Raw genomic sequence first — 141,640 nt, forward strand, 5'->3', positions numbered from 1 at the left:
CCTCATGAAAAAGGGACCAGGGTCTCACCCAGGTAAACTCAGGACAAACTGCCCAGAATGCATCCAAAGTCTCTTTACAAAAGCTGGAGGCCGATCCCAACAGGCAAGGGGGGGGGGGGGGGCGCACTGCACAGAGCTCATCAAAAACTCTCAACACCGGCTCTTTACTCTCCAGAAGCCAACTGAAAATGACCCCACTGCTCCTACTCCTAGCCCCGGCCCAGGAAGAGAACCAGCCATCCCAAACAGCCTCAGCAGCGAATGGTCGGTCCCTACCAGGGCCATCTTACGAGGCCTTTCTCGCGGGAAGGCTCTCAGCAGGCCACGGCTCCATCACATTCCCACCGCATCCGATTCTGCTCCTTCCGGGGCTAGCAAAGATGGCCGACGCTCGCCAGGCGCTCGATCACCATAGCAACCGAGAAGCTAATTCTGAGGACGTTGCGCCTTTGACCTTGTGACGTCATTTCCAGAAAGTCCTCCGCCACCCGGAAGCGGCGGACAACAATATTTATTTAAAAAAAAAAAAAACAAAACCCGCTGAGATGCGGCTTCGCATTTTTACCTCAAAACTACGGGATTTAGTTTGTGCAGATCGCCTCTCTATCCGATGCAGTTCCAAAGCCTTTAGGCCCGGATCCGAAACTATCAATGGGTCCCAAGTTGGAAGAAATTTAAAGAAGGACGCGTCGTTAGGCGGCTGCACACGTGACCAGCAATGCCCCTAGTTAAATGGCCGTTTGCACAGATTTGGCTGATCTTCCGCTTAGAAACGTGGATGAAGCCATTGGGCTTGCAAATCACATCCCAGCTGAGTTCAAAGCCGATGTAATTCCACCCACGTTTTCCAGTTTATAGTGCTTGGTTTATTTTTATTCCTTGGAGCTGTCACCAGACCAGGGACGTTCTCCCGCCGGCATTTCTGATTGGCTGCTTCGGGAACGGCACATCCTACCAGCTGCCACGGGGGCGGAGTGTAGGGTCAGGAAGTGGCTGCGGATTGGTGGCAGCGCGGCTGTTTCCGGTTGCGAGGCGGATGGGCGCCATGCTGTCAGAGAGGGCCAGGTGAGTGAATGCGCTTAGCTGGGGATCTCGGTCTGGGCCCTGGGGTCCCTCTCTTTCAGTGCCGCGGGAACAAGGCGAATTGCTATGGGAGTTCCGCTCTCCCCCCCCCCCCCCCCTAAACTTGCCATCTAATGAGCGCCGTTCCCATTTTTTTCCTTTACAAATATTTCAAACTTCTCTGTGCGAGACTTCAAAATTTGGAGCTTTAACTGAATCCTTAGTTGTAACTGTTGGATAGTAAAAGACTGTTAAGCACTCATCCTCCCTTTAGAGGAAATTAAGATATGTTTTTGAGCAAGGATGGTTTTTATTAATCTCAGTAGTATTTATAATAATGATCCTTTTGACTATCCTGTATATAATATGAAAAGGAGCATCGAAAAGAATGTAGGAAGAAAGGCAGATCAGGATTCTTAGGACGTTTGAGCAATATAGAAAATGATATATATACATGGCAGACAGACCAAAACGTACAACATAGTAGTAACGCCAGAAAAAGACCAAAACGGTCCGTCTAGTCTGCCCAGCAAGCCTCCCAAGCTAGTAACTGCCGCTCTGTGCAGGTTACTCCCTGAAAGGTGCTGTTTGGGGGCTGGTAAGGCAGTGAGGCAACTTGTAAAGAAGAGATACACATCTGTGGTAGTGCTCAGATGAAAAAAGATTGAGGAGGCTCATGAGGCAACGTCCAAGTGGGAATTCCCACAGATGCTCAGTAAAAGCTCACCGCGTGGATGATTTTTCACAGGTGGTATATAAAGTTTAATAAATACTAGCTATGAGAGAGGTCCATTCAGTGCTGCTGGATGATGTCACCCAGTTGTTATGGCTAATTCAGCCCTGCTTATTGATGGAAAAAGGCAGTTTATAAATCCAGTAAATAAATTTAAATGTTATGGCAGTACCAACACTTTTTTCTATGGACCCAAAATGTGGGTTATGCATAATCAAGATGTTAGCCGAATTCAGACAGCCAGAAATTATTTTTTAAGATTTACTAAAGGATGTAATAGGTGAGGTAGGATTAGGAATGATGATATAAGGAAAGAAGTAAATACTCATTCTGTGAGTGAGAAATTCAGATATTGCAAAGAATCATGGACTGGACAAGTAGAAAGAATAGAACAAACTCCAAAATTACACCAATAGAAGCGAGCGCCTCAAAATCAATATCAAAACACACACAATAGGGGTGCAAATAAAAAATGTGTTTTTGAGAAAGAATGGAACATGCAGGATTCCCGACAGCGCTTCATTGTCCACCTACAGGAAAAAGAGATCCAAGCGGACCTAGCAAAAAATGAACCGACGGTGATCTATAGGTGAAGCCTGGGATAGATGATGATGACTTCTTTAGATAAATAAGGATTATACCCAGAACCCAATCTTTTCCTTTTGGTTCATTGAAACCTTTTTCCATTCTTTGTGTAGTAAACTCACAACCATCACAGCTAAAGATGTGTTCAATTGATTTGTGATAGTCTGGTTTTGTGATCATACTAACTTTGTAACAAAAACCATCTAATAGATTGTAAGCTCCATGGAGCAGCAACAGTTTGTGTATCTATACAACACTAATATCTATAGTCTGCTACAGAAGTTAGTAGGCTGTCTGTTTATCTAATAGGCATAGATTCTTTTAAATGTGGAGTTGTTTTTTTTCCCAAAATCTTACGAAACGTTCCAGTATAAATGGTTTTTGTTAATAAATATGGAATCCTGTTTTACAAAAGTGCATGCCTAATTGTGCTATAGTATTTACCTGCATAGTAATTTTAATTCAGATCAACCTATATAATCTACAGACTAGATGCAAAGGATGTGTGCTTGATGTGATACATACTGTTTCTGTGACTACCCGTTCCTGATTATTTATATTGACTGTATTCAGCTGGAGATGTATGTTGGGTATTCTGTACTTTTTAAATGTTTAAGTACTTTGAAAACACATGTGATGTTTTAAAGGGTAGTATTTTCATGCTGTTCTTTGAACAGATCTTTTTCTGCCTCTGCATTTCTGAGACTCGGCTCAATAATAAAGTTGCTCGCTTGATGCCAAATGTTTTGTAACCACTGATACTCAGGTTATCATGGCTGGTAGCCCTATCTTCTAGCCAGATGGCACAGGATGCACATGGCAATCTCTGCAGAGGAGGAGGACACTTTACGAGATAGACTTAATACAAAAACACGCTACCCCTTTGGCTGTTCAGATATGTGCTTCATTCCTGACTCTGGTTCCTAGGGCTGTCTTGGAGTGCCCTCAACGTAAAGAGAATCCCTAGATAACATGTGCCATACTGGGTCAGACCAAGGGTCCATCAAGCCCAGCATCCTTTCTCCCAACAGTGGTCAATTCAAGTCACAAGTACCCAAACGTTAAATAGCTCTCCTGCTACTAATGCCGGCAACAAGCAATGGCTAAACCCTATTGGTTAAGAATATAAGACTTGCCATACTGGGTCAGATCAAAGGTCCATCAAGCCCAGTATTCTCTTTCCAACATGGCCAAGCCAGGTCACGAGTACCTGGCAGGATCCCAAGGGGTAGATAGATTCCAAGCTGCTTATCCCAGGGATAAGCAGTGGATTTCTGCAATTCTCCCTTCTGGTTTTTTTAAACAGCTGCACTAGTAGCTTTCACCACATCCTCTGTCAGCGAATTCCAGAGCTTAATTTTTTAAAATGTATTACCCAGTAACTTCATTGTGTCCCCCCCTGGTCTTTGTACTTTTCAAAAGAGTAAACAAATGATTAACGTTTACTCCTTCCATTCTACTCATTATTTTATAGACCTCTATCATATCTCCCCTCAGCCGACTCTTGTCCAAGCTGAAGAGTCCTAACCTCTTTAGTCTTTCCTCATAATCAAAATGTCTTCATCAATAGAGAGCTTTAATAAGGCACTCGGGGAACATAAACATGATTGATCAGTTTAGGTCGTCATTACACTAAGATAAAATTTGCAAGTTCAGACATGTTGAAACAGACTATAAAACGGGTATTATATATCCATGGCAAAGAGAAAAGAAATATGTACAATCAGTGAAAAGAGTAGTATTTTCCAGTTCTTCAGAAGGTGAAGTTAAATCTTCACCCTCACCCTTTTTTAGAACACAATCCAGGACAATCGGGATCCTGATGTCCGAATCAGGGCAGATTCTGAGGGAGGCACCAACCACCTTGGCTCCGACCGAATACCAGATCACAAATGCGACAGAATCAATAGGGTGAACTTCTCTGGTAAGTGTCTAACTAAAAACCAGGAAGCAATTCTAAATAAAGGCCTGTCCTTTGTGCCAACATGTCGTCATGACCCATTTCTTTGTCGTACAAATTTATTCAGATTTTTCAGTCTTCTACAAATTAGTTTTTTTCATCTATATCCTACGGAAGTGTTGGACATTTCACTGGTTCAACCCAGATCAGCCTGGCTACCAGCTGGTCCAATCCTGGGGGACAATGCAATCTCTTGTGGATCTTGAAGGGTATATTTGGCTTCTTTTTTTTTTTTATAAAAAAAAATTTTTGTTCCCTTCATGTGAGAAATCCAAATTGCGCTGCACCATCTGTTTCCATTTCAATCATCTGAATGATTTCAGTGGTAGGATTACTGTCAAGGCAAACATAATATGTGGGGCCATTTAATTGTGTTCAATTTCTACTCTATAGTCACTTTTCAAATTCTCCCTTTGCCTTCCTTATCAGTGCTTTGCATCTGACTTGCCGGTGCTTATGCTGTTTCCTTTTTTCTTTGCTTGGATCCCTTTCCATTTCTTGAAAGATGTTCTTTTCAATGTAGCCTCTTTCACCTCACCTTTTAACCATGCTGGTAGTCGTTTAGCCTTCCTTCCAGCTTTTCTAATGTGTGGAATACATCTGGTCTGGGCTTCCAAGATGGTGTGTTTTAAACAATGTCCATGCCTGAGCTAAACTCCTAATCTTTGCAGTTGTTCCTTTCAGTTTTTCCTAAACATTTTTCCTCATTTTAGCATAGTTGCCTTTTTGAAAGTTTAAATGCTGTCGCAGTAGATTTCTTTTTTGCGCTCCCTCCAGTTATTAAGTCAGATTTGATGATGATGTGATCACTCTTGCCAAGTGGCTCCACTAAGCACTGGGTCTAAAATGGTTTCCCCTCTTATTGGTTCTTTACCTGCTGCTCCATGAAGCAGTCATTTATTTCATCTAGGAACTTTACTTCTCCAGACTGTCCTGATGTAACATTCACCCAGTCAGTACTGGAGTAATTGAAGTCACCCATTATTACCCATTATCAACCTTCAAAAAAAGACTAAAGACCTGGATATTCTTACAAGCCTTCCCGGACGCCAACATAGTCAACTAATCTCCAACTACACCTTGGTTATCCATTCTATTGTTTTACATATGTAATTTAATAACCTATCCTTTCTCTTCCTTCTCATCCAAGTTCTTATCACCCTGTTATATGTAACTGCCTTTTCAGCACCTTTGTTATAGTTATGTTTTCTATGCACCCCTGTTTTATGTGAACCAGCATGATGTGACTGCTGTCTCGAATGCCGGTATATAAAAATTTGAAATAAATAAAATAAATAAATAAATTACTGTGCTGCTGATTTGATTAGCTTTCTTAAATTTTTTTTTTTTTTTAGCATTTCATTGTCTGTTAGTTCATTCTGACCAGGTGGACGGTAATACATCCCCCTATTATTTTATTCTCTTTTCCATCTGGAATTTTTATCGATAAAGATTCAACATTGCATTTTGTTTCCTGCAGAACTTTTATCCTGTTTTGACTCAATACTCTCTTTAACATATAGTGCCACTCCTCCACCGATTTGATCCATCCTATCATTTCAATATAATTTGTACCCCGGTATCACAGAGTCCCATTGGTAATCCTCCTTCTACCAGGTTACTGAGATACCAGTTATATCTTCCTCTTCATCCAGTGCTATACACGGCACGCTCCCATCTTATTTTTTAGGCTTCTAACATTTGTATAGAGACATTTCAAAGTATGTCTTCTGTATTAACAATCTGCTCTTCAATTTAAAGGAATAGTTTGGAATCTTTCTGCACTTTACTTAAAGTCACCTGGTCCACCTTAGCATTTATTGCAGATTAATAGCAGTTTATGGACTTCTCTTCCAGGAACTTATCCAAACCTTTTTTAAACCCAGCCTCATTAGCTGCCTTAACTACATCCTCTGGCAACGAATTCCAGAGCTTAATTGTGCATTGAGTGAAAAAGAATGTTCTCTGATTTGTTTTAAATGTGCTACTTGCTAACTTCATGGAGTGTCCCCTAGTCCTTTTATTATCCTAAAGAGTAAATAACCGATTCACATTTACCTGTTTAAGACCTCTATCATATCTCTCCCCCCCCCCCCCCCCCCAGCTGTGTCTTCTCCAAGCTGAACAGCCCTAACCTCTTCAGTCTTTCCTCATAGGGAAGCCATTCCATCCCCTTTATCATTTTGGTTGCCCTTCTCTGTATCTTCTCCAGTGCAGCTATATCTTTTATGAGTTGCGGTTAACAAACTGCACACAGTATTCACGGTGCGGACTCACAATGGAGTGATACAGAGGCATTATGACATTTCACCATTTTATTTGCCATATCCTTCCTAATCATTCCTAACATTCTCTTTGGATGTGTCACAGCTGCATTTCAAACAAAGATTGTGAGTAGAAGGCAGAAGTTTGGCTATTTCCTGCCAATAAATTTTGTCTTCTCGAAATAGACTTGGTGATCCCCTTTTAAATGAACAACCAATCGGGCGACTGTTGGCTGTAGAATTAAGTGTTTGAAGGTCCTGGCTGCAGCTGAGACTGTACAGAACATGCTCTGACTTCTCGGAGTAGATTGTGCTATACCAAGGGCTCGTCCTTGGGTGACAGAGAGAGAAGGCTTAAAAAGAAAGTTATCTTTACTTGGAGACTTCTTCTATATCCTCTTCACGGTTTTTATAAATTGGGAAACTGAAATTATCCCCACCTCCCTCATGTTTCAAACGTTATCCGAGGCTGGGGGAGGGAGGGGCAAGGGTCTATCAGAAATGTAAGCTAGCTTGGCACGCCGCCATGCCTCGGTTTAAATTGGTTTTGTCCTTGTGTGGAGCAGAGGGAGACAGGGAGCAGGAGCTAATGCTGGAAGGAGAGCTGCTCGCAAAGGTGGGAGATTGTACTAAAGGAGCTCCAGAGATCCCTTCCTGTGCGTCTTTCCTTCTACCATTTGGCCACAGGAATGGGAAAACTTATTTTTCTGTTTTGTTCTTGTTCCTAAGGCAGCTCTGTCTCTGAAAATGGGTTCCCAGTTGCTTGCATTGTCATTTAGAGAGCAGTATGGGTCTGAGCAGAGGCAGTAGTTATTCAGAGGAGAGGGAAATGGGGGGGGGGGGGCAGGCAGGAGCTTGCGGGCAGATGACTTATTTTACCTGCTAAACCAGCTCTGATGTGCTTAGTACCTTCCAGTACTTTATCCTTTTGCATTCAGGTCAGGCTGAGTGGTGCATGCTAGAAGGTCTTTAGTGCATCGAAATCCTTATAGGAGCTAAAGCTTTTAAGCTTACATCTCCCTGTTCTGGGAGAGGAAGGACAGAAGAGTAAAAACGTTTGTAATGCATCTGGAAAAGTTTATCATAGGCGTGCTTTTTCCATGTCTGCAAGGCAGAGGGAATGCAGTGAATGAATTGCTTGGAAATGGAGATTTTTTTTTTTTAAGTCACTTGCAGACTGCTAGAAGTGTCCATTAGAGCTAAGGCGTTAAACATTGTGCCTGGGTTTATGACAGAAATCCTGATGAATCGTACCCGATAGCCCTCCGTTTTCTCGCAAAGGGCTTTTGCTACTTAGTAGTTTTGGAGCCTGTGCTGTTCTAAGAAAACTGTTTTATTGATTTTCCAAGGATTGTGATTTTTCTGGTACATATAGTGAAAATATAGGGGAATACACAGTTTTTTAAGTTGGTTTTTTCTTGCTATTTTGAAATCTTTGGCACTGTAATTTCTTTAGTTCTCTATTTTGTTAGAAGCTTAACAGTAAGCTGTGACCATGCATGTAACTCTATATGGTGCTTTGCCAGACTGACTGTAAACTGATAGAAAGGAAACATAGAAACGACAGCAGAAAAGGACAAAACGGTCCATCCAGTCTGCCCAGCAAGCTTATGGTAGTATCTGCCGCGCCATACAGGTCACCCCCATACTTATCGCTTTCCCAGATCATAAACGTCAGGGTCCTTTATGGCTGCTGTGTGAATCCAATTCCCCTTTTCCTCTTTTCCCCCTGCCGTTGAAGCAGAGAACAATGATAGAGTTGCAACACTATAAAAGGCCTATTGGTTAAGGGTAGTAACCGCCATACCAGCAAGTTACCCCCATGCACTCTTTTCCTCATGTCCATCCTCGAGCCTTTAGGGATCCACAGTGTTTATCCCATGCCCCTTTGAATTCTTTCACTGTTTTTGTCTTCACCTCCTCCAGGAGGGCAGTCCAGGCATCCACCTCCCTCTCTGTGAAGAAATATTTCCTGACGTTGGTTCTGAGTGGTCCTCCCTAGAGTTTCATGGCGTGACCCCTAGTTTTACTGATTTCTTTCCAATGGAAAAGGTTTGTCAATTGTGCATCATTAAAATCTTTCAAATATTTGAAAGTCTGTATCCTATCTCCCCTGCACCTCTTCTTCTCCAGGGTATACATATTTAGGTCCCTCAACTTCTCCTCAAAAGTCATTTGATGAAGACCCCCCCCCACCATTTTGGTTTCCCTTCTCTGGACCGCCTCCATCCTGTCTCTTTCCCTTTTGAGATAAGGTCTCCAGAATTGATCGCAGTATTGCAGGTGAGGCCACACCAAGGACCTATACAAGGGGATTATCACTTTTTTCTTACTGGTTATTCCTCTCTCAATGCAGCCCAGCATTCTTCTGGCTTTAGCTATCGTCTTGTCACATTGCTTCACTGTCTTCAGATTGCTAGACACTGTCACCCCAAGGTCCCTCTCTTCACTCCCCATTACTGCACCCCAGATGCATGACTCTGCACTTCTTGGCATTGAATCCCAGCTGCCATATCTTTGACCACCGTTCAAGCTTCCTTAAATCACGTCTCATTCTCTCTACTCCTTCCGGCGTGTCCACTCTGTTGCAGATCTTAATCTCATCCGCAAATAGACAAACTTTAACTTCTATCCCTTCTGCAATGTCACTCACAAAGATATTGAACAGAACCGGTCCCAACACCAATCCCTGTGGTAGTCCTTAACACTGCTCTCTCTTCAGAGTAGGTTCCATTTACCATCACACGCTGTCTTCTATCCGTCAACCAGTTAGTTATCCTGGCCACCACCTTGGCACTCATTCCCAAGCTTCTCATCTTATTCATAAGCCTCCTATGCAGGACCGTATCAAAAACTTTGCTGAAATCGAAGTAGATCACCTCGAGCGCTCTTCCACAATCCAATTCTTTAGTCACCCAATTAAAAAATAAATCAATCATTTATCTTACCGGACCTTCCCCTTGTGATTCCATACTGTTTCAGATTGAACAACCCACTGGATTGTAGATAGTTCACTATCCTTTCCTTCAGCAGAGTCTCCATTAATTTTCCCACCACCGAGGAGAGGCTAACCGGCCTGTAGTTTCCAGCCTCCTCTCTGCTCCCACTCTTGTGAAGCAGGACCACCACCACTCTTCTGTAATCTCTCGGCAACACTCCCATTTCCAGGGATCTATTCAACAGGTCACACAGAGGACCTTCCCAGCACATCTCTGAGCTCCCTCAGTATGCTGGGATGAACCTCATCAGGCCCCATGGCCTTGTCTACTTTGTTTTCCTAGCTCTTCCCATACATTCTCTTCTGTAAATGGAGTTTAATCTATGCCATCTCCATCTACGATCTTGTCAGCCAGCAACAGTCCTTCTCCAGGGTCTTCTTTAGCGAACACCGAATTTAAGTGTTTGTTTAATATTTCTGCCATTTCTTCATCTCTCTCTCTACACATTGATCTGTCAACTTTCAATTTCACTAAACCACTTCCGGCCTCCCTTCTTTCTCTGATTCATCTGAAAACTGTTTTATCTCCTCTCTTTACCTCTTTGGCAATCCTTTCCTCCACTTGATTTTTGCTTTCCTGATTTCTTTCTTCATCTCCTTCAGTTTCATCAGATATTCTGCCCCGTGTTCCTCTTTTTGGGATCCTTTATACTCTTGAGTGCTGTTCTTTTTGCCTTAATGTTTTCAGCCACCTCCTTTGAGAACCAGATCGGGTTGTTTTTCCTCTTGCTCTTCTTTACTTTCCTAACATAGATTTGTTGCCTTTGTAATAGCTCCTTTCAGTTTGGCCACTGTTGTTCCAACTCACCCATTGTCTCCCAGGCTTCCAGTTCTCCAGGTACCACCCCATTTTGACAAAATCTGTATTTGTGAAATTCAAAATGTGGATCTTTGTGTGACCTCTCTGTATCCTATTTGAAATATCGAACCATACCGTCTTATCAACACTGGTGCTCAGGTGAGCCGCTACCTGAACATCAGAGACATTATCACCATTAGTAAGCACTAGAGCGAGGATCACATCCTCTCTCGTGGGTTCCATTACCATTTGTTTGAGCAGAGCTCCTTGAAGTGCATCCACTATCTATCTCTCTACTTTTTGTAGATTCTGCAGAAGGGATTCTCCAATCCACATCTGGCAGATTCAAATCAACGAGCAACACTTTTTTCCCTTCTTTTCCACCTTTTGGGATGTCTTCAATCAGATCTCTATCCAGTTCTTCCATTTGAGTTGGAGGCTTGTAGAGCACATGGGAAGCCCCATCTTCTCTTTTTAGGACAGCCCATGATGTTTCTTCTCTGCCCCACGTCCCGTTCAGTTCAGTTGCTTGTATATTGTTTTTGACATTAAGTGCTGCTCCTCCCCCTTTTCCTTCCTTAAGAAGTCATAGCGCCATTGCAGCAGGTGCTCAATACGAGCATCAGTTTTCATCCCACGTCTTTTTTCTGCTATTCACTTCAGCAACCTCAGCAAAATGTAAGGCTTTACCTCCAAGACTAGAGCAAACTTTGTCACGTTGAAAAGTGCAGTGGGTGCCCAGTGCATTTCTGTATCGGGGGTATTAGCCAATGCCCTCATCTACATGCAATCGCCACTTGCTGGGCGCTATTGGGTTTGTGTTTGGACGCGCTAACTCCTTACTGCATCTGGCACTAGTCTAGTGCGTCCAAGATCCACGTCTGACTGCGCATAAACCCCTGCGCCAGGCTGGCTGCACTTATTGCATCGCTCCCTTCCATTTATTTTTTAAACACATGACCCATCTATGGCCAAGTTCCAAAGCAAAGAAGGTCAAACAGCATTGTCTGAATTATCAAGAAGGCTGCTAGCCTCGTAAACACGTTGCTAGCAGTCATTGTGTATGGGTTTGACCATTGCTTGGTTTTGGTAGTAAATATTCCTGCACTTGCTGGGCAGAGTGGATGGACCATCTGCTCCTTTTCTGCTGTCATTACTCTGTTACTATGCATGATATCCCTGCAACAAATTGGATCTTCTTTGGTATCTACCGGGAACTTCATAATGACCCAGACTGGCCACTGTTGGAGATGCTCCGCTGGGTCGAGGGACCCTGGTCTGAGCCCGCGCCAGCCTGGCACCTCTTACCTTCCTGTGCTTATCTTGCTGCTTTACTTGGGATTCCATCTCTTGACTATTTCTGCAAATTCATTTCATATCTGTTGATTGTAGATCTTCTGAAAGCCCGAATCGCTGTGGGGACGCCAGGACAGGTTTAGGAAGCCCTATCATAACCTCTGCCCAAAAGAGAGATTTTCTTGGTATACCGTGCATGCAACGCCCTGGATTTATATCCAGGTAGATTAATTTGTCAAACGGGTTAGAAGTCATGAAGTGCTGATCGCTGATTTTAAAGATAAACTCATTGGTTGACACAAACATTTTATATATAACTGAACTTAAGAGATTTCATACTAAGTGCCCGATTCATGGGAAATTAGCTTAGTGAATCAGGCCCTTTGGTACTGAAGTGCGTTATTGTAGTACATTTAACGGGCCGTTCACTAGAGCACGTAAAGCCTTCAGTAAATACCACGTTAAAAGCCGTCTTGCCACAGCCGGTGTGTTACATGCTATAACATTACCAGCCCATCATAGAGCAAAGGAACTGCTTCCTGCCCTGCTCGCTCTGAAGATGACGTTGGTGCCAGCTCACTTCATGCTCTGCTTTGTCCTGCCCGTGTGATGTGCAGAGGAGCGCATCGGGTCGGCCACTGCAAGCAGGGGAGTGGGGAGTGCAGATCCGACTGTCCCCAAGACCCTTTCTTTGCCATTATGTGGGGGAGGGGGGGTCCATGAGGTTCCTTGGGTAGGAAGAAAGCTCATCAGGTTGTCATGGGACCTTTATTCACTGGGGAAGGGGATCGAGCCACGGATAGCTGTTTACATACACTGAGGGTTGCTGCAAATCATGTGGCTTAATGCAGTTTGCTTTAATCCATTTTAATATTAATGAGCTACTTTGCATGCAGTGCAGCTTATTAAAATGTATTTACGTGCCTGGTAACACACGCCTGTCCGTTAACCATTAATGCACAGCCCATGTTTTAATAAGTAGGCCCTAAATGTGTTACATCTTTTTTTTTTTTTTTTGTCTAAACGCTCCCTTTATTTAAAGTATTTATTTTCTACTTGTTTAAACAATGCGGATGACAACTCTTGATATAATATACAAATGTACACACAAAACAAGATCATCTCGGACAATCTATGATTACAATTGAACTGACCCTCAGACCCTATGAATTTCTAGGAAAAGCTTTAGGAACAAAAAACCTTTGACCTTTTTTCCTAAATAATTTAAAATCTTGTAGCAATCTGATCTCATGTGGTCTAGCATTCCAGAAGGAAGGTCCAGTGATTGACAATGCACCCTTATGAGTCTCTTGTAGATGGGCCAGGTACCGCCAATAAATTTAAATTTGCAGAACGCCATACTTGCAATGCCTTTAAAAAGTCTCTAAAAGGCTACTTAGGAGCTTGCTCTAGCATCGATTTACAGACGGTGAGCACAAAGTCAGGCCCGTTCAGGTGGGCTCTGCGTTTACTCGTGATGGGACGAGTGAGAACCAAGTGCACTCCAGTGCCAGCAGAGAGCTTCTGCAAGACAGGTGCATGGCCCACCACGCTGGGCATGGGATGGCGCTTTATTACCATTCATGCTCCAAAGTGAAGATGCTTTTGCTTTTTAAGGGCTGTGGAGGACATCGGGAGGAGAAATGGATGTGTTAGGCTGGAACTGATAGAAAATATTTTCTGTCTGTCTAGGAGGCAGATTTATAAAGGGAAGCTCATGGATATTACTTCGCTCGCCATTGTACCCCTTCTGCTTGGCAGCCTGGGGCTCTTTGCCCTCTACCGGTTGCTGCAGAGGCTGCGGACCAGAGCCTACCTCCAGGATGCAGTGGTGGTGATAACGGGCGCCTCATCTGGACTGGGGAAAGGTGAGTGGTGAGAGACTGTGCGGGGCAGACAGGCGGAGGAAAGGCCCAGTGCAGACCATTCTGACTGCATCGCGTGAGGAGAAAACCCTACAGGCTTGGGGCAGGAAGACTGAACATGAAATTAGATTTTTTTTTTTTGTAGACTATAACACTTGTTTTTAAAGAACAAACATCGTTGTCCTTTTTATAAGGTGTCACAACCTCCAGGGACTCCCAGAGTTGACACAGCAGCTACAATTCGGCATGCGAGACACCAGAAACAAAGGTGTCATTGAAGCTGGAGGCTCGGGCTGTGTCGTGTATCTGCCTCGGCATCGATCAAGTTTTTTTTCCTTTTATACTGGGTGGTTTGGGGCCTATATAAAGGGACATTTTGCAGTGCTTACAGCTTGTTAGATGGAGACTCTTTTGTCTGTTGTGTTTGATGAAAGCTGAGGTCTGAATGATTTATCAGTTGTGAGGCCGCCTGGCATCTTATTTTTTACCTCTTTGATGGGCTTTTTTTTTTTTTTTGCATTTAATACAAATTATCTATACATTACCAGATAGGTAAGCACAGCCATCTTTAAAAAAAAACCCCAACTTCACTTACTGCTTATACTTTTCAAGTAAGTGCAGGTGCCCGCCCTCCAGAAGCCACTGGACTTGCCTTGTTAGACACCTTCCCGTTACAGTCGCCATTATCTTGCTTGCCCTGTTCTGTGCGAGGTCCGCAGACACAAGATTTGGCGCACGCTGGACCCTTTGTCCCTTACTGCCCATGAGCCTCCAGCAGTCTGCGGCTGGCACTTTGAACCTGAAAAGCCCGACCCTGGCTGTGTCATTTCGGAAGAGCCAAGACCTTTGTGTACCAAAACGTGGCGTGGATGTAAGCAACCAAGCGTGCGGTTCAGCGACTTTGCCAGGAACGGTGCTAACCAACCCAGGAGGGCCTGTGTGAGCAGCTTAGTTATTCTCTTGGACTGCCTTCCTCCTTCAGTGACGTCGTCATTGACTGACTGAGGGCCAGAAGCTCTTTGGCATCTAAACCAAGTTGAAATTGGAACAAGACAAATGCTAGAAGGGGTGTAGAGTTTCATTTGACTTTGGAAGGGAGCCAAAAGAGTGAATGGACTCTCGCTTGCAACAGAATCCGTTAAAAATCAGAGGAGAGAGCCACCAGTGCCAGTTCCGAGCATTTCCTTTCGTGTTTTCTACTTCCTTTTCGTGTTGCTACAAGAGAATAACGAGTAACCCAGGCTAACCTTTTATTTTTCTGAGAAAAAAAAAAACCCCTTCCTTTTTTGGCTCTGCAGTGCAAGACTGGATCTGTCCTCCCAGGGCTATTTTTACACAGTGTCGCTGGCAACCTCCTGGCTTTAGTGTCCCCGCTTGGAGAGATTTCTGACTAGGACTATGAAGTAGGCCATATATTTTTTAAGCTTCCTGGGAGCGATGTATCCTGCGGAGCTGCAAGCTCATTTCTATGCTCCCTGCGGTTTCACTTTGAATATTTGCCCGGTGCGTACATCACAGGCCGAAAAGCACAGGCAGGAATTTCAAAATGAAATTGCTGAACATACTTTCCTCCCATGACCTAACTGAACCTCCCCTCCCCCAGGGAGAAGTAGACACATTGTGAAATGATACCCCGACCATTTTCAGTACGTAAATTACACACCAGCCTAAATCATGTTATTAGAGAAATAAAATTCAATACAAAATCCAGAACGGGATCAGGAAAAAGCAACTGCTAGTCAGCAAAGAAGAGGAGAGCAGGAAATGAAATAACACCAAGAAAATATCCAAAAACGTGGGCACAAGCCAATTAAGATCCAACAAGCTTCTGATATGAAATAAAGCACCAGTCGGCCAATTAAAAGAGAGAGACACATTTTCAAGGCCCCTCCATGGACACTGAACCTGTGTGACTGAGAGCATTTCAGGGAAGCCCATGTCCAGCAATTCAGTCGGCACCGTAATACGTCCCTTTAAGCTTGGAAGGGTCTCTCCACGAGAAGTCACAGCAGCCTAGAAGTCCGAGAAATGAAGTAGGCTTTTGGCAGGGACAGCCAGTTGCAAAATACGATTAGAGGCAGCAGATAAAGCTTTGGCCGATGAGAACAGAGCTGGGAGAGTGAAAACGGTCTTGCAGGTGGATTAAAAGTCACTAATGCTTGGATGCCTAGGGCAGCAGTGCCATGGAAGGGGCTGGCTTCGTGCTTTTACAGGGATCTTCTTTTTGGTTCATACATAGGACTGGGGGTGTTAAACTCTGCACAAAATGCCCTTCCCTGGAGACGGTGCTCAAGCAGCCACTGACCCCCACAGATCTGGCAGCTGTGAACTGGTATCCAGAGAGGACTTCGGCCACCGCGCTACAATCCAGAATTACTATAGCATGGCAGACGAGCGAGAAGTAAAGAATGGGCCAGAGAGATCCAACCTGGAGAAGTCAGTGAGGGGCACATTTGCTTGTCAATTCTGTCACTTGGATTTAGCCAGGGGAGCCTTACACCAGGGAGAACCAGATAGCCCGAAATACGGCTAGAAAGTGTTGTCACTGTGCAAGGACTGAGACCCCCCTCCCCCCAAGAGCTGCGACTGCTACTTGCACAGCATCCCCAGCTCTGGCCGGAAGTACAGAACCTGAGTCGGAGGTCTCTGTGCATTGCAGTGCGCAGCCCTCACTGGGCCAGCCCAGATTCTTTGGGTCCGTTTGAACTGGTGTGTGTGTGTGTGTGTGTGTGCGCGCTTTGTGTGGCATGAATTGCCTGTGCTGGACATTGAATTGTAAGTGGCATGGGACTGAGGGTGGGAGGGGCAGAAGCAGAGGATTATCTGATGTTTATAACATAAGCATCTAGGAGAGAGGCACGATGTCGCTAGAAATGAGACTCTGAGCCCAGAGAAACCAAGCCGAGGCTGTTCAGTCTCTGCTTTGTCATTACACACACTCACACTCACACTCACACACACTCACACTCACACTATATAAGGAGAGCAGAAGGACAGCTCTGAGGAGCGCATAGCGAAAGGGAAAATTGATTCAAGATGAAAGAGACTGAAACAATGTAAGATGCAAAGCAAGTTTCCTTCTGTTTGAAAGTTGGCTTTAATGGGTGTCTTTTGGACTTCTTAGCCTCCTTTCTAGTGTGGAAGGCCTGTGACCTTTGGCTGTTTGTCAGCATCGGTTTGGGGGCAGCGAGAGGGAATTGTTTTTCTCTCCTGCTATAATGCACTTGAGTTCAGGCAGCTATTGTTGGGAGAATGACAGCAGGAAAATAATGTTTTGGCGGGTATAAAAGGGGGCTTTCTTTCAACGGCGTGGGGGGAGAGGAGGGAAGAATGGGTCAGAGTTAGAATAACAATGCCTCCTCCAGACCTGAAATTCCCAGCCAGCAGGAGGTTAAGGGGGCAGCGCATTTCCCCCCTTCTGTTTCTTAAAAGCGGATCGGCGGCACAGAGTTACTGGCAACCCATACGGGGGCTTTAGAAGCAGTGGCCTGCTGGCCCACAAGGGGGGTCACTGAGAGAGGTGGGGTAACCACCCCAGCATTTTCTGGGGCTTCGTAAGATAGCAGATCACATACGTTTTCATAAACAGGCTTTTTGCTGAGGTTAAATCCTTGAGATTATATTTTAAGTTTGTGTACGCTGTGCAGAAAGCATGACTTGTGCTGATAAAGTGTATGCATAGAACATGAATTAGGTGCGTAAGTTGTGCTCCTAAAAGTTGTGTGCATAAAATGTGTGCTCAAAAGTTGGGCGTAGAAAACCCGAATAAACCCTGTTTGGGGCTGAACCTGGGGTTCATGCATCATAGACTAACAGGAGCCCCAGAAACTTTACTGACCAGCGTTAAGAAAACTTGAGTTAACCCTTTGCACTTCTCTGTCTTGAAGAGTAATAGCTAATGCCTTGAATAAAATGGAATTTGCATGGAGGAGCGATAATCCGCGTGCATGTTTATACTCGGGTTTGGGTGCAGAACCTCTTGATGCGTTGGACAAAAATGTGCGGAGAAACACGCGCTGACGTGGGCTCAGCCTCGTGCACCTCAGTGCATCAGGACCCCCGGGGCCCACTCTGGACTCTGCCTTGCCGTACCTGTAATGAACAGCAGGGGGCCTGTCGCTCCTCTGGCAGCCAGAGGGAAGCTGCTCTTGTGGGGGGACGGCCTGGGGCCTGCTTCCAGATGAGTCATTGCCCTCTGCTCTGGTTTTAAGATGCACTGCTCTATTTGCACTTCTTTGCAGACTTCGTGTACTTATTTCCCATGAGAAAATGTCATTTCCACAGCTGCCTCAGGCATTAACGGCACTAAAAGAATAAAAGATTTCAGGGGGAAAGCAGGCAGCAGCGCGAGAGAATTAAATTCCTTTTCTTCTGCATTCTCTCCTCAGAATGTGCTAAGGTTTTCCATGCTTCTGGATGCCGGCTGGTGCTGTGTGGCCGAGACGAGGAGAGACTGCAGGAGCTGGTGCGGGAGCTCACCAGCACTGCCAAGAAAAGCGCTAAGGTGAGGCTGTGTTAGATCTCCTGCTGCTGACGGGGGGGATGAGCGAGAGGACAGCCAGGGCCGCCACCCTGGGAAGTTGCACTGTTTCTGGCAAGCAGAGAATCTGGCCCCCTGCCTAACTGATTGTTGGAAAGGAAACAAGTTTGGAATTTCTCCATGGATTTCTTTTTGTTTTAATGTAATCTCATTTTAAACCACTTTTTTCTGTAGTGCAGTCAAGGTAAGGTACAGATATCATGAGAGCGATTATGGCTCACCTGTACACAGCCAGGATTGTGGGGGCCGAGAGATCCTGCCTCCACAGCGCTCCTGAACGCCAGGTTGCTTGCATGGTTTTGTACTTTCTGCTGGGCCTCGCCTAATGTGTTTTAGCTGGGCCTTTCCTGTTCACTCGCTCGTCTTTTTGAAACACCAGCAGATCTTGACACTGTGACCTGAGGAGAGGGTTTGTGAGAAGCACTTTATGGTGGGTTGTTGGTGCTGGGAACAACAGTGCTCCACTCTCATAGAAACTATGAATTAATAATCTTATAGCCATGAAATTAGCTCTTCCTAATTACTATTCTTAATACCATAGTTGCTTCTTCTTTTTCTTTCTTTTAGTTTTGTAACGTAGCAGCCAATTAATTACTATCCTAGTTCATCAAAAAAAATATTTATTTTTTTTATGTTATTGATCATGTTATTAATTGTATTTTTATTCAAACTTTGTTTAGATGTTCACTTTACTTTATTTTATATTCTATTTAGTTTATTTTATTTCAGTTTTATTTTTAGATATTCTTGATTATAAGTACATTGTTGTAAACCATTTTGATCGATATTTGTATTGGTAAACGGTATATAAATACGTTAAAATAAAAAAAAAAAATACATGACAGGACCTGAAGGACTAGTAAGAAGAGAGGAACCTGCTTAAGACCCCTTGCAGCCGAAAGAGAGAAATATTCCATCCTGTAGTACATCAGCTTTTGATAATTGGTCAGCAAACTCCAGCTCCTCAGGCTCTGTGTACTGCTTGCTGGTGACTGGCAGTCTAAAGGGGTTATTTCAAATCTCATGGTTTTACCTGTTTTAGAAGAAAAGGAAATCTCTTGACATTCTGGTTAGATAAGGAGTTTCCACACTTGGAGATCTTGTCTATCTTGGCCATAAACGTAGCTTGGATCACAAGAGACCAACAATCAGCTGTGACGAGCACCATTCAATGGGACTGCTTAGGAGAAGGAGGCTGTCCTGTCAGCGATGAACCCTGCCCTTTTCCCAGCGGCCTGGCAGTCGTCCAGAAACCTTCCTTGGGGTTTAGACCATTAAACTAGCAATGTGGGAGTCTGCTGGTGCCAGATCCCAGGGCCAGCCAGTGATGTCCCTTTCCTGTAAGCATGCCCTTTGCTGCCTGACCCAGAAGACTCGGCAGAACAGGAATGAAAAAGTTTTATAAATACAGAGAGTGGAGACCCCCCGGAGGCTGAGTGCCAGCACTGAGAACGATTTTCCATTTATGAGACCTGCTGGGAGGGATCCTGTGCGTTGCTAATGTTTCTGATTCACAGCTCCTCGGGTTGCTGTCGGGTGGGAAGCACATACATGGGAGCCCGGATGCCCTGTAGATTAGAAAGGACTTCCAGCACGTCAGCTTCTCTTTGCTTCTGTTCTGTGCTCTGCACTACCTTTTTCTCTTAACATTTTACCTTGGTCTGATTGCAGACACACAAACCTCATACCATGACGTTTGACCTCTCCGACACCGAAGCTGTGCTGAGTGCTGCAGAAGAGATGCTGAAGTGGGTCGGGCATGTGGACATCCTGATCAACAATGCCGGGATTAGCTATCGAGGCACAATATTGGACACCGAGCTGGATGTAGATAAAATATTGATGGAAACCAACTACTTTGGTCCTGTAGCTTTAACAAAAGGTAGATACCGTGCACACGAGTGCCCGGGTTTGGGGGGAGTACCTGTTGCAAGGTGGTTGGAGGATGGTTCTGGAGCAGCAGCACGTCCCACAGCTTATTTTTCCAGGAGACGTACTGAACGCTGTGGGTGTTTCCTTCCCTCCATCTCTGCAGCTGAGAACATCGCCTCTTGCCTGTGGGTACATATTTTTCTCTGTTTAACCACTTTTCCTTGTCCGTTCTTCTGTCAGTTCCTCCCTCAGTAAAATGCGGCTGGGTGCATGATCAGATTGTGATCCAGCTGACGTGACTAGGAAGTAACTCACTCACGGGCCGATACAGTACAGTCCGGAGCGCACTGTTAACGCGCCATTGGATGCGCGTTTTCCCTTACCCCTTATTCAGTAAGGGGCCGAAAACGCGCGTCCAACCCGCTTAACCTAACAGTGCCCTCAGCATGTTGAAGGCCCTATTAGGTATTTGTGCAGCCAAGCCGCACATTTTGCTTTCAGAAATTAGCGCCTACCCAAAGGTAGGCGCTAATTTCTTCGGGCACCGGGAAAGTGCACAGAAAAGCAGTAAAAACTGCTTTTCTGTGCACCCTCCGACTTAATATCGTGGCGATATTAAATCGGAGGTCCCAAAGGGTAAAAAAGAAAAAAAAAAAATTAAGTCTGCCCGCGTCGAAAAAAGAAAAAAAAAAAATTTGAAGTCGGCCCGTGTCGCAAACTGGATGCTCAGTTTTGCCGGCGTCCGGTTACTGAGTCCATGGCTGTCAGCGGGCACGAGAACCGACGCCAGCAAAATTGAGTGTCTGCTGTCAAACCCGCTGACAGCCGCCGCTCTGGGCCAAAAGGAAGCGCTAGGGACGCGCTAGTATCCCTAGCGACTCCTTTTGCCTGTTTTTCTACCGCCGGGCCTCGTTTAAATACAGAATCGCGTGCACATTTGAGTGGCCTGTGTGTGCGCCGGGAGACTGGGCATTCGCCCGCTCTCCCGTGGACTTTACTGAATCGGCCCGTCTGCCAGGCGATTCTGGGTTGCCCTATGCTTGATTATTTGCCTCTGCTGTTCTGAATGTCTCTCGTTTGTCATCTCGTTAGCTCTTCTGCCTTCCATGATCAAGAGGAAAAGTGGCCACATCGTGGTGATCAGCAGCGTGCAGGGCAGGATAAGCATTCCTTTCAGATCTGCGTGTAAGTACATCTCATCCTGTATACAATGAAGGGCGGGGACATTTCTAACATGCCTGCCTTGGTGCACAGTCCCCCCGGCCTTTGCATCCAAAGGGGAGATTTTTTTGTGCTGGAAAAGTGCTGCATGGATTTGAAAACGTGATCTGCGCTTGCTTTTCCTCCTCCAACTTAATCGTGACCTCAGGATTGCCACGGCTGAAAATGGGCACCTCGCGGAACGCCGCCCGCCCTTTCAGCTGGGTTAAAGGTGAGCGATTTTTTTTCCCCGAGAGCCCTTCCCCCCCCCCCCCCCCCCCCCCCCCCGGGTTAATCGATTTTCAGAATTGTCCTCTCGAATTTTCATGCATAGAGGGAATGGCAGCAGCCTGCTCCGAGGTGCACGGAAGGGGAGCCGGAGACATCAGCATATTTCTTTAAAAATCCTCAGCTTCAGCGCTGCGACGTTTCTAAACTGTCATCCCTTGTGCAGCTTACGATCTTTGTTTCGACTTGAAAGTGCTGGAGGGCCTCATGGCGTGGCTGTGAGGTGATGCCGCAGGCCTCGGCACTTTCTTCCTCAGACAAAAAAAATGTAATGCCTTAAACTGTCTCTGCTTTTTACAGCTAAATTCCGGGTTTTCGGCCTTGGTACTGGAACTGATCCCCCATTTTAACATTGTTTTTATGGGATAGTCTGTTTTGACTTGAAATGTTTTCACGTTAGATGCGGTTTTCAGGAACCAATAGTATCTTAAGTCTGAGGATCTCCTGTAGATCAATCTGGAAAGAGGGAGGACAACTGTTTAACAAAAGGTTGTTTTCCATGTAACATTTCTACCACAGAAAACTGCTCCCAGCAGGCTACAGTCCCTTTTATTTGGCCCTGCAGACGAATTATCCAAAGAGGGTGTTGGGTATCAGCTTTCCAGACCCTGGATGTCGCTGTGTATCTTCCGGGTTTTCCTCAGGACACCCCCCTCCCATGATAAACCTGCTGGTCTACCTTCCTTTTCCCCCTGAGCTGATAGGGTGCACGAGTTTTGTTTCTCCTACCTAAGGTCTTGTAGTGCTGCAAAGGAAGTCCTCTGTCGTTTCAACACAGCACGGCCAAAACCCTGTGTGAGATGAGATGTCTTACGCCCTAAGAATTATCCCTGAACTTCTGGGGTGGAAGCAGAACGTCTTGAAAGGAAGCCCCCTGAACTGCAAGCAAAAAGTTTTTTTTTGTTTTTTTTTTAGCTGGAAAAAGGAAAGGAATTTTGGTGTCCGTTGGCCTCCAAATAGATTCTGGTCCCTCAGTAAGAAAGGACACCCCCCCCCCCCCCCAGTGAATTCAGAGTGCTAATAGTATAGTAATAATAATTCCGTCATGATGGCGAACCCGAATGACGGTGTACACAACATGCTAAATAAATAAAAGTAATATGCACCTGCTCGCCGGGCGTTCTGCCGGGCTCTGATTCCTGCTATTTGTGTGTGTCTGTTGGCAGATGCAGCATCCAAGCATGCTACCCAAGCATTTTTCGACTGTCTGCGGGCTGAGGTGCAGCAGTATGAGATCGATGTGACCGTGGTTAGTCCTGGCTACATACAGACCAACCTCTCTCTCAATGCCGTCACGGCGAATGGGTCTCGATACGGAGGTGAGGGCGCACATTGTTCTGCTTAGGAATCATTTGGGCGTTTTAACAGCCTGGTTGGAGCAGTGATTGACCACCGATTCCCTGCATTGATGAGAGAAAGAGTCAGGTGTGTGGTGGGTTTGTGGCTGTGCAAGTAGCTCCAGAGGCTGGATTGAAAAAAAAAAAAAAATTCTCCTTCCGAAGAGGTAATCAGGCAGGCCAAAGCAAATATTATTAAATATCTAGCAGCAACTGATAGCAAATAAGTGAAGAGTTACTGGGGAGAGCTGCTCCAGAGGCACAGCTCCCATTGTTTGTTCATGCACTGTCTGAAAAGTTGTTTTGCACTAAAGTTTCATGGAAGCTTTAGTAGTGAAATACATTAAGATTTGATTTTTTTTTTTTTTTTGGAAAACACAATCATGTTTGTGTTTTGTTTTTTTTTTAATTTACTGTCATAGGTGGAGACTTCACATGCTGCTTCCTAATCAATTAGTCTACCCTAAATTAATTAATAATTAAATCTTAGTCACGGAGAGGCTGATAATCAAAAATAACTAGGCTCCTAAGTTAGGGCTGAAAATCAGTCTATGCTTCTAAATTTATCTCTCAACACTAACTCTGCCCCTGTAGATGCCCACTGCTTAAGGTCCTAAATTTAGAAGTCTAGTGAAACTAGGAGCCTAAATGTAGGCACTCAGCCCTAGGAAATTTTCAGATGGGCCAATTTAGGATCCTAACTCCCAACGTTGGGAGCCTGTACCCGTTGGCTATGCCTTAGCCTTCTGGACTCTGGGCAGTCTTGTAATATTGCCAGCCTGGTTCTTCATTCTAGATTGCGAACTTTCTCATAGTGGAAAATATCAAAGACCGGCATTCACAACTGGGGAGGGATTAATGTTGTTAAGTAGTGGTTTCACCATGTTTCACTTTTTTTTAATTTAGTTATGGACAAGAACACAGCAGAAGGAAGAGCTGCCGAAGATGTGGCCAAGGTTGTTCTTACTGCAGTGGGTGAAAAGAAGAAGGAGGTACTAATAGCCGGGTTATTGCCAACACTGGCTGTGTACCTGCGGACTTTAGTTCCCAAGGTGTTCTTCACCCTCATGGCAGCCAGAGCTAAAAAGGAGAGAAAAATCAAGGACTCCTAACACGTGTGATTTTACAGTTCTTCGAGCAGAATATAAGCAGAGAAGGAAAAAGCACCATTGGCTCTCAGTAGGACTCGTGGACTCTCCCTCCCCTGCCCTCCCCCATGCATCATCATCATCATCATGACTCTGTATAACCAGCTCTGCGTGTGCCATTCTGTACAGCCTCGGTTCTGCAGCATGGGCCAGTCCTCTGGCTTCATGTTGCATGTCTTTTGCCACTGAGCCACTGTCAAATCTTTCCAGATTCACACTTTACCAGTCCTGAGGTTTAGAAGTAGGATTAAGGCACACAGGAAAGACGGCTGGAAACGGGGATCCTTTAATATGATCCGCACAGCCTGGTACACCCCTGAGCCAAGAGTGGAGGACAAAATGTATATTGTGATTAAGTGTCTTGATTTTGGGAGGGATGACCACTAGCTGTTACTTGCAACATAAACTGTGACTGTTTGTTGGAAGATTTGTTGTAAGTAGATGTTGACCATTTGTCTGGTGAAGAATATTTAATGTGGGTGGGAAAGGCTTGACATTTCAGTAGTTTTTCAGGCGTGGAAAGCTGCTGCTTCTTTTCAAGGTTTCTGCTTTAGATGAGCTTGCTCCATCCTCTGCAGTTGGCAGGAGTCATGAAGGTTGCAAAATGTGCTGATAACGCCATCTATAGAGGCAGGAACAGAATGCTGAAGCGGCTCCTTTGAAACTGGGATGGCCAGAACCGGCCCTGTGGAGCCACAGGCAAGGCAGGTGTATGGGATGTTCAACATGAATATGCAAGAGACGCAGATATAATCTCATGCATATCCACTGTGGATTTGCTGAAGAACAGGCCCGTCTGTGGTTCTTCAGGATTGATTACCACTGCTCTGGAACATAGTAACAGAGTCGATGATAGCAAAAAAAAAAAAAAAGACTGCTTGCCCCCTCGTTCTGCCCGTCCGTGCTGCTAACGATGTATTCCAACTGCAGCCCTAGAAAGTGGAGCGCTGGTAGGGCACCTCCTCGTATTTCAGTCGTTTTAACTTTCTCTCTGGTTCTACAACATCCTGGTTCCATAAGCATAAAAGTTTCCACTCTTAACCCAACACTTATGCCCCTAGTCTAATCACCAACCTCTGTAATAGTTATTTTTATTCAAATTTGATATTTTTTTTGCCTATTATTCAGTGAACCTCTAGGCAAATCACAGAATAAAATAGTGCATCACCAAAATAATCTCCCAAAAATGAGGCCGTTAAATTCCCAGGCCCTTGTTGGGTGTCACTTGGCCACCACCAGCTCTCGATTTCTCTGCAGTTGTCACCAGGTTACCCCATGGCCTTCAGCATCACTAGGTGATGCTTATTTTGTCTGTCCTCTGGTTTCTCCTTAACACCTCTTCCCTTGCTTCTGCCCTTGAAGAGGGGTAGCTTGCAATACTGCAACCTCCCAGCTTAGTCCTGTCCCATCTGCCACACGTTCAGTGTGCCTTCCTCTCTCCAGCTTCCTCCCCGTGAAACATTTGAATGTTGCTTTCATAGCTCCCTGCCCTTTCCTGCAGCGAGCCTCTCTTTGTAGGGTCTTCTGAACCCCTTGCACCCTCTCGATGTCCTTTCAAAGGTGCAGCCTGAGGAACTGAACGCAGCACTCAAGGTGGGGATCTCACACTAGGGACTTGTACAAGGCCGAGACTGCCGCCTTTTCCCTGCTGATGAGACCTCTGCTTACGCATCCGAGCACACATTATTAAATTGACTGGCTGCTTTCAGATTATTTTAAATGATTGCTCCTAGATCTCTTTTCTTTGTTTGTTTTCCTATTTCCAGTTCTTGTCCTTCTTAATGATAAGCAGCTTGTGGACTTTTGTGCCATAGATCCTAGCGCAACACCCTGGCATTCTCCAGTGGTCACTTTTCTGCTGAGTGGACTCAGTTGGCCAGTTTTTCTCGCAGTTTGCAGCTGTCTGTCCTGTTCCCACACTGCCCAGCTCGTTTCCTATGCAGAATTGTGTCAAACTGCTTACTGATGTCACAGGCCACTTCTGCCACCTCATTACTGAACTCAGTCAGGTCCTTTGTGAATCCCTGCTGTCTGGTGTCCTGTAATCTGTGTTTTTCAGGGTGTTTCATTAAAAAAAAAAAAAAAAAATGCGTGTTTGCATAGTTTTTACTCCTCAGTGAAGTTAAGATTATCAGTTTTGTAGTTGCTCGCCTCCCCTTGTTCCCACTTTTGTGTCGTGGGACCATATCCCCTCCCCTCCATGCTAAAAGGTAAGTTGAACAGACCTGTACGGGTCCCTCAATACTTTTTCTGAGCCCTTTCAGTATCCTGCAGTGACCCCCATCAAGCCCTCCAAGTGAATTATCCTTTGTAAATGGCTTTCGCTATGGTCTCATTTATTTAATGCCTTTGCCTGCTTCAGGTCCACATCTTCCTCTTCTCAATCCCCAGCCATAAGCTCCTATACACAGAAAAGGACACATCCCAGCTGCCAGCCACCGCAAGTGACCACCTGCAAGATCTCGCCTTTTCTCTTTCTTCCTGGTACTTTGCCGGCTTGAGTAGCCAAGCATGCACGACCTCCAGCACCCACCTTTCCGATGTCTGTCTGTCTGTCTGCCCCTGGTCTTCCATTATCTTCCCTCTGTGGTTTTTCACATAGGATTTAGCCTCCAGGTGGGCCGTTGCTCACCTAACCGTCCTCCCAGCCTCCCTTTGTTTTTCCTGATCATTCTGCCGCTTCTCCATCTGTATGTTGTTTGTTTTGTTTTTAAAAATGCCAGTTTCATTGCTCTTCCTGTTTCTGCTCCAGCCTGAGAGATGCATTTTGGTCTCTTTCTCCTATTAATCTGCCTTACAGAGAGATTAGCTGACTTAATGCTCTCTACTTATCACTAAAGCACCCACTACAAATCACCAAATACTTTCCCAGCCTGTACTGCAGAGCAAATTTAGTGGGATTCAGGGCTGGCGTTCAGATGCTAGCACACCAGCCGGGAAGCTTGGCTTTGGCCTGGATGTTTCGTGTCCTAGGCAGTTGCCTATCCTGAACTATAACATCCCTGCTGGGATGTTATAGTTCAGGTGGGAAAACTGTGTGTCCTTAACTACATTATCCGTTGACTTTTTAAACTGTTCTCTTGCTCTGGCTTGCACTGTTTGTCTATTGCATGTGTAGCAGGGGGGTCATGTGGATGGCATTTTATGACCACTGATGCCCAGCACTAAGGCTCTGCAGCCTCACCTGTTTTGTGGGGTTTTTTTGTTTGTTTCACTTTTACTATGCACTAAAAACAAAATAAAAAAACCTTGCTGCACCTCCCTATGCAGCAACTTGGAAACCTCTCTGAGTCCTATGTACTGTCAACTAATACGCCAGCCTTACTGATCTATTAAAGGAGCAGAGGGCCTTGTGGGTTTCCTGCCTGTAACCAGTCTTTATCACATGCTGCAGTTTGTGAGTTTTAAGGTGTTATGTGGTTGGGCTTAATGGAAGAGCTACTTTCTCCTCCTGAATGATTTTTAGTTAATATTAAAAAGTGATGTCAACATCCAGTATCGCTCTAGTGCAGAGCAACGTGGGCCTCACTGATCAATTTGACCTTGCCTGAAAGACTACAGTGAGGATGCAATTGAGTCAGATTCTAATTACATAACGTGATCTTGGATTTTTCCCTATTCTTTTGGCCTTATATAAAGTACACTCTTTACTGGGTCTGATAATGTTTATATGCTTCTCTTTCTCTTCATTTTGCTTACAGGGAGCACTTGCAATTTCTTGTGCACATTCAATACCGCTGTCAGTTACCCCATAACATGCTACCCCCTCTTTATAAACCAACCCGAATGTAGCCTGCTGTAAAATGTTCTAGTCCATTATTGTGCGGCAGTTTCGCAAGGCTTGCTACAAGCCTAATCTTCCAAACAATGACTTGACTGTTATCCAGCTTTGTGTAATGCTTTGGAGAATGGAGGGACCCCTACCTACCCTTAGCTTGGAAGCACACAGCAGATTCATTCCTGACTCTCTCCTAATGTGCAGGATACTGTGACAGACAGCAGCTGTTGAAGGAACAGATAGAAGATGGGGACTTAACAGGGGCCAGCTGAATAACAGGCACACTACTCCAGCTAGGCCCTTCTTATAGAAATGGGTATGTGTGTGAGAATATTTTAGCATAGGGTGACAGCTTGCAAAAAGAGCAGCTCTCTGTGTCCAGCTCTATCAAGCAAGTTTAAGAACTCAGTGAACCACCATCCATTTTCACGGTAAGGTGTTTATAGAGTACTCAAAGGCAGCCTGAAAATATACAGAAATGTTGAGTTGCTCCTAAAAAAACACAAGGCATAACGACTACGCTAGTCTAACTGTTCATCTGCGCAGGCAGCTTGCATGCCAGCAAAGAATTTCTATGGCCAGAATGGGAGAAAGTATTTGGAAGGTGAATTTGCAGTAGATTCTTATAGCAAACCTGATCTTTAAAAGGAAAGTAGCTGCAGAGGTTGAGATTCAAGAGCAGGGTGTGTGCCCTTAACTTCATAGGTTACAAAATGGCTCATAAGGTTCTTAACGCTGGTGGCAGGCTGGATGCAAACATTCTTCTGGAAAATATGAGTTAGATAACATCAGTACATGTCCCTTTTTTTTTTTTGTGGTAAAGTTTGTTTTTAACATTGAAATCAGCCCAGTGTGCTGCCGCAAGCAAAAGAAGCAAACAATGTTAGGAATTATTAGGAAGGGAATGGTGAATAAAACAGAAAATGTCATAATGCCTCTGTATCGCTCCATGGTGAGAAAACACCTTAAGTACTGTGTACAATTCTGGTCACCGCCTCTCAAAAAAGAAGGTACACAGAAGGGCAACCAAAATGATAAAGGGGATGGAACCTCCCCCTGTGAGGAAAGGCTGAAGAGGTTAGGGCTATTCAGCTTGGAGAAGAGATGAGGGGGGGGGGGGGGGAGGGGAAATATGATAGAAGTCTATATAATCAGGAGAGGTAGAAAGAGTAGATGTGACTGTTATTTACTCTTTCAGATAATAGGACTAGGGGGCGCTCCATGAAGTTAGCAAGTAGCACACTTAAAACTAATTGGAGAAAATTCTTTTTCACTCAATGCACAATTAAACGCTGGCATTTGGAGGAGGTGATTAAAAAAGGTTTGGATACGTTCTTGGAGAAGAAGTCCATTAACTGCTATTAATCAAGTTGACTTAGGGAATAGCCACTGCTATTAATGCAGCAGTAGCATGGGCTCTACTTGGTGTGTTACTTGTGGCCTGGATTAGCTACTGTTTGAAACAGGAAGCTGGGCTTAATGGACCCTTGTCTGCTGCAGTGCAGCAAGTTCTTATGTTTTTGTTCAAGTTCCATGCATGTTGAGGTGGCTCAAATTTCACTTAAGCACCTACAGCTGACTTGCATAATTCCTCATTTTAGAAACATGAGTCCCTACTATGATAGTGAAAATTCACCCCAATGTGTCTATAAAATTTATGGCACTTTCTCAGGTTCGTAGCCATTGCATAATGCGTAAATGTGGAGAGGAGAAAAGGTGTAGCCAAAGTGGTTACTAGGAAAAAAAAAACAACCCACAAGCAACAGTAAGGTCCAGGAGCAGTTACAGTAAACAACAAAAAGATTCTAAGGCCCACTGGCAGCTGTAGAGAGGGGAAATCCTCGGCAATGGAGCAGGTTGCACTTTAGAAGCACCAGTAGCAGGGCCAAGAAGGAAGCTGCAGAGAGTGACAAGACTGGCTTTAAGGTCAGCTACCCTGATCCTAGCATTTATTTTGCAGGAACCATGTGGTTAGTTTGTGTGGTGTATACTGGCTCAGAGAAGTCACTGCTTTAGTCTTAGGCTGGGCCCAGAAATACTCACCTCCGTTTTAGCCACAAATCCAGGTCAAAAGCAGAATCTATCCTAATCAGAAAAATAGTCTTGCAAGGTTTCAGCTGAAAGAATTATGCGCACGCGAGGGTCAGTATTGCTGATAGCACATGGGCTGTGCTTGCAGTAGCCTTAGAGCATAGCTGCTTTCCCTTGCACAAGCATCGTAAAGAGACACGCTGAGCTACCGCTGCTTTTAGTGAGCCAAAGGGCTTAGCTATAACCTGGGAGCAGGTCAGCCCTCTACCTTTTTATTTAAAGTGACAACTCACAATCGCTTAAGTCATAGAAAAACTGTAAGCTAAGCCCACAGCAGTCGGCACACTCCTTATAAAGGGGGTGTCTTATCTTTTTGTTCTACTCCCATGAATAGGATACAGCAGCTGCAGGGTCATCACCATTTACCTTACATACTCCTTTCCTATATTTTTTTTTTTTTAGACATGACCAAGAGACCCTCAACTACAGTACAGTAACTACAAAAGGAAAAAACCCGTCCCCAGGGAAATGTCACATCAGAGAGAAACCCAAAATTGATCTTTCAGAACAGCTCACTGCAAGATTCGACCTAAATTAAGTCCTTCGTGTGTGCAACCAACATCCTAATTATCTTCTCTCATTGTGGCAACTTAAAGTTTTCTTGAAACCAGTGGCAGAGTAGAAGTTGCATCATAACAGTTCCTGTTTCACCTTCTCTAGCTCCAGCCATCTTCCTGTTTTGTTGGAAGTACTTCAGCAATCCATACTGTGAAACGCACACCCCTGTACTGTTTCTGGTATCTGTGCAGCTGCAGGCCAATGCAGTATCAACGGCCGTGAAACAGGCACTCATGATTGCACACAGATCCACTGCTCCTGGGCACCCAATTTTATATTAAAATTAGGTGCCACAGTAAAAAGGAGGCACTAGGGTAAACTGCGGCACTAGTGCCTCCTCAGCATCAGGTGAGGAAACAGATGCTCACTACAGGCATCCAAGTTTGTTTTTGGTTGAATGATTCTGCTTGCTGTGGTCCCTCTTTAATATCATAATACTAGTAGGAGGGATAAAGCAGGAATGTGGAATTTTTACAACGAGCCCTTGAGCACAGCAGGCCATTATGGCAGCCCTGGACTGGCCTAAAATTTGTCCTGTTGTAAGGACACACTGAACACATGAGCAATTTTTTTGCATTGCAGGGATTAACTAATAGTCTCGTCTCCATCTACTTCACAGGTGAGGAATGCTATGAGCCACGTGCTCGAGTGGATGCACTAACGCCCTTTTTGCATCTGGGGTTATGCACCTGCATTAAACTATGTGCTGGCCACCGTGCAGGGTATTGCATTGACCTGCTGGTGCATAGACTAGACAAAGCCAATGCTATATCGGCACGCTGTGTATATGCAAAACGTTCCTGGCAGAAGCAGGCCAGACTGCTGTAAGAGTTATTAGAAGAATAAGTTGTGCTGCAGAAAACCACCCCTGTAATTATAGCCTGGGGTACCTGAGTGGGCAAGATTCCCTACAGCACGAAGACCTTGCCATTCACCAGCATCAGCTACTGCCCCTGCTTTAGTGTTCTCCCCTAGCCCTTTCTGAGCAGCACTGGGCTGGACCAATAGTTATTCAAATAACCTTAAGAACCTCATTATTCCCAGTAACACTCTCCCTCAGCAGGCTCCAAAACACTTTCATATCCTCAAATACAGACAGATGTTTCACTTCTAGGAGTCCTGGGTTTTAGAAACAGGCCAAGCAAAGCAAAGGCTTGGTTAATGTGAAAAGGAGAATGAACTTCAGGAACTAACCAGGCCATAGTTATCTGGAAAATATTACATAAAATATGATAGGACAGAGCTTTCAACTCATGCTCCTGGCTAAGCTAATTAGAACCACCCCTAAATAGTTTTTGATCATGAAGATACTCATTTTAAAACGAATATTGCACCTTTGCAGGAGAAGTTTTAATGGATTAGAAGCAGGCAATTTAAGAGAGAGAGAGTAAATGAACTCATAGCTTCAAATGGGGAAAGAAGAGCATGCAACAACTATCCAAACTGGAAAAAGTGGACACAATACTTTGCAGAAATATAAAGTCTGCTCTGAAATCTCTCTCGGCAGGTGGCAAGCAAAGGCAACATCAAACCTCCAGTACTAGAAGAAAAAGCAACTCTAGGAGCCTCAGTAGTATTGACTCTTACACAAGGGTCAAACACCTTGGAGGTGAAACCTTTTTTTTATTGGACTGACAATGTTATTAGAATGCACAAGCCCGTTGCAGATCCCATTATAATGGTGGTGGGGTGGCAGTTTTCAAAGTTGTTAAGAGTCATTAACTAAAAGGGGGGATGTGCTTATAGAGGGGGCACTACCAACAGTTTACAGCGACAGGACAAGGGGCTTCATGTTATTCCTCTTCATCCAGGCCAGACCTATGGCTTATACTCAACTAACCAACATATGGAGACCGAAGGCAACAGGTTCTTGAGGAAGGCAGGGCCTGTCACAACTGATAATCTAATTTTTCTCTTGCAACAAGGAAAATCACTTTGGTGTAGGGCTTAACACACACCAAGTGCACCCCTAGCCCAACAAATGTGTTATCCAGATCTGGAAAGAGGAATCAGTTCTGCATTCCTGATCGAACATGAGACAAAAGCGATCCGCTCAATCCAAGAAGATAGGTCCTTGTCACAGCAGCCCCAGCAGATGAGCTAATCTGAGAGGCTGGTCTACCGCAAGAAAAATCATCCGCAAACCACGTACAGTGCAGCCACATCTGTGCCACTAGCACAACACTTCCTGGATGCTTCTCTATGCACTGCAATATGCAGCCTATTAACGGCCATGGAAGAAAGATGTACAGCAGAATTCCTGTCTGCCAGAAAAGAACCAGAGCATCTATCCCCTCAACTCAGATCTCTCACTGGCATCTGAGAAACTGTCACCTTGGCATTGCTCCGTTATGCCATTAGGTCCAGCTGGGGATTGCCCCAAAGGAATCGAATTAGGTCAAAGGCCTGAGCTGACATCTCCCATTCCTCCACAGCCAACTGTTGCCTGTTGAGATAGTCCACCTGCACATTGTCCACTCCGGCCGCATGCAATGCTGCTCTTCCCTCCAGATAAAAAGCTCCTGGGCCTCATGAGCCAGAGCACAGCTCTTTGTCCTGCCCAGGCAGTTGATATATGCCACCATTGTCCAAGAATACTCTCACCACTCACCCCCAGACCAGAGGAAGGAAAAACATTAATGCCCTGCTAACCACTCATTTCCAAAATGACCAGGCTGCTTCTGCAGGTGACCATCGACCTTGAGGCATCGCCCCTAACAGACCACCTCCCAACCACTGAAGCTGGCATCTGTGGTCACCACCACCTAAACCGGAGTTTCCAGGTCCACCCCTTTCTCCAAACTGTGGCAAGATAGCCACCACAAGAGACTGGATCTGGATGCTCTCTGCAGCAGTAAAGGCCTCTGATACTCCGACAACAGGTTCCAACAGAACACCACACCCAGCTGAAGAGGTCACATGTGGGCAGGGGCCCACAGCACCAAATCTAGAGTAAATGCCATAGAACCCACTACCTGTAAATCATCCCATGCCCTGGAATCTGGCAGAGACAGGAAACGCACTATTTGAGACTGGATCTGTGGCATCCTCTTTGGGGTAAGACTGCCAACCTGGGTATCGAAGCACGTGGCCAGATATTCCAATGACCGGGTCGGCACTAGATGACTCTAGGACAAGTTTATTACCGAGCCCAGTGACCGCAGCATGTCCATCAACTGGCGCATCACCTGACAACACTTGCCCATGGACTTCGCCCAGACAAACCAGTCATCCAGATAAGGGTGGACAGGAATCCCCTCTTCTCAGGGCCGCTGCCGCCACCACCACCACTTTTGTGAGTGTTCGTAGTGCTGTTGCTTGCCCAAAGGGAGGGCCCAAAATTGAAAATGCTGCCCCAGCACCAGAAACACAAAAACTTCTGATGTTCCTCCAGGATGGCTATATGCAGATAGGCTTCGTCAGATCCAAGGACGCCAGAAACTCTCCTCTCCAGACCGCTGTGATTACCGTATGCAGCATCTCCATCCAAAAACGTGGTACTTGCAGTGCATGTTGACTTTCTAGAGGTCCAGAATGGGCCAAAACATGCCCTACTTTGTGGGAACAATGAAATAAAGTTCCTTCCTCATCCTCTCTCCACTAGCGGAACCAGTACAATCACATCCAGCCTTTTTAAATGGTGCAATATATCCCGAACCGCCTCTCGTTTGGTTCAGGACACTCAGTAGGATACCATGAAGACCTCTCATTGGATGAGAAAATTCTAAGGCATCACCTACTCTTACCACCTCTAGAACCCACTGATCCAATGTGATCTTGGTCCTCTTCGTAGAACAGGGATGAGCTTCCTCCTACAGATTCCACCAAAGATTGTACCAGCCCAACTTAATTGTGAGGTCTTCCCTCCTCTGGTCCCCTAACCATAAATCATCCATGGAAATCCTGCAGGACCCCCGATAGGACTGCTGTCTTCCCAAGGTCTGCTTCTACCCAAATACTGTGGCACTCCTGCAAGACAGAAATCATCTCATATCCCAAAAGCAGGACCACAGCGGGCAGATCTTGACTTTATCTTCCAGCACTTATTCCCTTTGGACTTCAAGAAGCGTCATCATCTGCTCCAGGTCCTCTCCAAACAGCTTTACTTTGAAAGGAAGATTAACACAGCTGCAACTTACACCACACATTCGCCAACCAATTATGTAACCACAGAAGTCTCCTTACCACTACCACAGAAATCATAGCCCTGGTCAATGTCCAAACCAAGTCACACAAGGCATCGGCCACCCCAGCCTCCAACCAGGCTGCTTGGAGATCACCGAGCTGGGCTTGTTCTCCTGAACCTTCCGTACCCAACACAAAACAGGCCCCCTGCATCAGGCTACCACAGATTGCCACCTGGAGACTCAAGGCTGAAATGTCAAACTTCCTTTTCAACTAATTTCCAGCTTGTAATCTTAGACATTCTTTAGCACAGCAGACCCCACCACTGGAATAGTCTTCTTAGTGACCACTGAGACTGCATCCACCTTCGTCAGCTTCAAAAGCTCTATGGCCTCCTCAGTCAGCAGGTACAACTTTGACATTGCCCTACTGACCTTCAAAGCTGGCTTCCAGAGTATCCCACTCCTGGTTCACCAGCTTTTTCACCTTCTTGGGCAATGGAAAAGCCTTCAGCAGACTCCGTAGTCCATCCAGAACTAGGTCCATGCCAACATTATCTGAGTCCTCCTGGGTAACCTTGATTCCCAGCTCTTCCAAAACATGTGGAATGAGAGGTCTCAACCTTTCCTTCCGGAACAACCGGTCAACCCTCGAGGTCATCTCTTCCGTAACCGGTACCTCATCCAGGTCATCCACATCCTTACTCATCCCCAGGTTGCAGACCAGATCACCTGCTGTGATGTCCTCTCCTGTGTCTTCTCCTGGATTACCTCGTCATTTGCAGGATTGTCCAAGCCCTGCAAATCCTCATTATCTCTATTCCCCTTCGCAAGGGACGTGCCAGCCCCAGGTGACGAAGCAAGGACCCTGACCCCCCTCAGCAGGGCTACCTTGGGACATGGCGGCTTCCCCGCCTAGCCAAACAGGCCTTGTGGAGAAGCAGTACAAAGTCTGCTGGATAATCTTCCAGATAGTCATCTGGTTTCTTGTCTGGATCCCTTCCACACTCCAAATCCTCCCGACGACTGCATCATCAGGGAAAGCACAGGAGGGGATTCCCTGGATCCTGCAGACACTGCTGTCTGCCTGCCACATACCTCAGCAAAGACTACTGTGCTCTCAGGTCCCCCCGGAGCATCCACCATGGGCCCTGCCAAGGAAGTGACCCTCTGGCTCCCTGCAGCCTCCGCGGAGGTTCCCTTACCTCCTGAGGCACAAAGCACTGCAAAGCGCAGCCGCATTAAGCTAACAATATCGCGAGCCGCAAGCCTAACAGGCTCTGTCGCACTGAGAAGCCGGTGCCATCAGGCCTACCACATGGGCACACTCACATGCACCGTGCGCTGGAAACCCTCCTGCAATGGCCCTAGTCGCCACCTCCAATGAGCCCCAGATCCCCCCCCGTGTCATTTGGTACTCAAAACAAACTTCTCCATTCTATTGGCCACTTCCTTTGCCTTTTTAAAACATTTTTTTTTAAAGAAGCCACAGTACTAGAACAGAAAGCGGTACCCCAGACAAAAAAAGGTATACTTCCCTGCTATTGACCTTCAGCATGGAGAAGCCCTTAAAGGGACTGAAGGAGCCAGGTCCCGGGGATGGTGCAGGCAGAGCCAGTCCAGGGATTACCAACCCCCCGCTCGCCCGGCTCCACCTGAGGGATGGTCCACGGAGGAACTTAACACCTCAAGGAGTACTCCAAGCTGAATTTTTATTTATTTATTTATTTATTTGTTTTTAACTCTCACTCAAGACTGCAGGTTTGCACCTCTACCATCTGCTGGAGACAGAGAAAGATACTGGGGGACTGCAAGGGGCACTCTCAGATATGCAGCAGTGGCCTCAAAGCTTTCTGTTCTCTGCCTCCATCAGCTGGTGATGTAAAACCCACTTGTCTAGACTGATCTGGAGTACGAACAGGAGCTACCATCAAGAGGCTTATCTTCATTTGTTATAAGCCTGTCCCAATTCCTTTTCATGGAAACAAGGGTGCAGCTTGGGGGGCTCCTGCATCCTAGAGTTATCTGTGGACCCCTCTCTCTCAAAACCAAGGGTCTGCCTTTGTAAAGGAACCATCCAGTAGACTCTGGTCCATGGGGCAGATTCCTCTTAGGATATAGTCAAATATATAACTTACAATAAGAAATAACCCTAGTACTTTTGGTTAAGAAGAGTTGGCTTGTAAAATTTAGGATAAAAAAAACAAAAAACTCATAAAAAGGCACAGTCCAAAAATAATTGGTCAAAGTTCAGTAAATTGCACATTACTGGGGACTTACTTGATTTGCAGTTGGAAAGAACTGGCTCCAAGATAGCACCTGAAGGGCATCACATCACCTACCTTCTGCAGTAGTGGTCACAGAGAGCCCACTTGCAAGTTTACCCTTCCCTCAGAAAACAGGAGTGGGGGGTGATCAGGGCATAGGGCAGCACTGCTTCCCTCTCACTCTTCACAATCTGCTGCAGTCCTCCTCTCACCAGAAACCAGCAAAATGGTGAGCAGTCGAGATCACTACAGAAGGTAGCAGAGGTCAGAAGTGCTACAATGCACACTCAGTTTAAAGATGACCTCAATTACCCTCCTCAGTAGTCATGACCTGTCAGCACTACTGCTCAAAGTGCAAATATCTTGGCTAGGAAATGGAAAAAAAAAATAACCCTAGCCAAAAAACACATTAAATCAGAGAGACAGTGAGAAATATATGAACTGACCCAAAAAGTTGTGCAGCCAACTATAATGTGAAAACAAAACCCAGAACATTTTTCCCCATCCAGGTGTGTATCAAGTGCAATAATCTAATCAATCTGTTCTGTGATTACTAAATGAAGAAGGCACAAGGACAATCAACAAATGGAAAGCATCTCACTACTACATGGGAGACTATTAAAATGTGTTTACTGAGATGTGCCCTAATCGGATGAACATTTACACTACGCTCCTGAGTTCAAGAAAACAAGTGTACAATCAGTAATAACCAGATCACATTCACAAAAGATGTGCATCTTTCCCACAATTTTGGATAGTTTCAGGGCTTAGTCCACACAGAAGGAAAGAAAAAAAAAAAAAGAAGATCACGCAGAGGGTCTTACACAGACCAGAAATCCAGACTGGTCTCCTTATAGAGTTCCCATGCATAAGGCACCCTACAAGGCCTGACATTTCCTCCAGATCAAACGAAAGGCGAAAGAGGTCCCATAAAGGCAAGAATCAGACGAGCAGATCTCATCAGTAAGCGCACTAATCAGTCCTTCAGATCGACTGAATTGATATTGGACTTAGGAAACTGCACAACTATGAACCTTCCATTGTTATGTTCCATCAAGAGACCTAAACTGTGTAACTCCCAGCCCCTATGACTCCCCATACTAGAAAAAGACATGCTACTCAATGAAGGTTGGGCTATTCTATTTAAATCCCAAGGAGAAGGAAGATTTATAGGTCAAGGGATGTGCCTGGCCTTCACAGATTCTCTAAAGAACAGTACCACAAAAGAAGGTACATTAAAAAGAAAAAAAAAAAAGGCAAGAATATTTTGAGATTTCCTCATTGTTTAATGGTCATGATGACTTCTGGCTGGTTTTGTATAATACAATGAATAATATAGTTATAATGTTTAAAAAAAAAAATAGTTTCAGAACACCCTTTATCCTGTGCCAACATTCCACTTTTCAATAAAACTTCCACCATCTAATACAGGTCTCCGGTCACTGTAGAGCCAGAACTCGTGTATGAAGAACTGAAAAAGCTCGGTGCAGCAGTAACATGGATTTTTAAAATACCCAATATATCTTAACCAAATGCTGTCCCACTCTCCGCTGCTTTTCAAAGGAACAATAAGTGTTACTGTTGCAACCATAATACACACGTCCTTTAGTTTGTTTTTTTCTTTGCCTCCTACTGAAATCATACAGCATAAAGTTCGTAAATCTTCTTCGCACAGTACACCAGGGCAGCGAGCGCTATTGTGTTATGCAGTCTCTTTCTGTGAACGTCATCCTTTCTCACTAGCACCACGGGCGTGGAAGAAGTGAGCGTGTGCAGGGGCAGACGGGAAAGTTTGTGGGCGTCATACTCCACTTGGTACTTGCAGCAGGGGTCAAACTGCCAGGATATCCCATAGAGGGCAGAGCAGGCCACGCTCAGCATGCCGGCGGGCAAGGAGACATAGGGAGAATACTCCGATGCAAGAGCCAATGGGGTGAAGAGACAGGCGGTGCCGGACAGGACAGCGGTCTTATGGAGGCAGTTCCCTACAGTGATCCAGCGGGCAGTCTCATCACCAATGCGGGTGGGCTCGATAATTATATATTTGTACTGTGCTTCCAGGGCCTGCTCTAGCTCATATTCAAACTGGTCCTGCGCGTTCTCACCGTTGTAGATCTCATGTACAATGTAGCACTCCGTGGAGGACAAGGCCACCCTACAAAATGGAAAGAGAGAGAGAGAGTCAATTGTGTTCACCATAGTATTACCTCCCCTTATTCCTGTTAAGGTTTTACAGCTGATGACCTTCAGCAAACTAAATCTCAATGACAATCTCTAGGCCTTCTTTAGCCTGGCAAAGACATTATTTGAAAACCAAAAAGGAAGATTGCCACAATTCCAATTTTGTCTGTAGTACTTATTGTAGAGTACTGAAGCAGCATTCAGTCCAGTGGATATAATCACACAATATCCCATTATGACCGAAGGTACAAAACACAAAAAGAGGGAATCTAGCCTGAAGTTGCCAGATACCATTTAACGGCAAAAAATATCCCCCCTAAAAATAAAACTGGGTCTGACAGAAAAAATGAAACAAAAAACCCACAATACTGGCAGAATACCAAACATGCCTGTGAAGTGACAAAAGATCCCTTCTGTGGTTGTATTAGTGATGCAGAAGCTTGACCAATGTAGTTACGTTCAGAGCAAGAAACAAAAGGGGCTCACAAGCCGCCTTCTCCTTTCTGAACAGAGCATGAGCCTGTTGCATACGACTGCTTTACGACTTTCTGGTCATATCTGCTCAGTTTCCAGATTCCAATCTAATTTGTGTTGCTATCTCAGGATCATTCCTGGACGGACATCAAGACGTGTCGTCCCACAGAATGTCATCTCTACAAATGACCAACTAAATCAATGGGTGCTACATGCAATAAATCTTATTGTGAAGATATTAACTGTTCCTATTGGTTTGATGACAGCGACGGTAAATATTCGTTAACAGCCCAAACTTCACTGGGCTCTAACAGTTCCTCTCGGGATCATGTTTCTAGAGGTGGTTCTTTTATCTTAAAATTCTCCTTTTACTAAGACGACAGACTTGTTTTGAAACTCTCTCTACTTTGAGTTGTCTCATAAACAGGTTACACACTTAGGGATCTTAGTTTTCAGTTTTTATTTTATTTTTCTAGAAATTCCAGTGTTTGTTGCAATAAGAACAAAAATGATATGAATGCCATCAAGAAAACAAACTTTAAGATCCTTCATATTTGCACTTCAAAGCGATTCAAACAGGGCCTTACACAACTCTTGAGAACCAAGTTAAGGCTTACTGGAAAATGCACATCTGGGTGTGACATTATGGCTACCCCCTGAATCATACCTCTAAGACAGCCCAAAGCTGCCACCTGGACTCTGAGGGAACTGAAGGCCAACTGTTCCTATTGGTTTGATGACAGCTAGGGTAAATAAAGTACCAGTATTCGTTAACAGCCCAAACTTCACCAACCCCCATTGCAAAAAGGTCAAAATTTGCGCTACGGATACTTTGAGTAGGATCAACTCCCTGTTCTGTGCACCAGGAGTCAAAGACTCTCCACAGTCTGACACGTCAAGGATGCTGAAGTCTTTCTAGCCTGTAACATAGTGGAAATGACATCCTCAGGATATCTTTTACCTCTCAGACACTTCCTCTCAAAAGCCAAGCCACAAGACAGAAGCAATCCGCTTAATCTGAAAATATGGGGCCTTGATGCAGAAGGTTTGGAAGATGAGCAAGACGCAGTGGACCGTCCACTGCAAGATTGATCAAATCCGCAAACCAGAGCTGCCAAGGCCACTCCAGCACCACTAGAATCACCTCTCCCGGATGAATCTCTATTCACCGTGACACAGCCTACTAACGGCCATGGTGGGAACACATACAGGAGAATCCCTTGTGGCCAAGGGAGTACCAGGGCACTGATTCCTTCCACTCCGCGTTCCTCCTGTGACCGAAGAAGCACTGGGTCTTGGCATTTTCCTTGAATCACCATCGAGTCAAAGCAGGGAGTACCCCATTTGCAAGAGATAAACCACATCGCCTCTTCCAACAACTCCCACTCCCCGGGATCTAGCTACCGTTGACTGAGGAAATCAGCCTGAACGTTGTCTATCCCAGCTATGTGAGAAGCTGCCAACAACTTCAGATTCTGTTCTGCCCAGCGAACTAGCTCTTGGGCCTCTAGAGTCCCAGCTCGACTCTTGGTTCCATCTTGACTGTTGATGTAAGCCACCGTTGTCGCATTGTCCAATAAAATCCTTACTGGCTGTCCTCGTACCTGAGACAGAAAGGCTTGCAACGTGAGGCGAACTGCTCTCGTCTCCAAATGATTGATGGGCCAGGATGCTTACGCTGGCAACCACCGGCCCTGCGCTGACTGCGCCTGACACACAGCTCTCCAGCTGGAGAGACTGGCATTGGTTGTAACCACTATCCAGTTTGGAACCTGCTCAAGTGGTCATGATCAAGCCACCATGAGAGAGAGAATCTGGCTACTTCCAAAAGAGGCAATGGTAAATGAAACTGTTCCGACAATGGGTCCCAACGGGAAAGTAATACGCCTTTCAGCAGTCTCATATGAGCAAAGGCCCAAGGAACAAAATCCTACGTGGAAACCATGGAATCAAGTACCTGCAGGTAATCCCAGACTATGGGAACAGCCACCTCCAACAAGTTGCAAACCTGACTCTGCAGCCTGTCTATCTGCTCTTTAGTGAGAAACACTCTCCCAAGAACTCCAACACCTGAGAAGGGTTCAACTGGCTCTTTGACAGATTCACAACCCAACCCAGAGATCTTAAACGCTGCAGCACCACTGTCTGACTGCAAAGGGTCTCTGAGTTTGTTCAAATAAGCCAATTATCAAGATAAGGGTGAACCAGGATACCTTCCTTCTTGAGAGGTGCCACCACCACGACCATCACCTTGGTGAAGGCTCAAGGCCGTTGCCAGACTGAAGGGCTGAGCGCAAAACTGAAAATGTGTCCAGAGAACCATGAAACAGAGAAATCTTTGATGATCCAGCTGGATTTCTGTGTGTAAGTAAGCCTCTGTCAAATCCAGAGAAGCCTAAAACTCTCCTTTGCGCACGGCGGCAATCACTGAATGTAGGGTCTCCATATGAAAATGAGGACACAGAGAGCTGTGTTCACCTTCTTCAGATCCAAGATCAGGCGGAAGGCCCCCTTCTAGTTTTGGGACCACAAAATAAATGGAGAACCTTCCCGTTCCCCAGTCCTCCATGGAGATGCATATGATGGCTCCCAGCATCTGTAAACAGTCAACCACCCATCAAACAGTGAGCCATCTATTGTTTGCTCACAAAGGCGCAGGGAGACATCATAAACACGTTCTTTAGCAGGCGAGCAAATTTTAAAGCGTAACGGTGCCTTATCACACTGAGGACCCACTGATAATTCATAATTTTAGCCCACTCCTCGTAGAAAAAAAAAAGTCAGCCGACCCCCCATATGGCAGGACCAAGGAGTAGACCAGACTCAGATCCTGACGCCCCCTGGCCGGAACCATCCCTGTTTAGCTTTCAACCTTGAAAGGACCGGCCCCAAAACTGCCACTGACTCTGGGATCCTGATGTAGCCCAATTCTGCCGAAAACGTCGATTCATCTGGAAGCGAGACCATGAGAAATAGGTACCTTTGCTGCCCTTTGGTTTCTCCTCTGGCAGCTTATGCTTCTTATTCTCACCCAGATGCTTCACCAGCTCCTCTAAGTCCTCTCCGAACAACAGCTTTCCCTTGAAGGGTAATGCTCCTAACTGGGACTTAGACTACATGTCTGCCAACCAGTTACACAACCAAAGGAGCTACCTGGCCAAGACCACAGACATCGTAGTCCTGGAGGCTTCCAGCCACTTGGCCTCTGACGCAGGACATAGCTTTATCAGACTGTAACCGCTGAACCCAGCGTAAACCAGCCCGAATACCTACAGCAGACTCCTCAAATATCTTTTTGAGATGGACCTTTAACTTCCTGTCCTGCTATGCTTAAGGATATGCAGGACAAGCCACAGGAATACCTTCGGCATCCACAACAAACTGAAGTGTCCTCCGGCAACGGATACAACTTATCCGTAGCTCTGCCAACCTTCAGACCAGTATGCGGAGTTTCCCAGTTCGAGGGGACCAGCTTATGAAACAGGAAAGACTTCTTTGGACTTCTTAAAGCTCTCCATGACTGGGTCCACCTCCTCATGGTCAGATTCCTCACTCAGTTCCTTAATCCCCAGTTCTTTCAGGACATACAGAATCAGGGGTCACAACTCTTCTCAATGGAAAAGGCAAACCACCTTAGGATCGTCCCCCTCCATGACTGGGGCTTGGCTCCGCTCATCTGGATCTTGAAGGTCCAGGGACGAGCCCATGTTTGGAAGATCCACTACCAGAGACTCTTCAACATCCAACCCTTCCGAGGTCTCGTCCTGATCCACTGTCAGCACAGCTTGACTTAGGACTCACCGAACCCTGGTCAACTTATCTGCCTGTGTCCATTTGGACCGCTTGGCCTGACGCAGTTCCTTGAGCCTGGAAAGGCAGCGTCCCACAGCCCTCCCAGCGAGATAGATCCTCTGCAGAAGCAGCACAAGATCTGGAGGAAAAGCTGCTAAATCCTCAGTATCTGGTCCTAAAAGGTCCTCCACCTCCCCAGAGAGGTTCCTGGGACCCCTGGGCCTATGTGGGTCTTTCATTGACCGGGGAGAGTGGTGGAGGAAGAGCTCCCGCACCTCCCATTCTCCCAGCTGCTGACTGAAAAGAAGCCAAAACTGCTGTCATTCCCTTGGAAACCAGGAAGGGGTCTCCAGCTAATCGGCCTTCCCGATGCTCTTTGCTGCAGCACGGTGCCTGTCCACTGCTCCCGCAGCCATTTCCACGCTGCCCTCTCCCCTGGAGAGGCAGCAGGAACAAAGGCTTCTGCCCGAGGCGCATGCCACCTCACAAGCCGCACATCGGCTGCCACGCAGCATGGCCTCCGTTGGATTTATCATGCAGGAAACACAATGTCGCTGGGAAAATGTCCAATAGAAACACAGACCACCCAGACTGCCCCGCTGCACTGATTAAAAAAAAAAAAAAAAAGTTCCTTTAGGTTTGTTGCTATTTTGAAAAACCTTAAGGCAAAGAATAACGCACACTTTCCTGAAGATGAGCAGCAGGTTCCAGGCGTCCTCGGGGGGGGGGGGGGGGGGGGGGGGGGGAGGAGACTGGCATCCATTTCCCCCCCCCCCCAACCTTGGCGAACAAAAGAACAGACACACAAAAAGGGTTACCAAACCCCTGCTCATCCACCTCCCAATCAGAAGGGGTGGCCCCACCAGGACCTGCCAACCTTATGGGAGGAACTCCAGACAACAGAAATCTAACCTTAAATCCTTTTTTTTTTTAAACTAAGTCCAAGACTGCAGGTTTTACACCGCCATCTGCTGGAGACAGAGGAATACTGAGGGTCTGCAGGTGGCCCACCAGGTTAACTTTCTCTGTCTCCATCTGCTGGAAAGGAGGCAAAAACCAGGAGTCTGGACAGATCTGGGTACGTACAGGGAACTTTTGGGGTTTTTTTTTGACCCAGCAGTTTTCTCCTCCTTTGGGCATCCGGTCCAATTGATACTGGAGCAGGGTTAAGCCTTCATTTGCAACAGTCTGGGGATTTTTACCCTCTTCCCTCCAGCAACCTACCCAGTCCTCTGTCAGTGCTTCTCCCTGACCCTTCTCTCCCCCAGAGACTGTGAATGCAGCCTGTGCAGCAACTTCAGCTGACCTAGAAGTAGAAGCAGGGACCCTGCACATGCTGCCAATGATCCAGTCCTTATTTTCCTTTTTACCTTTAGCAGGCGTTCAAGAAAGTCTGAAACAGATGGTATTTCTAAAACAGGGAAACACACTCATTCTGTGCACAGGTTATCTGCCAAATGCTACTGCACATAAAGTATTCAGAGAGAGAAATACTTACATTCATTAGCTATCTGCTAACAACCCTGGAAAATACTGTTAACTGATCTGTGTAAATCCACATCCTGGAGAAAAAATTCATCCCATCTCTCACTGAAGAGGTAAGTAGAGTATAATCTGTACCCGGAAAAGTAATCCAGTTTACTTTCCTGTGGGTCACTGAGATATTGGCCCATATCCAAAAAAATGCCAGATGTCCTTTTAGGGGAAGGAACATGATCAAACTGTGCCAGCATGTTCCAACAATCCACATTTAGGAAAAGACGATTTAATGGATGACTGATGGCACTGTCAGTCAATCTGCCACCTCCTCTTGAACACATAAGGAAGCCCTGGCAACTACTCAGCATGTGTAGAAAAATCACATCAGCTTATGCTTAATAAGGGGGGAGGAAGCTCAAGAAGGGAAAGTGTTAACAAAACAGGGTCCACTCATTACTTGGATGAAAACCTTTTGCTGTAGAGAATCACACAGCGTAGGACACTGACTGAACCCATGACAGTCAGTACTGCTTTTAGTGAGCAAGACACAGAGTAGACCATAAACACAATTCCCTCTCATTATATTCGCACATGGAAGACCTCAGCTGCCATTTCTGTAACTCTTAAACTCACTTGTATACAGTATTATACAACTGATTTCTAACTTACAAGCTCTACGCAAATGGATAATCCATCCAAAGTCTGCATTAAACAGGGATGCTAAAGACACAACAAATCCAGGGTTATCGACTTCTGCTCTTCCTTACTGTTCAATGGAAATCTTTGTGAGCTGAAGTATTTGCTGAAAAACTACAGTTCATAGACTTTTACTAGCAGATCTGTATGTTTGGAAGGGGAAATCTGATAAATGAAATGCCAGCAAGATTTCTGTACCAATGATAGAATGTATAAAGCACAATGCACTTCATTTCCACACGAGGAAACTTGTTAAAAATTCAGGAGAGGTGTCAGACAACCCAACCTGTGGACAGAGCTCTGCTTATGAGCAGTACTTCTCCACAGAATTGTGCTCAAATGTTAATGCAAGTAGCTTGGCATATGACCATCTCCCTATTTAGAAACATATACTGCTGGCAGATAAGGCCTAGAAGGCCCCATCTAGTTTGCAATACCATAGACCCCATCCAATCTCTGGCCCTCCCTTCACTTCTTTGCAACAAAGGACTCTTTGTGCTTCTTTCATATTTTCATGATTCTGTTAGTGTTTTTCTCCCCACCACCCTTTCTGAAGAATTATTTCTTAAGGTTACTCCTCAGTCTATCCCCCACCTGAGCCTCATACTGTGACCTCTTCTAGAACTTCCCCTTCCACTGGGGAAAAAGAATTTCTTGCTTCCTGTGCATTTTTACCTTCGACATTTTAATTTCTCTCTCTCCTACTCCTCCCTCTAAGGTATACATATTTAGGTCGATAAATCATTTCTCGGAATGAATGATGCAGATTCTGTACCATTTGAAACAGAACTAACATTGTGTTTTATATTTTGTATTTCCACAAAGTTATACAAAACTAAAATGGTTAGTCATGTTTGTTCCTTTTGAAAAACTTGACATTTTGTCTAGCCCTCATCAACATTTTCATCTAAATCCAGTTTCTCAAGGTTATCCTCTGATTCACTCTAACTGCACGCAGCATGACTTTCCTCCATGTCCCAACTAGTCGAGTTATGAGCTAGCCTGATACTAGCTATACATAAAATGCTCAATCGTTTTTCCTTCCTAAACCTTCTGGACAAGTCTGGCTGTAATGCCCAAGTCTTTAAATTCAGCAGCCTGACAGAGAAGTTTCTTTCAGGCTCTACTCCGGAGAACAGAATCCAATGATAAAGCTATAATTCACAGCCACCACCTGTCCTCTATATAGCCACAAATTATCCAAACAAGGTATTTCAGTGAAGGATCGATTTATCTCCTTTTTCAACTGAACTATGCACAAGTCACAGCTTCTAAAGAATTTTCTGCAGACGTAAGAGTCTTGCAACAGATGTGTTCTAAATATTTCATTAAAAATAGCATGCAAATTTTGAACAATCGTTCTAAATTATGAGTTAAGAATCTGTAAAAGGGAGCTAGTGCCCTGGTATGAAACCAGAGTGGTGAATTTTTATGTTTTTATTTTTAATTAAAAGATGTAGGCACCAGCCAAAAAGGTTGTTTTTTTTTAGGAACCAGGAAAATGTGCTCTATTTTTTCCTCTTCCTCCTTATTCTCTCTCCAGTGACACTTGTCTTTCCTCCTTGCCTACTTTCAGGCATTCTCCCCCACTTCCCCATCTTCTTGCTCTCATTCCAGGTACTCCTTTGCTGCTCTGCAAGCAGCAGTTCTCTTGAAGCGTCCTCATGCCAACCCTAACCACCACCAAGACACTCACTCTATGGCCTGGGCCCTGCTGGCTTCTTTTCCATCAAGCACCAGGTCTTGAATTTTAGGTATTCGGGATTTTGCCAGCCCTGACTTCTCACTCCTTACCGACGAACCTACGGCTTGAAACATATCCATCCAAATTCAGAGCTAATTTAAAGACCTGGCTTTTCAAACAGGCATACCCTCAATACTCCCAGCCCTCTACATCTCTCTCTATTCGTCAAACCAGCACTTAGCCAAATCCCTGTACATAGTCCTGCTATACCTATATTAATAACCAAAATTGTTATTTAAGTAGTTGATGTTTACAGAATAATGCTTACATTTCTTTGCTAAGCTCTCTCTTCCTATGTAATCCCTCCCCCTATACCTGTTCATTGTACTTTCCACCTGTTATACTGTAAACCGATATAATGTCACCTCGAATATCGGTATAGAAAAGTTTTAAATAAATATATCAGCCAATGAATTATCTTTGACAATCATTATGTTAACCAATAACAGTAATTTGTTAATAGAATTTTCTAACTGCCATGGCAGTTAAACAGGAGGGACAGCATCAAGAACTTGTGTTAGTCACTGATAAGGCCATTGCTCGACTTGGTGATCATGCACATGCTAAATACTATTATAGTGGCCAATTTTGAGCATGAAAAAATGTGCCCCATTATAAGAAGTAAAGAAATAAATAAAAGTAAATATTGTGTAACTGGATCATTAGCATGCACTGAGCACTGACAACTGGCTATTTTGGCAAAATATTTTAAACTAAGGGTGATGTATAGACTACTGAAGAAAAGGATGGGCAGTAGCAATTTAAAGATGCCATTAGATATAGACTAAAACTTAATGACAAACTGCAGAGACAACAAAAGACGCTGGTGGCATCTACAGATTTGAGGCATAAGCTTTAGAGGACAAAGTCTACTTCATGACTACACTTTATACATCTGCAGAAGTGAACTCTTGTCCTCAACAGCATATGCCTCAATAAATCTTTTAGTCCATAAATGTGCCACCAACCTATGCGCTGTTTTTGCTACTGCAAACGAACATAGCTACCCCCTCTGAAACTGCAGAGAAGCAAGTGTTCTTTTTAAGACATGTTAAAAATCTGAACTGAAAGAGCACCTGCAAGCAAAATTCTTATGTACAAAGCTAACACTCCACAACTCTTCCAGAAATCTGCATGTTGTAAGTGCATCTTGTTCTCTGCCCATGTGGTAAGCTGTTGCTTCAATGATGGAAGCTTAAGACTTTTTAAGTTCTTCAGAGCTGCAGGAACTGCCTAAACCAAACAAATTCAATAAAAAAAAAAACAAAAAACAAGAAAGAAAAAAAAAACAAGTTTCACAGTCAGGCAAACTAGCTCTTCAGCGCATACACTAAAACCCTTCATCTTCCAAAGTCACAGAAAACATGTTTCAGCAACACAGTGAACACATCCCAGATCCTCAAGTGGACGAGAGAAATTTCAAAAGACGCTTGCTGGAGCATTTCTTGCACGTCTAGCTCTGTGCAGAATGCCACACCCATCAGCCCTGAGCCCGGTGGCAGGGGCCAGAGCACCTCGGGTCACCCTCGGGCTCCTTTCTGCCCAGGCCCCACTGCCGGGTCTCGCCCCTCACCGCTGCCCGTGTCCTCTGCTGGGGTCAGCCAATCCTTCCTGGGCCAGGCCCCGCCGCCCGCCTGTGCTCGGCTCAGCCTCCAGCCTTCCCGGGGGTAGGAAGGTGGGGGCGCCTGGAACTAGGCCGAGTTTTCCCGCCCACAGGCGCAGACGGACTCCTCGCTGCCAGCTTTCCTCCCCCTCCCCCCATCACCCCCGGGTCCACGGAAAGGGCAGCGCGGAGCCAGACTCGCCCTCCGTCCGGCTCTGAAACCCCGGGGGGCACCTTTCTGCCCGCTTCCCCCACCCGCGAGGCCGCTGCATCGAGCGGGCAGGCCGCACACTAACCTCTCTCTGCTGCTAAGGCCAGCGCGTCTCCTTCCCCAAGCGGCCATCTTGGAGCCTCCGCTCGCTAATTTCTCCCTGGAGTCGGTCTTCTGACCAGGGTTTAACGGGAAATGTAGTGCGCCGGAAGACTACGGTCGCCAAGGAGACTGGCGGGTCATCTAGCGCGAACTACCAATCCCATCAGCTCTCTCCGCTTCCGGTGCTTCCTCGCGAGCTTTATGGGAAATGTGGTGTATACGCGTGTTAGTGGGGATCTTCACATTGACCATTTTATTTTTACCTCGTTTTCATAACTGAGGCAATGATTTTATTTTGGCCAAATGGAGTTGAACTTTTGTTTCAACAGAAATAAAGATCAACAAATAGTTTCAACTCAAAGCTGTCCGGGGGTCCTGGTTTTTGTTTTTTTTAAGCAAGAACAGAATGCCCAGTTGTCTCGTCAGGCTGATCGCTTTTTATTTATGTTCTGCTTTTTGGCACTTCATAATGGACTACATTCAGGGATTTCCCTGTCACCAATCTAAGCTTATACCTGAGGCACTGGAAGATAAAGTGACTTGGTCACGAGGCACAGCAGTGGGATTTGAATACTGGGTTCCCTGGTTCATAGCCTGCTGCTCTAAACATTAGGCTATTCCTCCACTTGCTCCTGCCTCCCATCCCCTGCCCGGCATCCCTCCATTCCTTACTCTCCCAGCAGCTCCTTCTTCTCCTGACCCAGCACATTCAGCAACCTCTTTCATGCTCTCTCATTCCCCCATCCAGCAACATTCACCCGTCTCCCTGCCCAGCCACATCTATCCCCATTCCCTCTTTTCCTCCATTACCTCCCAGCCAGAATCTCCCTTCTCTTTCTCCCACCTCTGTCCCAGTAGCATTCATTTCCAGTTTCTTCTCACTTCCCTTGGCTCCTTCGCAAGACCTTCCCCACCCCCGTCTCACTTGGCTGATCCAGGATCCTGTGCTCTGGAGATCTTCAGACCACAGTAGCAGCAAGAAGAGAAAAATCAGTGCTGAGCCTATAAACTGGCATATGCTCACAGGCCCGAAAGTGGCCCCACGCCCCCATCCCTCGCCCACCAGTTTTCTAGGTAACTGGAAGAAGCCCTGTGGGAGGAGAGGGCAGGGCACGTGCACGCAGACATCGGTTCACAGGCCCTAGCTTGACTTTCTTCTTACTGTTTCTGCAGTCCGGAGATTATTTTCCACTCGGAGAACATAATGTCCTTTCAGCTGCCCATTCACATTCCCCTGCTCTTGTCCTGGCACTGCTGCCTCCCCAGGTTCTTCTCTACCTCCCCTCTTATTCAGATACCCCTGTGGAGGAGAAAAGATGTCTGCGAGGGGAGGGGGTCTGGTTGTGGAGGGGAGATAAGTCTGTTGCAAGGGAGAGATGTCTAGGAGAGATGGTCTGTTTGTGAGAGGGGAAGATTATGGAGGAGAGAAGGTACATAGAGTTGGAAGATAATCCCGTGAGGGGGTGGGTTGTGGAGAAGGTACCATGGGGGAAGGAGGGTTTGTGGAGGAGAGCTGGTCTGTGGGGTGTGGAGGGGAGAAGACATGGCCCTTAGAGGTGAGGATGGCTGAGAGAAGTTTTCTGAACCAGGGGATGAGGAAGGGGGAGATGCCCTGATCATCTTCTCTCACCCACCCACCTTCTGGGAAACAGAAATAGAGACCGCAGGAGTAGGGAACAGGAAAAGCAGCATGAGGAAAAGGAAGAGGAGAGACTGACCGGAGAAGGAAAAGACAAGAGTACAACTGACGAGAAGAAGAGAGTATAAAAGAAAGGGGGACAGGATGCAGCATCCTGCAGCAAGGGGAGAGACGGCAGAACACGGGAGGTTGAGGAGAGAAAGAAAACTGCAGGACTTTGGGGGTTACATGCAGATGGACAGGAGAGGGAAGTGAAAGAAAACGACAAGACAACTGTGGCGGAAGGATGAAGTGCAGAGGTAGTGATGGAGAGAAGAGAGAGATGGACATGAAAGATGTCAGACAGATGGAAGGGGAGGCAGAAAAGAGAAGTGACAATGGAAATAATGAAGAGAGGAGTCAGAAGTCAAGCAAAATCAGAGGAGGAGAAGAAACAAGAACAATCAAAGATTTTGTTTTCACTTTATATGGTGGATTAGGTGCTTTCAAAGTTTAAAACAATGCATTTGTATTTTAATGATATATAGAATTGAGGGTTTATTTATTTGGTGCTGGGTCGCACAGTTTTATTTTATTTTGGGTTCACAACCTACAAAGACTGCAGTCCCGTAGAAGAGGAAGGAGGGAACAGGTAGAAGAAGGCCTCCGAAGCATGCACATCACTAAACATCTGGAGCCCACAGCATTTTCTTTCCATCTCGGTTCTTCTGCGGGATTGCTGGAGACTGTTTAAAGCGCACAGTTCTAGCAGTCCCACAGAAACCTGGATTCTTTGCAGATGGTCACCCTCGTTATTGAACCAGCGCAAGATGGATCCAGTAATGCTGAAGAAGAGTTTTGGAAAACGTGCCAAGGAGTCAATTACTCCTGTTTTCAAAAGCAGTTAAAAACGTGGCTTTGAGCAATGGAAGCGAGCCCCATCTGTTTTGTAATCTTTTGGCTCTTCCGTGATCTGAATCACCTGGTTAGGCTATTTATCCTATTTTACCACTATGTTACCACTTGGTACTATTTCTCTCCTTTACCTCAAACTCTAAGTTCCTACTAAGTTAGCCATGTTATTTATACCCAATTGTTGGATGTAATTGTATATTTGTTTAATTGTTCAATCTGTTTGATGTAATTTTCTGTTCCTTGTTCTGTGTAAACCGAAGTGGTATGCACAAGTGCATGAACTCCGGTATATAAAAGCCTTTAAATAAATAAATAAATAAATAAATAAATAAATAAATAAATATTTTAATTTATTTGTTTACCTTATATATATTTCTTTTTTTTTTTGTCTCATTAATTTTGAGTATTCATTTGTTCTATTACTGTGCGTCTTGCTTTTTTAGGATGCTGTGCATTAAATGCCTTTTATTCTTGGATCTTGGCTTGCATTGTCTTAATGTGTGTGTGAGATATATTTTGTTTTTATTTTTCCTCTTTTTATAATCCATTTTCAGCAGGTTAAAGTACATTAAACTGTTGAGCTGTGTCTCTTTGGATTGAACAGATCTTCCCAGGCTTCTGAACCTTGCCCTCTTCAGCAGACAATACTAAGCGACTTCTCACTTTCTACTGCAAGAGGAGCCCATAAAGTCCTCGCTCACTTTCTCCCCTACAGTAAATGCTGACGTGTCCCTCTCATCCCACAAACACTGCCATGACTGGCAAAAGTAAATGCAGGTTAGTAAGCCACAACTTTTATTGTACTGAACTCCATGCAACAGGTCCATGAGTTTACCAGCAGGAAGGAGGAGCAGATTAGACAGATCTCAAAGCTACAAAGGAATTTATAGCAGGTCCTGAGTAGGAAAGGCACATATTTACCACTTTTAACTCTTTCAACAGTACCAGAACATACAGAGGGAGAGACAACTAAATATAGTTCAGGTGACTGGATTGGGAAGGTTGCAGCTTTCTCCTGCATGCAGCCGATGTTGGTGACTCATCATGAAAGAATGGGGCTACAGTACGGCCAGGTGGAGCTCCACCCTGGATTAACTTTAATAGTATGTTACCCTGGAGATATTTCTGGGACTCTCTTTACGAACTGACATCATTCTGCAAAGGTCACGGAGGATAGACAATGTCATTAGTAGCGCCCCCCCCCCCCCCCGACCACAAGTGATGTAACTTCGAGGTGGGAATACGCAAGCATCATGCCTAGAGCACAGGGTCACTGTTTACCACCCCCCCTCACCACACACACACACACACACACTTTATGGCGGCAGCAGGAAGACATTTTGGGAATAGCCACAAGAGTAAAATCCTGAGCAAGGACACTAGGACACATCTGCATTGTATCAAAAACTGAAAAGGTAAATAGCACCTCAGACTGCAGCCAGGATGAGCTCTTGTACTGCAGCTATTTAAGGCGAGTGGGACTGAAAGACCGAGCTGGCCCTTAGCACAAAGCAGTGGGCAGGGTTTCACAGCCACTGCAAACAGGGAACTCTGCTCTCCAAGTCGGTGAGTGAGACTTCAAACAGGCGAGTCTGCAAAGAGACTGGAGAGCCTCTGGGGCGGCTGATACAGGAACACTGGTGTTAGGGCTGAACTTGGAAGGAAAAAAAAGAGGAAGGCTGATGATCTGAATCAGGTATGGGAACTGTGAACACTGGTGAAAGTTTCACTGCAGTCAGATTCAAATCCTGTGCCCCAAAGTGGCCGGCCATGCCTGTGATAAAGCTAACGTCCACTCCCTCTAATGTGCCAGGTCAGCTGGAAGCAGACGCCAGCACCGTGCTGGGCTTTCCTCCAGCGAGGCGGATGGTTCCTGTCTTCATCTTCCTTTTCTTTGAAGCCACAACTTACATCTTCACATTGTCCAAAGCCAGTTTGAACCACAGAGAGCATCTTTAGTTGTAACAACGGGCGCCTTACGTTTAAGTCGGCCGTTCACAACTCTGGCTCTTGGGTCCCACCAACAGGAGAAAAAAAATGCATACTAACCTGGCCCTTAGCCTAAATGTATCACACGAATAAGCATTGCAGATATCCTGGGAAAACCCCCAGCGCATTTGGAGCCCCTTAAAGAACGGAGCTAAACTCAAAAACACCATGCAATCTTTTGTGCAACACGAAGGCAAAAGCAACCAGAGATTCCTCCCCACAGGTACAAACCGGCTCCAGGCTCATTCCTGCCTCTCTGACTGGGAATATTCTCAGGCGCTGCCACTGCTTAAGCTCACTGTTCCCTTCCATTAAGTTGGCGGTTTTTGTTCCTGAGCTTCCTGGGAGGGAAGAATGTGATTACAGACAGACAGACAGCCACGGGTAGGTCTCATCTTTCCACGCAGGGAAGCTGTGGCACGGAGCTGGTGATGTTGCTTGCTGCGGGGACCTGGTGGGTCCTGTTATTGCAATGCACTTATTTATTACAAAGCCTTCATTAAAGCAGCGGTCTTAGCAAAATATTTAATTTGGGAGTCAGCTGAATGACTTAAAACTTCTTCGTCTTCTTTCCGATGTTTACTTCCTTTCAGGGAATCAATACAGGTTTACAATTATTAAAATCGCCTCCTCCTTTGCCACGCAACACCCCGTGAAGCTTGATGCAGTTGTGCAGACTCATCAGAGGCCCCTGCCCATAAAGTGTAAATCTAGGACGAACAACTGAAAAATAGAACCAGAACACAAAGCATGATTTTTACAAACAGGAGTGCCCATCATGCATGAATTAAAAATAAAATAAATAAATACATTGATATAAGAAATAAAACATAAGGAGAGCTAGGAATAAGACCAAGCAGGGGGCTATTTTGAGCAATCTGGATTGGGCTGCAGCTTTAATACTTGGCTGATTCCACTCTGTGGAGACTGTTCAGCCGTCTGTCCTTCCCCCACCCCCCACGGATAACACTCGGCTGCCCTCGCTGGAGCAGGGGGAATAACTCCGGACCAACGAGGCAATGGAAGATCCTTGGGCAAACGCGCCAGCACCACTGAAATATCACCTGAATCGGAGGGAGCGCAGAGTCGTTCTGGCTCTCCTCAAAGGCAGCAAACAGCACAGCACCACCTTCCCAGATTCATCCTACAAAAGATGGGGGGAAAACATAACACCTTACGCAGAAACAGAACTGAAAAAAACATAAAGAGAGTTTTAAGTCGGCGACGTTACTCCAATATTCCTACGCTAGGTGCCGTAGCGCAATTCTCCAGATCCAGACCATGCTGAACACACGCGGATGGGAAGAAAAGTACCGTATGAAACGGATTTGCCCCGCTGTGCAGAAAAAGGAAGGGGGGGGGGCAGTGGTGGGACACTGCAGACGAAAGCCAAGGGTTTCTTGTTACTTGGACAGTTCATTTATTGGGAGGGGTCTGAGCTCCATGACCTTCCCCGAAGCGGCGTCTCCTCTCCAAGGGGCTTACACCTGGGATGGAGGTGCCCCAATGTTGAAAATCAGCGGCTGTAAGGAAGATGACCCGACCCCTAGAGAGGTCAAGCAAGAATTCACCTCCTCTGCCTGCAGGTCTCCCTCGACACAAGGACTCCTTCTTTTAATGTCCTGTGCCTACGAGGCGGGGCAGGGATGGGAGGCAGCCGAGGGAACTGGAAACCATTCTGGAGATTAAAGGCATTGTGAGAGGCCCAGATTTGGGCTTGCGTCAGCTGCATGCGAGTCGGAAGGAGCACTTCCCTCCCTAGGGTTTTGCTGCCGGCACCGATTCCCATTCAACTCGAGAGAACAGAGGTCAGACCGGGGTCAAACATATTCTGCCCAGCAGCCCCTGAATGAAAAGCTTTCCGCAGGCCCCAGCTGGATGCTGCTTTTGGATCTCTCTCTCTCTCTCAGTCTTTTTCTCCCTTAAATTGCAAAGTCGCAATCGAAGTCCGACGATAGCGAGGATCCTCTTATTGAGAGCTCCAGCTCCCTTCCTTTCCCATCCTGCTCCTCTTGCAGAGCTGATCGCGGCGGTGAGAACGCACAGGACACAGCAGAGACGGGGCGGGCGGTGGGGATGGGAGGGGAGTGATGAATGAGCCGGCAAAGGGCAACACCACTCCAGCCTCATTCAAGTGAAGTTGTGCATCAAAGATGGAGCAGGGTTTAAAAAAAAAAAAAAAAATCACCCAAGCCACTGCCGGAGACGGAGCGTGGGTCCAGGAAAGCAGAGCACCTGTCACCGCCAGCGCTGATCACATAGGAAGCCGGGGGGTCATCGCAGTGCAGCTTTCTCAGGCAGCTCGGAGAGAGCCATGCAGCGGTTCAGGGGTCAGAACCCAGCAGAAAGAGGACAGAAACGATGAAACGGAGAAGAACAGAATGTCCGAAGGCAGCAGGTGCAGACCCATGGGCACACGCAGACCTGGGTATATGTACACACACACACACACACGTATATATATATATATATATAATGTATTTAAAAAAATAGCAAGAGCAAGTCCATTTTGTTTTTCTTCCTGAGACCAGGCAGCAGCAAAGGCTTCACCAAATATTATGGGGTGGGTGCCGCTCGCTGGCGCCAGGGGTTTGGCTCCGAAGTATCCGAGTACTAAGGCTGTAAACGTTCCAGGTAGCGCGGCAGGGGGTTCTCCTTCACAAACTTCTGAATGTACCAGCAGGTCAGATGGGCTTTCAGGTCCTCCTCAACCACGAAATCCATCGCTGCCTGGGAAAAAGAACACATAGAGAAAAAAAAAAAAAAGCAAAAGTTAAGACTGATGGTAAAATAAAATGTGCTAGCGTGAGAGCAGGTAACCAAGGCGCCCTCTGTCTCACCTACGACCTTTGGCAGCAGCCGGTCACCCGGGAACCCCACACTACTCTTGCCAAGGGCCCGAGATTTAAAATGCACTGACAAAGCAGGTTGCACCCGCTTCCCTCATGCTATGTCTGCCTTCAACCAGCGCCATTCATCCCTTGCGCTGTCTGCGATTAAATGCACACTGAGGGCCCCTACCTTGTCTTCCAGTCTTCTGGATACTTTGAGTTATTTGTTTAATGCTTATTTTATAAGACTGAACTATTAGTATGACTGTTTTATTCTGTAAACTGCTTGCCTATGTTTAATTACCTGCAGAATATCTACCTGTAATCACCTGAAATGAAACCCAAGTTTCATGCACACTTTTAAGCCCACACAACACTAGTTAGATCTCCACACACAAGGTGCCCGCTTAATTCAAAAAATCAGACTGTTCTCCCTCGACACGCAGAATGACTTGCCCATGACTTGCAAGCGACCTTGTCCGGGAGCCAGCACGGAGCCAGCTCGCCGAGCGCAGTAAAGACGTCAGTGAGCACGCGCAGGAGCTCCTGACCTTACGATAAACAAGAAGCCCGCGCCCATCGGCTTCACAGCCTGTATCCTGTGGGCACTGGATGCCCATTACGGTTATGCACGCCATCTTGCCATCGCTGCCCTAGGCTCCAGCCAGGACTCCTCCGACTGCCGCAGCTGCGGTCGGCTCGCCCCCCAGGGCGCCGCAGAAGCACCACACCTGGGAAGACGCAGGCCCCGAGGAGGGCGCTGGCAGGGGAGAGCCGCCAGCCTCAGCACGGGGCTGAGCAGCGGAGCTATTCGTCTGGGAACGAGGCGACGGGGCGGGAAATTCTACCCATCTCTATCCCACACACTTGGAAAGCCCCCCCCCCCCCCCCTTCCCCGTGGCATCAACTCCCAGATCCACCCCCGGCCGGGGGGCAGAGCATGCCTCAGAAGCTTGCAGCGCTGGACGAAGCCGAAATGACAGGGGGGGGGGGGGGGGGAACGACCCTTTTCAGGGCCGAAGAAAAAGTCATCACCGTTGCCACAGGGCTCCGCTCAAGGAGGCCGCTCCCTGACGTCAAGGTAGAGGGAGCCTCGTCAGCGCCTGTCCCTTCATTCTTCATGGAAGAGTCCCAAGGCAGAGCCGTTTGTTTTGACCTGGACCTGGATGCTGACCAGGGCACTGTCCGCGTCCTGGGCAGAGAGCTCGCCTGCTAAGCGCAGCTTGCCAGGGTGCCGTCGGCTGTATAAGAAAACAGCACTTCAGCGCACCAGCCCAGGACAGGAGGTTAAGAGCGTGGCGGGAGGTGCAGCCCGCGTCGCCCACGGACCAGGGCATCATTTGATGGGACGTAATCATCAACACAACGGTTGGCGAGGCTTCTCAAGGGAGAGCCGTGGCGGCGACTGCAAGGTTCATCTCAGAGCCACTTATGCTGAAGACATTGCAAAAACTGTTACTGGTTCGCCCGTGCACACCTGCAGTTCCACTACTGTCTGGGCAGCGTGTCCCAAGGAAGCAGCAGCTTTGGGCAATGTGCACCCAGGAGTCCTCTCGTCACCTGGTGAGGTCAGGCTGCCTTTACTTCTCCTGCAGCTGCTAATTCATGCCTGCGTGCTGATGGGAGACAGCAAGTTTGCTCACTCGTAAACAGGGGTTCTCTGTAGACGGCAGGACGAATTAGCCATTCCTAATGCCGCCTGCCTCCCTGGAGAGTTGACTATCTTGCTAAATCTTAAGCTCTGGAAAAGACCAAGGTGCTCACGAAGCAGTGTGGGGCCGGGTTGGATGCCATCACCCACCTGTCATGGTTAATTCCTCCTGCTGTCTAAGGAGAACCCAGTTTACAGGTAAGCAAACATACTGTGCACAGCTTCCTACATGTGCATCTATTTAGGCAATGTAAAATGGGTGGGAGGGGGATGAACCTGACGCTGTGTAGGCGCACAGTTTATAAAAACGAATACGCCCCTCCCGCCCTCCATGTCTCTTTTAATGCATATTCCAAGAGCAAGCATGCCCCTCCCCCACTGGCCTCCCGTGTGCACACAGAGCTCTTGACTTTTGTATTTTAGAAAATACAAAAGGTTCTCTTTTTAAGTTCAGTCTTAGCCACTTTCAGAATTTCATATTCTTTCCATTTGCTTTCAGTTCTCTGCAGCCATGGGCAAGGGCCACCTGCCCCCTCAGGCCACGAATAGGACATTTCCCATTTGCCTGACTAGGTTTCATTAATCACCACAATTAGTCCATTCTAAAACGAAATCCTTCTGTCTGAACACCTCCCCTCCAATTTCTGCTCCCTACTGACTGAGGACATTGGAAGAGGGGCCGAGCCATGGGGTAAGGGTAAATGCGCTCTAATCCTGGGCTGTGAGACAGGAGTGCCCTTCACCCACAAAATACAAAAAAATGGCTGATGGGGTTTCTGTCTTTTACCTTCTGGACTGGATCAGAAAGAGCTTCATTATCTTCTGGTTCTGAGCCCTGCAGGAGGAGACTGAGCTCTCCCTCCCTCCGTCTTGGGCAGCAGATCTGTGTGGGATCTGCAAATATTCCACAAAGTCCTTTATTAAGAGAAGGTCAAGGACACCACCCCTCGCTCCACACACAGCATCAGCTGGGGCCGAACAAAGAAGAGCCTTCTCCACATTCCTGTCCACTGCCGTGCCAGGGTACCCACCCCCAGCAACACCAGCAGCACTAGAACAAGGGGGAAAGCCGACAGTCGCTCAGCAGCGCTTGGCTCGGAGAAATGTATCTCTGAAGGATACTAATGAAAGAGGAGAGTTAGGGCATCCCGGCGGAGAGATTCCAACAAAAGCAAACTCAGTCCATGGGCCTATAAGTAAAGAATCACCTGAGCTAAAGAATTCCAAATTATCCCTATCAACTGAAAAGCAGGTTGTTAATACAAACAAAAAACGCACTTTGAAATGTCCGACTGCCAATGCCCAAAGTCTAAGAAGTAAGATGGGAGAGTTACGAGTGTATAGCAGCAAATGATAAGATTGGCATCACAGAGACCTGGTGAAAGGAAGTTAATCAATGGGACAGAGCTATATCAGGGTACAAATTCTATCACAATGATAGGGAGGATCAACTTGGTGGGGGTGTGGCACTTTATGTGCGGGAGGGTATAGAGACCAACAGGATAAAGATCATACAAGAGACTAAATGCTCAGTAGAATCTATATGGGTAGAAATCCCATGTGTGTTGGGTAAGAGTATAGTGATAGGAGTATACTACTGTCCACCTGGACAAAATGGTCAGATGATGAAATACTAAGAGAGATCAGGGAAGCAAACCAATTTGGCAGTGCAGTAATAAGGGGAGATTTCAATTACCCCAATATTGACTGGATAAATGTAACATCAGGACATGCTAAAGACATAAAATTCCTGCATGGAATAAACAACTGCTTCATGGAGCAACTGGTTCAGGAACCAACAAGAGAGGGAGCTATTTTAGATTTAATTCTTAGTGGAAGGCAGAATGTGGTGAGAGAGGTAATGGTGGGGGGGGGGGGGGGGGGCACTTGGCAATAGTGATCATAACATGATCAAATTTGAACCAATGACTGGAAGGGGGACAAATTTAAATCTACAGTTCTAACACTAATTTTTCAAAAGGGAAACTTTGATAAAATGAGGAAAATAGTTAGAAAAATAACTGAAAGGTGCTTCAGGATGTCACGCATGTACTGGTTCATATAGAGTTTGTAGGCCGCTATCCGGGCAATAAGAATAGTGCACGGGAACACCTTCCTCCCAAGAGCATCCATCGCTTCCTCCCAAGAGCATCCATCGCTCTCTCAACCTTTCCCGGGGGACACCAAAGAATGTGTGAGAGAGCTCTCCTACTAGGAAAACAGAACTAGCAGGACTGCATCAGATCCCCAAACCGAAAGTACCCCCTAAGAGAATCTCTCTTCTCTGTCACAAATGCAGAACACAGACAGATCCTCACTGAATGCAGGTGAAGGAACCCTAGCTTAGAAGTAGAAATCTGCAGCCAAAAACTGAACTCTCCTTTGCTCTGTGTTCATTCCAGCCTCGCCCCTCCCCTCCTGTTCCCTGTAGCTGCCGGGAAGGAGGGAAACAGGAGAGGAGGGATGGATGAGGGGGGCAGGGTAGCTCTTCTCCACTTGGTGTGCATCAGCTTCATTCCCTCCCCTCCTGCTCCTGAACCCTGGGGGACAAAGCTAAAAGCTCAGAGCACGCAGGGCTATAGACACAAAGTGAAGCAAACCATTAAAAAAACAAAAACTTGAAACAAAAATAAATGAAGCTAAGGTAAAAAGCAGGACTTGGCGTGGTGAAAAGACAAACAGGCCGATGCCATACCTGCTGCCAGCCTAGTGCACAGGTTTACTCGCAGGTGGACGCATGATCGTAGCGTCTGATGCAGTAAGAAGATTCGCATGTCCATAACACGCGTCCTGAGCATGTAAATTGCATGCATATCGGGGTTAGTGGCGCAGAGCATGATGATTAGCTAAAGGACACCTTACATAACCATGGGCAAGTCCTTTCCTTTTGGTAAACAACACAGTTGCAGATTTCTGTAACTTCATGTAGGCGATGCTCTTTTGCTAGGAACGCACAGTTTAGAAGTCCGTGCACCCGATGCAATAAACCTCTGAGCGCCAGAAATGCACATTTCTCCCTAGCATGTCCTTTTTCTGTGCCGCTTTGATTTTGAATCGGGCACACAGGGGATGTGGATGCGCGTACGTTCGGAAGACCGTTTATGTGCACGTCTTATTGCATCGGCCTGACAGCGATCAAAAGCACTAACGGCTCTGTGAGCTTGCGTGGCCTGCGTGGCTATTTTTTGCTGCCCCCCCCCCCCCCCGAAACTGGCACCCTAGGCAATCACCTGGTTTGCCTAATGGTTAAAGCAGCCATGCTCCTGCTGCTTCTCCCACCGGGGCAATGTCTGGGGTTGGGACTGCGCAACCTGGTGTGCCATGCACAGCCGCATAAGGAACTCTGCTCAGCCGGGCACCAATGCACCAGGGGGCAGTGAGAGGACAGCGCTGTTTCTGACCCAGGCTGGCCGCACTCTCATCACACGGTGACCGGGGCAACTGCCCTGCTCTCCCTACTCCAAAGCCGGCACTGGGTCCCAGTAGGCTTCTTGTCACACAGTCTGTACTATTTCACTTTCTGAACTGAACTTCTCTTGTACTGCCTGAATTCCTAGAATCTGCCTTCCTTGGATTCTTTGAAAGGGACGGTAGGAGCTCAGGACCAGCAGGTAATGAAAATGTAAACTTTCCTCTCATTCCCTCTATCTGAAGTGAATCCCACCTGAAACAGGCCCTGCTGACTCCAGTCTCTACAGTCCTCCTCCTCCCCTGCTGATGCGACCAGGCTACCAGGGCTGGCATTACCAGTGTGCAAACTAGATGGCTGCCTAGAGTGGCAAATTATGGGGGGCAGCAGAAACTCCGCACCGAGGAAGGCGAAGCCGACCAGAGCAGCAGGCTGGCAGACTTCTCCGAGCCCCAGCAGCGGAAGATGAGGAGGAGTCAGTTGGGCTGGAGCAACTGGAGTCCGACCACTGTTTCCCCGCTCTGCATTCTCTGTGGCGGGCCCAAGTGTATTCAAAACTCACGGCCGGCACATCCCAACGCTGATCTCGAGTATTGTGAGATCAGCAAGAGGAATTGCTGGCTGTGAGTTTTGAAAAAAAATGCTCATGGGGCCTGTATAAAGGCGGCGAGCAGAGGGTGAGGCTCCTGCCGTTCCCGCTCAGGCCCTGGCGGCAGGAGGAAGGAAAATCGGGTGGAGGGGTTTCCCAGAGCTGCCACCGCTAGGGCGCCCCCCCCCCCCACCTGCCTCCGCAAGGCTGAAGGCTCACTCGGAGCACCCACCGCCCTGTGCACCGCCCCAGAAGGCCACCACATCACGTCTGAGTCGATCTGGAACGGGAGATGAATGAACAGACAGTGGCGAAAGCCTACCTTGGCCAGGTGCTTGGCTATTCCTCTCCCTCTGTAGGCATCGGGGACCTCCGTGTGCTGCAGATCCACAGTCTTTTTCCCCACGTATTCGTACAGCAAGACCGCTCTGTCGTGGCAACCTGCCGGGAACATGGGAGAGAAGCCTCAGGTAAGGACGGCCCAAGCCACACCTGCACAGGGGAGCGGCTGGGAGAGCTCCTCGTGACGCATTCAGCACAGACGGGAGGAAGGGGGATCGGTCCTCCTTGTATGAATCGGCACTCGGCACATCATCGCCTTTTATAACACCTGTGGCTTAACTTTAACAAAAGAAAAGGCTGGATGGCCCTCAGTCTCCGTCCTCCTGCCACCACTAGGCAGATGCTGCTTTCACAACGGTTCAAGCAAAGTTCAGGAAGGGGAAGCAGACTGATGAGCACTTTCCTAACTCCCAGTTAACTGAATTTTGTTGCGACAATTCTTACAGCAGACCCCGGAGATTCTTCTGCCAAGCAGCGGTTAAGGGCTGGGCGGGGAGAAGCACGTGTTCCTTGCGAGGAGGCAGAGCCACACGACCCAAGGAAGCGGAGCTCGGAACCTCTTCCAGAGACCAGCGGCTCCTTTCACGGCTGCTTCCAGGCGCAGAAGAAGGCGCTGGCATCTTTTGAAAGAAACGATTCGGGGGATTTATTATTCTGCAGTCCATATATGCACAGCGCTGCATCTACTACTGCAAGATACAGAGCCGCGAGATCCCTGCTCCAGGGAACTTAGGGTGCGAGTCTGAACATCTGGGCTTTAAAAAGAGGACAATTCTCAAAGGCGATGCACCTGGGTCAATGGTTTTACCTGCATTAAATCGGCTTCCGACAACCGTCCTTCCCCCCATTGCGGCTAAAAGTTCTTCCATATCGCGCCTTCTTTTAGCTGCCATGCGAGGATGCGTTCCCGGGGGGGAGGGGGGCACGTGTAGGGCAGGGAAGTAAAGGCCCGCCCTTGGCTCATTTCTGCCAAATCCTCGTGTGTACCCGCGGAAAACGCAGGTAGCAGCGACTGCGCACACTCCGTGCCCCTGGCACGTTCCAAAGCGATGGCGCAGTTTTTCTTTGAGAATTTGCACCGAGCCCACGCGCTCCCAGCCGCAGTCCCAGTGCGGACGCTCTGGGACTCAATCCCAAAGGCGCCTTTAAGACTGGGCAGGAAACTACATGCATAGAACAAATCTGCGCTTGGAGCTTTCTGCCCTCCCCGGGCAGGAACAAAGCACGCGGGTATTTTTGCACCCGCGTGTTCTTGGCAAATTTTCAAAAGAAACCAGCTCTGAAATGTTTGTGAAACTTACACGGATAAGAATACACCGATGCGCTCTTAGTCACGGTCGTTCTCTATTCAGCAGATTTTAAAAGGCCCGCACGTGTAAAATTCAGGAGTCGCGTGCATGGCCGGCCCTGCGCACACCGCACGCATTTTCAAAAGGGCCCGGCCACACGCAGAAGTGCTGGGCCAGCTAAAAGGGGTGGGCCGGAGGGCATGGTCTGGGCAGGGCGGTGAGTGGGCCGGGACAGCGCCATTAGACGCTGTCCCGGGAAAGCGCGCGCTGGCAGCCGGCCGGCACGCAGAGTTTATTTCTGGGATTAGGTAGGGTAGGTTTAGGGGTTGGGGAGGAGAGGGAGGAAGGATAGGATTAGGGAACTGGGAAAAAGGCAGATCGTGTCGTCGCGCGTAATTGAAAAATTCCCCTCCCCCCCTGCACATGCAAATGGGGCACCCGCCCACACAAGTGTGCACCAATTATAAAATCGGACATGCATGTGCACGCGGATATTGCATTGTCTAACCTACGTGCGTGCCTGGGAGCTGGAGGCTGGAGCTCAGTGTAAGTGAGGCGGTGAGAGCCGGAGCCCTGCCTGGGAGCACGGAGGCTGGAGCTCAGTGTGAGGCGGTGAGAGCCGGATCCTTGCCTGGGAGCACGGGGGCTGGAGCTCAGTGTGAGGCGGTGAGAGCCGGAGCCCTGCCTGGGAGCACGGAGGCTGGAGCTCAGTGTAAGTGAGGCGGTGAGAGCCGGAGCCCTGCCTGGGAGCTGGAGGCTGGAGCTCAGTGTAAGTGAGGCGGTGAGAGCCGGAGCCCTGCCTGGGAGCCGGAGGCTGGAGCTCAGTGTAAGTGAGGCGGTGAGAGCCGGAGCCCTGCCTGGGAGCCGGAGGCTGGAGCTCAGTGTGAGGCGGTGAGAGCCGGAGCCCTGCCTGGGAGCACGGAGGCTGGAGCTCAGTGTAAGTGAGGCGGTGAGAGCCGGAGCCCTGCCTGGGAGCCGGAGGCTGGAGCTCAGTGTAAGTGAGGCGGTGAGAGCCGGAGCCCTGCCTGGGAGCCGGAGGCTGGAGCTCAGTGTGAGGCGGTGAGAGCCGGAGCCCTGCCTGGGAGCACGGAGGCTGGAGCTCAGTGTAAGTGAGGCGGTGAGAGCCGGAGCCCTGCCTGGGAGCTGGAGGCTGGAGCTCAGTGTAAGTGAGGCGGTGAGAGCCGGAGCCCTGCCTGGGAGCACGGTGGCTGGAGCTCAGTGTAAGTGAGGCGGTGAGAGCCGGAGCCCTGCCTGGGAGCACGGAGGCTGGAGCTCAGCGTGAGGTGAGAAAGCTGGAGCCCTGCCTGAGAGCACGGAGGCTGGAGCTCAGTGTGAGGTGAGAAAGCTGGAGCCCTGCCTGGGAGCACGGAGGCTGGAGCTCAGTGTCACTGTGGTGGCAAGAGCCTGGGGGTGAAATGTGCCCATATCATGGGTGTGTGGGAGTCACCTTGAAGACCGGGAACCTCCCAGGGCTCTTCTAGAAGAACTGCTGAGAGAATACAGAAATAACGTGCGGGAAGTATAAAAGCGAATAAATATAGAGCTCGTTCTCGGACTCGCAGGTGGGCTCGGTAGGAGCTTCGAGTTACTGCAGAAACAGCGTCACAGCATGAAGGCCTAAGGAGGCCTGTGGCATGCGTTACCTCCATACGGCTGGCCAGATTCTGCATGCGTGGGGGTGCAATATTAACCCATTTCCCATTGCTTTAGACATCTATTTTGATGTACTTGGTTTATATTCCACTCAAAGGCGGATACCACTCAGGTACTGCAGGGATTCCCCGTAATCAGAGGAGAGCCTGATTTATGAAGGCTTTGGTGCATGAGGCCCTAAGCTTGTACCTGAGGCATCAGTGGGATTTGAACCCTGGCTTTTTTCAGCCCCATTGCTCTAACCACTGGGCTACCCCTCCATGCCAAGGCACCCTCCCTGCAGGTACAGTTGGCATCTCTTTGAAACTTCTTTTAAAACTACAGAAGAAAGTTTATTTGCACAACGTAGCACTGAAGAGAAAAATTAATCAAAAGACCTGGCCATGCAACACAGGCTGTCAGGGAGTCGGATGTGAAGCCAACTCCCACACAAGTATTTATAAACTCCTGCAAGCCACAGGATTGAATCACATGCTCGCCACAACTTTCCCACAAGAAATATCTGATCGTTTACTCGCTTCTGTTGACACAATCTTCCAAAGCCATGGAAAAGTAGAGGAGAGCCCAGGCGACAGGCTCCCGGAGTGAGAGGGGAGGAGAGAGCCCGTGGGGGGGGGGGGGGGGGGGGGGGGGGTGCAGGAGAGCGGCTCCTGGGCTACACGATGGATGGGAAGAAGCAATCCGTGGGTGGCCGGTTCTTGCTGCCCCACTGCAGAGGAGTCAGGGCAGGGTGTCAGACGCCCCCGTGCTCACAGAAAGATTACGTGGTGCCCCCTGGGCCTTGACCCTCTGGGCAGTCACTCTCTTTGCCCAGCCCTTGTAATGGCCCTCGGTGGCAAACTGAGAAGAGAGAACGCAGCTCAGCTGTCCAAAGCCTTTCTCCGAATGTTCGTGAGTTTCCACATTCACAGGCCGATGCAATACGGGCGCGCTACAACCGTGCGTCCAAACTGGACACCCGCTTTCCTAACGCGCACCCATCCACCCCCTCTCCCGAGCACGCGACGCGGTAGGCAAATGAGCCGCTGTGTTAAAAAGGAGGCGCTAGGGGAAAATTGTGCGTCCTTAGCACCTCCCCGGCAGCGGGCGCCCAGGAGAGGTGGCTGTCAGTGGGTTAGGGAAACGGACGCTCTCAAGACTTAACGCTTGCTCCAGGGCTGGCGTTAATTTTTTACAGTAAAAATGTGAGTGTCGGACGCACGTTTATTTTTTACATAAGTGAGTAATAGTTAATAGCCTCATAAACATGAATTTACATGTGATGAGTGCTATGAGCTACGTGCTACTAATCTTATTGCATAAGGGGTTGCGGATGCGCATCTAAAATGCACGTCCAAGCGCTCATTAACTTGTGCACTGGGCTCAGCGCATGATATTGCATCGGCCTGTCAATGTGTACGTACAAAAAAAAGTTAAAACCTCCTACATCCCTCCCTCAGTTTTCTCACCCTACATCTTCACTCTCCCCTGACTCATCTACAACGAGCTGACTGGGGAGTGCAGACTCCGGCTTTTATGCTCCAGCCTCCGTGCTCCCAGGCAGGGCTCCAGCTCTCGTCACCTCCCATCCAGCTCCAGACTCCGTGCTCCCAGACAGGGGGTTCCAGTTCTCACTGCCTCACATCCATCTCCAGCCTCCATGCTCCCAGGCAGAGCTCCAGTTCTTGCCACCACAGTGATGCCAGGCTCTACTCTCTCTGTTCCCAGATAGGGCTCCAGCTATTACCATCTCACATCCAGTTCCAGCCTCCGTGCTCCCAGGCAGGGCTCCAGCTCTCGCCACCACAGCGACGCCAGACTCTGGCCTCCCTGCTCCCAGACAGGGCTCCAGCTATTACCACCTCAAGTCATACTGAGCGGGGCTTGCAAGAATAACAAAGCACTTCCCAATAATTAATTTTTCCCTGTATACTGAGAGAGGTGACTTCCAGTCCTCAGAACAAGACAGGTTTCCATATTTTCATATGAAAATCGCAAGCTCAATAAAGCAGAGAAAGCAACAGCAGAGTACTGAAGATAATTTAAGGCAGCGTTTCCCAACCAGTGCGCCATGGCACTACCTATGGAAAGACAGGTCAAGTGCCAAGAGTGCAGAAAGATACAGATAACCCCCGGATAGGTGGCCAGTGTATAATTACAGGAAGAAGCTCTCTTTAGTACAATGCAAGTATTCGGAACAGCACTAGCTGTACATTTCAGCTCGGAGATCCTTACCATAGCACCTCGCCTGCGGAGTTTGTGATTCATTTTTGTGATGGCATGCACCAGACAAACCCATTTGGATGGACACTGACCTGAGAGTGGCTGAGAGGAGGTGGTAAATAAGATGCACTGCCAGCTTTTACAAGAGATTTTTTTTTCTCTCTGGGCCTGCAAAAGCATTGTAAAAGCTGAGAACACCACAGCCTGGGTGAATTCCTACAAGATCGCCCCTTCTTGTGCAGAAAAGTTTCAAATTAGAATTTCGAGAAAAACAAACCAAAAAAAAAAATTCAGGAACACTCCGATGTGAAATTTCACAGGAAAAAAAAAAAAGAGCCTGAGAATAAATGTAAGATAAAGAGCCATTAATAAAGCAGAGGTGGTGCTCTGAGAAGAGCTGAGCAACAACAAAGGCCAACTCTGCCAGAGTACAGAAAGTCAGAAAGCAGCGCCCGGGGCTCACTCCTTACCCTGCCAAGACTGCACCCAGGTGACCTTTACTTTGCATCATGTTTGAGAGGTAGGGGCAAGAAGCAGCTGTCACAGACCGACTCCCTGGCGCCACGCACCACAACGATAACCGCCCCCTCCCTGGAGCCCGCAGACCTTCCGAGGATCGGGCTGAGCCTTACAGGGCGCTCTCCGGGCCCAGCGCTCCCGCTTCACTCGTGCAAACAAAAGCGATGGGGGGGGGGGGGGCAGGAGGAGGAGGAGAAGCCGGAGCGCGCTCGGCTCCCCAGCGGCGCCTGCGTACGCACCGTTCAGCCGGACCGTGAACTGCCTGCGCTTGCGATCGTGCTCCACGCGGATCGGGGAGCCCAGCTCCGGGGCGCCGGAGTGAGCCATGCGGGAGAAGGCCTGGCGTCGCCCCTCAGCGCAGGCTCATGGTCTCCCCCCCTCCGGCCGCTGACCCCCGCGGCCGCCGCGGAGAGCCCGAACCCAGGAAATCAGCTGCGAGGTCACGTGCCGGGCCGCCAGCCAATCGCCGCGCCGGCTTTTTGTTTTTGCTACATTCTGTTCGACTCTTAAAGAGACAGCGCCGCACTGGGGCCTGCACAGCTCCGGCTGCTTTTACTCCACTACATTTCTTCTTCTTATTATTATTCTTTCTACTTGTTGCTACCGTGTGCATCTTTGATAACTGCACAGGTGCCAGTGTTGTTGAGTAAACTTCTTTATGATCAGGAAGGGATCGTTTGCCCTTTCTCCCCTCCCCAATCGTTTTGAAAACGTGGCTCCTGGGGTTAACTGGAGTAAAATTCAGCAGCCTGTTATTATGCTCAGCATCCCTGAGACCCCCCGCCCCCCCCCCAGACTCCCACTACAGCAACAGATTATTATAATCATTATTATTATTATTATCGATGATCTGTGCAGCACATACCAGAATTTATTTATACATATTTAATATCTACCTTTTCCTAGCTTAATGTCAAGGTGGATTACAATCAAATGTATAATTAAAAGTTACAATTACATTCGTGTCACAATTTATAATCAGTACAGGGGACATGCAAATATACACAGCGCTGTACAGAGGCATATAATGGACAGTTCCTGCTTCCTGGAGTTTACAATCTAGTCAAGTTGGAGAGGATGGTAGAACACACAGCAAAGAACAAATAAGAGGCTTTAAGTTAAGGCAGCAATGCCATGACAGGAGATTTAAAGGATGCAGTTGGAGTTTAAATTGATTTTGATTATTATCAAGCTGTTGGAGCTGTCCTATTTAAAGAACTCTGGATATGTATGTTGTTACCAATGTTGCTCAGGTACAGGGCACTAGGAAGACTGCAAAAACACAGTCAGCCTTCAGGACACAGCAGGGGAGAGACTCGGAAGGAGCAGAGCAATTGATTTCTGTGTTGTTCGGGGGCTCTCTAGCTGCACTCCCTCATGTTCCAACAGTCCCCATGTCAAAACCAACAAGTTCCCTGTGAATTGGATGCAGGGGAGGAGGAGGAAAGAAAAGGTGAGGTACTGGGAAGGCGGGGGCAGGAGATTGCAATCCCAGTACAGAGTGGGGGAGGTGGAAAGAGCACTGGTGCAAGTAGGCCAATGAGAAGAGGTCCATGGCATCAGAAAGTTACAGAAGCTGAGCAGAGGCTGTAAAGCAGAGACATCTCAGGCCCCATTGCTGAGCCAGTATCAGGGCAGAGGCAGGCCAAGTTTCTGCCACTTTCCTTCTCTCCCAGCTACCATGTGCTGCTCTGTAAGTTTCCAGTTGGCTGCACAGAGACCGGGGGGGGGGGGGGCATGTGATGAAGAGAATCAAGGGGAGCTAGATGGCCACAAGAGCACTGGAAGCAGGTACCCATGCAACTCCAGCCACCCCAATTTACCAGTGCTGCTCTTTCATGCCACCCCTACAGGCTCAGGCTGCTGCCCAGGGGATACGTTGCCCTGCTAGTCCCGGTGAGAAAAGATCATCTGCGGCTGCGGGCATGCCACTCATCAGAGAGGAACCAGAGTAGTTAAATCACAAGCAGATTGTGATAAATTGCAGGAAGACCTTGTGAGACTGGAAAATTGGGCATCAAAATGGCAGAGAAAATTTAATGTGGATAAGTGCAAGGTGATGCATATAGGGAAAAATAACCCACGCTATAATTACACAATGTTAGGTTCCATATTAGGTGCTACAACCCAAGAAAGAGATCTAGGTGTCATAGTGGATAACACATTGAAATCGTCGGCTCAGTGTGCTGCGGCAGTCAAAAAAGCAAACGTCGTTAGGAATTATTAGGAAGGGAATGGTGAATAAAACGGAAAAAGTTTTTGGGTACTTGCCAGGTTCTTATGGCCTGGATTGGCCACTGTTGGAAACAGGATGCTGGGCTTGATGGACCCTTGGTCTGACCCAGTATGGCATTTTCTTATGTTCTTATGTCATAATGCCTCTGTATCGCTCCATGGTGAGACCGCACCTTGAATACTGTGTACAATTCTGGTCGCCGCATCTCAAAAAAGATATAACTGCGATGGAGAACGTACAGAGAGGGGCGACCAAAATGATAAGGGGAATGGAACAGCTCCTCTATGAGGAAAGACTAAAGAGGTTAGGACTTTTCAGTTTGGAGAAGAGACGACTGAGGGGGGATATGATAGAGGTGTTTAAAATCATGAGAGGTCTAGAACAGGTAGATGTGAATCGGTTATTTACTCTTTCGGATAATAGAAAGATTAGGGGGCACTCCATGAAGTTAGCATGTGGCACATTTAAAACTAATTGGAGAAAGTTTTTTTTTCACTCAACGCACAATTAAACTCTGGAATTTGTTGCCAGAGGATGTGGTTAGTGCAGTTAGTGTAGCTGTGTTTAAAAAAGGATTGGATAAGTTCTTGGAGGAGAAGTCCATTACCTGCTATTAATTAAGTTGACTTAGATAATAACCACTGCTATTACTAGCAACAGTAACATGGAATAGGCTTAATTTTTGGGTACTTGCCAGGTTCTTATGGCCTGGATTGGCCACTGTTGGAAACAGGATGCTGGGCTTGATGGACCCTTGGTCTGACACAGTATGGCATGTTCTTATGTTCTTAACCACAGGGTCTTGCCTTGTTCATGCAGACTGCTGGCTAGCCGACAAAACAACAAATAGCTTTACTAGACAAATACATCAATAGCTACTGAATGGTTTCCTGCCCAGCAACATTCATGCTAATTTTTTTTATTATAAAATGCTGTGGAATGCAAAACATGAATATTAATAAGTAAATGGTATTTTAATGAAAGGCAGACCAGCAGAAATAATGCCTTTTTTGTACACTGCCGCACACACACAAACCATGCACGTGATGTGGGATAACAGGCAGCCTGAGTCTGCACAAGCCGGTCTGTTTCCAACAGTACATGTGAGTAATAGCAGATTTTACTGGCTCTTATACTCTCTGCATTACTGCCTTAAACTAACCACGCCTTCTCCATGAGCAATCACTGGACAAGATTTAATTACAGAAGAGAAGGGGTGGTGTGAGGAGCCTAACTTCCACTCCCAGACTTTGGAATCTCGTTTGGTGGCATCCTGCTGTTGCTACTGCATTTTGACGTGACACGTCAGTGCATCCTGATGTAGCCTGTCATGGAAATCTTTCAGTGCCAAGGCAGAAGGCTCTTATTGACAGGGTTAGATTCATGAGAATCTGTGATATCAAACACAGTTGATGTCCAGGGTCCACACGGAGGCAGCCACAGCAGCATTTAAAAGCCCAGGTTATAGGCAGAGTTGGGAGAGGAAAGGGGAAAAGATCGAGGTACGACTTAATAGCCCAGAGAAATGCATCGGAAAGAGGATCAGCTGGTGTTCTCCTCTTCCATGGAAGCTCACAGTTCTTGCAAGTTAAGAACATAAGAAGTTGCCATAATAGGTCAGAGTGAGGGTCCATCAAGCCCAGAATCCTGTTTCCAACAGTGGCCAATCCAGGTTACAAGTACTTGGCAAGTACTCAAACATTAAATAGATCCCATACTACTAATTTATTTATTTATTTATTTATAATTTTTATATACCGATGTTCCTGTATAGAATACATATCGCACCGGTTTACAGAGAACTGAACTGTCGCCTCTGGGGCGGATACATTGGAACAGGTTGAAAAATGAACTTACAGTGAAACAAATGGACTGCAATTCAAAAACACGATTAGCTAAAATAAAGTACAATTCAAAACATATTTACAGTGCAAGTAATAAGCAGTGGCTACTCCCTAAGTCAACTCGATTAATAGCAGTTTATGGACATCTCCTCTAGGAATATATCCAAATCTTTTTTAAACCCAGCTACTGCCCTAACCACATCATCTGGCAATGAATCCCAGAGCTTAATTGTGCATTGAGTGAAAAAGAATTTTCTCCCATTTGTTTTAAATGTGCTATTTGTTAAACTTCCACTCTCCCGGCGCACACACAGACCACTCTCCTGTGTGTGCGATTCAGTATGCTAATTAGGCCCGGCGGTAAAACCATGTAAAAGGAGGCGCTAGGGACACTAGCGCGTCCCTAGCGCCTCCTTTTGGACCGGAGCGGTGGCTGTCAGCGGGTTTGACAGCCAACGCTCAATTTTGCAGGCATCAGTTCTCGAGCCCGCTGACAGCCATGGGCTCAGAAACCGGACGCCGGCAAAATCAAGCATCCGGTTTTCGACCCGACAGCCACAGGCCGACTTCAAATTTTTTTTTTTTTACTTTTGGAAAGTTTAGGGATTTCCGACTTAATATCGCCACGATATTGTCGGAGGGTGCACAGAAAAGCACAGTTTTTACTGCTTTTCTGTGCACTTTCCCGGTGCCCGAAGAAATTAGCACCTACCTTTGGCTAGGCGCTAATTTCTGAAAGTAAAATGTGTGGCTTGGCTGCACATTTTACTTACTGAATCGCGCAGGAATACCTAATAGGGCCATCAACATGCATTTGCATGTTGTGGGCGCTATTAGGTTCGAGGGATTGGACGTGCGTTTTCGGCCCCTTACTGAATAAGGGGTAAGGGAAAACGCGCGTCCAATGGTGGGTTAACAGTGCGCTCCATCGGAGCATACTGTACTGTATCGGCCCGTTTTTGGGGGAATAAAAGCATCCCTTATAGCCACACCCCATGTGAAAAACCTCCTTCCCTTCTATTATTTTTCAGCACTTTAGTGCCTATTTATACTTATGTATATGTTTGATACTTGCAGGGGATTCTAAGAGGGATCACAGTGAGGCCCAAATTAACTTCTTGGTGCAAAGTGTGGTGGACACGATTAAGCAGAAGGAATTTTAACAAGCTTTGAGCCCTTTGTGAGTCTGCTCTGTGGCTTTGCTGCTTGCTTTACTAGTTAAAAAAAAAATCACCATTTTTTTTTTAATAGAAATGCACCTTACAATGATTCATTGAGGGTTTGACATAATTAGAGAGTTCCTTCCTTCTACTTACCACCCAGCCAAAATTTGATCATCTAAAAAGACTGGACAGAATAGTTGGTAACTATCTTCTTAAGGATGACCGATATAGTTACTTTTTCACTAGGGGGTTGCTTCAAACACGAATAGAAATTAGAAGATGACAGGAGATGTTTGTTTTTCTGGATAACTGACTTGTCCAAAAACAATACAGAGGCTGGGAGACCAACAGGTTTGTTAAGGAATAAACTTTTGTTGGCTGCAACTAAAGAAATTGACTTTTGTCTTGGAAAATGTATACCTCAACAAATCTGTTAGTCAAGAAGGTGCCACCAGCCTTCTGCTGCAGAGTAACATGATTACCCCCCACTCTGGATGAATTATCCAACAAAATGTTGCTAGTGTTCTTGTCCTATTTTTTGTTTTGTTTTTCAGATAATTTACATAAGAACATAAGACTTGTCATACTGGGTCAGACCAAAGGTCCAACCTGTTTCCAAGCCAGGTCACAAGTACCTAGCAGGATCCCAAGGGGTAAATAGATTCCAAGATGTTTATCCCAGGGATAAGAAGTGGATTTCCTCAAGTCCACCTTAATAATGGCCTATGGACTTTTCCTCCAGGAACTTGTCCATATATATTTTTTTAACTGCAGCTACACTAACAGCTTTCACCACATCCTCTGGCAACGAATTCCAGAGCTTAATTATGCATCGAGTAAAAAAATTATTTTCTCTTATTGTTTTACATGTACAACTTAGTAACTTCATAATCATGCAATCTCTTTTTCTATGTCTGAAGTGTCTCTGGGCCTGCTGCTGATACAAGGGATGCCTAGGCTCTCCTGCTATGGAATTAGTTGCCGGAGGATGTTGCCAGTTAACAGCATAGGTAGGTTTAAAAAAGGTCTGGACAAGTTTCTGGAAGACAGCTCTTTTAATACTTTTATGAGCTAGGCAGGCGCCACCTGTGACGTGTGGGAATGAGCAACAGGGAGATGATCCTCCCTGTCAGGAAGAGGCTGCTGAGCTGCATGAGCCATTGCTGCGACTCAGCAGGACATTTCACTCTTCACATGTGATGCTCTGCTGCTGAGATGCAGCTCTCCCTACTCTGGGCTTGTTCCCGTTTTGGAGCCACCTTGAGCACCTCTGGCATTTCGCATCTATGGGAGTCGCAAAAAAAAATAAATAAAAAAATCGCTCCCCCGCGAGTCTCCTTCCATCTCCGTAGTTTAAAGAGCAGCAGCACACACTCCTCCTCCGCCCCCCCCCCCCCGCCTCAATCCCCGCCCGGTGACGTCACGCGGGCAGGGACCGCCCACGCCCGACGTCACGGGTGCTTTCCTCGAGCCTGCGAGAGGCGCGCTCACAGTCATTCGGGGCGCGAGGCGAGTTCCGCGGTGGATTTTCCCGGCTCGGTAGGGGGTGGGGCGTGAAGGGGGCGCCTGGGAACCAGCGCAGCCGCCCCGGCGCTCGGGTCTGAGCCTGCGGCTGCACCGGCTGCAAGATGTCACTTCCGAAAGGTAGGAGACGAAGCGGCGGTGATCGCTCTCTGGGGCAGGTTCCTTGCAGTAACTTCCTCTAGTCAGTGTTTCCCGCACGGGCTTTACGTGCGCCCTTTCCTTCCTCAGCTGCAAACTCGGGTCTTGCGCTTTTATCTTCTACGCTATCTTTTCCAGCAGCGAGGGAGGTTGCATGGATTGCTGCATTCGTCAAGCTAAAAGGTTTCGCTGTGCCGGACTGCTCTCTTTGCCGGTTGTGATGCCGTCCATGTGACCGGCATAAGAATTGATCGCGGATAAAATGCTCTCTTTAGAAACTGGAATGCACGCAAGGCGCGGCGACTGCGATCGGCTGCACGAAGAGAGAAAGTTTGTTCCATGCGTGCATGGTAGCAGCAGCAGCCCCGGTCAGAGAGCAGGAAGATGGTCGGGAATTTCCCGGAAAGACCCGGGCGCTTCGCATTCCTGTTTTCTGTGGGAGATGAAACTTTAACGCCTGCTAAAGCGGCCGAGAGGCAGGCCCCGTGCCTTAGCAACGGGCTCCTAACGCCGCCGCTGTCGGGGGATGGGGCGCGCGGACTTTGCAGCCCTGTGCACTTTTCTCTCCGCTGCACGCCCGGGTTGCAGGATATGCAGATCGGGCTCGGTGACTGCACAGGCAGGGGCGGGAGCTGACCGAGTTATTCTGCCTTCCTTGGCAGCTTGATGCCTCGTTCTCCTTTCTGTAACGCCTGCAGTGGAAGGGATGAATCCTCCTTCCATTTCTCCGAATTGATGGGCGAGAGCATAAATCCACACCCGACGGGGGAACACTGCAGCATGCCTTGAATACAGGAAAAGCCTAAAACCCCCCCAACGCGTGTCTTCTCTGAAAGCACCAGTACCAGCAGCACATGCTTTAGATGAGGCCGCTTGGCACTTAAAACTCTTCCGATCCCCTGATCATTTGTCATTACGACTTACTCTGGCGACTGCTGCGCCCTCTTGGTTATTGTGACCTCCTTGCCGGAGCAGGAGAGCTTGATTCCCCCATCAGAATTTGATGCTGGCATCGCTCCAGGGGCAGGTAGAGCTCGACTACAGCATGAGCCGCTTTTATTCGAGAGATGCATAAAATGATAAAGGGGGAAAAAAAAGCAAAGAGTGCCTGTATTTGGGAGAAGATGCAGCACTGGGTGGGACTGTCACACAGTATTGAGATCCTTCCTCTGCTGACCAGTCATTAACCCCGCTCAGCTTTTTTTTTCTCTCCTGTTTTTAGAGCAGATCTTGAACACATGGTGGAAAGAAAACCCTTTAAAATGTGACTGACCAGATGGCCCTATTGTAATGCAGCAGGCTTTTTTATATCACCTGAAAGGGGAACGTTTTAGCTTTTTAGAAATCTCAATTAGTTCATGTTTTGACTCTGCCCCATTTGCTGAAAAGTAACCATCGTGCGCGCAGGCTCATGCCCAGGTTAGCCCGTGATTGGATGCACGTTTTGGACACGATAAGCTAACACCCGATGCAAAAAAGGGGATTAGCGCATCCAACACGCGTGTCCAAGCATGCTCATAGCTTCATCTACACGGCATTTGCATGTGATGAGCGCTATTAGCTATTGCGCCGGATTCAAAAAAATCACCTTGCGCCTCATGCACACTTTTTTTTTTTTACACACAAGAATTAATGCCGGTCCCGGAGCTGGCATTAAGTCTTGATGCGCATCAAGGGCTCACAAAAAGCTGAAATTACTGCTTTTCTCTGGGTTCCCGATACCAAGCAGAAGGAACCACAGGAAGCAGCATGAAAACAAAAAATCATCTTGACAGTGGTCGGGATAGGACACCGGTCGCTCAATTTACTAGTGTCCGTTTCCCTGACCCGAACACAGCCACATCTCCTGGCCCCCGGATGCCACGGACATGCCAGAGACGCACAAGTTATCCTTAGCGCGGCAGCTCATTGGCGCTGTTGCATCAGGTGCCCAGGAGAGGGGGGGTGTGCGCTTAGTTTGGACCCATTTTTTTCGCGCTTGATATTGCATCAGCCCCCGGGAGTGAGGTAACAATGGACTCGACGTTATTATTACCTGTAACCGTTGCTGTCCATTTTTATTAGGCCAGAAGAAGTTGAGCAGATTGCAGTACAACCTGTGGGGCAGGGCCGGCAGAACCACCAGGAGAGCCTGGCCTGGGTCTAGGGCACCAGCCATGGGGGTGGAGATTGCCGAACCTCCATTCCTCTTTGGCTCCGACGCTCGTGGCCCCACGTGGCTCGCGCCCCCCAGTGGGGGTGGTGTGGCGGGTGCAGGGCATAAGGTGCCTAATCCCCTTGCACCAGCCCTGGGAGCAATGTTGCTGATGGGGCATGTCCGCACTGGGCACTGTAAAATATAGTGACACGTTTGATGCACAGAGCAAGATGAGGGGGGGGGACACATCTGGTTACCCCCCCCCCCTCCCATGGATTTATGGGCTTAGGGCTGCAGCCACAATTGCAGGAGCACAGACAGTTACATCACATTGCTGCTCTCTGATGATCCTGGGTGCAGGAAGGTTAGGACAGATTATCAAGCAGTGGTCCAAATACTTGGCAGAGCCTGGCACTTTATACTTATTGGTCAGGTGCCAGGCTCATGAGCCATCTCCACGCCAAAGTGAAACACACGTCCTGTAATTACACTATCATCATTATTATTATTATTAATGCCGCTCAGATTCTAGGCTCCCAACCTTTCCTTTCATTTTTCTTCTGCACCGCTTAAGTTTCCAGAGTTTGTCGTTTTGTCTGCACATCTCTGCTGCTTGGTCAGCTTTTAGAGTGGAGCTCTGGAGCTGCTGCGGAGATCAGTGGGAATGAATCAAAATGCCACGCCGGTGGTACGGCCACCGTGTGCAGTTGCCCGGGGATGATGGTGGGGGAGGGGGAGCTCTGGTTAACCTTCTCGTTCCCCTAACCCTCAGTCCTGCTAATCCCTCTAATCTGTGTTTCTTGCTGCAGCAGCGCACGAGGTATGGGTCGCCAGCATGGAAGTGGTGCTTACACTGGTTTTCACAGGAGTACTACATGGGCTAGAGGTTAACTTTGTCTTGCATAGGATTTGCGACTGCATGGATACATCATGGGATCCTTGTTTTTCAAGTTGAAGTCTGTGGACTTTAGTTTCCTGCTGTAAGGAGGGTAGGAGCCGATGACTCATTGTCAGGACACGCATGCTTGCTGGAATAGACTTCCTGGAAGGCAGTGAGCTGGCATGGCTGCTTAAAAGGGCAATACAGCCAGGCTAGGAAGCCCAATAGCCCATCGCTCTGAAATAGTAATATCCCTCCTTTTTCCTTTGAATGCAGAGGATCCAGAGTTCATTATAAGAGGGAAAGAATATTGTTTAAAACTCCTCTCTTCAGTCTGTGGCTTTTTGAGTAAGAAATAGTCCCCATGATGCTTTCTCCGAGCGTGAAACCATCCTGCATTACTCCTTGCTCTGCCTTCATTAGTGAGTGCAGATTTTCAGCTAGCAAAAATCATCTTAAATGAAGCTGGCAGCAAGCTCGAGAGTCAAACTTTATCGCAGCGCTTCCCAAGCCTGTCCAGTTTTCAGGAGCTCTGCAGTGAATATGCATGAGACGAATCTGCATGCACTGGAGACTCTGCATGTATACGCTTTTCATGCGGGTTCATTGCAGATCTCCTGCCTGGGGCAGAGGTGGCCAGCTCTGGACCTCGAGAGCCACAATGAATGTGCATGAGCTAGATTTGCATACCATGGACACTTAGCATATGCAGGATAGCCACAATGAATGTGCATGGGCTAGATTTGCATACCATGGACACTTAGCATATGCAGGATAGCCACAATGAATGTGCATGGGCTAGATTTGCATACCATGGAGACTCAGCATATGCAGATTTATCTCCTGCATATTCATGGTGGATATCCTGGAAACCCGACTGGCTGCATTAACTGGTTTCAGGGACTTTGTTCCAGATTTCTTTGGAGCCCTGTGGTGGTGAACGTCAATCGCCATTTCCTTGTAAGCATCTCTGGTTCTTGTGCATCTCTGCCAGTCTGGACCATATAGCTTACAGTGCCGGCACGATGGATCGGCTCTTATTTTCGCTTGTGGGCCACTTCCCAAGTCTTTGTGTTGGTCTTGGTATGCAGAAGGCGGGATCCTCATGTGAATGGACAAAGGTTTCCTGTGGCGTAGCTGAGAATTGTCTGAAGAGTGGCGGGGCTGCTTTGAAGGGATGAATGGGTTTGAGGTCGCTTTCCTCTCCGAATCTCCTGCGGCTATGGGATGGGGCGGCATAGCCGGAGGGTCACAAACCGAGACTCCAGGTGTTAGCTAGCTGTTTTGGGCCGGGAAGGAGAATGTGTTGAGTTGAACTTGATCGATTTTGCCCATATTCCATTACTCTTGAGGCAGATTACAAATTAAAAAGAGACAGTGTACATAGAATAAAAACACTCTGTAGAAATCCAATTCTCCCCCCCACTTCCATACAGTCTCCAAGCATAAATCCCTCTACACCAAACTTATCTTTTTCGTGCATTAATAATTAGGAACCTAAAGCTTGCTCACAGAGCCATTCCTTGAGTCTTGTATCCTGGTGTTGGGGTTTTCCCTCCTGCAGAGCTGAGTTACAGCTCCCGGTATGAGGAGGACGTGAGGTCGTCCATGTGAGGAGCAAATGAATCCCACTGATGCCAGATCATTACGAGAGGTGTTTAGCTCTCCTTATGAATGCTACCCATGTAAACCGTCAAGGTTTATTGATTGATAATTATGTATGTTACTTACGTGAACCGTTGTGATCATTACATGGAACGACGGATAAATGCACTGAATATGCCTGGTCTGTGATGGGGCACAGGTGAACCTTTTATATTTTATCCTTTGGAGAAAGTTTGCTTTTCAGTGTTGGGAGAGGAACATTTGCTCCGTTAAAATCTTTGACATCTACTCTGGAGTTTTTGTAAGACAGGTCATGACAGAGGCCAAGGAGCAGCACTGTTGCTAATACGGGATCCAGCGGGAGCAGGAGGATTATCCCCGCTGTCATTTGTGGTACCTGCTGACCTCTCAGCCTCTGGGTTTGAAGCAGCTGATGGTGCCACCTCTTCACCCGTTGGCCTCCGTTTCCTCATTTCTGGGTGATCGTCTTCGCTTTGGTTGGTCCGTGATTGTGTAGTTTTAAGGACCGTTCCCAAGGCGAGTACATTTTTGGAATTGGGTGGTGGTGTTGGGTGTGCATCATTCCTGTAACCCAAGTCTTCATGAGGGGGAAAAGCTGTTTGTTTGTTTTTTTTTTTTTTAATTTCTGGTTGCAGAGGTGTTTTAGAGGTAAGTCGGCTTCTAAGAGGTGCACTGTAAGGTGGGTAACGATATGAATCTTGAGGCTTACAAGAGTTGGGTGTTTATTGGTTTTTGAGTTTCTGAGAGCTGTGACAGCGTCACAGAAAATAAATGCATCTGTGGCTGCCTTTGCTGACATTTTTATAGGGTGGACACGTGGTTCCTCAGGAGTGCTTTAAGCCGTAATTTGCCCTCTCGCGTAGGGCAGTGTTGCAGTAGGTCCTTATGCAGCTCTAGCCTGGCCGATAATTTCTCTCCCCTGCTAATTACCCTCACCATGGTGAAGGGACAGTAATGGGGGTGGGCTTTCTGGTGTCCTCCGGGTCACCCTTTCTGTGGGCAGCTTCTCCACATCCCATCCTTACAAGGGGCAGTGCCAGAGGCGGGAGTACCAGCCTGGGGGGGGGCCTCCCTGATGGTTTCTGATTTATTTGGGGCACGTGGAAGGCTTCCCCACTGAAGGATGACACTTCTAGCTTTTCAAAGGTTTGTGATCTTCTCTGCTGCTTTGGCAGTCGGAGGTCGGCGGTGTCCTTGCCAAAAACTTGGGTCTCTCTTACCGCGTGACTGTGACACTTTTTTTTTTCCCCCATAGTATACATAATTCAATTATAATTGTGGGCAATTTTTGCATTAATGGCTTTTGTTTGCAGAATGATTCCAGGTTGAAAAGCTTGAAAATGCACAGGTTTACTAACCCCTATTTGGGGAAAAAAACCAACCGTGCTCTCCTGGCTTTACAGGATCCAACCTGCAGCTTCCTTTGCACCCGCTGGCCCTGGCCACCTTCCTTCGTTCCTAGGGTGCGAGCTGGAGCGGAGCGCCTCACTCGGGCTGGCTTCCCGGGGGGGGGGGGGAGAGGCAGAGTGTCGTGCAGGGATAAAGGGGTGCGCTGACTTTTGAGGACCACCTGTTTGACTTGCCAGAGCCCTGGGCCTGCCCACTTATTCTTCGTCTGGGGGTCGTTCCTCTGCTGAGCGAGCGGCTGGCTGAGACCCCTGGACTGGGTGCCCGCTGTTCACTTAGCCTCCTGGTGGGATATTGTGAGGGTTTGGGCGCCCTCTGCTGCTGGGTGGCAGAACTGTAAAGGGGAGGAGCTGCAGACATTCCGGTTGTGTCCCGTTCCTTCCTCCCCTCCCTCGGAAGCAGAATCGGGTTTTGGGCAGCCTCAGTCCTGTCGCCGGGCATGTCCTGGCTTGCTCACCCAGTGCGGCACTTTTTAAGACGCTGCAGTGATGCAGTCCTCGCCTTGCCTCTCTGAAAAGAGCGACAGCATGTTTTTTTTCAGCATTATGTTAGGCCTCGTGTGCGGCTCGGCTTACTTGTCCTTGACTGTTTTCTGAGCACTGCGGCCCTGTCTGCTTTGCTTCTTGTGTGGTACCAGCAAACCTCAGCATAGATACAGGCCGGTTCTGTGACGTGCACGGGCTGGGTGCGCCATCCTGTCTTTAAATGAGGGGCTGCGTTAAAAAGGAGGCGCTAGGGACAATAGCGCGTCCCTAGCGCCTCCTTGGCAGCGGAAACCCGGATGAGGTCTGCTGTCGGCGGGTTAGGAAAATGGACGCACATAAAATTAGGCGCCTGTTTTCCTAACCTGACCCGCCGGCACTTATTTTTTTTTTACCTTTTGGTTCCTGCAACTTAATATCACTACGATCCCTCCCCGACGCGTGCGGTTGATTCTCTCGTGCAAGCTTCCCCTGTGAATTTCAGGGGCCGCCCGGGTCTGTTTTTACCCTGCCCACCCTCGTTCTTGGAGCCCTAGCTTCTCGGTGAGGGCGGCTTCCTCTGTGGCAGAGGCTTGGATGGATGCACGTGGACATCCCGGGCCACCGAAGACCAGGATGACAACAGGGACCCGACTCTGAACTTCGTCTTCCTGTTTTAAATTCCCTTGTGCCTGCAGACATCAGATTGTTCCCTCCACAATAGTGTAAAGGCTTCAGACGTGCTAGGCCCAGGAGGGTTGGCCAGGAAAAAAGTGGCTTTGTTGATTCTTTTTTGTAAAGATTGAGCAATACACTGGGTCCTGTAGCCCTCAGCTATTTGAATTATTTTGGTTTTCTTACTGCTCTTCTTGGGCTTTCATCTCACTTAGGACCTGCCTCGATTGGGTTTTGGAGCTTTCGCTCTCATCTACCTCTGGGGCCCGCCCTTACAGGACCAGTCCTCCAGCAGGGGCCACAGACCCTGGCTGGAGGACTGGTCCTGTAAGTGCTAGGGGGTCACTGTTGAGCAGTAGTAGAGACTCCCTCTGACCGCCTCCACAGCATCCCCAGTCCCTGCCAGCTGGGGGTGGAGAGTCCTGCCCAGGAATCAAACATCTGTTCTCCTACCTCCAGCCCTGGAGAGAGGTGGATTAACCCCTGGGCGGCCTCTGTCTCTTCGTGTGCCCTTTGGGGGGGGGGGGGGGAGTAAGACCATGGGGTTGTCTGCATTTTGGGGGTGCAGTAAAACCTGCCGTAAGAAACATGGAGAAGGGTCTCAGCTCGGCTGAAAACTGGGCACGTGGGAGGATTTAACCTGTCAAATTATTTTTTATTTTTCCTTAAATTACACATCCCGTTCCCTGCAGAGCTGCATCTTTGCCGTACTGTGCAAATGGTAAAGGGGAGTTGAGAAAAGGTGGGTAACTTTTTTTTTTTTTTTTTACTTAATGCTGACGAGGGTGTTGCCGCTGTTTTTTTCCTCTCTAGGCCTCACACAGGAGTCCGTCCTGGTGTGCCAGGGTAGTACCGAGGAAGCAAACGGTAGGGTTTACCCTTCCTGGGTGTGGGCTTGGCACAGGAGAGGGAACTCCTTGCACGGGGTGATGGATGTGTGCGTCCTGTGCTTCTCGGCATCTCTTCTCCATCTTGCCGACCCCTCCCAGGATCCCGCCTCGTTTTAAGATTAGATTAGGTCTTTATTTCACAGATTTATAGTCTGCAGTTCGCAATGCACCAATGCAAATTACAACCAAAGCACACAATAGAAATAAAGACACTGCAAGCAGAAAATTCAAATAAAGCTATAACAAACATTAATTACAAGCATCTATGGACAAGCATCTGGTTTTTTTTAAATCCCTTGTTTTTAGTCACAGGAGAGCCTTTATCTGACTTTTTTTCCCCCCTCTTTCACAGTTTGGGTGAAACTAAGTTTGGCCGTAGACTTTGCTTTTGCCTGAAGCCTCTGGGGTAGGTGGTTTGCATGAGGGTGGGGGCAGTGATTGTATGGAGCCATTAAGGAGGTGCTAGTGAGGGCAGGATAAGCCTGGCCCTGCCTTGCATAACTGAAGTAGCTTGTGTGTGAGGGGGGTGGGGTGCTAGAGACTGGCGGCCCCCTGCCCTCTGATCCTGTTCACTGACTGACTCGGGCCACCAAGAACCTAAGCTGGGGACCTGCACAGGAAGTCAGTCGGACTCTTAATACCAGGTTGTGCTGTGCAAGGTGATGGGAGACGCAGCAGAATCCGACCGTGCCTGTCTGTCCCATTGATGGACGTAACAGCCAGATGCGGGAGCTGCGCAGGCCGGTCCGGAAGATGCAGCGTGTTACAGCAGGTAAACCATTTCGGGCATGGGCTGCTGCCCTCTTTACCTGTTTACGTTGTATTCTCTTGCACGGTGTTGCACTAGGACATTCTGTGATGGAGAAGGGCATTGCTTTCCACCTGGTGACCTCCTAGCACGAATCACGTGGTCGGTATTGCTTGCTCGCAGACTGATGAAGTGCGGGTAGCGCTAGGTAGTACTAAGCTGAATTTCTATGCGGGGTATCTGAAGCCAGATTCACTCTGGCTTTTGTTGTTCACCTTGGCTACGTTACTCGCGCATTTCAAGCCTGCTGGGAACATTGCTCTCTGCCTATGAAAAAGAGAGAATTTAGCTGTTGTAATTGGTCTTTTATCTTTGGAGCTGTTTCTTGCAGAAAAAGGTTTGGAGTCTGCATGTAACTGCGAGGCAGCTGTTACTGGCGCGATTGCCCACCCAGAAATCCTGTGCTCCAGTGCAGAAGGGCAGCTGTGAAATACAAAAAAATGCTTTCCCTGCCTCTGGGGAGCATTTCGGAGGCGCTGCCTTGCACAGTGGCCGCTACCGGTGCCCTCGTGGGGCACATGGTCCTGGCCTCGCTGCCTGCAGCAGGCACAGGCCTGGCTCCTGCTTCTTAAATTTGCATGAAGGTGGGGGAACCGCGAGCTGACCTCGAGTTTCCTGGAAGGCCAGGAGATTCATGGCAGGAAGTGGAGCCAGGAACGGCGCGGAGTCACTGGGCTGCCAAGTGCCTGGGAGCCCAGCTGATTGATTTCCCCTGCAGCTTCTGTTGAACTGGGTGGAGAGGGATTTTATTTTTTTCCAGGAAGCTGTTTAGGATTACTGGCAGAAAGTGATCCTTAAAGTGACACACGCTCTGGACCTGCTAGAGGAGAGTGGCTCACAGTTGAGCAGTGCTAAAAATTATTATAAATGGCGGCCACCCGAAGACGGGCACTGACATTCCGACCTTGTGAGCGGGACGTCTGCCGTGTGGCACGTTGAGGCACCCTCTCATTAATGCCAAAACCCAGCGCGGGGATGCAGGATAGGATTGCTCGGACGTACGCATGTTGATTACTTGCATCTGAGAAAAGCTCTGGGTAATGTAGCAGATCTGGTATGGGGAACTTTCTGGGGGGGGGGGGGGGGGCCCCTGACTCTTCTGCTGAGGGCATTGCCACCATATACCGGGGGCTAGTCTCTGGTAAATCCGTCACTGATGGACCGTTGGCGTGCAGACTTGGGCACGGATTGAGACGCTAAATCTTGGAAAGGGGTTTGGTCCGCCGCCCACCGCAGTTTGCGGTGTAGGCGTCGGGTTGATTTAATGCTCCGACCGCTGCACGGAAGCCATCGTCCACCAGTATTTTAGTCCCGGTTCTCCCCCCCCCCCCCCGTTTGACGCTGCACGCTGGCGAGGATCTGGAGAAGTCGGCACCTGTAGTCCCACGTGGTGGCATTGTCTGGGTACGCGACATTTTTTTTGGAGAACCGTCGCCCGAGAAATAGCTGCTATTGTAGGTTTAACCGTTTATATATTGCGCCACTAACGGGACTCTTGGGTAAATGGGATAGACCCAAGGTACCTCGGAAAGACGGGCAACTGGTGGGACATTTTACTCAACTATTGCCAGATGGTGGAAGCACCATCCAGTGGCGGGCCCGAGTACGGGACGCGGCCGGCATTGAGTGGCTACGATGCCCACCGACGAATGAGCACTTTGCATATAAAATGGTTTGGGGGTGGTATCGTCAGCTTTATGCCGCTGTTGGTTCCTCGATGGTTTGGGGTTGGTATCGTCAGCTTTATGCCGCTGTTGGTTCCTCGATGGTTTGGGGGTGGTATCGTCAGCTTTATGCCGCTGTTGGCTCCTCGATGGTTTGGGGGTGGTATCGTCAGCTTTATGCCACTGTTGGTTCCTCGATGGTTTGGGGGTGGTATGTTCAGCTTTATGCCGCTGTTGGTTCCTCGATGGTTTGGGGGTGGTATCGTCAGCTTTATGCCGTTGTTGGTTCCTCGATGGTTTGGGGGTGGCATCGTCAGCTTTATGCTGCTGTTGGTTCCTCGATGGTTTGGGGGTGGTATCGTCAGCTTTATGCCGCTGTTGGTTCCTCGATGTTTTAGGTGTAGCTTTACCTGCCATGGTGATATTTTGACTTGATTTGTCCTTTTGTTTATAACTGATTACACGTTGACAGCGCCATTGTAAATGTTGATTCCCCCTCCTGCCCAGCCAGCAGCACAGAGGCTTCGCCTCCGCAGCTTCCCGGCCACGCGCTCTTAGTGGATGGAGGGGTGGGGGCAGGTGGAAATGACCCACACGACGTCATGATATCTGAATTATTTTTCAGGCCTGGCAGTGCGCTTTGCGTTGGTCTGGCTGTCGTTGTGTTGCTGGGGGCTGGACATATTACCCCCCCCCCCTCCAACACCCGTGCCTTGAAACAAACCACCTCGCCTTCAGGAAGAGCCTTGAAAGGTGGCATTTCAGCCTGACCTAGCTCTGGAGCCGCCATGCGCCTTCATTTTCATCCTGTGTTACACTTCCTGCCCACTTATTCTAGTCCATTCCTTACAGTGGCAGCCCTGGGGGCCCCCACACAGCAGCACTCCTCCTTCTGAAATCACGGTCGCATGATGGCGTGGACCTCCTGCCCCCAGGGGCCATAAGCGCTACCTCCACAGCGCGGCACAGAAGATCACAGCCAGGCTGCCGCCCCCCCCAATTTAGTGTTCTGCTCTTCGGCCCAGCTGAGACTGCTTTCTTTCAGGAGTGGGGGGGGGGGGGAAAGGGCTCCTGTTTCCATCCCTGACGTAGGTTGGAGCATTACCAGTGAAAATCCTGCATCAGCCAAGAAGGAAAACCTGGTCCTGGGGAAACTTTTTTTTTTTCCCTGCCTCCCCCCCCCCAAAGTTGCCTACAGGCATTTGCCTGCCTGGCTTGGCTTCCAGGCCATATTTGCAGAATCTCTTTTGTGCACAAGCACATCCTGGGGTGAGAGTCGGATCCAGCTGTGAAATCCTAGCTGGCCAGTTACCTCACTGCAATGCTTCAGAAGCCTCTCATTCTCTCTGCCTTAGGTAAATTCTTTGCAGGGGGGCCATAGGAAAAGACCTTTTAGTATCGACCTACAAAAGCCCTAAGGTCCGGGACACGCCTGCAGGGGTCCCTCGCCTTCCTGCAGACCAGTGGAAAGCGTTTTTTTTCCTTTCAGCCTTCCAAGGCCCACAGAGCTTGACTCGGCCGCAGGTCCGCGTTGGAGGCCACAGCATTACCTGCCTGAATTGCTGCTCTGTTTTTCATTGCTGTGTTCCATGCTGGCACTTCGGACCCCCACAGCCGGGCTGTAATCCTTCCTGCCCCACTCTGCATCATTACAAGAGCCTATAGGACTGGCTTATGCTTGCCGATACCTTTAAAGCTTATTTATATATCATCCTGGGGTCAAGTGGTAGGACGATTCCTGATTTAAGCAGGATACTAATGGATTTTTAATGCTCATAATAGTGTGCCTCTGGCTTAGGTTTTGGTGGTGATAACAAATTGAAAAAATGTAAAGCGTGTGTGTTGTATCATGATTCTTAAGACATCTCACTGGGGAGATTTTTGATTTGGGGTTTATTATATTCCCACATGGTCATTCTGCCCTTCACATGGGTCTAGTGCTGAACCTTCACAAGAGTTTCGGGTCTCAGCAGTGCCAGAACATATACTTTGGGTTGGGTTTTTTTTTTATGAGGCTATTAGTGAGTCACCCCAAATGCAAAAATAAATAAATAAACAAATGTTTAAAGTGCTGGCAGTCAGGTCCAGGAAACAGACGCTCAGTTAACCGTGGCTGTGCGCAGGTTAGAAAACGGACAGCGATTAAATTCAACGTCCATTTTCTTAACCGGCTAACAAGGGGCTTGCAGTCGACCCTAGTGCCTCCTTGACAGTATGGTCTCTAATTTAAATATTGCATGGCACCCCCAGGAGAGGTGCCTGGGGGAGCGTGAAGAAAGCAAGTGCTGAACACTCCGCGCCTGCTTACCTGCATTTCTTTTGCATTGTTTCTAGTATACATTGTATTCTGCTAAAAGAGCATGGAAAAGGGGGTTAGATGGAATAGGTTTCTAATATGCCCCGGGGAGTGGGACATGGAGACTTTTTAAAAAAATTTTTGAAAATAAGATCCTTGTCCCTGGGCCGTTCAATGACTTCCAAGCGATATTTGCTATGTATAGAAAGACGCACTTTTTCATACATCGGGTACTACACAGTAAAACTGTTTTGAGAAGTCCAGTGTTTTGGAAACTGGCGACATTGGACAAGACCCCCTGTAAATCCCGGGTAACTGCAGGATAAGCTACCTGCTGCTGCTTCCCTCATAGAGCGCACCTTTTTCCTGCAGGCCCAGAGGAGCCGGGGTGGCACGTGGCTCCTCCCTAGACTTGCTCGTGCTCAGTTTCCTGTGTGACGTCATGGGGCTGGGGCAGGCGGCTCGTGCTCGGGGAAGGGGGCGCGCGCTGCCCAACCTAGGACGGCGAGGTGGGTTATCTTCGAGCCTGTGAGAGGGCTGTACAACCCTCCTGTTCCCCCTACTCCTCCCCTCCAGGAGTGTTTGCTGAGCTTAGGGGTCATGCATTATTTTTAAAGTGCCACCACCGGCCCTACATGTGATTCGTGCAACTTCCCCTTCTTGGAAACAAACCATGGACAAAAAGCAAGGTAGATGTTGCAATTTTACAACGTGCATGTGCACTGCTGGGGCACTTACTTGCTTTTACTGTGCGGTAGGCAGTTTGGTGATTTGCTACTTTTTTATTAAATTTTTTTTGCATAAATATTGACTGACAGCTTTTTCTTCACGTCGATTTTAGGTGTTGAGCAGTCTGCAGACTTTGGCCGAGCTGGTAAAATGCAAGGTACTGTCTGTGGCTACAATTACTCGTTTGCATTCCCAGCGGGACTTTTTTTTTAATTTTAAGAAATTGTGCATGACATATTTATTTTGCAGAAGGTGTTTGGAGGGGTGGATAAGTTTGAATTTGTTTTTCCTTTGCGAATGCAAGAGCTGTTTGCAAAGTGTTTCATTAATTTCTAGGCTAATGACCTTTTTAAGGTTTGCACTTGCAGGCAAATTCCTTTTGCTCTTCCTTGCAGATTTTGGCAATAGTCTAAGGGGACAGTCTGCAAAAAACCGGCTCTTCTGACACTGCGTGCACTTGGGTTTTTGACAGTTAGTTTTATAGCCTTGAGCAGGCTCTGGTGGAGAGACTTTTACACCAGCAGCTGAGTTGCAAGGAAAAGAACGTTATGCATGCAATGTTGCATGAGTTTTAAAGGAAACCTCGGCCATTCTTATTTCTCTGCTATGGAAACCCTTGGGCAGGTGGGTCGGGAGAAATATCAATCTGTCTAGGAAAGGATTCTGCAGGAATGTCGTATGCATGCTCTGTACCCCAGGACTAGCAATCCAAAGAAGGGATTCTTTTCGCTGGTTAAGATTGCGGAACCTTCTGCCAACAGAACAGGTGGTCATAGCTGCAACATGAAATAACCTTCAGATGTAAAGTAGACAAGTTATTGGAGGTTGAAAAGCTTTAGTGGCCAGACTCTAGGGGGAACTGTTGAGCCAGACACTTAATCTGATATGTTGGGCACAGAAGGAATTAAATGTTTTCACCGGAATTAAGAACTGGCTACAGATGCAAAGTGAAGTTTTGTATTCATCTATTTTTGGCCCTCCCTTGGATTATCACATACAGCTGTTAGGCAGTCCAGAAGGTTGGATTCGGTGAACATCTGGATTTCTTTTAGCTCAGCGAAGTAACTGGTCAGTTAAGTAAAGGATTTTGGTGTCTAGTTAATATTTTGTATAGGAGGCACGTGGAATATATGAAGGCTGTTGGGTTTTCTCTGCTAGAGGAACGTGACTGGCATCTGGTCAGAAAAATCAGAAGCGGAGGGTGGGCAGGACAGTATGTAACTGGGGTATATTCTCTGTGCTGGGACGTTAGGATTTATGGTGAGTTTTATTTGCCAATTGCCTGATATTGCAGTGTCCCATCTTATTGTCAACTGCATTAATCTTACACTGGAATGGCAGTTAATCAAATTTTATTTTAAAAAACAAAACATAAATTCAGGTAATGCAGAGCTCAAGATACGTTGTGTGTTTTTTGTCGTCGTCCCCAGAAGACAGAACTGAAAGAGGATCCCTGGTGTCTTTTCTCTAAAAGGTGTTGGCTCGAAATTTCTATTCTGTTTCTCAGTGTAAAAAAGCTACATTTCTCACCGCTTGGGCCAGCGAGAATGCACACGCTCACAGACCCTTGCCTGTCTGAATCTAGAGGGGTGACCCAGGAGCTTGACCGCAGCATGGCATGGATCACAGATTCCCTCTCCGGTTCCTCCCGGCTGGGGAATGAAGGATATAAATAGCAACTGGGGTGGGGAGGAAGAGAGACTTCCCGTGGCTAGAGGTGAAGGCGTCAAAGCTGCCTGGTGTCCTGCAGGAAAAGCTGCTATCTTGGGCTTTCAGAAAACATAAGATTTGGGGGATGCTTGTGTATGTCCTGGCTACCACCTATGGCTCTCCCTTTTTTTTTGTCTCCCGTGCCCTCGCAGCCCAAGCTGTCTGGCGTGAGAACGGAGTATGCGCTCTGCTGAGAGGGATACGGCAGCAGCACACATTGCTGATGGGAGTTGGCAGGAGGATGTCCTCCTGCTCCTGAGGTTTCCAACTGTTGGGTTGAAGGGGGATTTGGTTTTGAACATGGACACTTGTGTCCCACTTTACCCGGAGAGCTCGCCACCTCTCCTTTTTCCAAATGTTCCAAGTAAGGATTTTACCTAAAGGGAAAAATAGGACATGGGTGGCCGTCTCTTATTTTGGGGAGAGAGATGGAGTTTACTGGCCCTTGCGTGGGTTGTGAGCAACGGGTAAGGAGCGCAAGGTCCATCCAGTCTGGTGCGCTGTCGGACTCCACTACCAGCTTTCCCCTCGGTTCTGCACAACTGCCTGACTGGTGCTGGTGTTTTCCAGACGCGCCTCTTTTCAGTCTCCTCAAGCCCCTCGCACGCTTCAGCAGCTTCCAGAGAGAGAAAAGTCGGCCAAAGGCTTGGCAGGTCTGAGGGCTGCCTCTCTGCGTCCTCCGGTGCTGGGGATGCTTTCAGTCCTTCCATAGTTCTGTCGCCATTCTCCAACCCAACACGGTTGTCTTCAGCACTGACCCTTTTCAGTTGGCCTAACTGCAACCGGAAGAGGACTTGTTTCTTCGGCAGATGGTGGTTGACGTGGCCAAGGATTCTAGACTAGGTATTCCCCCGATTGCGCAGAAGTTGGGAATTGAGAGCTTTGCTGGCGTTGTGGAGATGTTCAGGATGAACCCCCTCCAGATGAATTCTTTGGATTTGTAGGACACTTACGCTGGAGTCTGTGGGGGACGGACGCACACTGCCAATCCAAGATGCTCTCCCTTTGGCCTCTCTGCGGCTCCCAGGGCGTTTACGGAACGTCTCGTGGTAGTGGCAGGACTGCTTCGTCGGCAGGGAATCCGTGCCCCCGTACCTGGATGATTGTTCGTGATGCCTCCATCTCTGTCAGTTCTGGATCCTCTTGAAGACCGCATGGCTCTTCCAGTCCCTCGGTTTCCCGATCGGTTTTTGCCAGGTAAAACCTGGTTCCATCTTAAAGAATTCAGTTCCTAGGCCTGGTTCAGGATAGAGCCCTTGTCACCGCTGATGGGCCTGCTGTGCTTTTTGGAAACATGGCTGCTGCTAGTGACTCATCCGCATATGCGGGGCTTTCAGTGGTGCCTTCACCGAAATCTAATCGGATCAGCACCTTTGGCCATTATCCCAGATCTAGGATGAGAGCCTCCCTGCAGTGGTAGATGAATCTTCGGATCTCATTGCGTTTTCCACTCTACCCGTGCTTTCGGCAAGGGGTGGGGGGCCCATACAAGAATGTGGTCCCCATTGGAGAGTCCTCTACAAATTGACCATCTGGAGTTGCAAGCCATCGGATATGCTCTAAGGCAGGTCCTGGAGTGCCACCAAAAGATCTGGTTTTCAGCATGTCCGCAATGAGTATTAGTCCTGGGGGAATTCTGTGCTACTGCGGAGTGCAGAATTTCTGTAGAATTTCCCCCTGCGCAGAAAATGGCAGAGGAGACCCTGGCATGCTGCGAATGGAGTGAGCTGTTCGCGGTGAAGATGAAGGCCCCAGCGTGCCTCGGGTCGCAGTCCACTCGTGGCAAAGATGAAGGTCCCAGTGAGCATGAATGTATGTAGGGAGGGGTGTGTATGTGTGAGGAGGGGAGGATGAGAGATGAGCAGGGGGGTGATCAGGGGGGTGTTTGAGTGTGGGTGCCAGAGAGAGGGAGCCTATATGAGGAGATTGTGAAGTAGTGTGTATGTGTGTGAGAGATTGGGAGCTCATGTGTATGTGAGGGTGCGAGCCTGTGTGAAGGGATTGTGTATGTGTGAAGGAGTGCGTGAGAGAGAGGAACATAGGTAGCCTGTGTGAGGATGTATGTGTGAGAGAGAAAGGGAGCTTATGTGGGTGAGTATGCAAGAGAGAGGGACCCTGTATGAGGGGATGTGTGTGTGTGCGAGCGAGGGAGCCTGTGTGTGGGTGCGCGTGTGTTTGTGCATGAGAGAGCGAGGGAGCCTGTGTGTGTGTGTGTGTGTGTGTGTGTGTGTATTAAGAGAGAGGGAGGGGCAAAAGGAGCCTGTGTGAGGGGCAGTACTGAGAACAAGGTCAAACTCTGGGACTGGCGATAGAGTGGAAGGGGTTGGGGCCTGAGAGGGCAAAGTGGCCAGGGGAGTAGGGAGAGTGAGAGGAAGGGACACTCTTTCAGTGAATTTCTAGGGAAATTCTGCTCAAAATATTTAAAATTTTGCATCTTTAAGTATTTTTTTTTTCTGTCTTAATTTAAAATGTAATTACTTAAGGACAGTCATGTAAACTGTTACTTTGACCAATATAAAGTTTGCAGAATTTTAAGTTTTTATGCTCCAGAATTTTAAATTTTTTGGCGCAGAATTCCCCCAGGCGTAGAATATGCAAGCGAGATTTGCACGTACTGCATGCGTTTGGCACCGTCTCCGTGCTTCAGTGTCTGTAGAGGGATCATTGTGTCACTTTTTGTACCAAGCACAATCTCCTCTGCTGATTTTGAAATTGATAGCAAATTTTTTTTTCTTCCCTTTATCTTCTCTAGATCCCAAAGGATCCCTGGAGTCACGTAAGCCAAGTAAGATCACAGCAAATAAAATTAAAAAAAAAACCCCAAATGTACCTGCAGATACTGTGGAAAGTTGAACCTTTAGTTGGGGGAGAGGTTTACACTAATTTTTTTTTTGGTTAGTTGGTGCTGGTAAGAAGTTATTTTGGGGAGCTGTGACAGTGTCACTGTTTGTAATGATTGCACAAGCCGTGTTTGCCGAGTGCTGGTGTTTCCTATCCTAGCACGTTAAAGCAGGATTCCTTGTTTCGCTGCTGCTGCATGCGAGGGCTGCAGAACGCTACAGAGACGGAGCCCTAGTGCCCATCTGCTGCACCTCTTTGAATTGCATTCGTCCTGACCTGCTGCACCTCTGGGTGGTGCATTCTGGGCTGGCGTTCAGTGGACTTTAAATAAATCGTACCTCGGGAGAGGGGTTCGAGGGCGGTGCGTTGGGATTACGAGACACTGTCGTGGGGACGAGTTGACCTTGGAGGAAGGGCACGGCACTGGGGTTGGCAGGGTTTGGTGGGGGCATCCGCTTCAGTCGCCAGCTGTTCCTGTGTACATTACCCTGGGCACGTGCCGTTGGGGGAGTGACGGGGTGGGGGGGGGGGGGGGGGGGAGAAGTGACGGGGAGGGAGGGAGGAGCAAGCGGGAGTTCCCTGAAGATCGAATCCTGGTCAGGGTGGCGGGAGATTCTGTCCCCAAGTCTTAAACTGCATTTCCTTATCAACAGGAAGCTCTGTGTACACTTGAGGCCCAGATGTTCAAAGCTTTTTTTTCCCCATACACTCCACATGGGAAAAACCTTTTACTACATCTGGCCCCTGGATTACCTCATGCTTTCTACATCCGAGAGAAGGGGGAACAGAATTCTGTTCGGTGGGAACTTGGAGCTGTTTTCACTCCACGTTCATCGGGCAGCGGTGCTGAGCAGACCCTTGACCCAACCAGGGGATGTTCCGTTTATTTCTTTTATTTATGTGTTGGTTTTATTCTATCATAAAACATTAAATGAAACACACAGTACAGGAGAAATAAAATTATAAACACCAAAGAGCTAAAATCCAATACAGTAATTCATTACAAAAAAAACAACAAATGAACAGAATAAGATCGTCAAAATAAACTCGGCCGTTATAAAATAAGTTTAAAAAAAAAATAAAAGTTTTGCTCACCTGAGATTTTGGATGTAAACTCCTCGTCTCAGCAAGTCTGGTGGCAGGACAGGCCCCCACAGTGCCTGGAGCGGGGTTGGAAGGCCTCGCGTTAGGCTGGCACTGATGCATGGGCTCTGAGAGACGTTCAGGGCCCGACTGGGACGCCCGCGTGCCCACCTTCTCTGGGGAGCACCCAGTCCTGGCAGGGTGAAACCGGAGGCCGGACCTTGTTGACTTTCAGTGTTGAGATCCCTTGGGACCCGCTGGCCAGCCTGGTGTTCGGGATATTCACGGTGATACAGGGATGAAAAATATTAAACAGGAAACCGGTCTCGTCGCTTAAACTCCATTTAACTGTATGATATATTAGCTGGAGTGTCGGGCAAAAACAAAACGCCGCTGCCACCACCTTTTTAAAAAGCATTTGGGGAAGATTTTTTTTTTTTGTGGATTTTTTTTCTAATTCTGCTGTGATTTGGCTACTGAGGGGAAGCAAGGCAGGAAATTGGAGGGCTGAGCCCCATATGAGGGGGGGGGAGGCAGAGGGGGGAGGCACAGCCTGGTTCATCAGTGTGCTGCTTGTCCCAGAGCTTGCGATGGTAATGTGGTCCTGGAGGCTGAGCCGCAGAGCCCGGGCTGGCAGCCGCTCTTCAACTCTCTGTGCTGTGTGAGCCTGGATGGGCCTCTTCGGCTCGCTGTGCTATGTGAGCCTGGATGGGCCTCTTCAGCTCTCTGTGCTGTATTCACGCTTTACAGATAGTGAGCCTGGATGGGCCTCTTCAGCTGTCTGTGCTGTATTCACGCTTTACAGATAGCGAGCCTGGATGGGCCTCTCTGGCTCTCTGTGCTGTATTCACGCTTTACAGATAGCGAGCCTGGATGGGCCTCTTCAGCTGTCTGTGCTGTATTCACGCTTTACAGATAGTGAGCCTGGATGGGCCTCTTCGGCTATCTGTGCTGTATTCACGCTTTACAGATAGCGAGCCTGGATGGGCCTCTCTGGCTCTCTGGGTTGTATTCACGCTTTACAGATAGTGAGCCTGGATGGGCCTCTTCGGCTCTCTGTGCTGCATTCACACTTTACAGATAGCGAGCCTGGATGGGCCTCTTTGGCTCTCTGTGCTATGTGAGCCTGGATGGGCCTCTTTGGCTCGCTGGGTTGTATTCACGCTTTACAGATAGTGAGCCTGGATAGGCCTCTTCGGCTCTCCGTGCTGTATTCACGCTTTGTGTGCCGGTGCGACGAGGATCTGATGACAGTCTGCCCGGCGTTCTTCCCTGCTCCCAGGTCCAGTTTCTTCACCTTCCCAGTTCAGAGTAGCCCTGTAGGTGGAACTGTTTTTTTCCAGGAACAGAGAAACAAAGGTAGAGCACAGAAAGCTGATGCGTGGCCACGTGAAGGAGGTTTAATATCCCAGGAGGCACCTCTATATAGTACAAGGTGGGCCTGTGAAAACCTGAGAAGGGCAGTGCATGTTTGAACAAGACCAGCTTTAAAGTGACAGCGCTGGGCACGTGGTGGCGTGAAGCTTTGCCAGTTCTGCGATCCTCGCCGTGAGCAGGAGGCTTCCAGTTCGGCTCATTAGGGGGCTCGCCGTGAGAAAGGGGTGACCGTTCCCTGCCACCCACTTAACGTTTTATGTTTATTTCTTTCAGGGAAAAAGAAAAAGCCAGACCTGAGAATAAAATGTGACCCCGTCAAGACGCCAGCGTCCAACACAGCGTAAGTGACCGTGAAGGAACTTTTCCCGTCAGGAAAATGCAGGCTGCAAACCGGGGGTGGGCACCCCTTTTGGTTAGAGGGGGCCATATTGGGTGGTGCCCTGGGCTTGGGGGGGAGAACCTGGAGCACTGTGGAGGCTTCTCAGAGCGACTGTGGAGGAAGCAGCTGCCGCCGCATCTCCGCCCGCTTTACCACCTCTGCCATAAACCGTCAGTCACAGCTTTACTCCTTTCTGCCTTCCCCCCACAGACCTCCCAGGAACCTGGACTCCAGGGCCTTTATTACAATAGGAGATAAGGTAAGGCTGAGGAGCTTTGCTCATTGAGTTTGTTTGTGTTTTATCCGCCCTCATGGGGAACCTGGGGCAGGGGCTTTAATGGCCCCTGGCAGCTCAGGCAAGGGAGAGGCTGAGGCTGTTTCTCCTCAGCCAGGGCTGGTGCTGGGGGCTCCTGTGCTTTCAGTGACTGCCCCCCCTCTCGCCAGGGGTGCGGCCTCCTGCAGGCCTGCGACTCTGTCCTTTGGGATTGGGGGTGAACATGATTTTCTTTTGACTCCTTTCTACTCCCCCTCATGCCCCCCCTCCCCCCCAAAAAAACCTGTTTATTTCATAATTTGTAAGAATCATGGTGAGGGGTGCTCGGCCTGGCTGCAGCGTGGCGTGTGGTGATTCTGGGGAGGGGGCTGCCTGGCCTGGCTGGAGCGTGGCGAGTGGTGATTCTGGGGAGGGGGCTGCCTGGCTGGAGCGTGGCGTGTGGTGATTCTGGGGAGGGGGCTGCCTGGCTGGAGCGTGGCGTGTGGTGATTCTGGGGAGGGGGCTGCCTGGCTGGAGCGTGGCGAGTGGTGATTCTGGGGAGGGGGCTGCCTGGCTGGAGCGTGGCGTGTGGTGATTCTGGGGAGGGGGCTGCCTGGCTGTAGCGTGGCGTGTGGTGATTCTGGGGAGGGGGCTGCCTGGCCTGGCTGGAGCGTGGCGTGTGGTGATTCTGGGGAGGGGGCTGCCTGGCCTGGCTGGAGCGTGGCGTGTGGTGATTCTGGGGAGGGGGCTGCCTGGCTGTAGCGTGGCGAGTGGTGATTCTGGGGAGGGGGCTGCCTGGCTGGAGCGTGGCGTGTGGTGATTCTGGGGAGGGGGCTGCCTGGCCTGGCTGGAGCGTGGCGTGTGGTGATTCTGGGGGGTGCTCAGCCTGGCTGGAGCGTGGCGTGTGGTGATTCTGGGGAGGGGGCTGCCTGGCTGGAGCGTGGCGTGTGGTGATTCTGGGGAGGGGGCTGCCTGGCTGGAGCGTGGCGTGTGGTGATTCTGGGGAGGGGGGCTGCCTGGCCTGGCTGGAGCGTGGCGTGTGGTGATTCTGGGGGGTGCTCAGCCTGGCTGGAGCGTGGCGTGTGGTGATTCTGGGGAGGGGGCTGCCTGGCTGGAGCGTGGCGTGTGGTGATTCTGGGGAGGGGGCTGCCTGGCCTGGCTGGAGCGTGGCGTGTGGTGATTCTGGGGAGGGGGGTGCCTGGCCTGGCTGGAGCGTGGCGTGTGGGTGATTCTGGGGAGGGGGCTGCCTGGCCTGGCTGGAGCGTGGCGTGTGGTGATTCTGGGGAGGGGGGTGCTCAGCCTGGCTGGAGCGTGGCGTGTGGTGATTCTGGGGGGTGCTCAGCCTGGCTGGAGCGTGGCGTGTGGTGATTCTGGGGAGGGGGCTGCCTGGCCTGGCTGTCGCGTGGCGTGTGGTGATTCTGGGGAGGGGGCTGCCTGGCCTGGCTGTAGCGTGGCGTGTGGTGATTCTTGGGAGGGGGCTGCTTGGCCTGGCTGTCGCGTGGCACGTGTTGGTTTTGTGTAGTTGTTTCCTGGCCTTTATTACAGGATTGCTTAGTGACCTGATGAAAAACACAGACTGGAAACTGCTGCCAAGTTCATCCTCTGGGAATACTGGAAGGGTTGGCTCCGGGCTAAGTATAGCAGCTTTCCTCTCTGGGCCCGGGACGTATATTCAGCTGCTCACTGTGCAGGAAAGGCAGTTGGGCTGAATTGTATCATGAGCAGACCCGGCCTCCGAGTACAGTGTGGGACGGGGGCTTTTCCTGCCCGTACCCTTCAAGGGAGCCATTTGATTAATTCTTACATTGTATTCTTGCATTCTGAGGTTTAGTCCCTTCTGTATTGTATGTAACTGTCAGGAGTTGCCTGGGTCTAGAGGAAAACTTCTCTCTTTGCTCCATGCATGCACCGTAACACGAGCGGCACGGACCTGTGTGTCGCTCGTTCTCTCTCTTTCCTGCCTTTGCTCCATGCATATAGGGAAAAATAACCCATGCAGAAGTTACAGAATGTTAGGTTCCATATTAGGAGTTAATACCCAGGAAAGAGATCTAGCGTCATAGTGGATAACACATTGAAATTGTCGGCTCAGTGTGCTGAGGAAGTCAAAAAAGCAAACAGAATGTTGGGAATTATTAGGAAGGGAATGGGGAATAAAACGTAAAATGTCATAATGCCTCTGTATCGCTCCATGGTGAGACCGCACCTTGAGTACTGTCTACAATTCTGGTCACCGCATCTCAAAGATACAGCTGAACTGGAGAAAGTGCAGAGAAGGGTGACCTATGAGGAAAGGTTAAAGAAGTTAGGGCTGTTCATTTTAGAGAAGAAATGACTGAGGGGGGATATGATAGAAGTCTACAAAATCATGAAAGGACTTGAACAAGTTAATGTAAATCGGTTATTTACTCTCTCGGATAACTTCATGAAGTTAGCAAGTAGCTCATTTAAAACAAAGAACATTCTTTTTCACTCAGCGCATAGTTAAGCTCTGGAATTCATTGCCTGAGGATGTGGTTACAGCAGTTAGTGTAACTGGGTTTAAAAAAGGTATGGATAAGTTCCTAGAGGATAAATCCATAAACAGTGATGACAGTAATTACTAAGCAATAGCAGCTTGTGATCTGTCTAATGTTTGGGTACTTGTGATCTGGTTTGGCCTTGCTGGATCTGATGGGTCTGACCCAGGATGACACCATCTTCTGTTCTTCTGTACAGTATGTTCTTGTTTTTTGAAACCTGTTAAACCTCTGGCACGGATCTGCATAATAAGGCTGCCCCGGGCAATCTGTAGAGCCTGGGAGCTTCTCAGTATGCGGTTGGAACCTTTTTGTTTTTTGGTTCACCTGCTGCCCCTGGGGGGATCGGCTCGTGCTGGGCAAGCAGGGTCCGGAGGCTTGGGCGCGGGGCCTCAGCTGGGGCTGCTGTGTTTTGGGTTCACCTCCTTCCAGGAGAGCTGCATGAGTCATTGCCTTCTGCGTTATCTCACTGCTAGCAAGGGGTTGAAGCAAAGGGATCCGCGCCACCTGCCAGGAAGTGGCGCCCGTTAATCGTCCCTCAGAACAGGAACTGCTGTGAATGCTTGTGAGATATATACGTTAACACGTGTTTCAGTTTCGGTCTTAAAGGGCGGAGGGGCACTGACCCCCCCCCCCCCAAATTCCTCCAGATGATTATTAGATCACAACGACCCCACTGCTCTGTTGTTCCTTTCAGCAGAGTTCCCCGCCCCCCCTCCAGGTGTCACTGACGCAGCGCTTGGTTCTCCTTCGGGCTCAGCGGTTTGGGGTGGGTTTTGTTTTTTGTTTGGTGCGGGTAACCCTCTCACCCTGGAGCAGTTTGATATCCTCCTCCTCTCCTTGCTTTTCCCCTCCCAGAACTTTGAAGTGGAGGCGGACGACCTGGTGACCCTTTCGGAGCTGGGCCGAGGAGCCTACGGGGTGGTGGAGAAGGTGCGGCACGCCCAGAGCGGGACCATCATGGCAGTGAAGGTAAACGGGAGAAGGCGTCCGGGCTGCTTCTCTATACCGCTGCCGCTGCTTAAAAAGGGGGGCCCAGTGCCCTTAACTTTTATAAACGCAGTAAAATACATCAGTGTAGCACGAAACTGCAAGTGGAAATAACTAAAAACCCTTAATGTCACCGAACGCCATCCCTGCCCTTACTTAGGGAGTGACGCAGCGTTGCGAATCGAGAAAAGAGTGCGCCTGCCTGGGTTAAACCAGGCCTAAGCTCCCAGGTGAAGCTTGGGATGGCGTTGGGGGGAAGGAAGCGGATTGCCTGGAGACCGTCCTTGGGGCAGGGGGTGCGAGCGAGTGGGGGGGTGGTGGTGCTGGGCCCGTCAGCGTGGCTCCGCGGTGCAGTCCGATGCCCGCTTCGGGGGCCTCATGGCTTGCAGGTGCTTGTCCCTGGAGGGCTCCCGTCTGTCGGGGGCCACACGGTGGTGACCTCGGGTGAGGAACAAGGCTAAGACACCCCCCCCCCCCCCCCCGAGTGGAAGTGGGACGGCCGAGCACGATGGGTCTTCTTGTCCTCTTAAACCCGGAGCGGGATGTGGAGGAGCTCTGCCTCTGAAAGTGCGGCGCTGTCTCTTTTTAACGTTTCCTTCCGCTTTCCTCGCTCAGAGAATCCGAGCGACGGTGAACACTCAGGAACAGAAACGGCTCCTCATGGACCTGGACATCTCCATGAGGACGGTTGATTGCTTCTACACTGTGACTTTCTACGGGGCCTTGTTCAGAGAGGTGAGTCCTAAAGCGGGCAGTGCTGGGATCGCTTAATTTGGGCGGGTGGGAAGGGGTAGGGGGATGCAGGCAGTGCATTCAGCTCTTCCCCTCTCGCCCCTTTCCTGCGCAGTGGGGGTGGGGGGAAGCGCTGGCATGGCGGAGGAGAGAGGATGGGTGTAAGGCCGCTGTTTGGTGAGGCCGCGTGCCCTCTTGCTCTTTGTTTTTACGGCGAGGGCTGCTCAGAGGCCCGATCCTGTGCTGTTAAAAGTGTGCGAGCCGGAGACTGAGCCGTTCCAGACACCACCAGCCGCATGGAAGTCCAGGAGGGGGGGCAGAGCCACCACCGCAGGGTCTGGGAGTCTGCGCACCTTAACGAGCTGCTGCTGCCGCCGTGATCAGACCTGAAACTGGCTCCGTGTGTGTGCATGGCCATTCCCCCCCCCCCCCCCCCAGTTAATCTGTGGCATTCAGCTGAGGTTTTAATCGCCCTTCAGTGAACAAATCCCTGCCCTCTGGAATAGGTCTCTGGTGTATTTTGCCTTCCTCTTGCCGAGTGCCGTGTGAGGGTGGGAGCTGTGGGACATCTGACGGGTGTCGAGGCTCAGACCCAGGCACTGTGCGAGCGGGGTTCCTACAAGCAGTGCAGCTAAAGGTTTCCCAAGGTAACTCCTCTGTCGCAGGCCGGTGCAGTAAAACGCGTGTAAAACCTGCGCTGGAATCCAGCGCGCAGGGAACGTACGTTTGTTAACTCCTGAGGCAGTAAAGCTAATGCTATGCGGTTCTGTACCGTAATACTCGGCAGGATGCATTTCTAACTGCACAAAAGTATTAGAACTGGTGCTTGCCGGTTGGGCAGCAGGTTGCACGGTAGCTGCTAAGTGCATCTCAGTTTATAAATTCCTTTCCGTTTGCCTTAGGGTGATGTGTGGATCTGCATGGAGCTGATGGACACCTCCCTGGATAAATTCTACAAGAAAGTGCTGGAGAAGGGGAAGACGATCCCCGAGGACATCCTGGGCAAGATTGCTGTATCTGTAAGTGGCAGTGGCTTTCCCAGCGCCGTCTCTGTGGCAGGGATGCTGTGTGCTCGGAGGCTTGCTTGGGGTCTCCTCGGGGAGCAAAGACACTGAGCTTTCCCTGGATAAAGTGAACATTGGCACTCGGCGTTGCACTGGAGGTTGTTGGTTAAAGACAGAGTTGCATCCTCTGTGTACGGACGGCAAGGAGCAAGGTCGTGTTGGAGGATTCTGTTTAATGTATAACATTGTGGAGTCCCCGCCTTAAATAAGCCCAATTCTGAACTTTTATGCTCCTGACAGTATTTACAACAAAAAAACCAATAAATTTCCTAGCGTGTAGCCAGATGGACTCAGGACCAGAGGGGTCACTGCAGGATTATGTGTACTGTGACCTCCGCTTGCTCCGTCTGCCGGCAGGGGAGCACGTAACCCCCCTAGTCCTGAGCCCTTCTGCCTTCACTAAGGAAAACGAAATTTATCGGGTAAGCCATTTCTCCAAAAGAAGACCGGTCAGACTCGGACATTTTCTTTTCTACTCGCTTCTCAGTCAGTGGCCTTAGTGCCTGCTGTCCGTGCCTGCGAGCAGGACAGTGCGTCCGAGCTGCTTTGCTGAAACGGCAGTGTGTCGCCCGGTACCGCCTCACCAGTTGTGCGTTTCCCTCCCTGCCAGGTCGTGAAGGCGCTGGAGCACTTGCACAGCAAGCTGTCCGTGATACACAGAGGTAAGGGCTGCGCTCTGCGGGACGCGGAGCCGAGCTCCATTAGCTTGCTTTTAAGAACTGTGATAAGGAAATGGTGGTGGGGGGTGAGCCCAGCTGTCCTAAGAGGGCACATATTTGCACACCTGCTTGGTGCCTGGGTGCTAACCTCCAGAAGAAATCCTGAGGGCTGACAGCTTGACCATTCGCCCGCTTCCGTTTTCATCTTCCCCCGAGCCCTGTCTGTAGTCCTTCCTTGCCGGGAAGGTATTTCACGCTTTGTTGTGTCGCACGCTGCTTCGAGCAGTAATCGTACTGCAGGAGCGGTTTATGAAGTTTCAATTAGGTTTCGGCCTCCCTCGCCGTGCAGCCTCGGAGGGATCCTGGTGGTGGCGAGATGGGGGGGGGGGGGGGAGATTCTTCTCTGCGGCCCGGGCTCGCCTTCCCGCTGTCGAGTATATTTCTTCTTCTCCTGCCATAACTTCACCTGCGCTTTCCCCTTTCAACCCTGTCAGATGTGAAGCCCTCGAACGTGCTCATCAACAAGGAGGGTCACGTGAAGATGTGCGACTTCGGCATCAGCGGCTACCTGGTGGATTCGGTTGCTAAGACGCTGGATGCGGGCTGTAAGCCCTACATGGCTGTAAGTGGAGGTGCCCTGCCTAGGGGCCTGGGTCGCGGGACGTGGGCTCTTGTACCGCTCGCTGCTGGGCTTGCTGGCCGTGTTTGGAAGAATCGGGGGGCGTGCGTGGGTGAAAAGCCCAATAAATGCCCGTGGAATAAATAACTTGAAGACTCTTTAGCTTCTGCTGCTGGTCCCCTGTGCAGACGGCTGTGGCCCTTTCCCTGTGCAGACGGCTGTGGCCCTTTCCCTGTGCAGACGGCTGTGGCCCTTTCCCTGTGCAGACGGCTGTGGCCCTTTCCCTGTGCAGACGGCTGTGGCATTTTATAACGAGGGCAGATAAGGGGAAGAGGGAAGGGTGCGTCTTCACTCTCTTTGACTTTGCTTTTCATTAGCCAGTAATCTTTTCAATAACTTTTTTTTAAATATTGCAGCCTGAGAGGATAAACCCAGAGCTAAACCAGAAGGGATATAACGTGAAGTCGGATGTCTGGAGCCTGGGGATCACGATGGTAATGCAGACGCATGTGCTGTACAAACAGATTACCCGACCTCCCCCCCCCCCCCCCCCGGGTGTACGGAGCTTCCATCGCGATTTAAGACTTTTTTTCGTGGGGTTTCCTTCTGAACCTCTCTCCTTGTCTGGATTGCTGTGGGGTCCAGCGAGCGCGTCTGGACAAGATACCTGCCCCTGCCGTAATCTGGCCACCGGGGCTGGGCCCATCCTGTCCCGTGATCTGCACGCGGATAGTGGCAGCTGAGCGAGGGAGGAGGGGAGACTGCAGCACTGCTTAATGTGCCCCCCTGAAACACTGCTGTGAAGCCGTTGCAGGCTGTGCCCGCTACGAGAGCGAGGCCTTGAATTCCTGACGCCTGGGAAGCACTTAATATAATTCATAAAGCTAAGGGGGGCACTGCACTTCTGAGCTGCCCCACTCCTCTTCCGTGTAACCAGCACGGCCCTGGGTGCAAAACGCAGCGGTGGGAGTGAGCGGGAGCTGGGCCTCCGGGTGCACATGGACTGCAGGAATGCATTTATCTTGCTAAAAGCGTTGCCAGAATTGTTCGTGGGTTGTTTTTTTTTTCCATTTCTTGCTGAGCGGCATGAAGATTTTTATTTTTATTTTTTAACTTTCTTTCCTGCTCTGTGCCCAGCTCGAGATGGCCATCCTGCGCTTTCCTTACGAGTCTTGGGGAACCCCCTTCCAGCAGCTGAAGCAGGTGGTGGAGGAGCCGTCGCCGCAGCTCCCGGCCGACCGATTCTCCAAGGAGTTTGTGGATTTCACGGCCCAGTGGTGAGTGCTGGGACCTTGTCTCGCTCAGCTAGGGGCAGTGGGATAAAGACCAAAGAATGGGGGTGGGGGTGGGGGTGCAGGTCGACCCTTGCTCTGGATCTTATGCCCGGTGAGGGACGTGGCTGGGACGTGTGAAGCTTCTGCACGGAGGGGTTTGGCCTTCTACTTCTCTCCCCAGCCTTACTGTGTAAATACCAGGATCCGATTCACCTCAGAATAAGACCCAAGTTACAAAAAATATAACCAGAATGTTTCTGCTTTTTTAGCTTGAGGAAGAACCCAGCCGAGAGAATGAGTTACCTGGAGCTCATGGTGAGTACGTGACAAGACCTGCGGGGAAAATCTCTGAGCTGGCAAAAAATACAGCAGAGCCGACGAACGCCTGAGAGCAGTGCTGTACTCTTGAGTAAGGGGGAGGGGGCTGTGAATAACCTGGGCAGGTGGGCGAGCCCCCAGCTCCGCGGAAGAGTTCCTGGTTTTGAGCTTGGAAGGCTGCGGGTTCAAATCCAGAGAATTGACCCCAGTTGAAAAAAAATTACAGGCTGTGGCACTGCAGAGCACGCAGCGAGCGTGGCTCCTTTACGTGGAGCTCATGGTCCTTGGACGGAGGTGGAAGATCAGGGCCTAAGATTCTGGAGACCCCTCCCCTCCCCCCCCCCCTATTTGCAGGCAGGATGTTTGGGAATTGTTTGGAAAGTGCAGAGAGAGGGGGGGACGGAGGTCAGGGCTGCTCAGCTTGGAGAAGAGCTGACCGAGAGGGCTTATGACGGAGGGAGCGCTAGGGGGAGAGGGGACGCAGATTTTTAACAGAATGGAGGTGGTTTCTTATTTCAGCCCCTGCCCACGTAAGCTGTGGGAATTTGTAGCCGAGTTTTTAAAAAGGGTTTTCTGAAGGGGGAAGTCGGTGCTTTAATTATTAGCCAGATGGATGCGGGAGTGAGCTCCGTGGAACAGATTTTCCTCTCGGGGTCTTCCAGCTGTTGCCATGTTCCCTGGATGGGCTGCTGGGTTCCAAGGCCCTCTGATCAGGCCCGTGAGGATCTCGCCGTGGTTTCAGACCTTCTTAAAAGCGAAATGTTAAGACGCCACGAGTTCTTGACAGCCATTTGTTTATGGACTGTTGCTGGGTGTGTTCTGGCTTTTAATCCCATCGCAGTTTAGTGACAGCCCTGGAAGCCCAGCGCAGACGTCCTCCTGGCTCCTAGAGCTGACCTGCCCTGGAACAGGTTTTCGGGCGCTTCCTGCGGCTTTGCAGACTTCATTTTTGGTGGTTTTGGTTCAGGGTCTTGATTTCATGATCCCCAAGATTTATCCGTTTTAAAAAGTGTCAATGTTGGTGGAAGGCTATTTTGATTTTTGTTTTTGTTCTGCTTTTAATTCACAGGAGCATCCGTTCTTCGCTCTGCACAGCACCAAAGAAACTGACGCTGCCTCCTTTGTGAAGGAGATTCTTGGAGATGACGCCATTTGATGCACCCTCCCCCCTGACCCCCTCCCCTCCCGTTTTTGCTGGACTGTAGCACCACCTTCCAGCACTGGTTCTTTTGGGCTTTTTTTTTTGTGCAGTGCACACAAAAACCAGAAAGGAACTTTGGCGAAGGATAAAAGCATAAGTACAGATCTGCATAAGTGCAGATCCCCCCCCCTCCGCCCCCTGAGAAATTAGGTAATTTGTTAGCAGAGCCGGGGATAAGGGTTTGGCGTCAGCCACGTCTCTAAGGCACGGTGAAAGAATTTAAAACCCGGACAGGCGTTGTTTTCTGCCGGGCTTTAGTGTGCGTTTCCTGTAAAACTGTCCCTGATAACGCGGCGCCGTCTGCACGCGCTCCTCCTGCTCGCTGTTACCCAGAGCCGTTTGGCCGGGGCTCCCGGGAGAAGGCCCTGCGACGGCCCCTGTACGTGAGCTGCGCAGGGGGGAGAGCAAGTGGTAACTGGGCACGGTAGCCGTCTTCACATTTTAAACGTGTATATAATTTCTGAGGAACTGTTTTAGCTGATTGGGGGTTGTGGGGCCGTTGTTTTGTAATCTGGTTGTGTGCAGGAGCCCCCCCCATGAATGAAGTGGGGTAGCTGTGAAGTTTCTACGCGGTTACCTCTTTGTGTGCTCCTGCATTTCCAGTTCTGTAGGTTGAAAATTGCTGAAATCTCTTGTATCTGGAGAGCGGATGCAGTTCTTGCTGTAATTCGTGTTAACTGTTGCACTGGCCACTCACAGAATGAATTGCGTTGCCAGTGCAGTTTTTTTGTTTTTTTTTTTGTTTTAAATCCAGAGGTGAGGCCTCTGGCAGCGGGAGGGTTAGAACTGAATTGTACAGCCAGCCAGAAGGGGGGAGCAAGTAGAGATGCTGGGGGTAGTTAATCGGAGCCGGTCTGTTGCCTCCCTCTTTCCTGTCTTCCTGGTTGATTTTTGGAAATACTGCAGTGCAAGACGGACAGACAGACTGAGCTGAAAATCACAGCTTGGGTGAGACGTAACCTCATGGCCCCTGAAACAAGAGAGGCAGTGAGATAAGATCATGGGATCGCGGCGTGGATCGGATTGCCTTTGTTTCTCCCCTAGCAGAAGGGCAATGCCGGGGCCTAGCTCGGGGCGGTGCCGCGTGCTTCCATGGGGCTGGGGAGGTAGGCACCGGGAAGCAGGGAGCAGCACTTCATGGAGGGATTCAGGGCCCTGGTCTGTGACCCTGGCTGAGGGCTGCAGTGACTGGGCTGTAGCATGGGGAGGGAGAGAGACACTGGGCAGTGCAAAGGAAGGCTCCTGGTGCCAGATCCAGCCTTGGTTCTGATTTGAGCTGGGAGGTGCAAGACACAGACCCATTGCTGGTGTGAAGTGTAAATGGTGCAGAAAACTCTGGACAGGATGGCTTTGTTTTAAGCCTTCTGGATTATTTTTCCAGTGGTTTTATTGGCCCTCGTGTGGTCGTACACTGTGTCACCCTGTTGTGATCTCCCATGTCGCCACTGCCACTGGTAGCTCAGGGTTTTCAGCCTTTACAGTGCTGCAGTAAAACGTCTTGTCTTCCCCCTGCCAGCCCAGCCTCTCCCACTCCCTCCCCCCAAACAAATGTTGGGTTGTTTTTAATGTATCTGTATTCTTTTCTGTGGTGGTTGGTTCTTTTGTTTTCCTGGTTTGCTTTTCGGATGTCCATTTTTTTTTTCCTCCTGGATGGAAACGCGAGTGCACGTGCTGGCATCGTAGGACTGGTGCCACGGATGGAAACGCGAGCGCACGTGCTGGCATCGTAGGGCTGGTGCCACGGATGGAAACGCGAGCGCACGTGCTGGCATCGTGGGACTGGTGCCACGGATGGAAACGCGAGCGCACGTGCTGGCATCGTAGGGCTGGTGCCACGGATGGAAACGCGAGCGCACGTGCTGGCATCGTAGGGCTGGTGCCACGGATGGAAACGCGAGCGCACGTGCTGGTGCCACGGATGCGAACGGATGCTGAAGAGACCTCGAGACGCGGGGTTGCTGCTCGGAAGCTGCGAAGCTCTGCAACGCTGGGGGGGGGGGGAAGAGAGAGGGGGGGTCCCTCCTGGAGGACTAATAAAATGCCAGCTGGGTTTACGTCTCACTCGCACCTTGTGCCCGCTCCTCCGGGGCTGCTGACACGTGAATCGCTGCGCTGGTGGCGAGGACGGCTCTCTGCAGGGAAGTGTGTGTGTGTGTGAGTGACCTAGTTAGCCGGTCTTTTTGTTTTCAATAAAGAGAACTTTTTTGTAAAATTTTGGAATCTGTGGCTTTTATTTTTGTAATTATTGACTTAATTGGAGAGCTTAATGTGGTTCAGGAATCCTATTCCAAACCTTTCCTGGCAGCCTTTGGTGTAGCTGTGGTGAGCTTCAAACAAATGAATATATTGAGGATGGGTCATCGAAGGGAAGAGTGTTCCAGGTAAGCGAGGTTTGGAATAGCCAATTACCTGAAGCGGCGTCCGTGGAGGCGTTTACAAATGACTCGCCAGCGAGGGACACACGGCGTGTGAGGCGGCCATCACTTGGCTTTGTACTTCCTAAGTGAGACTGGAAAGGTTCACGCCAAGGAGAAACCCAACATTTCCAAAGACATTTTTTACCTTGACTGCTAACCTGGCTAACGCTTTATTTAGAAACAGGAGGGCAGGAATAGATCATCTGTCCAATTTATCTACAACTCCCATCCCTCCCTCAGAGAGCCCCTGTATCTGTCCCACACTTTCTTCAATTCAGATACCATGTTTTGCCTCCACTACTCTCTCTCTAAAGATATTTCCTTAGATTACTCTTGAATCTCCCCTCTTTCACCCTCAACCCATGAATCATTTCGGTTGAAAAGGGCTCACCTCCCGTGCATGGAAACCTGCCCGACGCTTGTCTGCAGCTGCCAGCATTAGCTAGCGGAGGCTGGGAGTACAACTGGTGCTTTTGGACAGTGCATGCTATCTGCAGCCACTAGTGACCAGCTACCCCTCTCCTCCCCAGGAGGAGAAATCAACTTATGATGCAGCCTGGCCCTTACTCTTGCAAATCTACTGCTTGTCCCAGGTTGCCTAAGGTAATGTGGACACCTGGAGCCATGCCTACACCTCGCCCCCTCCCAGGGGAGATAGACGTTGGAGTCATGGATTGAAGGCTTCATAAAATTCAGACCTCCCCCTAGGTCCATGTGTCGCCTAGACAGCGAGCATGGCGCACGTGGACTCCCTTTAGGTGGCCAGTACACCCCCAGTGGCTTATACATTTGTAAGCCTGGGGTCTCGCCCCCTCCTAACGCTTTCATGTCTCCCCCTCCTTGATCATGGTTTTTATAGTTCTTTGTGCTGTGGATTCATGTTGTCGTGGCTGGCGGAGCACCCAAGTAATGGAAGAGAGCTTTAGTATTGGGAGCCTCTGGTGAGGTGATGCCTTGTGGATATTTAGCTCCTCGCTGGCTGTGGTGGGCGCCTGAGGTTAAACCGGCCTGCAGGTCGTGCGACCTGGGGGTGGTCGGGCTACCAGGGCTGGTTTGGAGATGGCTTCATTAGGTGCAGTTGCATTATGTTATTTGTCTGGGGTGCTGAATTGGAATAATAGCTGCGGCATTTGACCTCCCAAACACTTGTGTAGTCATTTACTGCGGCTGGGAGAGGAGGGGAGCGGGTTGGATGCTGGTTCCAGGGTGTCTGTATTATGTTGGCAAGAGACCCTGGACTTACACCTTCATGGTAAAATGCACTGGTCTCTTTCTCCACCCTGTGTCTTATACTAGAGAAACTGACCTTGACCTCTGGCTGGGTTTTTATTATTTTTTTTTGTAGAGTGGATCTTCAGAATGAAACTTGAAAGGGGCAGGTTCAGATCAAATGTATTTGCTCATTACCAGCCTAATTACCATCAAGCTACTGCACACAGCAAATGTTTGCCCTTTAGACCCAACAGGACTGATTTTAACAGTGATGCTGCTTGGCCGAAATCTTTTGAAAAATGGCTTATTCTCCCCCGTCTGTTTGGATCTTGTTTGTGTCTGTGGTGGATGGTGCATGTGCAGCCAATACGCTAGTAAAGCAGATAATGGCGCGGTATCGTTGGCGTGCAGCTGGGCCCCACCAGTGGAAGTGGGAACTACACCACGGCCATTGACGGGTGGGGAGCAGCAATGGGGGAAACTGATGTACAGGTCGGGGCCTCTCTCTACAGGGCCGAAGGTCATAACAGCCTGCATTTGTGACAGGCCTATTTATTTATTTATTAGCATTTATTCATAATTTTTAGCTGGAAAGCTATTGCCCAAAGCGAAATGTTTGCCCATGATACATATAATATACTAGTGGAAAGTGTCCGGTGTTGCTTGGGCAGTCTGGGCTGTAACAGCCTGTCTGTGTGTGGGAGCGTGAGAGAGGGGTTCTTAGCATATTAGCAATCATTACTGGGCATTGTTTGGCTTGTCTGGTCAGTATCAGCTGCTGCGTGTCTGTGCCCTGCACAGGGTCGTGAGTGTGTGCGTGCAGTGGTGCTGTATACACAAAGCGTGTTGTCTTTCACAGTACACTTCTGCTCTTCTGGGTGCCACCTGCTGGTCACAGACGGACAATGTGAGTGAGTGACTGACATGCATACAAAGCACTTGGCCACTGCATGGTATAGAGTGACCAACGGGTGTTTAAATAATTCATAGACTACTTAGCCTATGTTCAAAGCGGTTTATATAAATCAAAACAAAAATCTAAAACTTCTGATATGATCATTACATTACACACAATCTATATCACCCCAGTTTGCTTAAGTGCTCAAAATGGTCAAAAGTCAATTTAAACAAACAATTTCTTAAATAGCTTTGTACATGATGTTAACCTCCGTTGTTCAAGAAGACTGTTCCAGCAACCTGGCTGTGCGATGGAAAAGGTCTGATTTTTGTCAACGTGAGACAAGCAGTAGCTGGGATGGGAGAGGCCAGAGTGTGGGCTGTGGATTGTACATTTTCAATAATAATAATGTGCAAATCCAAGGATAGTGGGCAAAGTTTGTTCTAAATATTTGTTAGCTAGCTTCTTTTCAGTGAACTAATTGCACAGTATGCTGGCAAAAGCAAGCAATAGCCGATGCATGCTGCTGGCGGGGGAATGGATGGAAGATGCAGAGAGCAAACCTTTTTCACTAAAGGAGAAAGAAGGGAAATAAAGTATGGAGCCAGCAGAGCATTCAGTTTACATTTAATACAATTATTGGATCCAGTCCATATCTGGACCTACACTAGAATCAAATCTACATTAGAGAGGCTTCAGCCTGGGTCTGCTCAACATTTTTGTAAGCGATTTATTGTAGTCCCAGCTAGGGAAAGGTTTGTCTTTTTGCTGATTGATAACAAAATCTGCAACGGGGTAGACGACATGGAAGGTGTGGTGTGTAAAACAGGAGGCTTCTAGTGAAGCTTGCAGGATTGGTCTTGAGTCTTGCTAAAGAATTGTCATGTATTTGGGTTTTAAAAACCCAAGGGAGTGGTCCAATGTATGGAGTGAAGTTCTGTACACAAAAGAAGAGGGATCTGCAAGGTAAATCTTATCTGATCTTAAGGTGAAGGAAGTGATGGCAAAAGCCAGAAGGATGCTTGGGTGGATAAGGAGAGGAATAGCCAGCAAGTACATGGAGGTGATATTGCCTCTCTGTCTTTGCTGAGTAACGTATAATGCTGCAGACCACACCTTCAAAAGGATATAAACGAGTTGGAGTTGGGCGGAGGGTGGTCACTAAAATGGTCTGAGCCCTTTAAAAGTCTAAACCTCTATACTAGAGGAAAGGAGAGATACTGTATGATAGAGACATTTAAATATCTCCAAAGATTAAATGCACGGAAAGCAGGTCGCCATGCAAAGGAGGCTCGAAGAGAGGGATCATAGGGAATAGGTTAAAAGGGGTAGTTTATATAAATATATATTTTTTAATGGAGAGGGTGGTAGATGTATGGCAGTGCTAGGGATGGGGGACAGTGGCATGGTTAAAGACAGCCCTGGGCTAAGCCCGGAGCAGCTCTGCAGGACAGGAAGGGATTATAAAGCTGAGCAGGAGCTGAGGATGGCCGTCATGTTCTGTGTTTCTAGTACCCCATGTTCCCTGCATCATCCACAATGTGGATGGTACCTTGTGGAGCTGCAGGCTGCTGCACGGTCCCCAGCGTTAGATCCAATTTTAAAGATCAGCACCAGGGGGCAGCAGAGTGCTACCATGCTGCACTCTCCATGTTCCCTCCCCGCTCCTCTGTTTATAACCAATTTGCCCTGGAAAAGCTTGTTTGTATTTACAATCTTTTACCCAAGCTTCTATTTCATAACAAAACACAGTTGAAGCTTTAAGTGGTGTTTAATGCAGGAATCTGGCTCATAATTGTGTTTAGCCCAGGAGGGCTTTTGATGAGTGCTCAAGTCATGTTGATGGCCTGAGATTACGTTCCAGCTGCCTAAAAATAACTTGTTACAAACAAACCAAACTCCACCGCTAATATCCTATGAAAATAAACAATTCCTACATCCCCCAGAAGGGCTTCTTAATGCAACCTTACCAGCCCTCTGGAGCCTCTGAACCAGGCCCACGACTGGCTCTGTCTTCTCCCAGGGATGCCCAGGACGAGGCAGCAGGATCTTGGTTCTGTCCCCTTCCCTCCTCATCTGGTGCTGTCTTCGCTGGAAAGGGGCCAGTTGTGCAAAATTGTTCCACTGGGCTTACTTCTCATGCAAAAGCAAGGTCCTCGTTTGATTTTGCTTGACTCCTGGCACCCACCTCGCCAGGCTCTCAGCCTGCAAACGTGTGACTGTTTGCCAGGTTATCTTCTCTTCTTGCTGGAGAAGGCCCATTGCCTCGGTGCTGCCCTAGTGAAACGTGAGATCATGTCAAAGTTAAGTCTTGTTCGCTGTGCTGGCTGAGTATCGGCGCTCCATATGAGAAGCGATTCGCAGCCTTTATTGGTTAAAAGCATGCAGCATGCAGGACTTTCAGGAGCAGCTTTACTTGCAACAGTTCTGCAGGCATCACCTGGCCTGTTATGTGACTGGTTCATGCTGAGCGGGCAGTGCACTTTCACAGCAGAGGACTATGGACCCACTACATCTCCTGCGTATGAGGTAATTGGAGAAGCTGTTTAGACCATGGGCTGCTGTAAAAGTCTTGAGGAACTGGCAGATGGGCAGCTTTCAGAATCTCAAAAATAACTCTAACCTTGAATCTACAGAAGGCGTGTGTTACCAGTGTACTGAAGGGCGTTTCCCATTTTATCCTACTATCAGGTCGATCCAGTAAAGTTCAGTTGAAGATTTCTCGTCTGTAACGAGCTCGCTGCGCACAATTCGGACGCGTAAGGCAAACCAGCGATACAGTCTCCAATTTTGCGCATCCGTAGTGCTTCTTAAAACAGACGCGTAACCCTTCCCGCACCCGGCATGTAAATGAACGAATTAGCTGTATAATGAAGGAATTAGCTATTCCCCTCCGATACCGTAAGGCGCGCTCAGGTTCTCTCATTAGTAACGCACTGTTTTGCCGCGGCCGTAACGTGTTAGTTTACCGCCCCCCCCCCTAGTAGGAGTTAGGACTGTGAGTCTAGTAATAAATCCATCGACACCGCTTAAGATACTCAAAAACAATAAAACACAATTTAAAAAAAAAGCGATACAGAGATGATCAAGAAAATGTAATGATGTGGGACACATAAAACCTGTCAGAAGAAAAAATAAAAAATTTTAAATACCTGTCGGAGGGCCGCGTGGGTCCAGGCGGCCGGCGTGGGTCCAGGCGGCGGGAGCCGGGTGGTCGCGTGTTAAGTCTAGGCCGCGGGCGGGCGCCTGTTCTGGGCGGCAGCGGCGGCGGGGGGACACGCGTTAGTTCGAGACGGCCGGCGGGCGGTCGCGTGTTAAATCTAGGCCGGGTCCGCACAGGCGCGCATTCACTGCCGGTGGGGGCTGCCTCTCCCGGCAGCCCCCACCGGCAGTGAATGAATGAATGGCGCCTGTGCGACCCCTGCGATTGGGCGCTCAAGGCGTGACGTCACGGCATGTGACTGCCTTGAGCGCCGAATCGCAGGGGTCGCACAGGCGCGCATTCATTCACTGCCGGTGGGGGCTGCCGGGAGAGGCAGCCCCCACCGGCAGTGAATGAATTCATTCATCCAGGCGGAGGAGCCGGCTGCTTTCGCCACCGGCTCCTCCGCCTGGATGAATGAATGCGCGCCTGTGCGACCCCTGCGATTCGGCGCTCAAGGCGTGACGTCACGGCATGTGACTGCCTTGAGCGCCGAATCGCAGGGGTCGCACAGGCGCGCATTCATTCACTGCCGGTGGGGGCTGCCGGGAGAGGCAGCCCCCACCGGCAGTGAATGAATTCATTCATCCAGGCGGAGGAGCCGGCTGCTTTCGCCACCGGCTCCTCCGCCTGGATGAATGAATTCATTCACTGCCGGGAGAGGCAGCCCCCACCGGCAGTGAATGCGCGCCTGTGCGGACCTGGCCTAGATTTAACACGCGACCACCCGCCGGCCGTCTCGAACTAACGCGTGTCCCCCCGCCGCCGCTGCCGCCGCCCGGAACAGGCACCCACCCGCCCGCGGCCTAGATTTAACATGCGACCACCGGCCCCCCGGATCCCGCCGGCCGCCTGGACCCACGCGGCCCTCCGACAGGTATTTAAAAATTTTGATTTTTACACTTCCTGGTACCTGTCATTTCAAATGTCATTTGAAATGACAGGTACCAGCGCACCCTGGTTACTGTATAGGCGCTGTATTAAGCGCCTATACAGTAAAATGGGTTACGCGCCCATAACCCTTCCCTACCGCTTTAAAGCCGCGGCATGCATTTGCATGCGATTAGAGGATGGTATCGGGGAGTTAGTGAAGAGAACTGTGCGTGCGGGGAGGAAGGGTGCGCCTGACACTACCGCACTGTTTCTACCGCGGCCTTACTGGATCGACCTGTATGAGCTAGACAGACCGGCATGGGAGGGCAATGGGTCGTAATTTATCACCAAAGCAATGATGGCTTAGCATGAGCTAGCTTGTGCCTCGTAGGGACAGGATTGACAGTGGTTTTTATGTTCCTATTGCAATTTAATATGCAAAGAAAGTGGTTGTTGGACAAAAAAAGAGAGATCCTAAGTGTTCTTCAAGAATAAAGGTAGGGAGAAGCCTTTTACTGGAATTACCTGTAGCAACAGCAGTAGATGTATTTCAAAATACCAAGGACAGATTCTTAGCAGCGCAAATGCATGACTGTATTTCTTAGCATCAAAATACGAGCTGCCAGACGCTGGGACTATTCTTCAAACTTTGCTAGCTCCCTTCTTGTGTTTTCCACCCCTTCCTGTTGCAGATTTTGGTATCATCCACAAAATGACAAACCTTTCCCGAAAGCCCTTACGTAATGTCACTTGAGAAAATAGTGAAAAGAGCCAGTCCAGGGCCCGATCCCTGTGGCACACCACTGGTAGCCCCCTCTGCTTGCAGTGAACGCCATTCACCTCTGCTCTTTGTCACCTCCCACTCAACCAGTTTCTACCCCAGCCAGTCACCTTGGTGTAGGCCCTAAAGAGACTCATGGGGTGAGAAACTGGTTGTGTGAGCGGCAACAAAGAGTTTTGTGAGCAGTATTGATGGAGGATTACTGGGAAAGGTTTGTTGTCTTGTGTCTAACTCTGGGGGGGTCTTCAGCCTTGCCTGTAGCTTCGGTTGATCAAAATAAGCCCGTGAGGTGGGCTGAGTCTATAAATAAATCAATGAAACTGCTGTCCCATGAATACTTAGGACCTTTAGTTTTCATTCTATTTTTCCTGGGAATTTCACTGTTTATTACTAGAAGAACAAAAAATGGAAGAAATCAATGGGGGGGGGGGGGGAATTATTCTCTCTTATAGTAAGAGGAGGGGAGGGGATAATAGAAAGTAAAAGTTTGGTCGCCCCTGCTGCACAGTTCCTATACTTTTTTCATTTATTTATTTTTATTTATTTGTATTTTTCTATACCGGCATTCACGGAGTTCGTATCATGTCGGTTTACATAAAACAAGGGGTGAGAAATACATTATAACGTAAATAACTAATAACATAAGAGTATACATTAAAAGGTAAAACAAGTGCATGGAAGAAAAAAGTTACAATAAAACGGGGTCATTCTAACTGGGATTAGAGTTAGAGGAAAGATAAACAGTTTAACGAGAAGTAAAACATTGTAATGATTGGTAGATAATTTCCCCCTTCCTTGGAGGGGCTTACGCCACTTATGTAACAACAAACGCTGATAAATTCCTGGGTAAAAAATAAAATAAATACCCCAGGCCAACCTATGTCATAACCCTTGTCAGCCCTTGGGCTAGCGATGGCGGTGGCAGAGTAAAATTCATTTATTGGACGCGGCTGCTTCTGCGACCGATTCTCCAGCAGTGGCTGGAAACCAGCGGAAAGGGCTTAGCGTTTCCTCCCGAGAGTGGCCGAGGGCAAGAAACCTCTGAGATTTCTGTTACTAAACCTTTGTAAGGGGACGAAAGCGAGGCTTAGATGGGTGATTGATTAAAAAGCTTCCTCAGGTTTTTGACATTAAACGTAGGAGCTCGTCTAATGTTTTGTCAGCCCTAGTTTGGCGTGGACCGGACGTCTGCACCGTTCTGGCCTTTCAGAACCAGAGAAGGCTGGCCCAGCTTTCCCCAGCTTGGGTTGGCTGTTTATGTTGATTTGTCCCATAATAAAATTACCCGTTAACATGTTTTTTGGAAGTTTTTAAAGAGCGGCAGGGTGGTTTTAAGTTCCTTAATTCACTGTTTAAATTAAGTGACGGGGAAGATCAGAAACCAGTCCTGCAAGCGATCGTCAAGGACACTGGAAAAGGGAAATGAGAGCTGAGAACGCAACTGGAAAGATTCAGGAATTAGAGAGCTTGGGCCTTGCCTGCTTTACAGATCAGTGCTAGACAGACAGATAAAAGCACATTGTGGCTATCGACGATCTGCCCTATGGTTTTGGTAATATCCGCCTCCGCTCTAACGCTCGATTTTGTTATTAGTAATAATTCTGTTCCTCTTCATTTTTAATGCTAGAGGGCGGCCATGGTCTGACCCCCGTGCTCTGAGACAGAGAAACTGCTGCCATCACCACAAAACACCAATTAAAATAAAAAAAAAAAAAGGATTTGAACGGACTCCTGGAGTGGCAAAAGCGATGTGTGAAGTTCACAGAAGCAGGGATAAAACTGGAGCCCAGCGCCTTGCCCGCTGTCATGTCCAGGGGGGCTCGGTGCCACGCTCCCTCCTGACTAATGTTCCCATGAGATCATCGCCCCCTTATTCCTTGGGACCATAAACAATGCTCCGTCTTTTCTTAGAACAAATGATCTGTGCCACTGCGAGAGAAGGGGGGGGAGAATCCGTGCATGGTACGAGTAGAAAAGGCTGCGTTGTACCAGGGCCACTCTGCCCGCCACCGCCTCTCCCTCCAAACTCTGTGTGGGCTATTGGGCACTAGGGGGGGGGGGGGGGGGAGAGGGACACCGGAGAAATTAACATTGTGCAGCATGGACCTGATTTTCAGCAGTAACCTTCCTCCAGGAAAACTGATTTCCGCCTTCCTTTTGGTGTGCGTGAGCTGACGGTCTCTGCTTCAGTTAAATAAAGCAGGGTGGTTGCTCTGTTTTAAAGGAGCCCTGCATGTTTCTAGGAAGGTGAGCAGGGGCAGGCCCAAGGCAATCTGCGACCTGAGGCGAGGGACGAGATGGTGCCCCTCCCCCCCAACCCCTCCTCTCTTCTGCCGCCACAGGCCTGGGTCGGCAGCTGCGGTAGGGGCAGACAGTGTGAGGCAGACGCCACAGCGGCGTCCTGAGAGGGGCAATTGTTTATTTATTTATTTTTGCTGCCTCAAAATTCTGCCCCCTGAAGCGGCTGCCTCACCCTGCCTCATTATAGAACTGCCCTTGTAGGTGAGAAAAATGGGGTAATCTTACGGGCTCCAGGGAAGCCTCCGGTCTTGCCGCATCAGATATTCACAGGAGTGCAGGCAGTTGCATGGGACTCTGATTATAGAGATCTACCCCTTCTAGGTCCTTCGATTCAAACCCTACAACCTGCCGATTCACACATTGGGGGGGTATTTTCTCGTGCTAGGAGTTTAAGCAAGGTGGAGCCTTTGAAGGTCACTGATGCTGTTGCCTTTTAATTGGGTAGGGCTTCACTGTTGAGATGAGGTGGAGCTGGGAATGGCTTCTGCTTCCTGTGCCAGATTCTTGCTGCAGAAAGTTCCAGAACAAAGCCCAAGAATGAGGATCTCAGGGCACAGACTAGGGAACAGCCAAGTTCTGACGTTTGTTTCCAGACTGTGAGGTAGCAAGTTTTCCCATCACAGCATGAGAGGTCATGTGTTCCCCATTATAGGGGCAGAGCAGCTGAATGCGCAAGGTCTTGTGCATATTGGTCCGGCTGAAGCTAGTGGAGGGGAGGATAAAAGTTCCCTTGTGGCGGGGTAGGAGAGTAGAAGTTGGTAAAAATATTTAGGGGAAAGTTAATTCCCACGTTTGAAGGCAAAGCAAAATGTGTTAAATTTTATCCTGCTCAACCGGGAGCCAGGGTAGCTGATGCCAAACTGGCTTTATCATGGTTGTTGGATTTGGCCCCTACCAAAAGTCTACGTGCTCTGCTTGGTAAAAGTTGGAGGCATTTGAGGTTGCATTGTGCAATGTCCCAAACAGAGAGTTGCAGTAAGCAATGTGGCTGGTGTTTATTGAGGGTGCAACATTTCTCCACATCGTTATGCAGTTGATGAATCTGGCATAAGTGAATGCAGGAGGTCTATCCCATCGCTGAGATGTGGGTTTCCATTGTGAGATGCTGGTCAAGGTGTACCTCCTGCCCCCAACTTATATACAGAATCTTTACATTGTAAGTTGGTTCCTAACAAGATAATGCCCTCGTCAGCTTAACCAGAGGAGTTTGGCTTGAGTTTGTTGAGCCATAGGGCCACTCCCGAGAGACAGTCATTGAGATTAACAATAGCTGCAGTTTCTCCTTTCTTTGCTGCAAAGCCAGATGTGATTGGCACACAGGTGAGATTTGATATTGAAAGATTGGCTGATATAGCAGATTGGGTGGATGTAGAGATTGAAGAGGACTGGGGAAAGCACTGACTTCTGGAGCACTCCAGAGGTGAGATCCCTAGGTGTGAATGTTTTGTTGGCCCGTGAGATGGACTGTACTCGGTTGGTTGGGAATGATTTGAACAATTCAAGAGCCTTGTAAACGTTTTAGCAGGAGTAGGTAGTCCATGTCAATTAAGGCAGAAAGGTCTAGTAGGATCAGGAGGGAAGTTGTCACTTTGGTCAGCATGTAGGAGGATGTTGTTGGTTTAGGATAATAGGGCAGATTCTGTTCCGTGACCTTTCCTGAAGTTGGATTGGTAAGATGGCCAAGCATGGGGGATTTTTAAAGTAGTGGTAGGGACTGCAGAGCTGAGTAGCTGGTGGCTAGACAGACTGGATAGGCCTTGTGGTCTTTTTTTCCTGCCATCATGTTTCTTTGCTACTTTCACCACTAGCTTGGATAGGAAGTGAAGGCTGGAAACTGGGCAAGAGTGGTTGACTGTTCTGCGGTCATTGCTTGGTTTCTTAAAAAGGCTATGCTCAAACCCATTTTAAAGTGGGACAGGTAGGTAACCTAGGGTTAACATTTCATTGATTTTGGAGGTTAGCCAGGGGGCAGGTTTTATCTCAGGTCGCAGATGAATTTGGGTCTAAAGGGTAAGGGGATTGATTGGTCTTCTGGAGGACCTTTTTTTTTCCCTCTTTGGGTGAAATCATCCTGAACTCAGAATGTAGCATGAAGTCTGAATAGGTCCGGTTGAGGTTGGAAGAGGAGGGTCTGGGGTACTTTTGTTGCATAGGTCTGTGGGAGCGAAGGGGACGGTGGCTTTTTCCATCATAAGGGTCTCATTGTTCATCATTACTGGGTGGAATAGTCCAGGGTGGGTAGAAGGTGGTCTTGTTGCTGAATATGTTATGGTGGGGTTTGTTTTAAGGGAGGAGGAGTTTGAAGTTTATAGCTAAGGAATGGTTGCTACATTAAGAGTAATTTTTATTTTTTTAATTATGTTTTTGTGAACTACTCTGGCCAGATCTGGTATCTGTTGAATGGTAAAATAAAATAGAAACAAAGGAGGTCCGTGGATAGCTTGAATTCATTATCCAATAAATTGGTAAAGTCCTCTGCTGAGGTGGACCCTCTGTGGTGGGTCTGGATCCTTGCTGGATTTGGGGAGTGGGGTGGATATGCTACAGACATTCAAATGCATCAGAAGGAAGGTGAGGTGAAGGTAAAAAAAAAAAAAAAAAGGGGTTAACTGAAGGATGTATTTCCTGAGAGAGAGGTGTGGGAGGCCCACACTGTCACCACCTTCCATTCATAAGAAAGCTTTGGCTAAAGTTCAGAGGCCTTTTCAATGGGAGGGTAAAGCCTGAGAGTAGGTAAGCTTTGCAGAACTATTTCCGGAAAGAGCAGACAAGATGGGCCTGGCTGGCTGTATTTACCACAAGGTTTTCTGTCTCTGCGAACATGTATTTGGCCCTCAGGAGGTCATGCAGGGCTGTGTGCTTTTAGATTGCATCTCAGCCAAGCTGCTTGTTGGAACTGAGTTGGCTGAAGTGCCACTTTAAGGCCATGTGGCTCAGTCTCTCGTCATCCTCTCAGGATACAGGCCGTGGATCCTGTAGAGCACCTTATGCTTTAGTAGTTTTCTCTAGGGATTAGGCCTTGTTGTTTTGTCTCTGTTCCTACAGCAAAATACTTACTGAAGCTAGTGACTTTACGTAATTATTGTGTCTCCTATAAGCTTTCACTCTCTGGCTAATGGATCCATCTCATCCTGAGCAGATGGGCTGCATAGCTGCTCAAGACACTTAAAGGTCAGAATCTTCTTGACACTTGGCTAATCGTTAATTGATCCTCGCTTTAGACATTACTTAACTGTAGAACCTTCTACTTTCTCACAACAGTTTCCCCAGATATTTATATACTTAGGCCTCGAAAGGCTGGAACCACAAATTATATCCCTGGAGAAACATTCTGAATTTACAATTAAAAGTGTATGAGATATACAAGAAAGAAACCCATCTCGGGGCAACACTGTTTCAGAGGCCACGCATAATTAAGCCAGTTGTCTAATTCTCATAGCAACAAGACAGCAGATAAAGTCCATTACGCCTCATCGCGGCTGCCCATCTACGCCAAGCTCTAGACCAGTGGTTCTCAACCCTGTCCTGGGGACCCCCCAGCCAGTCGGGTTTTCATGATATCCACAATGAATATGCATGAGAGAAAATTTGCATGTTATGGAGGCAGTGTATGCAAATTTTCCCTCATGCATATTCATTGTGGATATCATGAAAACCCGACTGGCTGGGGGGGTCCCCAGGACAGGGTTGAGAACCACTGCTCTAGACAATCTCTACCACTCCTTCAGAGAACTCCTGTGCTTATCTCATGCTCTCTTGTCTCCACTGCTTCCACGGGGAAGCCGTTCCATGCAACCATCACTCTCCCTGTAAAGAAATATTTCCTTCAATTGCCCCTAAGTCTACCCCCTTTCACACTTGCTGTGGGCCCTCATCCCATGACTAGTGGCTCACCTCCTTGGAGGTATTTAAATGTCTCTATCATATCCCCATCCATCCCTTCTTTCTTCTAGAGTAAACAGGTTTAGACCTTTAAATCTGTCTCCATATGCTTTATAAAGAAGACCACTTAGAGCCAACAGCGGTGGAGAACACTTTTTGTTTTCTTTTGTTAAATGCTATAAATCGTATAGAATAAGATATACCTTATGGCGAGGAGATGCAGAGTGCTACCTAAAGCACCAGCATTAAACTCCCTCTCAAATGATTTCATTGATGATCAGACTTTATATAGGATTTGGCACTTGTACATTTCCATTCCCAAACCAGGTTCCATAATTATCAAAATTCCATCATCGGCTTTTTACTATAAACAATTAATCTGAATGTCCATATGGTAATTTGCTCTATATGTAAATTAATCCTCATTTTGTATGTAAATGCTATCTGGGAGCTTGTTTCCTAGTTGCAGGCTCAGCATGGCCTTGGTCTGTTCTAAAAATGCTTCTATAACGCTGTGGCCCAGTATTTTTCTCTTAATACAGTATTTCCTTCTAGCTTACAGTGTTTGCCTGTTTAGCACAATGTTGAAGCACAAATGTCATGTTATAAATTTATACTTCTTAGTAATTATAAAGCTATCTATGATCAAAAATCAAAAACTTAGGAGAACAAGAATAATGATTTGTGTGACATATCAAAAAACTGTTGTAGTGTATTTGGATTTTCAGAAGGCATTTGACAAAGTCCCTCATAAGAGGCTTCTAGGAAAAGTAAAAAGTCATAGGATAGGAGGTGATGTCCTTTCGTGGATTGCAAACTGGTTAAAAGACAGGAAACAGAGAGTAGGATTAAATGGTCAGTTTTCACAGTGGAAAAGGGTAAACAGTGGAGTGCCTCAGGGATCTCTACTTGGACCGGTGCTTTTCAATATATATATAAATGATCTGGAAAGGGAAATGACGAGTGAGGTTATCAAATTTGCGGATGATACAAAATTATTCAGAGTAGTTAAATCACAAGCGGATTGTGATACATTACTGGAGGACGTTGCAAGACTGGAAGATTGGGCATCCAAATGGCAGATGAAATTTAATGTGGACAAGTGCAAGGTGTTGCACATTGGGGAAAAATAACCCTTGCTGTAGTTACACGATGTTAGGTTCCATAATAGGAGCTACCACCCATGAAAATGATCTAGGCATCATTGTGGATAATACTTTAAAATCTTCGGTTCAGTGTGCTGTGGTGGTCAAAAAAGCAAACAATGTTAGGAATTATTAGGAAGGGAATGTTTAATAAAACGGAAAATGTCATAATGCCTCTATCGCTCCATGGTGAGACTGCACCTTGAATACTGTGTACAATTCTGGTTGCCGCATCTCAAAAAAGATAGAGTTGTGATGGAGAAGGTACAGAGAAGGGCAACCAAAATGATAAGGGGAATGGAACAGCTCCCCTAGGAGGAAAGGCTGAAGAGGTTAGGGCTGTTCAGTTTGGAGAAGAGACGGCTGAGGGGGGATATGATAGAGGTCTTTAAGATCATGAGAAGTCTTGAACGAGTAGATGTGAATCAGTTATTTACACTTTTGAATAATAGAAGGACTAGGGGGCATTCCATGCAGTTAGCAAGTACCACATTTAAGACTAAACGGAGAAAATTATTTTTCACTCAATGCACAATAAAGCTCCGGAATTTGTTGCCAGAGGATGAGGTTAGTGCAGTTAGTGTAACTTGGTTCAAAAAAGGTTTGGATAAGTTCTTGGAGAAGAAGTCCATTAATGGCTATTAATCAATTTGACTTAGGCAATATCCACTGCTATTAGTTGCATCAGTAGCATGGGATCTTCTTAGTGTTTGGTTGTCAGGTTCTTGTGGCCTGGTTTGGCCTCTGTTGGAAACAGGATGCTGGGCTTGATGGACCTTTGGTCTAACCCAGCATGGCAATTTCTTATGCCTCTTCACTGCTTTCCATCACAGGTCATGCCTGTAAGAAGGCCTATGAGCACCACATCATAGTAGCCTCCCTCTGGACCAACTCCATCCTGTTTATATCCTTTTGAAGGGATCAGTAAAGTGAATGTGTCAGTGGCACAAACAGCCGGATAACCACTCCCCAAGCCCCTGCTTTTCCATAGCTCAAGACACTTAACTTTCCCAGTAAAGTTCAGGATCTGTTTTCATAGCCGTGAATGTGGTGGGGGAGAGGTTGCTTGGTAATATTAATTTCTGGGAAGTCGCTAATATACCATGGATCAATTCTCCTCCATGAAACAGTCCTAATGGAGCTGATAGGTTTGCGTATGCCTGAGGCGAAGGACAGAGACGTTGCTGCAGTCTGACTCCACATGAAGAGTGAATAGAGAATGGATTTTTATTTTCCATATAAAAAAAAATGTATCATCCCCTTGAAGCACGAAAGCAAGGGAGGCTGCTGCCTGACAGGCCAAAAGCATTGTTTATAAATGATTGAGGTGGGCCATCCAAGGTGGCAGACTGAGAGTGGAGGAGTAGCCTCGTAGATAAGAGCAGCAAGACCTGAATCAAGACAAACAGGGTTCAAATCCCACTGCTGTTCCTTGTGACCTTGTCCCTAGAGCGTCCTCCTGAGAAGAAGACTACAGGCACTGTCCACCCACCTTGTGCCACTGAAAGCAGAGGCAGCAGTGCACTGTAATGCTGGGGCAGCATTTATCGGTGAGGTTCAGGCTGGATGGGGTTTAATTTTTGCTTTGTTTTACATTCCACGTTTTATTTGCGTGTTTAAGCTGAAGTGGCTTGACTTGCCTGGTGGAACAAAGCAGCTGATTTATAAGCAGGTATTTCCCTAGGGCACGGAAAGGCCACCACAGCCTTTTACTTATCAATTAGTTGCACTGTACAGTCGGTCAGCAAACAGTAATGGTGACAATTTCCGATAATGAGAGAGGAGTTTTGGTAGGAGATGGACGCCAGCCAGGAATGGGAAACGTAAGCCTGTCACCTCTTTACGCGGGGACTGGGGGGGTTGGATAAATCCCCTTCCCGGTTTACCTTATAACCATGCTTTCAGGTGTATCTGGGTGGCGGAAGTATGGGGATTCTGTTACCAAAAAAAATCAGTCGCGTGGCTCCTTAAATTTCTGGGATCCATACAGATGTGAGGGGCTGCGAGTAGCTTTCAGGAGGCACTAATATAATGAATGAAAAAGGGGATCTTAATAAGAACTGGCAGCTGAAACCTTTTTTTTTTTTTTTTTGCCATGGTTTTGTTCTCAGTCTTCGGCGTCTGCACTAGGGGGGCACTGGAGAAATGTTTAATGGGGGGGCAGTGTGGCCTTTGGCCACCGCACCCCCTGGGCCTAGAAATAGGACTCCTCCAATCCCTATTGCCTGCCTTCTCCTGGGCTGTGAGAGGTTGGTGAATGGTGGGAGTCTGTGTGTGTGTGACGCACTCTCTCTTAGGGCTGATGCAAGGGTAGTAGATGCCCTAGACAAACCTTACAGCCTTTCATTCCCCCTCCCCTCTTAAAATTTAGTAACTTCCCCAACCTAAAAAGGCAGATTGCATATGGAAAATAAACATTCAAATGCAATCTTCTGCAGTACAACATATATATTATATAGGCATACACTACAAAAAAAATACACTTTCAATAATAATAGTTTAATAAAGTTAATAAACTCCCTTTCTCATAGTAATCAAGGCGGGTTACTGGATCCCATATGGTATTTGGCCTATGGTAGAGTGCACTGGGGGTGGACCCGGCCCACAGAAAGCCAGGAATAAACTGAACTACAATTCCAATATAGTAAAGCCTTCCATATCATACCTGCCAGCACTCAACCTTTGAAAAAGCCGTACTGCAAATATTACATCAGGCCCTAAACACCAATACACCTCCTATTAGGAAAACAGATTAAAGCCAGGTTGTTGTAAATCCCTACACAGAAACTACAGTAGCAGAATACCTAAAGCCTCAGTCACACAAGCAGAACACAGATAGATTCTCATCAAATACAGAATAAAGAGATCATAAAATATAATCTGAAACGTGCAGACAAAAACTGAACTGGAAATCACAAGAAGTGAAACTCTGTAATCAATGCAAACACAATCAAGGAATATAAACCATTAAACATACCAATAAAAAGAATGTCAAATCTGCTAATAAATTCAGCCAATTAAAACCATGTATAAAATGTTTAAAATATTACCAAACACTAATACAATATTTCAAAACAGCAGACACATCACATCCAATAATTAAAACAAGAATAAAAAAAAAAAAAATCTCCTACTCTCCATACCTGGGACTGTTCGCTAAACTTTGGTATTATAAAAGCTTACAAATAAAAATAAATAAACTTTAGATTTCCAGTCCTCCTGAGATTGTTGTAGATTGGAGGAGGGCGCACAAACTTTAACCTCTCTCACACACATATAGACAGGTACTCTCTCACACACACATGTGCACAGGCACTCTCCCTCATAGACTCTCACATATATGCACACAAAACACCTCTCATATATACACATACACACAAACACCCCTTCATATATATGCACACACCACCCCCACATACACACCCACCCTCACACACACACACCCATGTGCACAGGCACTCTCCCTCATAGACTCTCACATATATGCACACAAAACACCTCTCATATATACACATACACACAAACACCCCGTCATATATATGCACACACCACCCCTACATACACACCCACCCTCACACACACACACCCATGTGCACAGGCACTCTCCCTCATAGACTCTCACATATATGCACACAAAACACCTCTCATATATACACATACACACAAACACCCCTTCATATATATGCACACACCACCCCCACATACACACACACCCTCACTCACACACCCCTCGCCAACCCACCCATACATATACACGCCCTTACTCACAGGGCCGGTGCAAGGGTAATAGGCACCCTAGGTGAACCTTCTGCCTTGCGTCCGGCCCTGTCACGCCTGCTCCCCCTACCATTGCGACGACCCCCGGTCTCGGCCCCAACTCCTACCACATTCACATCCACCGAGTGTATGCTTCTTTGGGCCTCGAGCAGGATGGGCACTGCTCATGGCTCGCCAAATCTCTACTCCTCTGCTGCGAGCAGGATAGGCTCTGCTCCCCCTGCCTCATTATAGAACTGCCCCTGTCAGAGATGTGCTGGCAGGTCCGCTGAAAGATCTGTTCAATAGTTCCCTGGAAATGGGAGTGGTGCCGAGTGACTGGAGAAGAGCAGTGGTGGTCCCGCTTCACAAGAGTGGTAGCAGAAATGAGGCTGGAAACTGCAGGCCCGTTAGCCTCACCTCAGAGGTAGGAAAATTAATGGACACCCTGCTGAAGGAAAGGATAGTGAACTATCTACAATCTGGTGGGTTGCTGGACCTTAGGCAGCATGGATTCACCAGGGGAATGTCCCGTTAGCAAATGTGATTGATTTCTTTGATTGGGTGACTAGGGAATTAGATCAAGAAAAAGCACTTGATGTGATGTTCTTGGATTTCAGCAAAGCCTTTGATACGGTCCCACATAGGAGGCTCGTGAATAAAATGAGAAGCTTGGGAGTGAGTGCCAAGGTAGTGGCGTGGATTACAAATTGGTTGACGGATAGAAGACAGCGTGTGATGGTAAATGGAACCTGCTCTGAAGAGAGAGCGGTGTTAAGTGGAGTGCCACAGGGATCAGAATTGGGATCAGTTCGGTTCAATGTCTTTGTGAGCGACATTGTGGAAGGGATAGAAGGTAAAGTTTATCTATTTGCAGATGATACTGAGATCTGCAATAAAGCAGAGAGCATGAAAAGTGATTTAAGAAAGCTTGAAGAGTGTTTGAAGATTTGGCAGTTGGGATTCAGTGCCAAGACGTGCGAAGTCCTGCATCTGGGATGCGGTAAACCAAAAGAGCTGTAGGTGATGGGAGTGAAAGACTAATGTGCACGAACTGGGAAAAGGATCTTGGGGTGATATGAAGATGGCGAAGCAATGTGACAAGGTGATAGCTAATGTCAGAAAAATGCTGGGCTGCATAGAGAGAGGAATAATCAGCAAGAAAAAGGAGGTGGTGATGCCCTTGTACAGGTCCTTGGTGAGGCCTCACCTGGAGTACTGTGTTCAGTTCTGGAGCCCGTTATCTCAAAAAGGACAGAGACAGGATGGAGGCGGTCCAGAGAAGAGTGACAAAAATGGTCGGGGGTCTCCATCAAATGACTTATGAGGAGAGACTGAAGGACCTAAATATGTATACCCTGGAGGAGAGGAGGTGCAGGGGAGAATTGATACAGACCTTCAGATATCTGCAGGTATTAACGATGCACAAACTTTGCACCTTTTCTGCTGGAAAGGAAACCGTAGAATCTAGGGGTCATGAAATGAAACTCCAGGGAGGACGACTCAGAACAAACATCAGGAAATATTTCTTCATGGAGAGGGTGGTGGAGGCCTGGAATGCCCTTCCGGAGGACATGGTGAAGAAGAAAACAGTCAACAAATTCAAGGGTCATGGGATAAACACTGTGGATCTCTAAAGGTTAGAGAACAGAAATGAGAAAAGCGTGCATGGGGGTAACTTGCATGGAGCGGCAGTTACCACCCTTAGCAGAAGGCATGGGGATTACTACCCTTAACCAATATGCTTTGATACTTTGACACAACTGCAACATCGCGTTCTGCAGTGACGGCAGGGGGGAAAGGGGAGCTGAATTCAGACAACAACCAATGAGGGTCCCGACTTTTATGGTCTGGGGGACTGATACACAGACATAAGGGAAAAAGCCCAGGGCTGCTTCTAAGGCCAAGTCCATAAGCAAAACACGCCAGCACTGTCTGAATGCTGAAGAAGGTTCATCACCCAGTAAAAACGTTGCTAGCTGTAATTTTATTTTATTTTTTTATGGGTTATCATAAGGCTTGGGGCTAACTGCACAGAGCGGCAGTTACTACCCTTAACAGAAACATGGGGGTAACCTGCACGGAGCGGCAGTTACTACCCTTAACAGAAACATGGGGGTAACCTGCACGGAGCGGCAGTTACTACCCTTACAGAAAACATGGGGGTAACCTGCACGGAGCGGCAGTTACTGCCCTTAACAGAAACATGGGGGTAACCTGCACGGAGCGGCAGTTACTACCCTTAACAGAAACATGGGGGTGACCTGCACGGAGCGGCAGTTACTACCCTTAACAGAAACATGGGGGTGACCTGCACGGAGCGGCAGTTACTACCCTTAACAGAAACATGGGGGTAACCTGCGCGGCAGTTACTACCATAAGCTTGCTGGGGGAACTGGCTGGACCATTTTCTCCTTTTCTGCCGTCATTCCTATGTATGGATGTGCAAGGCGTTCCCGGGCTGCTCCTTGATGAAAGGATGGTGCAACCCGGGAAAAGCATGGAGACCTGAAAGTGTCCTTTGCAGGAATTGCAAGAGTATGAGAAACGGGATGTATGCGGATGGCTTCCCTGCTTCTTCCGGCATCCGCCTCACGCCGGCCCCATGATAGAGCTCTTTACGAAAGTGGCTCGTTGCACTTCCCACCAGCTCCATCCTCCACAAATCAGGCTCTGCATTTTGGGCTGCATCTGTCGTGTCTTCTGTGGACTTCTCTTAGGCTAATGAAGAGGCTCATTAAATCCAGGCTCAAATATCCCCTGCAAAAACCCAAGTTCAGGTTAGCTTTGTTCATTAAACCCGGTGGCTGTGCAAGCACAGGGAGATGGAAAAACTCATTAGAAGGGTTTGCATGAATAATCAAGAGGCTGAAGCTGTACCTCTGACAAGTGGAACTGATTAATCCTCTGGGGAGAAAACGCCAAGGCACTAACCAGGCCCGAATGGCACTGGCGCTGGCAAGCAGGAAGCCATCCTGCCAGTCTCGTTACTTAAACATGGAAAAAGGGAAAATTTAAACTAGGCTGATGGTATCGCTTTCGCCTAGATTCAGCATTTCCATGAGTTTGATCCTTTTCCAAGGCAGAGCATGCACGAGGGTTGACACTGGGCCACTGGCTGATTATTTTCTTAGGTCTTTGCCTCAGCCATTGATGAATTTAGGGCCTGGCAAAGCCTGCTTACCAGTGCCCTTAGCACCTCCCGTTTCCATTCCTCGCCAGCCTTCTGATGCCCGTGGACCTGCACTTTCAATTTTCTTTTTTCTTCTAAGAACAGCGAGACCACAAATCTATAGATGCGGTCGGGCAGAGCAGGTGTGGCTCGGCCTGTCCAGACGACTTGGCGTCAGTTGGTACCCTGCACCTCCATGCCACCCCATTCTCAATAAAGCTTCCGTCCCGTATCAATGCCTGTGAACGGGACGGATAAAAAAAAAAAAAAAAGCAAAAAACCAAAGCATTCTTCTGTAGAACAGCAAACTGCTCATAGCAAAGGAAAGCCTCTTCAAGAAGTCAAACAAATCAATGGAAATAGGGTTTTGATGTATTTTTAACTATGCCGTCTCATTTGTCCCTTCACATTAAGTGAGTATTGTTGTAGGTCTGCGGTTCCTAAAAAAAGATTAAATAATTGTCTTATGTATTCAGATCTCTCTCCCAGCTCCCAGAGTAATTATCTTAAATAAGTCATGGTTTACCCCCAGGCTTCCAGCAGCGGTTCCTGCAGGCTCCATCCGCGCCTTGCAGCCTCTGGAAGAGGAGAGAGGCCATGACTGCTCCCGACCGGCTGCCCACGGCATCCAGGGCCTTCTCTCTTCCCAGCCCTTGGAAATCTCCATTTTAGTACCAATCCCTTTTTGCTACTTTACGGAAAGAAGAGGCGGGTTGAGTGCTCACCTTCTAGGGCTGTGGGCTTGGAGATTGTTTTGATGGCAGTAATAGATACAAAGATAGCAGAGACACCCGTTTCCCAAAGCTAATGGAGAAAATCAAAGACTTTCCAGAAAAGAATGAGAGGAAACGTTCTGTATAATCCTAGGGGAAAAACAGGTGGCATCGTAATCCGAGCAGGGCAAATACACTCAGATTATGCCTTCTTGTTATTTTCCTTACTTTTATGTAATGGTTTGGCAAATAGAAGGGGCAGGCTCAGCCAGGCCTGCTTTTAATTGCTATATCACAGTCCTGAGCTTCCTAGTCGCCTTTTTTTTTTTTTTTAGATAACCTGGAACTAAAAGTCCAGGACCCGCTCAGGCGCCTCTTCTGACCCTGGACGTGTTGCAGGAGTGTGGCACCCTTCCCCCTGCAGGAAGCCGAGTGTTACCCAGCCCTGTGCTTCGCTGTTGTCCTGCTTCCGCACTGAAGGACAGAGCACTTTCCATTGCTGGGGGTCACCAAAGAGTTTCTGGTAGCGACCGGTGCATGGGAAACTCAAGCCTGAGCAGCCTGCCTGGTAGCGGGAACATGCTCGATACTTTGGATGCAGCTCCAACAGTGCTCTCTGCTTCAGCAGCAAGAGGTTAACAGGGAATTGGACTCAGACAGCAACCAACAGTGACCCTGACATTGACAGTTTGGGGAACTAAGTATGGGGGTGACTTGAATGGCGCGGCAGTTGCTACCATAAGCTTGCTGGGCAGACTGGATGGACGGTTTGGTCCTTTTCCGTTTCTTCGTTTGTAATATATTTTAATGGAGAGTCTGCTGTCTTAATAGAGACATCATAGTAACCTCCTTTTGCCGCCTTTAGAGTCTATTAATAAAGGCAGCTTAGGCTGCATTCACATCTACATCACATCAAAGGGAGATTGAAAGGCTTGGGCTGCGTAAGTGTATTTGCTGCTTTTCTTATGCTTCTGACCCAGATTAATGTTAGGTAAGGAAGACTCAATATAATGCAATCTGAGCTACTGGAATTCAGCTTCAGTGCGAGAGAACCTAAACCTGCAAAGCAGGTGGCTCTCTGCAAAAGACAAAAACGATAACTTTCCCAGAAAAAAAAACAATTTTCCGTAACTGAGAAGGGGAGCTCACCCTGGCCCTGCCCTGACACGAAGGCATCTGCGCACCAGGGATTTACTTTTGTTTTCTCATTTAGTTTGTTGTTTATTTCATTTCAAATAAACGAAAGGAAAGAAAGCACAATCACAATTTAAAAAAACTATATATAGGAAAACTCCCACGGTGCATTAAAGGGTAAGAGGCACGGAAGGGACCGCGCACTGTGCCTGCACTGCATTCCCAGCCCCGGGAGCGGAAGGTCCCTGTGCACAGCACCCGCCGCAGAGCCACGGGTGCCCCCTCACTGCTCCTGGAGGCAGGCAGCGCGGTCCATGAGGGAGGTCCAGCGCCTGCCGGAGGCCCATCTGCCAGTCTTGGATGAGGCTGAGCCATTGATCTACTCAGGCTCAGAAGCAGGACTTGCGCGCTTTAGGCTCAACACCCCGAGTGCACCCACAGTGCTTCCTAAACAATAAATATAATTATAAGCTTGGAAAGTTGGTGGAGTTGGAATGAAGAGGACACGCAGGGTGACCTCAGCCTGACCTGATCTCCTGCCTCCAAGGAGACACCACTCCGACAACCCAAGCATCCTTCATCTACCATGTGCGTGGGGTTGGGCTGGCAACTGATAGAAACTCCTGCAAACTAATTACAAGGAATGAAAAGTAATTACCTCTTGTCTTCTTCCCCTGCTGTTCCCCGTCATTCTGCCTTCATTAAAGCCTGCAGCAAGTGATTAGGGGAGGAGGATCATTTCTCTCCCGAGTCTGCGTCCAATCCTGCTGCCGCCCGCTTCGGCCTGAATCACATTCTCGCTGGCAGGAAAAGCAAACGCGTTCCCTTTTAATTAATCCTTTGGAAACTCGGCCCCCTTTTCAATTAAAAATGTTAATCTCCTGGAATAGAGGAGGAGGTGATCTCCTTGGGCCACAGATGTTGTTCTTTGGGCCTAGTGGGTCCCAATTAATGATATTAAATCAAGTTGGCGGTTCCTGGCAGGTGAAACCCAGCCGCTCCCAGAAACACTGGAAGGCCCAAGCGAGGGCCAGCAGCTGCCAAATTACAATCCGTTTGCTTTGGTCCGTCACTGAACGGACGTCCTCCCCACAGGGATGTAGAGGCAGCCACCCCTGGGGTGCACAGCCTGGCAGTACCTTCCTAGAGCCTGCGTTCCAAGGGGAAATGCCGTGCAAGGGTGGAAAGCGAATTCGCAGCCCGAGATGTCTCCTGCGGTATGTGCGAGGGGGTGGGGACCGTCACGGGAACCCAGCGGAGAGCGCACGTCAGGTTTGTGTGACTGGAGTTGAGCGGCTGAAGGCCCGAGCCTGTCTCGCCGGTGGCATCTCTTATTTATTTATTGAGCATTCCCTGTCGCCATCTTGTCGGTCTAGGAGGGTGAATTTAACCTTTTGCAAATGGCTGGGATGCTCTCCCCCCGCGGCAGGGCACATCCTGGGCTGAGTGCCGGGGTGACCTCTGGAGTGTGATGCCCCCCCTTCCTCCCTTCCCACCACCATCTGAGTTAAAGGCCCAAATGAAGTCCTGCATCGGGACTGGAAAACGGGAAGCAAGGAACTGGCGGCAAAGTGAAATGTTTTATCCCACTGTGGGATTTTTTTTTCCCCTGCTGGATGCAAAGCTGTGGGTTGAGGCTGCCGCCGTCCACTCGCGTGCAGGGAACCTCAGTTCCAGGCAACCAAGGATAATATTGTAATGTGGAAATACATTGCATTGTAAATGACTGTAATTTTCTCTGCAAAATAGTTTCCATTTTAATGAGTAACTATATCAAAGGAGGCACAGGCCTTTTTTTCTACCCCTTTTCCATACCATGAATGATTGAGGTAACCTCCCTGGACACTGCGGTTTCACATGGCCGATTCTCTGTCTGTATAATGCACTTCCAGCTATTTTTTTTTTCATATTGATATTGATATATCCCCTTGACATGTAAAATCAATGAAGTTCAATGTTAAAAGCAAAAATATGATGGATAATTTACAACCACAAATAGAATTACATGAACAATCCAATTAGGGGGCCGGGCCTGGGCGTTGCCGCGCGCTGGCACTGGATTTGATTCCTAGGCCGGATCTGTGCTCCGGAGCCAGCCCGGGCTGAGGATGCTGCAGAGGTGGCGTTCACAGACCCCCCCCCCCCCAGGGAGGGCCCCAGTCCCGGCGCAGTGCCGCCATCTAGGGGCCAAGGTCAGGGCCCTTGATCGCAGGGCTCTGGAGGTGGCCCCTGACAAGAGGATTGTTACCGCGGTGACCGGACTGAGTGAGATGGGAGGGGGGATAGAAAACAGGGGTAGCTGTGAATGAAAGCTTCTTCCGGCATCGGGATCCGATTCAGCTGGCGGGAACTGCTCCCCCTCCCCCTAATAATAAATCCACTTGGACAGTTCGGCAGTTCCTGGAATCTTTTTTTTTTTTTTTTTTTTGCAATTTTCCCTTTGAATTCTTGGTTCAGCACAACTTTAAGTTGTGAGAGTCAGAAAATCCCATGCAGTCAAGTCTGGAAGTGTTCTCGCATATTTGAACATCCAAAGAATGGTGTGACCTCAGGTTTCTAGAAAACACTTTTTGGACGTCAGTTACTGCCAAGCTTTGCTCCTTGGAGAGGTGCTCACATAATTTGGGAAGTAAAATGCTGCCCGAGGTTAAGCGTGGTCTGGCCGAAGCTTCAGCTCTCTCTTCTCTTCGAGTCTCAGGTTCATAATATTTCTCACACCCGCATCGTACCTATGCTCACATAACCCTTCTTCTGAAGTCGCTGCATTGGCTCCCTATCCGCTCCCGCATACAGTTCAAGCTCCTCTTTCTCACCTACAAAGGCCTTCGCTCTGCAGCTCCTCACTACCTCTCCTCTCTTATCTCCCTCTACGCCCCTCCTCGTGCACTCTGCTCACCAGATAAGTCACTCCTATCCGTGCCCTTCTCGTCGGCTGCCAATTCCCGACGCCGTGCTTTCCACCTGGCTGCGCCGTGTGCTTGGAATAGTCTTCCTGCACCGGTGCGTCACGCTCCCTCTCTCGCCATGTTTAAATCCCCATCTAAAGACCCACCTTTTTGAAACCGCTTTTAAATCTTATGCCCGATTGTCTGTTTTAACCATTGTCTTGCTTTAAACCCCAAGTCTCTTGCCCTGTATGTTTGTCTTATTAGATTGTAAACTCTATTGAACAGGGAGTCTCTTTCTGTGTGTTTGTACAGCGCTGCGTATGTCGTGCAGCGCTATGGAAATGTTAAGTAGTAGTAGTACCTGGGAGTGCGTGGACGAGCCAGAGTCAGTTTCATTGATCTCTCTCTGCCTCACAATGTGGTTAAAGTTATTCATCCGTAAAACGATGGGAAAATGCCGGGAAAATTTTAAACAAACCATTGACATCTCTGTTGACTTCAGACATTGCATTTTTTTGTAAACATAGTCGCAGCATCCAGTATTGTGGCAATGCTGAGTTATTCAACAGAGGAGAAGTGTGTGTGTGTGTGTGTTTGTGTGTGTGTTTACTGAAGTTGTTATAATCCCACTGATTAAACACCATTCAGAGAGGCTGGCGGCTTCCTTAAGAATGATTTTCAACTCTGGCTTTGATTGTAGACTTTGGGGGAGGCTGCGAGGGACTAAGTGGACAAACTAACAATATTTTTGTATGTTCAAGATTTTAAACACCACTTTCGGTGAGCACTCGCTCCAGCTAGCACGGAGCAAGCCATGGATGTCACTGGTAATGTCTAAGGCCTATAGGACCATCAGAGCAGCAAGCACTGGGTTTTCTAATAAATGCAGCGGGGAAGGTTAACGCCATGTGAGCCACATTCTGGCGTACACTGCAGAGGAAGTAAACCCTGGCTTGATATCCGAAGCTTAAACCCCGCCCCTGCAGCATTTGGGGCTGAGCAGAAGTTACCAAGGTTGGAGTGCAAGCCCGCTGGGGACTGGAGAACACCTGCAGTACCTGAATGTGATCCGCTCGGGCTGACCAAGGATATAAAAGAATGATGACAGGGCTGCAGGGGTCCTGAAAGGGACGATTTTCATGCTAAGGTTGCTCATTCTCATGCAGAGGCCTCTTGAAAAGCCACAGAAGCAGGGGTGTTAACTTTTTTTTTTTGGGGGGGGGCAGTAAGTTTGAAGGTGTCCCTCCCCCGTTCCCCCCAACCCCCAACCCCCAGCTGCCAGGTACCATCACCAAGCTCACGGGCTGCCAAGCCCATCAATCAGTCCTTGTTGTCTCTGTAACACATCAGCAGGTCCAAAGCCGTTTTTTTGGGGGTTATGATGGGGGGGAGGAGGACCTTCAGGGGATAATCCTCATCTGCAAAGAAAGAATGGGGAGCGGGGAAGATTAAGAGGACCGGTGCACTCCATCTCCCAGCCTGGGGGCTCAGAGGCCCTGCCCTGCCAGCAGGGGGAGCAGTTGGTTTCCAGTTTGAGAACTGAAAGAAATTCTTTCCTGCAGTCTGCCCCCCTCCCCCAACTCCCTGGGGTAAGTAAGGAGGCGAGAGGATTAGGAATTGCCTCCACAGCTGGGCAAGTAATTCTACATTCTCACGGAGCTGAGGATTTCAATGTGTTGTCCAGAGGAACTTCTGTGGTCCTTCTCCTGGGTCGCGATCCCAGTTCCAGGACCCTGCAGCGTGGGCCTGAGGTTGAGATTATTTTTCCCTGAGTGCATCGTTTTGCGCTTATCCACGGTAAACCTCGTCTGCCATTTACAGCAGAAACCCAGTCTCCTAATTTCGCAAGATTTTTCTGCAGTTTTTCACAATACAGGTTTCAGGTTGAAGACGCATTGATTCGTGAGGATATGACCTGAAAGATCAGTGTTCCTGGCCTAAAACCAAAATTGACTAAAGGCCTCTGTACAACCCCCTACTATAATAGTAAAAGTTACAAATATCGGGGATTTGATAGGTTACTAAACAAGCTCTGGTGTCCAGTATCCCTTCACGAGGTATCAACCATTCATCGGTTAAAACTCCAACAAGGACAGATACCGTTTTTACTCTAAACTTGTAAATTAGTGCCCGCGATGCTGTGATCTATTTTTGTCAATTTTTTTCACTTATTCAAAAAGACAATTTTTTTTCCGCTCACGCAATAATGACAATTTTTCAGCTTATACGCTGAAAGAAGGTAACCACAGGTCACTGTCCCAAACCAACTGTCCTTTATGAAGCAATGCAACTCAACTCGTATATTCGATAACAATTCTTCCACCCTATCATTGATAATCAACAATCTTTGACAGTCCAAATTATAAATGTCTTTTTATAGATTGGCGCTGTGTGCCCGCCCGACGCTGCCAGTGTTTCGACGCTCCGTGTCCCCTTCCAGGAAATTGAGAAGAAGCGGGGACGGTTTCATGTATAATATATTCAGCCTACCTGTTCTTGATTTGTATAGTTCATGCCTTAGAAATTCATGCTTTACATATCTGACGCTTGTGAAAAGCAGCCAGTTTTGGAGAGAGAATTGTAAAGTTGTTTACAGCTCAGAAGCCTTGAAGGAATGGTCACTTGGGTGGTTATTGGGGTGCTTGACTGATGATCATTCTTTCAGTAATGAAGTTGCTGCCTAATCTCTGTTGATCAAAGTCTCCATGCATTGCTCCATTTCATCTTTGCTAATCTTTTGTTCAAGCCGCTTCTAATCTGTCAGAGGAGGAGGAAGCCATTTCCCTGCTCCCCTGCAAAATTACAGACACCCCTGGGTTGCTGCTGCTTCTAGCGGCTGCAGAAAGTCAGTGCTGCCCACGGTGTGGGGCTCATATCGGGCTTCAGGGCTGGTGCCTAATACCAGCAGCCCAGTTTGTATAAGTAGAGCTGGAACGGGTCCATGGCAAAATATTAAGCAGAGGGTCAGAGTGGGGTCATATCCAAAGCAAACAACGGTCTGAGGCTGCCTCAGTTTAAGCCACTTTGTGGCTCTGTCTGTAGGGCATACGTTTCCCACTGGCAGAGCTTCCCTCTGCTGAAGCCACCACTGATCCTGGGCTTCCCTCTGCTGAAGCCACCACTGATCCCGGGCTCCCCTCTGCTGAAGCCACCACTGATCCCGGGCTTCCCTCTGCTGAAGCCACCACTGATCCTGGGCTTCCCTCTGCTGAAGCCACCACTGATTCCAAGCTTCCTTCTGCTGAAGCCACCACTGATCTCAGGCTTACCCTCTGATGAAGCCACCACTGATCCTGAAGCCACCACCGATCCCGAGCTTCCCTCTGCTGAAGCCACCACCGATCCCGGGCTGCCCTCTGCTGAAGCCACCACCGATCCCGGGCTGCGCTCTGCTGAAGCCACCACCGATCCCGAGCTTCCCTCTGCTGAAGCCACCACCGATCCCGGGCTGCCCTCTGCTGAAGCCACCACCGATCCCGGGCTGCCCTCTGCTGAAGCCATCACCGATCCCGAGCTTCCCTCTGCTGAAGCCACCACAGATCCCGAGCTTCTCTCTGCTGAAGCCACCACCGATCCCGGGCTCCTCGCTACTGAGGACCCTACTGATCCCAAGCTTCCTGCTAAACTTGTGGTTGGTGGTCAGCTGAACCTGCAGAGGGAGGAAACAACAGTGCCAGAATAGATGACTCAAATGTTATCTCTAAATACAAGAGGGTTCTCTTATGTTCAGAGCCATCGGGCCAGCAAGATACTCCTTCCCCATCCAGCAAGAACGGCGGCGTTGGGTACTAAAATGTATTCAAAACTGGGACCTCTCCAGTAGAAGAAGGCCACAGTGGCGCTCTTGGTGAGTGCCAAGTGCCTACAACTGAGCCCTGAAGGAAACAGCTGGTAATATTCAAGAAATTTTCTCCATTTGAGGGCATATAGAGCTGTAGTTGACCACCAATACTGTCTGTGGGAGCTTTTCAACCTTTTGGACTTTTGAGGTCAATTAAACTGAAATTACTTGTTAAATGCGAAAGAGTTCTGAGAACCCTCAACAAGAAATGGAGAATAAAGTATGCAGTTGCGTGTTTGTGGTGCGAAAAGGTGCTTCTGGCCAGCAGAATGTTGCGTGATAAATTATACATTAACATCTGTCAGCTCGAAGGAATACAGAGATTTAAAAAAAATACTCCTGTAATACAAAACCTCTCCAAAATTCTCCTCTTAAAGACATCTACTGCGGACCCTGCTGGGGCCTTTGTGTGCTTGAACTGCATCTCAAGACAATTGTTATAGACAATTTTGCATTCTTTTCTTCGTTAAATGGTAGGACTGGGACTTGGTGGCACAAAACATTTTGTATGGACTCCTAGCAAGATAGGGCTTGGAGCTCAAGAAGTCACTTAATCCCTCCTCCCTGCAGCTGTAGCCTTCCAGAAAGAGGCTTCTCTAATCTAATCTGCTCTTACAAAGCACCAATAGTGGAGATTCCAGCAGCTCTCTGGTAATTTGTATTTGACTGGTGTGAGATCACCATAAAAAAAAAAGGGGATAAAATCTATTGCTAAGAACAGGGTCGGATTCCTGTCATTAATTTAAGGCGTTGATGACAGCTTTCATGTCCTCATTACACAGAGTCACGACGAGCTTGCAGCTGCTGCAGGACGTGTCCAGCTGTTGATTTAACAAATTTGCTTCCATTCTTAATGGAGGTAGTTAATTTTAGGTCCTGGGAAACGCACTGAGGACTAGGAGCTGCAGGATAAAAGGCAGTGTTAATGCTGAGGGCTCGTTCGCTCCAGTCAGCCCGGGTTCACTTACTGGGCTGGTCTCCTTCCGCTGCCGTCTGGCCCATGGCGCGGTGCCACTTGGGTGCTCCTCGCTCATGGTGCACACAGGCTATTCCTATTTATTTACTACTTAACTTACTTCCCAATGCATTCTGGTACTTGTAGTCCCAATTTTATGAAAAAGAAACGGAAGAATGAGTTTGCCAGGATTCTTAGAAGACATTGGACTGGGGAATAAAAAGCAGCAAGGCTGGCGAAATGCGTGCTGGTGGTTACAAAGCAGGCCTCTTGCATGTGTTGAAGGCTGCCGGTTTGGCATGATTGCTGTTTGATTTATTTGTTTTTGGTGTGCATTTATGGATAAAGTCGTGTGGTTGCTGTGTTAGTCCACTTGGAAACATAAACACAGAACATACATTGGTGAATGCATGTGTCGATCATGTTATATGTTCACATTAAGTCAATGTACATGTCGATCTATAATATGTAAGTCATGTTGTAAACCGTTGTGATCTTCATTTGGAATGACGGTATAAAAAGGCCAAATAAATAAATAAACATGATGGTCCATCCACATCTTTTGCTTGGCTTCGTAGTCCTTATCTATCCCTCAGAGATCAGACCTTCTGTACTTCTCCCATGTTTTCCTGCCTTCTGACATGGTCCTCGTCAGCACCACCTCCACCATAGAAAGAAAGATGAAGAGATAAGCTGTAGGTGGGACTTTTTTTTTTTATTAGATTAATTTAATATGTTTCTGTCAAACACTGAAATGCAGGTATCGCCTTGGCTGGCTCAGTGGCGCAGGTGGCAGGCTGAGCCCCAAAGCCTGTGTGGAGCCACCGCCCACAGCTCTGCTGAAACTTTTCCTGTTTTTCCAAACTATCTCCACCTTGAAATGTTCCCCTGCGTCGTCCTTCCACGCAGAAGGAGTCGGTCCTGGATTTAGTTACTTCCACTGCCCCAGCACTGGACTGCTCGCGCCCCTTTCTCCGATGCGGTGGGAGTGGATTGCTTTTCTCTCTTCAAGATGGCGCTGCCCCGGTTTGTACCCCCACCGCCTCTCTCCTTGTGCTGTTCCCGCTCTCTTGCGGTGGCTTTGGTTGCCGAGAGAAGAGTCCTTGTTTTAGCGATGCTCAGTTACGGTTCCTAGGCAGAAGGTCTAGGGGAGCTTCCCAGCTGCGGAAAGTAAAGTAAATATTACAAGAAAAAGTCGGTGGTGGATCTGGAAATCGAAGCAAAGCAGGAGATCATTAAAAAGTAGAAATTCTTCTCTCCTTACCTTCCATTTCATTTTAAAACTGTGGTTACGCATTTTTTTTTTAAATGCACAATAAGAATCTTTAAGGGGCCACGCGCCTTCGTTCACAGCCATGGGTGGTGTTGGCGAGGCCCGGCTTCTGCGTGTCTGCTCCCTCGCCTTCCTCTCTCTATAACCCGAGGGGGGGGCATAGCTGGCAGCATCCCCCACCCTGCATCCAACTCAGAGGAGTTGCGGTTCTGCCATGGCAGGACCTCTGCTGCAACTCCAGTGCCAGCCCCATTATTTTTTAAACTTGAGATTTAAGCTTAATCCGTCTTGCTTCAATTTTTTTTTTCTTTCAGTGGGAGGGCATTTCTGATGGGTCCCTGTTATAGGTAAAAGGGCAGCTGGTGAGAGACAATAATTGTATATACTATTGTAAGTACAAATAACTGTATGTGCATATCACTTAATACTGCAATAAACATCTGAAGAAAGCACTGTTAAGTATTTGGAAGGTAAAACGGTAAGGACTTAAGGATTTGCTACTGTGGGTTTCGAAGTCTTTGCATTGGAGCGGCAGATAGGGACTGTAAGGCCCGCCTAGTCTGCTCAATTTGTCTTCTCTTTGCGGTACACCGCAGACCCCGTTTAATCGCTGGCTTTCCCTCTCTGTCTTTGTAATGGGGGATCCTCTGTGCCAATCCCATGCTTGACCGAATTCTGTCACTGCTAGTGCCACCGGCACTTCCTCTGAGAAACCGCTCCATACATCCAAGCAGAAGGGAAAAGGAAAGACGGAGCATGAGAAGCGGAGCGTGAAGACTGGACAGCGGCGCTGGCAGTGAGGTCAAGTGAAGGATTTCCCCCATGGACGACCACCCCTACACTCAATGTCGAGATGCCCTTCCCCCTCCCAGATAATCTCAGCAATGTCCTCCACAGGTGCACTCTACAGGTCCTTATTCTTCTAAGCTGAGAGTTAGACGGACTTTGGATAACTTGTCAGGCAATTAGTTGCTATAGTGAGAATTTTGGGAAGCAGAAATTTTAGGCAGTTCTGTTCTGTGGTGGCCCTGTTACCATAGTGACAGGAGTTGTCCATGACTACCGGTTTGTTTCCATGGATATCCTCATTACATTGATTCAAGGTTATTAATGACTTAGATAAGGCAGCGCGATATTTGGTATCAGGAACGGGCCCTCTTGTTCCTCTTCACGAGCTGCATCTGGTTCAAGTTCTATTGGAATCTCAAGAGTTAGATGGGACAAGAGAAGATCACGATTGGCAATGGCCTTTGCATGCTTAGGGCATATGAACTGTCTTTCGTTATTTATTTATTTATCATTTCAACTTCCTTGCCCACTATTTGTCCAACAGGACCCTAAACATCCAAATAAAATCACATAAGTACAAGTTCATCAAATAAATACCTCCTCACTTCCATCCTCATTAGCCCCAATTAATTACGCCCATCACTACTGGACTATACAGCCCGTGCAGTGCTTTTTGGCGGTTGCAGAAATTCATTCAGAAGACTGGAGTGGAGAACAGAGAAGATAGGTTCTTTGCACCCAGGCCAGCCTAGAGAGGTTGATCCACTTCGGGCTTTGTCCCATTGCATCTGTTGCTTGTAGTCCCTGCCTTTCCTGCAGACATTTGAACTCCAAGTCCACGGATGCAGTGGGGCAGA

General features: G+C 48.3%; 4 protein-coding genes across 14 annotated transcripts; 2 read left to right on the top strand and 2 right to left on the bottom strand.

The window, feature by feature from the left end:
- Window positions 1-894: 894 nt before the first annotated feature.
- Window positions 895-27,850, top strand: DHRS7B (dehydrogenase/reductase 7B). 4 transcript variants are annotated; one of them, XM_029576672.1, is made up of 7 exons: window positions 895-1,065; window positions 13,390-13,565; window positions 17,951-18,066; window positions 19,774-19,984; window positions 21,067-21,159; window positions 22,629-22,781; window positions 23,706-27,850. In XM_029576672.1, exons 1-7 carry the CDS (start codon window positions 1,037-1,039, stop codon window positions 23,909-23,911), a joined length of 984 nt encoding a protein of 327 aa, XP_029432532.1. In that variant the 5' UTR covers window positions 895-1,036; the 3' UTR covers window positions 23,912-27,850. The 4 variants fall into 4 exon arrangements, with proteins under 4 accessions (XP_029432532.1, XP_029432534.1, XP_029432533.1 ...); XM_029576674.1 differs by lacking the exon at window positions 895-1,065 and adding an exon at window positions 4,175-4,304; XM_029576673.1 differs by lacking the exon at window positions 895-1,065 and adding an exon at window positions 7,145-7,220.
- Window positions 27,851-38,030: 10,180 nt separating this feature from the next.
- On the bottom strand, window positions 38,031-49,215 carry TMEM11 (transmembrane protein 11). 2 transcript variants are annotated; one of them, XM_029577129.1, is made up of 3 exons: window positions 49,031-49,180; window positions 48,208-48,364; window positions 38,031-38,920 (listed from the first exon to the last, which is right to left on the bottom strand). In XM_029577129.1, exons 2-3 carry the CDS (start codon window positions 48,294-48,296, stop codon window positions 38,404-38,406), a joined length of 606 nt encoding a protein of 201 aa, XP_029432989.1. In that variant the 5' UTR covers window positions 48,297-48,364; window positions 49,031-49,180; the 3' UTR covers window positions 38,031-38,403. The 2 variants fall into 2 exon arrangements, with proteins under 2 accessions (XP_029432989.1, XP_029432990.1); XM_029577130.1 differs by lacking the exon at window positions 48,208-48,364 and having other exon boundaries at window positions 49,031-49,215.
- A 3,143-nt stretch (window positions 49,216-52,358) lies between these two features.
- On the bottom strand, window positions 52,359-68,497 carry NATD1 (N-acetyltransferase domain containing 1). 2 transcript variants are annotated; one of them, XR_003852613.1, is made up of 4 exons: window positions 68,294-68,497; window positions 62,372-62,490; window positions 54,634-56,299; window positions 52,359-54,292 (listed from the first exon to the last, which is right to left on the bottom strand). XR_003852613.1 is itself a non-coding variant. In XM_029576617.1 (3 exons), exons 1-3 carry the CDS (start codon window positions 68,379-68,381, stop codon window positions 56,183-56,185), a joined length of 324 nt encoding a protein of 107 aa, XP_029432477.1. In that variant the 5' UTR covers window positions 68,382-68,497; the 3' UTR covers window positions 52,359-56,182. The 2 variants fall into 2 exon arrangements, 1 of the variants encoding a protein (XP_029432477.1); XM_029576617.1 differs by having other exon boundaries at window positions 52,359-56,299.
- A 6,267-nt stretch (window positions 68,498-74,764) lies between these two features.
- MAP2K3 (mitogen-activated protein kinase kinase 3) lies at window positions 74,765-107,763 on the top strand. 6 transcript variants are annotated; one of them, XM_029576478.1, is made up of 15 exons: window positions 74,841-74,941; window positions 82,838-82,887; window positions 88,645-88,689; window positions 92,995-93,027; window positions 95,817-95,883; window positions 96,133-96,181; window positions 99,553-99,666; window positions 100,300-100,419; window positions 101,319-101,435; window positions 102,091-102,142; window positions 102,634-102,761; window positions 103,175-103,252; window positions 103,896-104,035; window positions 104,302-104,347; window positions 105,420-107,763. In XM_029576478.1, exons 3-15 carry the CDS (start codon window positions 88,683-88,685, stop codon window positions 105,504-105,506), a joined length of 1,038 nt encoding a protein of 345 aa, XP_029432338.1. In that variant the 5' UTR covers window positions 74,841-74,941; window positions 82,838-82,887; window positions 88,645-88,682; the 3' UTR covers window positions 105,507-107,763. The 6 variants fall into 6 exon arrangements, with proteins under 6 accessions (XP_029432333.1, XP_029432334.1, XP_029432336.1 ...); XM_029576473.1 differs by lacking the exons at window positions 82,838-82,887; window positions 88,645-88,689 and adding an exon at window positions 82,959-83,012 and having other exon boundaries at window positions 74,765-74,941; XM_029576474.1 differs by lacking the exon at window positions 82,838-82,887 and having other exon boundaries at window positions 74,766-74,941.
- Window positions 107,764-141,640: the final 33,877 nt, after the last annotated feature.

The sequence above is a fragment of the Rhinatrema bivittatum genome, chromosome 14 (genome assembly GCF_901001135.1).
Source record: "Rhinatrema bivittatum chromosome 14, aRhiBiv1.1, whole genome shotgun sequence".
Lineage (NCBI taxonomy): Eukaryota > Metazoa > Chordata > Amphibia > Gymnophiona > Rhinatrematidae > Rhinatrema > Rhinatrema bivittatum.

Coding starts and splice junctions, on each gene's coding strand:
- DHRS7B (XM_029576672.1), top strand. CDS start 1,037: ATGGGCGCCATGCTGTCAGAGAGGGCCAG. Junction 19,985..21,066: donor TCCTGTAGCTTTAACAAAAG/GTAGATACCGTG, acceptor TCATCTCGTTAG/CTCTTCTGCCTTCCATGATC. Junction 22,782..23,705: donor GAATGGGTCTCGATACGGAG/GTGAGGGCGCAC, acceptor TTTTTAATTTAG/TTATGGACAAGAACACAGCA.
- TMEM11 (XM_029577129.1), bottom strand. CDS start 48,296: ATGGGCAGAGAACAAGATGCACTTACAACATGCAGATTTCTGGAAGAG. Junction 38,921..48,207: donor CATAAGAATTTTGCTTGCAG/GTGCTCTTTCAG, acceptor TCCATTTTGTAG/GGTGGCCTTGTCCTCCACGG.
- NATD1 (XM_029576617.1), bottom strand. CDS start 68,381: ATGGCTCACTCCGGCGCCCCGGAGCTGGGCTCCCCGATCCGCGTGGAG. Junction 62,491..68,293: donor GTTCACGGTCCGGCTGAACG/GTGCGTACGCAG, acceptor TGTTCCCGGCAG/GTTGCCACGACAGAGCGGTC. Junction 56,300..62,371: donor TAGCCAAGCACCTGGCCAAG/GTAGGCTTTCGC, acceptor TCTTTTTCCCAG/GCAGCGATGGATTTCGTGGT.
- MAP2K3 (XM_029576473.1), top strand. Junction 83,013..92,994: donor TAGTACCGAGGAAGCAAACG/GTAGGGTTTACC, acceptor TATCTTCTCTAG/ATCCCAAAGGATCCCTGGAG. Junction 100,420..101,318: donor ACGGGGCCTTGTTCAGAGAG/GTGAGTCCTAAA, acceptor CGTTTGCCTTAG/GGTGATGTGTGGATCTGCAT.